The sequence below is a fragment of the Hypanus sabinus genome, unplaced genomic scaffold (genome assembly GCF_030144855.1).
Source record: "Hypanus sabinus isolate sHypSab1 unplaced genomic scaffold, sHypSab1.hap1 scaffold_62, whole genome shotgun sequence".
NCBI lineage: Eukaryota > Metazoa > Chordata > Chondrichthyes > Myliobatiformes > Dasyatidae > Hypanus > Hypanus sabinus.
The window spans coordinates 4,746-148,924 of NW_026781476.1; the positions used below are offsets into that span (position 1 = coordinate 4,746).

Consider the following 144,179-nt stretch of genomic DNA (forward strand, 5'->3'; position numbering starts at 1 on the left):
CCTTTGGTAATGATTGATGGTGTTCCCTGGCATTGTGCTGTTACATCGAGCTACAAAAACTCTCCCTCATGGGCGGCATTTACGATGTTTCACCGCATTTCAACCCCTTGTATCGCATTCTTTCTGATTTTGTTGTTCAATATTCAGACTGTCAGGCGGATTCTAGCGGCCAGTCGAGCCCGCAGGAGGCTCCGGGGGCAAAAGAGTGAAGAGAATGACAAGGACCGGGAGATGGAGAATCGACACAGATCGATAGTTTTGCTCTTCAGCATAACCGGTAGCTTCATATTGTTGTGGATAACACAGGTGGTATTTTATATCTATCGACGGATTTCAATGAATTTCGTTTATTCTGTCACAGATCCCCGGTACATCACAGAAAATACAGCAGGAATGCTACAGGTCCTCAGTTCCTGCACCAACACGTGCATTTACGCCCTGACGCAGAGCAAATTCCGAGTGGAACTCAAAAATGTGGTGATATACCCTATGAATCGGATTTTGAAACTATTGAAACGGGAAAAATAACTGTTTTAAAGGGTTACAATTCGGCTACCACTGTGCTCCCCATCCTGTACGCCCACTTATGCGTTAATGTACGAAATGTGATGAACAGAGTTACGAAATAAACAGGAGAAAACCTGCAGAAGTTCGAGCTACAATATAACGCACAAATACATCAGATTCCTATTGAAGTTTCTGGAGCCGAAACATTGTTCCTGGGATGATGCCTATCCTGCTGAATTCCTCCAGTACTTCTTGTGCATTGCCTGAAATAAGTACACTGCAGCTGTTTTCTTCTGATCTCGATGGGATCATTCGCCTCAGAATCACAGGGAAATCCCCGTTGCACCTGATATGCCACCGCGATTAATTTAAAGGTCGAGGCGAAACAGCTTGATAGACCTTCCTGATCTTGGAGAATGTTTTTGTCTGCATCAATCACACCTGCTCCAGCATTAGCCATATTTTCTTTGATGCTCTTTTTCTTCCTTTTCTCTACCTGTAGACTATAGTTCTCCTTCTGACTGTCACCTTGACTTGCAATAGCAAAAAAAAAACAATTCTTTTACAAATGTCGACAATGGGGGGGGGGGGAGAGAGAGAGAGAGAGAGAGAGAGAGAGAGAGACAGACAGACAGACAGAGAGAGAGAGAGAGAGAGAGAGAGAGAGAGAGAGAGAGAGAGAGAGAGAGAGAGAGAGAGAGACAGACAGAGACAAGAACGATGGAATTAACTGTCGGCTACTGGGCTCCTTACGGCACAATGTTAATCAGATCACTGAATGGTCCATTGGTATTCTTTGTATACTATCTTTCTGTGGTTTCAAAAGTTGCTGATTAGTATTTCTTATGTCATTTAGACACAGTAGGTATAGTAATAATCTTCAACACGTTCACAGTGTCTCACTTATTTGCGAATTCCTGATGCTGTTGAATCAAAACGGAGCAAGGGGAAATAAAAATATCTCCCTTACAACCCTTACCCGTACCCGTACCCGTATCCCTTCAAGGTGGCCACGCCGCAGTCATACTGGTGTTATTACTGGATTGCAGCTGATACTGTTCCGCTGGGTGTAAAGACTCGGTTTCAATCCAAGCTGCCCTTCCTGGATTCTGATTCATGATAGAATGGGCTTTAATCCAACGGCATCAGCGTCTTTCTACGAAATGATTTTGTATTCATTGGCAAACAAAGGTGAAAGCTGTAAAGTTGTACAATTTATCCTCCAAAGAGGCTCGCCCCAAGAAAACAAAGAACCGCGAGAGAGAGAGAGAGAGAGAGAGAGAGAGAGAGAGAGAGAGAGAGAGAGAGAGAGAGAGAGAGAGAGAGAGAGAGAGAGAGAGAGAGAGAGAGGGGGAGAGAGAGAGAGAGAGAGAGAGAGAGAGAGAGAGGGGGGGAGAGAGAGAGAGAGAGAGAGAGAGAGAGAGAGAGAGAGAGAGAGAGAGAGAGTGAGAGAAGTTGGTGAACCCACGGACAAACCCAAGGCAACAAAATGGGATCATATGTGATGTAATCCTGGTCCATAGCAAGGGGATAATCGATCCTGGACAAAGAAGAAGCGAATGATCGATTAAAAGAACATCAATAATACCAAATAAGGCAGTCAAAAGGGTTTGGTTTAAGTTTTACTTTAAAATGTATAGTAAAAGTTTGAAATACTTCCCTTCAGTATTTTTCAAGACTCGGACATATCCACAACGTATGAATTAATGAAGCCTCACCATTGCTACAACTGTCACAATAGGGAGATATATCAGTATAAAAACGAGACAGCTTATCTTTAGTCATGTGGACCCAAAGGGCCACTTTAAATTGCAGGTGGAAGTGATGGACACATAGCGATGAGGTGTTAACCAATTTAAAGATTTCGTTCCAAGTCTTCTCAGAAATTTAAGTCTGTAAATATCGAAAAAAGTGAGTTTTTGGTAAGCTAGATTTAGCTGACGTCCTCGAACGAAAAGAGAATTTTTCCATCAAATAAATCCAGAAAGCATTTAATACCCAGTCTATCCCAAACTTTAAAAAAATTACATCAATCATAGAAGGTTTAGAAAATATTCAGAAAAAAACGGGGCTTGCAAGAGAAAATCTCAATAAACCAAAATATGTTCTAAATTGTACCCTAATCTTCAAAGTACGTTTAACTACAAAACTACCAGTTAGTTTACTCAAAAACGAGGGAATTTTAGTTCAATTTCATTTTATTGTGATTTGGAAACCACAAATACAATGCAGTGAAAAAAACTGAGATAACGTTTCTCCAGAATGATATCACAAGAGCACATGACAAAACAGACTGCACCAGAAAATCCACATAACTTTTGGCAATTCCTAGTCCAGAGTCCGGAGAGGCTGCTGCATGTTAAGATCGCGCTAACATCTTAGCGTGATCCCCGGAAAGGAGCTCCAAACCCATCAGACAAAACAAGTCTACCTAGACACACCAAGTCAGGAGACCAACAAATTAAAAACTAAAGCTACAAGACCTGCACAAAACCATGTAGTTACAACACATAGTTACAACAGTGCAGACAATAGCATAACTGACAAAAAACAGACCATGGGCACAGTAAGAATAGTCCAAAAATGTTAAAAGACTATAAGTTCGAAAGAAATCACCACACAGTTTCCAGAAGTGCTCAGACAGACTTGTCATCCCACGCAGCCGGTAGAAGGGCGTACCCCCACTATGGACTTCCAAGGCGCCGCCCGACTCAGCCTCGCAGACGCAGCAAGCAATGGAATCTCCGTCGGACGCAGCATCGCAGACACAACACACAGTGAACGCGCACCGACCGCAGCGGACTCCGAGACTCCGACCATCCCCTCCGGCACAGCTTCTCAGAGCACCATCCTCTGCCGAGCGCATTAAGACGTCCCCGCCAACGGCCGCCGGCAACGCGACCCCGAGGACTGGGGGCCTGTTCTTCTCAGCAGAGACCCGGACCTCACAGCAGCAGCAGCAACGAAGAGGCTTTCCTGGAGATTTCCAGATGTTCCTCCGTGCTCCCACGTCGGTTTTTCATCAGATTAGAGTTGTGCACGGCACCCCGCTTGACAAGTCATCGATATCAGCTCCGGAGAGGCGGCTGCAAGCAGCGTCACGCCGCCACCTTGGATCATAATTGAGGGTCCGAGAAGAGAAATGATAGAAAATATATTGACAGATTTAGCGTCTGAATAATCCAAAACCGGACAGTCCTCTCGGTTATTGTAATATAACCAAAACATAAGATTCGTTCTATTATCTTGGTTTGCATATTTTGGCCTTTATATTCCATAGCCAGAAGGGCTTTATTGCTTCGGTAGAAGGATACTGCTCCGCCTACTCATGCTCAATGGTTAAGCGATGTTATGTCATGGTTAAATTTAGAGAAGTTTCGTTGTTCAATCTCTGAATCAATACGACTTTCCAACATTGTGGGGACCTTTTTTGAATTACTTTCTGAATCTTTGATTTGTTATCAAGTACAGATGTTTGCTCATAATATGTTTTTCTACATGATGCTTTTTTCCTTTTTCTTTCTTTAACAAACAGCTTTCTTGGTAGTGGGTTTAGATTTTTTTGGTGTAGTAAATTAATACTTTTCAATATTATCATTCAATTTAATCTATATGGATATGGGGTAATAAGATGATAAGTTCGATTCAAAAATATTATGATTAATATGTCATATATTTTGTCCTTCATATTTTTTGTTAAAAAACAATAAAAATATTGAAAGATAATCGATTAAAAGAACCGTCTGACTGTTTGTAAACTTATCAACCGGCACATGATAATTCATTGAACAATGGTTCAGATGATTTAGAATTTACGCATGCAGGTTGTCATTCAAATCAAATACGAACTGAATATTGATTGTATATTCAGAATTATCCGTTCTAGATAACGCTGACTTGAGGAATCTTTCACTAAGCACTTTAGTCCAGCGGCTGCTCTGGCTTTCTGAGGAGGTGACAACCCAAGTTGATGAGGGAAGTGCAATGCATGCTGTTTAAATGGAATTGAGTGAAACATTCGACAAGAGTCCCAATAATAGACTCAGGCAGCAAGTTAGGAGGCATGGGATTGGTCGGTACTTGACTTACTCAATCTAGAATTATCTTGCTTTTATTTTTACGAATAAATTCTACAGATGCAAGAAATACAAAAGAACACTCATAAAATCAGTGTCTTAATGAAGGGTGAAGACCCGAAAGGTCGATTGTTTACTCTTTTCCATTCATGTTAATTGGTCTGCTATGTTCCTCCAGCATTTTGTGTGTGTTGCCTTAGAGTTACAAAATAGAGTTACAGATGATCCCGAGGACATTACTCGCCCTTTACATCTGACCTACCGCTCATATCAAATTGAAGCTTGGGGCAAACCTGTGGCCCATGCTTCCCGGTTGAAATAATACTGACCGATCCTGCACTATGTTTTCGTCCGTATCAAACAATCCTGTTCCAGTCATAAACCTTCCTTTTATTCGCCCTCTTTTTCGCTCTTATTCTTCTTTCCTTAATCGTGGGTTGTCTTTCTCTCTGCCACCTTGAACAATAATCGTAACAGATTTTAACCTTTATAAAAGACAATACAGTATCATTACCTGTTGTTTTAGCCGAGATAGAGATAGAGAGATGGCGGTGCTATGGTTGACAGCGAATGATAGGGAGAGAGAGCGACAGAGAGAGGGAAGTAGATCGAGCCAGAGAGGGATTGCGGGAGAGAGAACAAATGAGACATCGCGAAGGAGGCAGAGAGCGTGTGCGAAAGCGAGATAGCGAGGGTGACAGACAAAGCGAGAGATAGAAAGGGAGAGAGAGCGCGACAGATAGAGAGCGGGGGAGCGATAGAGAGAATGGGAGAGCGAATGAGAGAGAGTAAGAGAGCAAGAGAGATATGGAGAGGGGAGAGACTGAGGGAGCGAGAGGAGCGAGAGTGAGGCGGAGAGGGACAGAGAGAGAGAGAGAGAGAGAGAGAGAGAGAGAGAGAGAGAGAGACGGGAACTGCTATGTTCGAATCTCGTTCAGTGTCAACGTGATATTTGGCTGTACCAACTCGGATTCGACTCTGGACAGAGAACAATCCAATAATGGACTAAAAGGACAATCTGATATTTTGTAAACCCAGAAACAGACATATGATAATTGATACAGCAAGGTTTAGTTCCTCTTGAATTCCCTCAAACTGGAACTTGAAAGATCACTGCTCCAATTTAACGCCGACTTTATCGTGATTCAATTGTTCATTGAGATGCTCCATAAAAAGCTGCCTACACCATCCGCTCAGGCTGTATGCACCAGATTGATTCCTTCAGAGGAAGTATGAGACGCCTTACACTCCTCTTCTTAAAACTCTGCCGCCTTTGGTTAAACAGAGCTCTGTTTGGAGTCGCAGAGTTGCATAACATCGAAATGTACGCTTCATTCCAATTGGCTCAGGCCTAGACGAGTTCGCCACATTTGCTAGTATTTAACCCATACCGCTCTGAGCCAGTCCTATTCATAATCCTGTCAGTATGTCATTTCAACTCCGGAACCGAACTCACCCCTGCCACATTCGCTTTCTGCTCCTTCCACATACCCATGACCTTCTATGTAGCAAATGTTGTGCATATATGTCTCCTTTCAGTCATTCTCCACTCTCTTGAACTTTATGCCATCTTGTCTTGCACAGCTTTGTGTGTAAAACCTTGTGGATATTCACACATCGATGCACATCGTGATGCTTTGTCCTCTTTAAGTTCACCCCTCAATCTAATACGCTGCAGGGGAAAATGTTCCAGAGAATGCAGTCTCTTATTTTAAATCAGGTCCTCCCATAAGCTCCGGGTGCATCTCCTCTTCAGGACAATTGCACCCTTTCTGCAGCGTGGCAACAGAAGTGTACAGAGTGTTAAATTGCCAAGATTAACGTCTTAACAAAGTCATTCCACGCCTTCTGTTGAGTGCCTGACTAAAATAAAACGTGTTTCGTTGCAAGCATTCCTTCAATCGACCTTTTTTTGCACCTTCAGAGATCCCTGTACCTGTACGTCAATGATGGAGCTTCTGGGAACTTCAGAAGGCAGAGGACAGATACTTCACGAAGATGAATTATATTAAAGGAAGAATGGGGCAACATAAAAAAAATAGGCGTACAATATTGCAAAACAATATAGTAGGAAGCTACAGGATTGGGAAGCTTTTATCAACAAACAGAATGGAATCTTAATTCCCTTTATTCCCACTCTCTGTTTCCTGCCAATCAACGAATGCTCTTCCAGGTATGTAACTTTCCTGTAATTCCATAGGCCCTTATCTTATTTAGTAGCCTCAAGTGCAGCACCTTGTCAAAGGCCTTCTGTAAGTCCAAATTCACAACATCCACTACATCTCCCTTGTACATTTCCTCATAAAATTGCACTAGGTTTGTCAGGCAGGATTTTCCTTTAAGGAAACCATGCTGAGTTCTGCCTATCCTGTCATATGCCTCCAGGTACTCCGTAACCTCATCCTTGACAATCGACACAACAACTTCCCAACCACCGACGTCAAGATTTGAAAGATCATTGCTAATGCCTCCGCAATCTCCACTGCTACCTCCTTCAGAACACGAGGGTGCATTCCTTCTGGTCCAGGAGATTTATCTACCCTTAGATATTCAGCTTCCTGAGTATTTTCTCTGTCGTAATTGTGACTGCGCACACTTCTCTCTCCTGACATACTTGAATGTCCGGTATATTTCTGTTGTCTTCCTCAGTGAAGACTGATGCATAATACTCGTTCAGTTCCTCCACCATCTCCTTATCTCCCATTACAATTTCTCCAGCATCATTTTTATAGATCCTATATCTACTCTCACCTATCTTTTACTCTTTATATACTTGAAAAATCCTTTAGTATCCTTTTTGATATTATTCGCTACCTTCCTTTCATAATTCATCTTTTCCCTCTTAATGACCTTCTTTGTTTCCTTTTGTCAGTCTTTACAAACTTCCCAATCCTCTGTCTTCCCACTACTTTTGCTTCCTTGTATCCCCTCTGCTTTGCTTTTACTTCGGCTTTGACTTCTTTTGTCAGCCACGGTTGCATCCTTATTCCATTCCAAAATTCCTTCTTCTTTGGAATATTTCTGTCTTGCACCTTCCTCACTTCTCGCATAAACTCCAGCCACTGCTGCTGTGCCGTCTTTCCCGCTGGTGTCACTTTCCAGTCAACCTTGGCCAGTTCCTCTCTCATGCCACTGTAATTTCCTTTACTCCACTGAAATACTGACACATCGGATTTCGGATTCTCTTTCTCAAATTTCACAGTGAACTCAGTCATGTTGTGATCACTGCCTGCTAAAGGTCACTTCCATCTCTTTAATTACTAAGGGTTCCTTCACTTCCATTTATCTAATCACCTCTGGTTCATTACACAATACCCAATCCAGTACAGCCGATCCCCTAGTGGGCTCAACGACAAGCCATCTCGGAGACATTCTATAAATTTTCTCTCTTGAGATCCAGTGCAGATCTGATTTTCCCAATCCACCCGCATGTTAAAATCCCCGACAATTATCATAGCACTGCCGGGCTAGCAAGCCTTTTCTGTTTCCTGTTGTAGTTTGTAGTCCACATCTCTGCAGCTGTTGGGAGGCCTGTAGATATCTGCCATCAGGATCCTTTTACCGATGCGATTTCTTAGCTCAACCCATAAAGATTCTGCACCTTCCGATCCTATGTCAACTCTTTGTAATAATTAAATATCATTTCTTACCACGCTATCACCTTTACGTACCTGCCTGTTCTTCCGATACACCGTGTATCCTTGGTCGTTCAGCTCCCAGAGACACGCATCCTTTAACCACGTCTCAGAGATGGCCACAGTATCATACCTGCCAATCTGTAACTGTACATCAAGATCATCCGCCTTATTCCTTATGCTGCGTGCATTTAAGTAGAACACCTTAAGTCCAGTATTTGGTATTTTTACATTGATTGCACTGCAACTCTATTTTAATGCAACTCATCCCAATAGCTGCAAATCTGCGGCATTATCTGCCTGTCCTTCCTGACATCCTTACTGCTCACTACATTAGACCTATTTCTCTTTTTCTCCCCTCCGCTCCATCATTCCGGTTCCCATCCCGTTGCCATATTAGTTTAAACCCTCCCTAACAGATCTATTAAACCTTCCCGCCTTGATATTGGTATCTCTAGGATTCAAGTGTAACCCGTCCTTTATGTAGAGGTCTCATCTGCCCCAAAAGAGGTCACACTGACCCAAAAACTGGAATCCCTGCCCCCTGCTCCAATCACTCAGTCACACATTTATCCTCCACCTCATTTCATTCTCACTATCAATATCGCGTGGCACAGGCAGTAATCCCGAGATTACTAACTTTGCGGTCCTTCTTCTCAACTGCCTTCCTAACTCCCTATATTCTCCTTTCAGGATCTCTTCACTTTTCCTACATATGTCATTGGTACCGGTATATACCACGATCTCTGTCTCCGCACCCTCCCACTTCAGGATATATTGGACGCGATCAGAAACATCCCGGTCCCTGGCTCCAGGGAGGCAAACCACCATGTGGGTCTCCTGACTGCGTCCACAGAATCGCCTTTCAGACACCATAACTATCGAGTCCCCTATTGCTACTGCCTTCCGCTTCCTTTCCTTGCACTTCTGAGCTACAGGGCCGGACTCTGTGCCCCGTTGCTTCCCCGAGGCAGGCTGTCCCCTCCAACAGTACTCAAACACGAGTATTTATTGTCAAGGGGCACAGCCACTGGGGTACTCTCTAGTAGCTGACACTTCCCCTCCCCCTCCTAAACGTGACCCTCCTGACTGCCTTCCGCTACCGCTGTGTGACCACCTGCCTGTAACTCCTCTCTATCAACTGCTCACTCCTGCTGACCAGATGACGGTCATCGAGCTGCAGCTCCAGTTCCCTAATACGGTCCCTTAGGAGCTGCAGCTCGGCGCACCTGGCGCAGATGTGGACATCAGGGAGGCTAGATGACTCCAAGACCTCCCACATCCGACACAGAGAAGAACAAGCTGCCGTCACACTCATAGTTCCCCTTTCCTCAAATAACAGGAAAAACTGAAACCTAAACCTGCCTTGCTTCGCCCGCTTCCGCCTAGGCCCGTTGAGCCAAAGCCCTTAAACCTTCACTCTGCTCCCGGCAGACTCCACTGCCCGTAAACGATGCTGCCCGCTGTTTAAGAATATTTCCTTTTCTAATCTTCCCAGCTTCTCCGGCCGACGTCACACGCCTGCGCAGCCCCGCCCATCTTAACTCCGATGAGAATAAGAGAAAGTCAAAATGGCTCCCGCCGCACTCCCGTTCTGATCTCCGACTTCCTTCTCCAAATATTGGAGAATATTGACAAAGAATGACGGGGTTCTTGTTTGCTGATGTAGAGATGGGCAAGGAAAATGGATTTCAAACATGAATAAGGGGCGGGAACGGGTAGAGAAATGTGCATTTCAACACATTCCGAATACCTGCCCTCACGAACCGGAAAGGTCATGATGCAGTGACGTATAATTATGGTTTAATTAGAGAACCTTAAAGTTTGGATGTGATTGCACTGAAACCGCTGCAGAAGTGCCTCACCAGGAAGTTGCCAAACAGGAAACATTTCAGATATCAGCAGAGAATCTAACATTCAGTTCTCGAAACGGAGGAGGAAGAGGTGCTTCATGAGGAAGTTTAAAACATGTTACAGACATACTGGGGTTCAGTGGGTGTAACTACGTCTACTTATCAGCTGCATCTAATATGAAGGTACAGTTTTATTGAAACTGTAAGTTTTAGCATTCTTTAGCGGAAGGTGTTGAGTTTCTTCAGATGTAGGCATTTGACGCAGCGATTTAGTTCCCACTCTGCAACCCATGCTACTGTATTTTCAATATTCATAATAATGTCACTTCTACATTAGATAAAAAATCACCCGGCTTGGGTGTTCGGTCTCCGGAGTCCCTGTGTATGGACCACTGGTTCGTCCTGCGTTCTGTGCTAAAGCTCATTCCACTGTCCTTCGAATTATATTCCACCACTGGCATAACAGTCTGTGTGTTCTTTTTCTATCTATCTATCTATCTATCTATCTATCTATCTATCTATCTATCTATCTATCTATCTATCTATCTATCTATCTATCTATCTATCTATCTATCTATCTATCTATCTATCTATCTATCTATCTATCTATCTATCTATCTATCTATCTATCTATTCGTCTGTCTTCTGCCTTCTGCTGTCTGCTTTTTGTCTGTTTGTCCCTCTAACTATATGCTGTTGTGTCAGATATTGCGAATTTGATCGAGTGGAATTCACAAGGAGGTTATCAATGAGAAGCACTTGTGGAGTTTAGGACATTATTATTTTTTCAGTCTTACTGAACCGATTTAACAAGGCAGACTGAATGTCATGATCCATTAGCCGACGGATCGGTGAATAGCAATCTCTCACTTGGTGCCCCAGATTTAACGGCATTGATGATATATTATTGGAGAGACCTAGAGTGCAAAAGGTAAGTGAAGGGTCACATGATCTGGCTGAGAAAGTGAAGCACTGCGAGCGAATAATCAACTATAATGAAAATTCAAATTTTCAGCCCTAATGTGGCGTCTGGAGAGACAGAGAAACAACGTACAAAGAACGATTCAAGAGAGGATGAAGATTAACATCAAACACCCTTCCGTTCCCAACTAGGGAAGAGCTCCAGCATCAGTTTTTCCAACATAACAAAGACTGCTATCTAAGTCTCTACACTGAATTTCGCCGGAGAATGGTTAGATGCCGCTGTTCCTTTCAAAATCAGACTGCAATTGTCGTCTGCATGTAAAGTTTGTACTTGAAGTTCGCCTACTGAGTACTGAGTGATCACTTGTTCTCCCCATCCACAGATCTCATCCGCATGATCATAGAGCTCCCCTTCTCTCCATCTCTCCATCCAATAGAATAGCAATACGTCCCTGCCCATACCAGATGTAATGCAGCCTGTCAGAATACTCTCCAGAAGTTTTTTGAGTTTATTCGTTAATCTCATAATGAAGTACTGGATATCCGCTGTCAAGCCTTCTTTAAAACTGCATCGATATGTCGAGAGCAGGTTAAGTCTTCAGAGATCTTAACACCCATGAACTTGAAATTGCTCACCCTCTCCACTTCTGATCCCTCTATGAGGATCGGCATCTCTCTCCTTCCTGAAGTCCACAATAACTTTCTGAATGCCTCCATGGGGATGGTCTGTTTGGAAGTGGAAAGCGGGAATCCAGTGTGTGCGGTCTCGGTCGCTGCACTCCGGCTGGAGGACAATGACGGATGTGAGTGTCAGTGGATTGGCGACCTTCCCACAGTTTAGAGCGAGGCATCCGGTGAACGGAAGATCGTAAACCAACCATTTCCATTATTAGGGGCGAAACAGTTGAAGGGATTGTTTGTTGCGGTGACAAAGTGGATTCAAAAGACACAAAACACAATTTCTCATTTACTGACTTATGTAAGACCAGACTTACGTGTCTAAAATAGACGGGACCGTCATTTAAATAAGCTGCCACGTTGTTATAAGATCGAAGAGTCTACACTGACAGAGACTCGGATCTAGAAAAGCAGAGACCAACATCACTTCGGAAAGCCTAGCGAGGTGAAATTATGAAACGATGTCAATATCAGCACATAAGTACTTGACAAAAGAATAATCACTTCGATCAAAGTAAGAAAATGAAAATAAAAGCATTGGATGCCTGAATCCTCCATTCCGGGAACACGTTTCAGCCGATGGTAGCATCTGTGCTCAGTAGCAGTGCGGATGCAATAGCAGAGTAACAATGGCACCATACATAAAGTGACCAGCTCCGGCATCTTACCGGGTACACCAACCGCTACCAGTGTGGGATAGTAAATTGCCGCGATGTAGTAAATCGCTGGATATCCCATATTCCGTTCGAAGCAGCGTTCAGTTATAGGGAACGTTTCAGCTGCTCAAATGGACTGGCAATCGGTTTAGCAGACTTTTATTGAGAAGAGAACAATTCCACTGAGGCAATTAGCGTGGCTATCACATCAGGGACATTAGTGACAAGCAAGTGTACAAACACAATTAAACTATTTTTACTCCCCGTGTCATGAATATGACTCTTCAAGGGATATTGCTATCTATTTACTTTAAAGCTAAATATGATGTGAATGTTGCCAGTTTAATTTCCATGACACCTGACCTCAGCTCTTTAAACAGGACATTTCTTTTACATCAGTGTTGTGTCTAACAGAGGACTTCCTATTCAAGTTGATGTATGTTGTAACATTCAACGGAGCTCATTCGCTTCTGAAATTGAGAGAAGGAGTTTAGTCTTGCAGGTGGAAGGGAGAACACTTCTTTATTGAAAGGAATATTCCTTAATTATTTTCTTTCGTTCATGCCAGTCAATCCAGGCGGTTTGGGTGATGGAAATCACAGTGACAGCTGACATGTGTTACAATAAAATACACTGCACTTATATTCTTTAAAACTCACTCTTTAAAAGATCCACAGCGGTATTCCAGAGATCCGTGATCAAAAACGGAATGTGTCCTCCGGAGATTAGCAAGGACTGTGAACAATTTGAAGAACAAAGTTTTCCAGCCGTTTGACCGGAAACTGACCCCTTCCGGTGAATAACTTGACCACCGAAAAGACGTGACGTGCGTTTTAAACATTTTAAACATTTGAACATTTAAATACTTTAAACATTTTCTCAAACTTGCCACAATTCCAACACTATTTCTCCACCCGTTCTCTGTCTGAACGAAAATAGCAAGTAAAACTTGTGAAAAATCCACAGGTTCCCAGGCTGTTCTAATATTTGCTACGAAGTTGTGTTTTTTTCCTTCTGATTTACTGTCAGGTATATTGTCTTTCGAACGTCACTATAAGTATGTGCCGAACAGATCACCTGTCAGTCACAATTCTCCCTGTTCTGGCAGTGCACCGCTCCGTGCCGATTGTGGTTCTCGTACCGATGAGCGGCCCTCGGTTTATTGAAGAAAGTCTCATCACTCTGTTTCCATTGTGGAACTCGTACTAAAGTACGACCCTCAGTTGACTCGAGAAATTATCACCTCAGCGTTCAAATTCATCCGTCCAAAGCGAATCACTTCGTACGTTTCCGAGTTGAACTCTGTTTGTAAATTCTCAGCGCTGCTTTGCGTCCTGTCACCGTCCTGTTGGAATCTGTGACAACCTTCTATACTTTCTATACTTTGAGGGATAAAATTGGTCCCTTAGATAATCAGGGTGGTCATCTATGTGTGGAGCCGAGGAAGATGGGAGAGATTTTGAATGATTTCTTCTCTACGGTATTCACTAAGAAGAAGGGTATTAAATTGTTTAAGTTGTGGGAAACAAGTAGTGAAGTTATGGAACAATTAGAGAGGTGGAAGTACTGGAGCTTTTAAGAAATTTAAAAGTGGATAAATCTTCGGGTCCTGACAGGATATTCCCTAGGACCTTGAGGGAAGTTTGTGTAGAGGTAGCAGGAGCTTTGACGCAGATCTTTCAGATGACATTAGAAACGTGGATTGTGCCGGAGGATTGGCGTATTGCTCATGTGGTTCCGTTGTTTAAAAAGGGATCTAGAAGTAAGCCTTGCAATTATAGACCTGTCAGTTTGACATCAGTGGTGGGTAAATTAATGGAAAGTATTCTTAGAGTTAGTATTTATGATTATCTGGGTAGACCCGATCTGATTAGGAGTAGCCAGCATGGATTTGTGCGTGGAAGGTCATGTTTGACAAAACTTATTGAATTTTTTGAAGAAGTTACGAGGAATGTTGACGAGGGTAAGGCAGTGGATGTAGTCCATATGGACTTCAGCAAGGCCTTTGACAAAGTTCCACATGGAAGGTTAGTTATGAAGGTTCAGTCGTTAGTTATTATTGCTGGAGTAATTCAATGGATTCAACAGTGGCTCGATGGGAGATGCCAGAGAGTACTGGTTGATAATTGTTTATTGGGATGGAGGCCAGTGACTAGCGGGGTGCCTCAGGGATCCGCTTTGGGCCCAATGTTGTTTGTAATATACATAAATGATCTGGATGATAGGGTGGTAAGTATGCCGATGATACTAAGGTAGGAGGTGTTGTGGATAATGAGGTGGGTTATCAAAGCTTGCAAGGAGATTTATGCCGGTTAGAAGAATGGGCTGAACGTTGGCAGATGGTCTTTAATGCTGAGAAGTGTGAGGTTCTACATTTTGGCAGGAATAATCCAAATAGAACATACAAGGTAAATGGTAGGGCATTGAGGAAAGCAGTGGAACAGAGAGATCTAGGAATAACAGTGCATAGTTCACTGAAGGTGGAGTCTCATGTAGATAGGGTGGTGAAGAAGACTTTTGGAACGCTGTTTTTTATAAATCTGAGCATTGAGTACAGAAGTTGGGATGTAAAGTTAAAATTGTACAAGGCATTGGTAAGGCCAAATTTGGAATATTGTGTACAGTTCTGGTCACCGAATGATAGGAAATATATCAATAAATTAGAGAGAGTGCAGAGACGATTTACTAGGATGTTACCTGTGTTTCAGTAATTAAGTTACAGAGAAAGGTTGAACAAGTTAGGCCTCTATTCATTGGAGCGTAGAAGGTTGAGGGGGGATTTGATCGAGGTATATAAAATTTTGAGACGGAGATAGAGTTGACGTGAATAGGCTGCTTCCATTGAGTAGGGGAGATTCAAACGAGAGGACATGATTTGAGAGTTAGGGGTCAGAAGTTTAAGGGAAACACGAGGGGGTATTTCTTTACTCAGAGAGTGATAGCTGTGTGGAATGAGCTTCCTGTAGAAGTAATAGAGGGCAGTTCAGTTGTGTCATTTAAGGTAAAATTGGATAGGTTTATGGACAGCAAAGGAGTGGAGGGTTATGGGTTGAGTGCGGGTAGGTGGGACTAGGTGAGATTAAGAGTTCGGCACGGACTAGGAGTGCCGAGACTGCCTGTTACCGTGCTGTGATTCTTATATGGTTATCCATAAAGCACCAATCTCCACATCATTGCAAATATAGTAAACCACCCTTCCATCTCCTCATCCAAATCGTTCATAAAAGCACAGAAATCCGGGGGTCTCATAACAGATTTCTGCAGGACACCTGTCACCAACACCCAGGGAGAAAACGCTCCATCCACAATTATCCTCTACCTTTTGTGGGCCTCAGTTCTGTATCCATCAGCGAATTTTCCCTGGATACCAAACCCTCTGACATTATGAATAGTCCTACAATGGCTAAACAAAGCCTTATTAAAATGCATTTATACCAGATTCATTAACCCCCACTTTATTTGCAGAAGACCACGTCAGAAACGTGTTTATCTCTTCCATTTTCCCCGCTTTGACTCGGCCGAGTGCAAAAATGTGACCTATCCTTCTCCTCAGGGTACAAACCGGAGGTGGTTGCCCAACTCATTGAGTGGACAACTGCTCTTCATCCGCACTACCGCCGATTGCCTGAAACGTGAATCTGAGAGAATGACCTCATCTCGGTCCAGAGCATCCCTTTCACAAGATGCTTTCTGGAACTGAGCTGCTAGATGACATTGATTATCTCCAAGAGGTTTGAGTGCGTTAATATGATACGAGTCCAACTTGTTTGGAACAGTCTGAATTCGATATACTGGTGGACTGGCTCTGTCAGCGATATCATATGTCCCGACAAATCGCGATGATGTTAAGGGGCTTAGCTGATGGAAAGACATTATAACTTTCTGTCCGATTTCCAACTCCAGCGGGTTTGTTCGCACATCGAAATAAGCTTTGTTCTGCTGTTTATTCCATCACATTTTATGGGCGGCGACTTAATGGGTCGACTTAATAGAATCAATTAATTGCTACTTGCATTGGTCCTTTCCAATGCCACCAAACTCTGACTGTGATAAATCTAGCCCAAACGGATATTCTAACACTTTTATTTTCGCTAGCAATGTCTTTAAAGTCCCGCTCATTCATTCAGCAATTCCACTGTATTGTAGTCAATAAGGTATACCAACTTGTTCCATCACATTTTGTATCACCTGTGCAGTGTAGCGGGGACCATGATCTGGTTCTATAATCCTTGGCAATGCCCAACGGTAAAAAAAAAAAACTCTCTCCAAACAAAATCCTGGCTGTAACGTTAACGGTTTTCATTATCTAGTTGGGAAAGACTCTATCGATTTGATGAACGCATCCCCTATCTCGAGCATATAGATCAGTCCTTCAGGGCATGGAGGTGAAAATCCAAGAAAATAATCCTACAAGTTAACACATGGTCCTTCTACGGAGCGGGTCTTAAAACTGCTTCTATTGCCGATTTATCTGGGTTATCAATTAACACAAATCAAACAATTTTTACGATAATGTACATCTCCTCGCAGTTTTGGCCACCTACACAGATTCTTCTGCTGTCCTATAGCTCCATCTGCTCCTTGATGCTCACAATACATCATCTGGTTTCTTTCACAATTCCGCATCTCAAACCTACCACTATCAACTAACTTCCAAATCAGTGACTGTATCAATAGATATTTCCCATAATCTTCAGAATTCTCTCCTGTTTGTACTTTTGTTAAGTCCTGATCCTGTTGCGCCGTCATGACTCAGTCTATATGTGTAGAGTTTGCTGTCTGTGATTGCTACCTCTATATCTGGATTCCATTTCGCCACCCAACTTGTTTCTAGATTGGTTAACTCACCAGCCCTCCAGCTTCCCTCCGGGGATGTTTTTGACTGAGCCTACACCTTTTTAATCCATCAGTGTTTGCTCTTGTCTTCTCGAATACTTACTTCAACAAGAGAGCTGATGGTAAAGGTGTGCCTTCTTTTGCGATATAACCTCTAGATTCCCATAACGGTAAATATTCAGTCAAAGCACATGCGTATACGGCGAATGAAGGGAGATGGGTCACGTAAAGACATCAGAATTCAGTGTCATTCGGTATCTTGTTCAGCGCAGGAGTAGTGAGTCACAGGGCTTCTTCCTGTTCTCCACTGTTCCATGATCCCAACATGTCCAGGTGATGTGTTCACATTTTAATGTGAATCTATTCATCATCTGCTGTCCATTCACCTACATTCATCTAGTTCTTCTGCATTGACGGGTGTAACATAGGAGCGTATTGCAACACCGGAACAAGCTCTCCCGCCAGATTTGTCCCTGACGAGCGTAACACTCCCGGCTCTGCAGTGACGTAGCAGTGACAGCAATTTCCCAGAGTTCATCAGTCAACCGCCTGCTGGAATGCGGACCATTCGATGATTCCAAATGTCAAACTGGAGTTTCCCTCGCATTCCTACTCATAAACTCTCTTAGTGCTGCACAGAACAACGTAGTTACAATTTTCCCAATCAAAATGCATGACAAATTGCAGAAGAGTCCGAAACTGTCAGAAGAAAATCGAGATGATTTCTATATTATTTATAAGTGGGACATAACTCGAACAGATTCACGCTCTGGTTCACATTGAGGAATATGTGACAGTTTCAGCAAACGTAAGAGAGTCCAGTGTTATGATCCCAACCCCCTCCTTTGTGAGAATCGCAAGAGCACCCGGTGAGGTGAGGGGGGGGGGGGTGTCAGTAGATCCAGGAAGTGAGAGAGAGAGAAAGGTGGAAAATTGCACGTCCCAACAGGGATACAGAATAAGATGCCAGCAACTATTGTCTCATGGAGACCACGTGAAAAGCCCTCGGGCAAGGTGGGCTGGTTGAGAGAGAGATTGCATTATCCCAACCTGATTGACACCTGCGACCCCGTGAGGAAGTATAAAGGAGAGTCTCAAGGGGACAGCCCCTCAGACGCACCCAGAAGACACGAGAGAGTGTTCCCGCTGCAGCGGGATGCCATTCTGAAGGAAGCCACGTGCGTTAGATTCCGGGATTGCAATTTGTGGCTGGAATCACAGAAAACCGCTTTTAACTGACATCGGGGAAAGGAAACCAACGCTCCCCCGATTTCACAGAAGATTCATCAAGACTCGGCAAGTTCGGTCTCTGCTCCCCCAATCCCTCTCTCTCGGTCGCCCTACGCAAAAACCCAGCGATTTTCAAAGGGCTGAGGCCTGCAGACTTTCAGAGTGACATTTATATTTCCAACGGACAATCTATTAACCCCTCGACACCAGCAGAGCTCACTTCTTAATGATGATTATCACTATACCCGCGCTTTAGATTGAATGTTGACAATGTGCACTATCTGAATGTATGTACTAACCCTACTTTTGTGTCCCTTTACGAATAAAACGTTTGAAAATAGTGACATCAGCCTTCAACGGATCTCTTTATCTTTGCTGGTGAGTTATCCAGTTACGGGATACGTAACAACTTGAGGTTTCTCGTCTCGGGATTTGGCACCAAATTGGGAAGCCAGTGAATCGGGCTTGTAGTCCAAAACTTGATTCTGGTTACGCGGGTAGCCAAACGGGAAACCAGCAAAGATGGACGTGGGTGAATTTATGGAAAACCCGACGGTGGGGGCGCTAGAGGCGGCCACCAAATCAGACTTGTGAAATTTAGCGAAGGGTTTGAACCTCACAGAAGTGAGGTCGTCATTGAAAAAGCGGGAGGTACGAAGGGATATAACCCAGTATTACATTGGGAAGAAGGTGTTTGAAGCTGAGGTATTGGGAGATATCCCTGAAGAGATACCATCAAGTGGGACGGTTCAGTTAGAGGTGGAGAAGTTGAAGTTGGAACGTGAAATTAAGTTAAAAGAGCTGGAAGCGGCTGAGAGGGAAAGGCAAAGGCAGCATGAAATTAACTTAAGGAAGCTAGAAGCAGAAGACAAAGAGAGGGAACGGGCCTAGAAAGAGAAACAGAGGCAACATGACCGGGAAATTGAGAAGATGAAGAACGAACGAAGAGATCAAGGGTTAGACCAAGCAGAGCGGTTTAATGTTAGTAGGGAGTTGAGATTGGTGCCCCCGTTCGAGGAGACAGATGTCAATAGCTATTTCTTGCTTTTTGAATAGGTGGCAGTAAATCAGAAGTGGCCAAAAGAGCAGTGGGTGGCAGTGGGTGGCAGTGGGTGGCAGTGGGTGGCGTCCACATGTTGCTACTCTGTCATCCATTGTCACGCCCCACTGTTGAGTCCTTTTTCCTCATCATACGTTCTTAGCCCATCCATCGTCCAGAGTCCCAAACTCTGCCCTGTGCAGACCCACCTCTGGTTTCTGACCCTGCTCCTTTGAACACCCAACTTATGGGTTCCCATTCCAATTTAAGTCTTTAGAGGACAGTGGTGTTTCCAACAACCCTTTAGAAGCAGGGAAAATGAGTCATAATGTGGAAATAAGTTGTGATTAAGGAGGTTAACGAACAATGTCATTCTTCATCAGCCCAGAGATTAGAACTGCAGCCATCTCGACTTCCTCAGTCTGCAGAGAATTCAAGGGAAACAACACGGGGGGGGGGGGGGGTTGGTGGATTTAGATGGACGGATGTGGAACAGATTCACTGGCCGGGTTCAGCAGGCCTGAGTACACCAGTTGTGTTATAAATTCACTAAGTACCAAACACAGAGTTTTTTTTATTAGTTTTTTTATACATTTTCTACATAGCTACAGATAAAAAAAAGCCCGGATCAAAATGAAGAACATTGATACAGTGCAAAAATAAACATACAATAATAATATGATACGAAGAAAGATAATTGAGAAAGCAGCCAAATTGAAGACATGTAAAATTAGTGTCCTTCCCAAGCCCCGCAACAAAAAAAAAAACTCCAGACCAACCACAACACAATATAGAGAATATAAATCAGGACAATCAAACCCCCGAACTGTGAATACACTGAGCAACAGAAGGTATTAATGCCTACTACCAAAAAAAAGGAGCTGAAAGCAAGGGACCGAAAAAAAAACCCTAGTCAAGAGGAAGGTTATGAAAGTACTCAATAAAAGGTCCCCAGACCTTATGGAACTTCAAATCCGAATTAAGGACTGAATAATGAATTTTTTCAAGGTCTAAGCAGGCCATGATATCGTTAAGCCATTGAGCATGTGTGGGCGGGGCAACATCTCTCCATCTAAGGAAGATTAAACGCCTAGCCAGGAGAGAGGCAAAAGATAATATTCGACACTTCGTCAAACTCAGACGTAAATCTGTCTCACCCCCGAAACCAAACAAAGCAATTAAAGGGTTAGGTTCTAGGTGGTGATTCAGAATATACGATAACGTTATGAAGACATCTTTCCAAAATTTCTCCAAGCTAGGACAAAGCCAGTACATATGAATGAGAGAGGCCTCGCCCCTTTTGCATTTATCACAAAGCGGACTGATGTTAGAGTAAAACCGAGATCATTTGGATTTAGACATATGGGCTCTATGAACAATGTTAAACTATAAAAGGCAATGGCGAGCACACAGGGAGGTTGAGTTAACCGATTTGAGAATCGAGTCCCAAGTCTCATCGGATAAAGAGGTATTTAAATCATCCTCCCATGCCATTTTAAGTTTATCCACAGGGGCACGTCGTAGGGCTGCTAATTTATCACGAATAAATGATATTACAACTTTACCTAGAGGATTAATGGAAAGAAATAAGTCCATAACATTTTTCTCAGGCATTTCAGGGAAGTTAGGGATTAAAGGAGTAATAAAGTGTCTAATTTGGAGATATCTAAAAAAATGAGCATTAGGCAGATTAAACTTAGCAGAGAGCTGTTGAAAAGAGGCAAAGCGATTATCAATAAAAAGATCTTCAGAATGTCTAATGCCCTTCCTATACCAATCATGGAAGGCTGAGTCATACGTAGTAGGTAAAAAAAAAGGTGATTATGTAAGATAGGGGTAGAAAAGGAAATACCATGGAACCCATAAAGTTTCCTAAACTGAGCCCATATACGCAAAGTGTGTCTGACAAGAGGATTAACTATTAATCTGGACAAACTACTAGGGAGTACGGTGCCGAGAAGTGCAGAGATAGATAATTCTTTCGTGGAGCTCAACTCCATTGCCACCCGATTAGGGCACTCGGGTTGGCCATGGAAAAAAGACCAAAAGGTAGCACAGCATATATTGGCTGCCCAATAACATAAACGAAAGTTAGGTAAAGCCATGCCACCTTCTTTTTTTAGACTTTTGGAGATAAACTTTGTTAATTCTAGAGCGCTTATTCTTCCACAGATATGACAAAATAACAAAGTCTAAGGAATCAAATAAGGATTTAGGAATAAAAATTGGGATTGATTGAAATAAATATAAAAGTTTAGGGAGAAGATACATTTTAACAACATTAATACGACCTACCAAAGACATAGACAGAGGTGACCAATGTAACAGACTCTGTTTAATAGTATTTGAAAGATTGGCAAAATTTTCACGAAAGAGATCTTTAAACTTCCTTGTGAATATAATCCCAAGATAAGTAAATTGATTGTGGACTACTTTAAAGGGGAGATCACGAAATGTTAATTCTTGTGCTTCTTTATTAATTGGGGAAAGTTCGCTCTTATGTAAATTAAGTTTATATCCAGAGAACTGGCTAAACTGGTCAAGAAGTGAAAACATTGGAGGTAAGGATGTAGACGGATTTGAAAGAAAAAGTAATAAGTCATCAGCATAGAGAGAAACTTTATGCTCAACACCCCCTCTCCAAATCCCGGTCAGTTCAGGACAATTTCGAAAAGCTATCGCCAAAGGTTCTATAGCCAATTCAAAGAGAAAAGGACTTAAAGGGCATCCATCCCTGACGGGTGCCACGTTTGAGGTTAAATAACTGGGATTTCTGAGAATTAGTTAAAACAGAGGCAGTCGGACACAAATACAGCAATTTGATCCAAGAGATAAAACTTTGACCAAAGTCAAATTTTTTCTAAAACTGCAAAAAGGTAGTTCCACTCTATACGATCAAATGCTTTCTCCGCATCAAGGGAAATAACACATTCAGGAATCCCAGTTGGAGGTGAATATAAAATGTTAAATAAACGCCGAATGTTAAAAAAAAGGAAGACAGTTTTTAATAAAAACCAGTTTGATCATCAGAAACAATAGAGGGAATAACAGTTTCTAATCTATGCCAAAACTTTGGCCAAGATTTTAACATCAACATTAAGCAATGAAATCGGCCTAGACGAGGAACACTCTGTTGTGTCTTTACCCTTTTTAAATAAAAGAATAATAGAAGCCTCATTGAAAGAGGGTGGCAATTTGCTGTAGTTAAACGAGTCAGATAATACTGAAAGTAACTGAGGGGAGAGAAGTGAAGAGAATGATTTATAAAATTCTACAGGGAACCCATCAGGTCCACGAGATTTCCCTGAAGACAGTGCAGAAATTGCAGTAGATATTTCTTCTAATGACATAGGCGCATTGAGTTTGGCTTTAAAATCAGATGAAAGTGAAGGAATATTCAGATTATTTAAAAAATGATCAATAGAGGATTTGTCATTTAATGATTCAGAGGAATAAAGTCGAGAATAGAAATTTTTAAATGCGTCATTGATTTCTAAGTGATCCGATGTAAGGTCTCCATTCTCCTTCCGGATCTTTGTAATACGTTGCTTGGCTTTGGAATGCCTCAGCTGATTGGCTAGAAATTTACCAGATTTGTCACCATGAATATAAAAACGACTCTTACTTTCAAGAAGTTGGCGTTCGACAGATTGAGTGGACAGAAGATTAAATTTAGTTTGAAGTTCTACACGTTTCTTGTATAGTTCAAGATTCTTAGTTTGCGCATAGAGTTGATTCAGCTCTTTAATCTGATTAATGAGGTCTAATCGATCTGCACAGGACTTTCTATTAAGATTTGCTGTATAGGAGATTATTTGACCCCTCAGATATTCTTTCATGGCATCCCAGACAATCTGGGATGACACTTCAGGTGATGTGTTGGTGTTAAAATAAAAGGTTATCTGATCCTTGATAAATTTTAGAAAATCATCATCCAATAGTAAAGTTGAATCAAACCACCAGTGATAATTCCTCTGAGGAAGGCCAGGAAAATTTAAGGACAGAGTAATTGGGGCATGGTCAGAAATCAGTATACTCTGAGAATCACAAGAATAGACAAATGGAATGAGTTGATTGTCGAGTAAGAAGTAGTCAATTCTAGTAAAGGTATGGTGAACATGTGAAAAAAAAGAATAATCTCTCTCAGTAGGATGAAGGAAACACCATATATCAGAGATACCATAATTAGAGAGAAACGATTGAATAGCTGAGGCAGATTTAGTAGGTGGAAGACAGAGTTTAAAATAGAACTTGTTTATTTGTCTCAGATCCAGAATATTAAACTGAAGTTCCATTGAAGGTGAATGTGCAGCAGAAAAAAACACCTCCCATGCCCAGTGACCAGGGTGCAGAACTGGGTGTGGTGAGCAGCAGCAATAATTCAGCACCGACAGTCAGTCTCAAAATAGCATTCAGCAACGGTGATGGACAAATATCCAGCATGCAGCTCATTGAAACTTTCTCCCCAGTGTGAACCTGGTAGTGTGTCACAAGTGTAACATGCTCTAAGGTTTCACTGCTGATGTAATGGCCTCTCAGTAATGTTTCACTGCTGAGGTAGTGGTTTCTCTGCAGCAGCAATGTTTAGGGTAAGATTAGAGATAACAGGGTTTTGGAGTGTGGGACTGTCCAATGACAGAAATGGTCTTCCTTGTGAGTCTGGAAGAGAGATTTTCATGGCCTTTTGCTGGGGAGAGATGAGAAGACGTGAATGGAGAGAGTGGGCCCATTTTCTTTTTTTTTGTTTTCTTTACTAACCCTATAGTCAAAGTAAGAATTATAAATCTTAATAGTTTAATCACATATTATGTACCATTTGTTACTTCAGGTGTCACACAGATGCAAACCTATAAAACTACCAGCAACAATTGAACACACTTGGAGTCTGGTTTTGCAGTGAACAAACACTATTTTATTGCTAACTACTAATAATAGTGAACTTAAACCAGATAATCCAAGGGTTAGCAATGTTATGCATATATAGGTGTGAATACAGGTTTCCCCCGGTATCTAAAGCTAGAGCGTTCATATGAAACCATTTGTAAGCCGAAATGTCATGAAGCGAAGAAGCAATCACCATTAATTTAAATGGGAAAAGATTGTGGACGTTCCCAGGCCCAAAGAATAACCCACCAAATCATACCAAATAGCACATAAAACCTAAAATAACACTAACCTATAGTAAAAGTAGGAATGATATGATAAGTATACACACTATATAAAGTAGAAATATTGTATGTACGGTGTAGTTTCACTGAAAATCCAGAAGATAGTGAACTGAAATCGATTTGGAGAGGAAAAAAAATCGGCACGTGCACGCATGCATACACAACTGCCGCACAAGGCTTCACGGTCACGGTAGTCTTTCTCGGGGTAAACTCACATATAAAGCAGGCATCATCTTTATCGTAAAAGCGAAAATCCGCTTTGGTTAGAAAAAGCAGGTACCAATGTAGGTCTTTCGTAACAGTGAGCTGTTGTAAAGCGAAAAACGGGAGCCACCTGTATATAAAATCCAAAACCTAGGTGGTAAACGACATAGTCAATAGACAATAGGAAATAGGTGCAGAAGTAGACCATTCGGCCCCTCGAGTCTGCACCGCCAGTCTTACGATGATGTGGTAGATTCAATTTAGTTCACAAGATTGGAGGGGGAGGGAGGGAGGGAAGGAGGGAGAGGGAGAGGGAGATGTAATCCAAGTAAACAGGTGTTGTCGACCTTTTCCAATGCCCATCAAAACTTCCAAGTTAGCCAGACGTGACCAACTCAAGAGCACCTTCTTCAAGAGAAAGTCTCCCAACCCAGGCAAGGGTTAGACTCTCCGGTAGATCCCACAGGTTCGCTCTTACACGCACTAACAGCCACAGATCGATTCTTCTTTATCGATCCTCAAATCCCACCCTTGTGGGTACAAGAAAGTCCAACTAGCAGAAACTTTCATCACTAGCCTTTGAGCGTCTGCGTGCCCTGCGAGTAAAGCAGTTACGTGTGTTTAAATACCGTTGAGCTGAACACCAGCTGTCCATCACGTAGCTCCGCTCCCTCTCTCTGTAAGAAGTCGCTTGCTTGTTCTGTGTCGGTAAAGCATCATTCTGACCTTGCTTAACCACATAGAACATAAACATTAGCTGGTCACCATAGCAACCCAGCACTTCTGCAGAAATCCAACAGCGTGTCCAACGTCAGTCTCGGTTCTCTTTGCATTTTAAAGAGACAGTCCACAGAAAGCATGAACTCCAGGGACACATTACACAGGGGACACATCGCACAGTATCCACCCAAACGAGATTCTTCAGTTTGGCCAAACTGGACTGGGGGGTGGCTATAACCCCCTCTGTTAAGCTGCCAGAAGAACTGAGAGCTACATAAGATTAGATGATGGAGTGAATCGCTTCCTACATTCACAGCCGGTGAATGGCCTCTCCCCAGTGTGAACTCAATGATGCACACTGGTTGATTTGGCTGAGAGAATCTTTTCCCAAAGTCCGAGCAGATCAGTCTCTACCCAGTGTGAAGTCGCTGGTGTGCGTTTAGGATGGATGACTGAGTGAATCCTTTCCCACAGTCTGAGCAGGTGAATGGCCTCTCACCAGTGTGAACTCGCTGATGTACCTTCAGGTGGGATGACGAAGAGAAACCCTTCCCACAGTCTGAGCAGGTGAACGGCCTCTCTCCAGTGTGAACTCGCTGATGTATCTTCAGATGGGATGACGAAGCGAATCCCTTCCCGCAGTCCGAGCAGGTGATTGGCCACTCTCCGGTGTGAACGCTCTGGTGTGCCTTCAGTTGAGATAACTGAGTGAATCCTTTCCCACAGTCTGAGCAGGTGAACGGCTTCTCTCCAGTGTGAACTCGCTGATGTACCTTCAGTTGAGATGACTGAGAGAATCCCTTCCCACAGTTTGAGCAGGTGAATGGCCTCTCTCTGGTGTGAACTCGCTGATGTACCTTAAGTTGAGGTAATTCGGTGAATCCCTTCCCGCAGTCTGAGCAGGTGAACGGCTTCTCTCCAGTGTGAACTCGCTGATGTACCTTCAGTTGAGATGACTGAGAGAATCCCTTCCCACAGTTTGGGCAGGTGAATGGCCTCTCTCCAGTGTGAACTCAGGTGGGATGACGAAGAGAATCCCTTCCCACAGTCTGAGCAGGTGAACGGCCTCTCTCCAGTGTGAACTCGCTGATGTATCTTCAGATGGGATGACGAAGAGAAACCCTTCCCACAGTCTGAGCAGGTGAACGGCCTCTCTCCAGTGTGAACTCGCTGATGTATCTTCAGATGGGATGACGAAGCGAATCCCTTCCCGCAGTCCGAGCAGGTGATTGGCCACTCTCCGGTGTGAACGCTCTGGTGTGCCTTCAGTTGAGATAACTGAGTGAATCCTTTCCCACAGTCTGAGCAGGTGAACGGCTTCTCTCCAGTGTGAACTCGCTGATGTACCTTCAGTTGAGATGACTGAGAGAATCCCTTCCCACAGTTTGAGCAGGTGAATGGCCTCTCTCTGGTGTGAACTCGCTGATGTACCTTAAGTTGAGGTAATTCGGTGAATCCCTTCCCGCAGTCTGAGCAGGTGAACGGCCACTCTCTGGTGTGAACTGACCGGTGTTTCAGTAACTTATATGACGAAGTGAATCCTTTCCCACAGATTGAGCAGGTGAATGGCTTCTCCCCAGTGTGAACTCGCTGCTGGTGTCTCAGTAAGTGAGCTGATGAAGTGAATGCCTTGCCACAGTCCAAGCAGGTGAATGGCTTCTCCCTAGTGTGAACTCGCTGATGTACCTTCAGTAGAGATGATGAAGTGAATCCCTTCCCACAGTCCGAGCAGGTGAACGGCCTTTCCTCAGTGTGAACTCGCTGATGTACCTTCAGTTGAGATGACTGAGCGAATCCCTTCCCACAATCTGAGCAGGTGAACGGCCTTTCTCCAGTGTGAACTCGCTGATGTATCTTCAGTCGAGATAATTCAGTGAATCGCTTCCCACAGTCTGAGCAGGTGAACGGCCACTCTCCGGTGTGAACTGACTGGTGTCTCAGTAGCTGATATGATGAAGTGAATCCCTTCCCACAGTCTGAGCAGGTGAATGGCCTCTCCCCAGTGTGAACTGACTGGTGTCTCAGTAGCTTATATGCAGAAGTGAATCCCTTCCCGCAGAGTGAGCAGTTGAATGGCCTGTCCCCAGTGTGAACTGACTGGTGTCTCAGTAACTGAGATGACTGAGTGAATCCTTTCCCACAGTCTGAGCAGGTGAACGGCCGCTCCCGAGTGTGAACTCGCTGGTGAGCCATTAGGTCAGATGACAGAGTGAATGCTTCCCAACAAATTCTTCAGATGACCAGTCTTTGCCCAATGTGAACTGACTGGTGTGTCCACAGGTGGGAAGACCCACTGAATCCCTGCTCACACACAGAACAAACAGGTGAATGGCCTTGTCCCAGTGTGAACTTGCTGATGTACCTTCAGTTGAGATGACTGAGTGAATCCATTCCCACCGTCTGAGCAGATGAATGGGCTCCCCCCATGTAAACTAATGGGCGTGCCAATTGGTCAGATGATCAAGTGAATCCCTCCCCACAGTCTGAGCAGGAAGGATGATCGGCTGAATCCCTTGCTCCTGTTCTTAAATATCTGGACAGAGACAGCAAAACTAGCGTGTTGTGTTCGAGGTTCCCGTAGGCAAATTCCTTGTCATTTTTAACCTGTAAAAAGATTTACAAACTCCATCAATGGGTGTAGGACATTTCTAATGAGATCGCTTGAGTTGTCAAGGTGTGACCTGGCATCACACTGTTACAGTGAAGTTCAACCCAAGTTGGAGACAGAAATCATCTCCTGACGCTTTTCCTGTCTCTATAAGAATGGGGCATCTCTGCCGTCTCCAATCTGTGACCTGGCTCAGTTTGACTCTCTCTGATGGTATTGTTCCCTGTTCCCACTGAGCTGCATGGGTTCCTGGCCCCACAGTAACTGAAACAATCTCACACAAGTAGCCTGCAATCCGTTCCATGCTCCCACAACTTCCAGTGTAAATAAAGTTACCCCTGACATCCCCTCCGTATCAACTTTCAAGCACCTTAAAACTATACCCCTTCACGTTAGCCATTTCAGCCCTGGGGTAAAAACCTCTAGCTATCCACACGATCAGTGTCCCTCATCAACTTATACATCTGAAAAAGGCTCTAAACATCAACAAAGATATTATACATTTCTTTGAAGATTTGTTGGGAATAGACAACGTTATGACAGTATAGATAGGGTACAGGTAAGCAGCTTTTTCCACTGAGGATGGGTGTGATGACAACCATAGGTCATGGGTAAGTGGGGAAGTGAAAATTTAATGGGAACATTTGGAAAAGCTCTTTACTGAAATGGTCGTGAGAGCGTGCAGTGAGATGCCAGCACAAGTGGTGAATATGAGTTCGGTTTCATCATTTAAAAGAAGTTTGGATGGGAGCCTGGATGGTAGGGGTATGGCGGGCGATGGTCCCGGTGCAGTTAGTTGCATTAGACAGTTTAATTGGATTGGGCAAATAGCCTGTTTCCGTACTGAACTTCTCCATGTTTCTATGACAGAGAAGCTGGCCAAACTTGTTTGGAAGGGAAAGATAGGAGTGACAACAGAGCAGCAATGGCTGGAGTTTCTGGGAAAATTCAGGAGCTGAGTGATCGATACATCCCAAAGAAGTGGAAGCATTGTAAAGGCAGGAAGACACAACTGTGGCTGAAATGAGAAGCCAAAGCCAACATAAAAGCCAAAGAGATGGCATCCTAAAGAGCAAAAACAATTGGAAGCTTTTAGAAACCACAGAAGATGACTAAAAATAAGTCAGATGAGCTCGGGGGTGGAATTATGATACTGTTGTCATTAATGAGTATTGGTAGCACTTAACAGTCTGAGGCATTTAGAGGAACAAAATATCGTGGGCCTCAATATCTCTTGAAATCCAAGGTTCCCTGCACCAGTTACCTTTCAGCATACAAACTCTACACTCTCAAAAATGTCTCTTCTGAAGGCCTCCCGCTTACCAAGTACTCCTTTGCCAGAAAACGGCCTATCCCAAACCACACTTGTCAGGTCCTTTTGACACCATCAAAACTGACCTTTCATCCCCTCTGTTCTGTTCCCCTAACTAACGAATCCCCTACCACCCGTTTGACTTTCCTCTGCCAGGTAATCCCTCCCTCCCCAACAGTTTGTAAAGCAGCCCACCTGGCTGTTGTGTGGGATGGCAACAAGATTACTCTGCGATGGCTATTTAACTTCATTCCCCTTCATGTCTCTCAACCAGTTTCCTGTGTCCTGCACCTTAGGTGTAACTCACCTCTCTTCATGTCATATCTATCACCACCTCCAACTGCTGGATGATCCACAATTCATCCATTTTCAGCTCCAACTCCTCAAAGTGCAGCTGGGTGCACATCTTGTAGGTGAGGGTGTCAGGGACACTGGAGTTCTCCACACCAATGTCCCCTCTAATTTGTAATCACCAGTGTGCACAGAAATCTTGTACTGTGCATTCTTTTACCCAGTGACAACATGTGCACTGCAAATTTTATATAGAGAGGTATTCATTTTAACAGCCAGCAAATCACTGTCTGTAAGAACTGTGATCTCCTCTGGGCTCGATCCAGTTCATCTGCCCTCTCACACCATGTCACAGGCCTGTAAAGGGTAATGAAGGATTTTCTCTCCAGTGCTTTTGCACTTTGTCCATAAGTGGTTTGCTTGCTAAATTACGCTTTAAAAAGTCAGATTTCCAAATATCACTCCAATTCTTCCCTCTTGTAAACTCTCCAACAACTTTTTCATCACCACAATACACACAGGTATCACCAGTTTCTGTATTGTACATAAATATTTCCCCTGAAGTCTCCCCCAATGACTGACGGTGGTGAACTCAGTGATGGCAATCCCAATGAATATGAAGGGAAGGGCAGTAGTCTGTCTCACTGGAGTCTGGCACATTTGTGAGGTGAAAGCTACTTGTTGCCCAGGGCAAAGGTTTTTGATATCATTATCTTCCAGAGAGAATGGTACAAAACATGTCGTCACGGGTAGAAAAGTCCAGAACAAAAGGAAGTGGAACAAGCAACACACACAAAATGCTGGAGGAACTCAGCAGGCCGGGCAGCATCTATGGAAAAGAGTACTAATGCTGAGTTCCTCCGGCATTTTGTGTGTGTTGGTTGGATTTCCAGCATCTGCAGATTTTCTCCTGTCAGTGATCGGAGGTAGAACAAAGGCGAATTTCTCAATTGCTGATGTAAAAGATTTTGTTCCCTTTCTCCGAGTTCCTAATCCTTGCATTTAGATAGCTGGAGCTCAGCTCTGTCTGAGAGATCCATCGGTTCCCATTCACTCAGCGGCCGGAAGCTCCTCGGGGCCCGTGTACGGATCGTGAGGCTGAGAGAGAGGGAAGAGAGAAGGACTGTCTCGGGATTGCGGACTGTGATGTCCGGATTTCACAGGAATCGTTCTGAAGTCGGTGTTTCAGAGAAAAACACGGAGAATCACTCTTACCTCCATCCGACATTCTCAAGGCCTTCAGTGTACTGCGCGCATGCGTGATACTCGGGGACGTCCTCAGCCTGACGCCTGCGCATTTCATCGGTGCCTCAACGACGGCGAAATTTTTAACTCATGGCCCTATGGGTAATCACGGTGCCATTAAAGATTTGAGCAGGTACCGGTTCAAGGTCCATACCTTTATTTTTTCGTGTGTATCGAAAAATCTGCAGCTGTTTTACCGCAGAAAGCGGCTCCCATAAGCAATATACTCAATATCAACGCCTATCGAATGCCAAAGTAAAATGCAGTTATAAAACATAGGAGATTCTGCAGTTGCTTGGAATACAGAGACGCACACACACACAAAATGCTGGAGGAACTCTGTAGTTCAAGCAGCAACTAAGCAGCGGATTACACAGGCTAGGCATGCTGAAAGGGCTCGGTGTAAACGTTGTCTTTTTATTCCTCTTCACAATTGCTGCCTGACTGTTGATTTCCACCAGTATTTTGCAGAAATTAACCACCTTTTCTTTTCGATCAACCAGTTTCCAAATGCTTCTAATCTTTCTTTTGTAGCCACATCCTGCTGGTCTGATTCCTCCTCCTCGTAAACTCTAGACCCCATCTCTCTTTGCAGCCCCAAAGCCTGACTCAATCTGGCAACTCTTTGGTTTCTGACTCTGCACCATCGAAGATTCACTCGCTAGACAGCTGTCAGTCTTTAGAGGTGTATTGTGTTACGAGACGCCGGTTCGTTTACTGTGAGTGCGTTTTTAGTGCCTGATTGAGGTCTTTGACGTAAAACACAAAGGGTGAGGGGGCGGGAGAGGGAGAGAGGGAGGGGAGGGGGGAGGGAGAGGGAGAGAGGGAGGGGAGGGGGAACGGGGGAGGGGGAGAGGGAGGGGAGGGGGAACGGGGAGGGGGAGAGGGAGAGGAGAGGGGGAGTGGGGAGGTGGTGAGATGGGAGACGGGCGAGAACGTCACAACGACAGTGAGCTCATCGTCTTGTTCAGCCCGGAGACAATCATGCAGGAATTTCATGCAGGTGTATAAGATGACGAGAGGCATTGGTCGTGTGGATAGCCAGAGGCTTGTTCCCAGGGCTGAAACGGCTAACACGAGGGGGAATAGGTTTAAGCTGCTTGGAAGTAGGTGCAGAGGAGATATCAGAGCAATGTTTTTTAAGCAAAGAGTGGTGTGTGTGTGTGGAATGCACTGCCAGCGACGGTGGTAGAGGCGGATACAATAGGGTCTTTTAAGGGACTCTTGGATAGGTACATGGAGCTTAGGAAAATAGATTTCTGTGATTCTATGAAATTCAAGGGAAATCTTCTATTCCACGGAGTGGTGACTAGTTGCAACCTGTCACGTCAGGGAGAGTGAGAGGGGAACGGCAGGGGTAGATTTTGATATACGGATATGGAACAGAAACATGGGCAGGAACCAGATGGGCCGAGTGGCCTTTCTAGTTGACATTGTGAGTGTGGTAGAGACAGTAAGTACCTGAAACACGGGATTTTAAACAAAACTGTTTTAACTTTCACAGATCCACGATATTAAACGCCAGTCTAGTTTAAGACTAACATCAGCAGAACAGACTCCTCCAATGCTCAGTGACCAGGGTTGAGTCCTGGGTGCGATGTGCAGCCGCAAGAACTGCAGAATCTGACAGTAACAGTCCCTCATGAACCTGCAGCTGCCTTCAGTCACCGTGATGGTTAGACTTTTAACACAGAGGTGATTTGAACTTCCTCCCTGATGTAGGAGGGTTCAGACCGAAGATGTAGGGGAGAAGGAAAACAAAAAGATAATAAAGTTGCGTGCACCGTTAGGGATAAGCAGAGAGGAAGAGGTGGAGAGTTTCTTAAATGCATCTATTTTAATGCTACGAGCATTGTCAGATAGGTGGATGAGGTTAGAGCATGGATTGAGACATGGAAATATGATGTTGTAGCTATTAGTGAAACATGGTTGCAAGACAGGTGTGATTGGCAACTAAATATCCCTAGATTTCGTTGCTTAAGGTGTGAAAGAATCGGAGGGGCAAGAGGGTGAGGCATTGCATTGCTTGTCCGAGAAAATATTACAGTGGTGTTTTGACAGGACAGATTAGAGGGCTCGTCTCGGGAGACTACTTGGATGGAATTGAGGAATGGGAAAGGTGTAGTAACACTTATAGGGGTGTATTATAGACCACATAATGGGGAGCGAGAATTGGAGGAGCAAATTTGTAAGGAGATAGCAGATATTTGTAGTAAGCACAAGGTTGTGATTGTGGCTGAACTTAATTTTCCACACATCGACAGGGAAGCCCATACTGTAAAAGGGATGGATGGTTTCGAGTTTGTAAAATGTGTGCAGGATAGGTTTTTGCAGCAATGCATGGAGGTACCAACTAGAGAAGTGGCAGTGTTGGATCTCCTGCTGGGAATGAGATAGGTCAGGTGATGGAGGTATGTGTTGGGGAGCACTTCGGGTCCAGTGATCACAATATCATTAGTTTCAATATAATTATGGAGAAGGATAGGACTGGACCTAGTGTTGAGATTTTTGATTGCAGAAAGGCTAACTTTTATGAGATGCGAAAAGATTTAGGAGTGGATTGGGACAATTAGTTTATGGGAAGGATATAAAAAAGAATTGGAGTTCATTTAAAGGTGAAATTTTGAGGGTACAGAATCTTTATGCTCCTATTAGGTTGAAAGGTTAGAAGTTCGAGTGAGCCATGGTTTTCAAGAGATATTGTAAACATGGTTCGGAAAAAGAGAGAGATCTATAATATAGGCAGCATGGAGCAAATGAGGTGCTCGAGGAATATAAAGAATGTAAAAACAATCTTAAGAAAGAAATTAGAAAAGCTAAAAGAGGATATGAGGCTGCTTTGGCAAGTAAGGTGAAAATGAATCCAGAGGGTTTCTACAGTTGTATTAATAGCAAAACGATAGTGAGGGATAGAATTGGTCCCTTAGAGAATCAGCGTTGACAGCTATGGGGGAGATTTTGAAAAATGATTTTCATTGGTATTCACTAAGGAGAAGGTTATTGAATTGTGAAAGGTAAGAGAAACAAGTACGGTAGTTATGGAAACTCTGATAATTAAAGAAGAGGAGGTACAGGAGCTTTTAAGGAATATAAAAGTGGACAAGTCTCTGGTTCCTGATAGGATATTCCCTAGAACCTTGAGGGAAGTTAGTGTAGAAATAGCAGGAGCTCCAACGGAAATATTTCAAATGTCATTAGAACCGGAGATGGTGCCGGAAGATTGGCGAATTGCTCATGTTGTTCCATTGTTTAAAAAGGGTTCTAAGAGTAAACCTAGCAATGATGGGCCTGTAAGTTTGATGTCAGTGGTGGGTAAATTAATGGAAAATACTCTTAGATATGATATATAATTATCTGATTAGACAGGGTCTGATTAAGAACAGTCAACATGGATTTGTGCATGAAAGATCATGTTTGACAAGCCGCATTGAACTTTTTGAAGTGGTTACTAGGAAAGTTGACGAGGGTAAAGCAGTGGATGTTGTCTATAGGGACTTCAGTAAGTCCTTTGACAAGATTCCACACGGAAGGAAGTTAGGAAGGTTCAATCATTAGGTATTAATATTGAAGTAGTAAAATGGATTCAACAGTGGCTGGATGGGAGATGCCAGAGAGTACTGGTGGATAACTGTTTGTCAGGTTAGAGGCCGGTGACTAGTGTTGTGCCTCAGTGATCAGTACTGGGTCCAGTGTTGTTTGTCATATACATTAATGATCTGGATGATGGGGTGGTAAATTGGATTAGTAAGTAAGCAGATGATACAAAGATGGGTGGCGTTGTGGATAATGAAGTAGGTTTTCAAAGCTTGTAGAGAGATTTAAGCCAGTTAGAAGAGTGGACAAAAAGATGGCAGATGGAGGTTAATGTTGTTAAGAGTGAGGCGCTACATTTTGGTAGGTCTAATCAAAATAGGATATATATGGTAAATGGTAGGGCACTGAGGAATGCAACAGAACAGAGTGATCAAGGAATAATGGTGCATTGTTCCCTGAAGGTGGAATCTCATGTGGATAGGGTGGTGAAGAAAGCTTTTGGTATGCTGGCCTTTACAAATCAGAGCAGTGAGTATAGGAGTTGGGATGTAATGTTAAAATTATACAAGGCATTGTTCAGGCCAAATATGAATTGTGTGCAGTTCTGTTCATCGCATTATAGGAAAGATTTCAATATAATTGAGAGAGTACGGAAAACAGTTACTAGAATGTTACCTGGGTTTCAACACCTAAGTTACAGAAAAAGGTTGAACAAGTTAGGTCTTTATTCTTTGGAGTATAGAAGGTTGAGGGGGGACTCAATAGAGGTATTTAAAATTTAGATGGGGATAGATGGATTTGATGTGGATAGGCTTTTTCCATTGAGAGTAGGGGAGATTGAAACACGAGGACTTGAGTTGAGAGTTAGGGGGAAAAAGTTTAGGGGTAACACGAGTGGGAACTTCTTTACTCAGAGAGTGGTAGTTGTGTGGAGGAGCTTCTAGTAGAAGTGGTAGAAGCAGGTTCGATATTTAAAAAAAAATGTATAGGTATATCGACAGGAAAGGAATGGAGGGTTATGGTCTGAGTGCAGGTTGGTGGGACTAGATGAGAGTAAGCTTTCAGCATGGACTAGAAGGACTGAGAAGGCCTGTTTCCGTGCTGTAATTGTTATATGGTTATATAATAACCATCTAGAAATTATATTACGGGATAAACAAGCAGGACTAATTCCCTCAATAGATATAACCATTCCCAACACCCACATTTCCCTCGACCAATGGAGCACCTCACAACAGGTATTGCTTGTGTCATCAGTCAGACAACCGAATTATTTTCTGTCAATCAGCTTCGACATGTCCCTACTCTGTTATTCGTTTCCACTCCCTGCTGCTGATTCCCTTCTCATGATCCGTTCTTACCCCAACCATTTCCCGGAGCCCCACACTCTGCCCTGTGCAGACCTGCCTCTGGTTTCTGACCCTGCTCCGTTGAACATCCAACAGATGGTTTCCCATTCTGCTTTCAGTCTTTAGAGGACAGTGGTGTTCTCTAACAACACTTTAAAAGCAGGGAAAATGACCCATAATGTGGAAATGAGCCCTAAATAAGGAGGTTAACTCCCAATGTCATTCTTCCTGAGCCCAGAGATTAGAAGGACAAAGGACACCTGAGACAGAACTGCAGTCAGCTCGACTTCTTCAGTCTGCAGAGAATTCAAGGGAAACCTCTTCACCCACAGAGTGATGACTGCTTGGAACCCATCCCACAGGGAGAGCAAGAGGGGAAGAACAGGGGAGGATTTAAAAGGACTGTCGTGTAGTTGAAACTCTGGCAAGGTCCAGGCGGCCTGAGTTGACTCTCTACTGTACACGAGGTGTGTTATAAATTCACTAAGTACCAAAGACAGAGTTTAAAATAGAACTGATTTATTTGCACATATCCAGAATATTAAACTCCAGTCCCATTAAAGGTGAATATGCAGCAGAAGAAACTCCTCCCATGCCCAGTGACCAGGGTGCAGAACTGGGTGTGGTGAGCAGCAGCAATAATTGCAGAGTTCAGCACCGACAGTCACTCTCGAAGTTGCATTCAGCAACAGTGAGGGACACACATCCAGTGAATGGTCTCTCCTGTGTGAACTCAATGATGCACATTTGGTTGATTTGGTTGAGAGAATCTCTTCCCAAAGTCCGAGCAGGTGTCTGGAGTCTCCCTGGTGTGAACTGAGTAGTGTGCTCGCAGGTGGGATGACTGAGTGAATCCTTTTCCACAGTCTGAGCAGATGAATGGCCTCTCCCCAGTGTGAACTCGCTGATGTACCTTAAGTTTATATGACGAAGTGAATCCTTTCCCACAGTCTGAGCAGGTGAATGCCTTCTCCCCAGTGTGAACTGACCGGTGTGCTTGTAGGGTAGCAAACCGTGTGAACGCCTTCCCACAGTCTAAGCAGGTGAACGACCTCTCCCCAGTGTGAACTTGCTGATGTGCTTGTAGGTGGGATGACTGAGTGAATCCTTTCCCACAGTCTGAGCAGGTGAACGGCCTCTCACCAGTGTGAACTCGCTGATGTACCTTAAGTTGAGATGACGAAGTGAATCTTTTCCCACATTCTGAGCAGGTGAACGGCCTCTCACCAGTGTGTACTAACTGATGTCTCAGTAGGTGAGATGACAACGCGAATCCCTTCCCACAGTCTGAGCAGGTGAACGGCCTCTCCCCAGTGTGAACTCGCTGATGTAGCTTTAGATTAGATGACGAAGTGAATCCTTTCCCACAGTCTGAGCAGGTGAATGGCCTCTCCCCAGTGTGAACTCGCTGATGTATCTTAAGTTGGAATGATGAAGTGCATTCTTTCCCACAGTCTGAGCAGGTGAACGGTTGCTCCCCAGTGTGAACTCGCTGATGCACTTTAAGGTTAGATGATGAACTGAATCCTTTCCCACAGTCTGAGCAGATGAACGGCTTCTCCCCAGTGTGAGCTCGTTGATGTACCTTAAGTTCAGATGACGAAGTGAATGTTTTCCTGCAGTCAGAGCAGGAGAACGGCCTCTCACCAGTGTGAACTGACTGATGTCTCAGTAGGTGAGCTGACAACGTGAATCCCTTCCCACAGTCCGAGCAGGTGAACGGCCTCTCCCCAGTGTGAACTCGCTGGTGAGCCATTAGATCAGATGACTGACTGAATCCTTCCCCGCAAATTCAATGTGCAGTGATTGGTGTATCCAACAGGCAGGAAGACCGTCTCAATCCATTTTCACCCACAGAACAGGTGAATGGCCTTGCCCATGGTGATCCAGCTGATGTACCTTCAGTTGAAATGACCGACTGAATCCATTCCCACAATCTGAGCAGATAAATGGATTCCCTCCGTGTAAATTGACAGCATGCCAGTCAGTCAGATGATCGATGAATCACTCCCCACAGTCCGAATAGGAATAATGATTGAGTGAATCACTCCCCACAGTCTGAGTAGGAATGATGATCGAGTGAATCACTCCCTACAGTCTGAGTAGGAATGATGATCGAGTGAATCACTCCCCACAGTCTGAGTAGGAATGATGATCAAGTGAATCACTCCCCATAGTCTGAGTAGGAATGATGATCGAGTGAATCACTCCCCACAGTCTGAGTAGGAATGATGATGGAGTGAATCACTCTCCACAGTCTGAGTAGGAATGATGATCGAGTGAATCACTCCCCACAGTCTGAGTAGGAATGATGATCGAGTGAATCACTCCCCACAGTATGAGTAGGAATGATGATCGAGTGAATCACTCCCCACAGTCTGAGTAGGAATGATGATCGAGTGAATCACTCCCCACAGTCTGAGTAGGAATGAAGATCGAGTGAATCACTCCCCACAGTCTGAGTAGGAATGATGATCGAGTGAATCCCTTGTTCCACTTCTTAAATATCTGGACATAGACAAAAAACCAGCGTGCTGTGTTCGACCTCCCCGTAGATAATATCCTTGTCGTTTTTAACCTGAAAAAGATTTATAGTACATCAATGGGTGAAGGACAATATTTCAGACGAGATTACTTGAGTTGTCAAGGTGTGATCTGGCATCACACTGTTACAGTGAGGTTCAACCCAAGTTGGAGAGAGAAATCATCTTCTAACTGGGCACAGTGCAGCTATCTGGAATGACCATCAAACTCTCTGATGATCTTCCTGTCTCTATAAGAATGGGGCATTTCTGCCGTCACCAATCTGTGACCTGGCTCAGTTTGACTCTCTCCATTGGTATTATTCTGTTCCCGCTGAGCTGCAAGAGTGCCTGTCCGCAAAGTAACTGAACACTCTCACACAAATACCCTTTGTTGACGTGCAGCTGGGATTTTCTTTTATCTACTGTCAATGTAAAGTGCCACAGTTTTGAAGCCATGTAAACGTTTCCTGCCCAGATGAATGGTTGGTCCGCACAGCTGTTAAAAGGAATTAAAAGAATAATCATATTATTTCAGGTTCTTGTCACTGTCATAGAAAAGCACAACACAGAATTAGGCCCTTTGGCCCATCTGGTTTGTGTTGAACTATTTAAACTGTCTGCTCCTGTACCCCTGCCATCCAGGTACCTATACAACCCTCTTAGAAGTTGAAACTGACCTCGCATGGACCAGCAGGGTTTTCAGCTCATTCCACACCCGGAAGACCGTCAGTGGAAGAAGTTTCTCCTCATGTTCCCCTTAACATTTCACCTTTCACCCTTAACCCATGGCCTCTGGTTGTAGTCCCACCCAATCTCAGTGGAAAAAGCCAGCTTGCATTTACCCCATCTATAACCCTCATGATTTTGGTATGCCTCCATCAAATCTCCCCTCAATCTTCTACATTCCAAGGAATTCCAATTTTGGGGGATATTAACATGCGAGAGGATTGGGAAAGTCAGGTCAGCACTGGATCTCAAGAGAGAGAATTTGTAGAATGTCTCCGAGACTGATTTTTAGAACAGCTTATTGTTGAGCCCACTCGGGGATCAGCTGTATTGGATTGGGTATTGCGTGATGAAACAGAGGTAATTAGAGAGATGGAAGTGAAGGAACCCTTGAGAGGCTGTGATCACAACATGACTGAGTTCCTGTGAAATTTGAGAAAGAGAAGCTGAAATCCGATGTGTCGGTATTTCAGTGGAGTAAAGGAAATTACAGTGGCATGAGAGAGGAACTGGCCAAGGTTGACTGGAAAGGGACACTAGCAGGAAGGACGGCAGAGCAGCAGTGGCTGGAGTTATGTGAGAAGTGAGGAAGGTGCAGGACAGATATATTCCAAAGAAGAAGAAATTTTCGAATGGAAAAAGGATGCAACCGTGGCTGACAAGAGAAGTCAAAGCCAAAGTTAAAGTAAAGCAGAGGGCATAGAAGGAAGCAAAAATTAGTGGGAAGACAGGGGATTGTGAAGTTTTTAAAAGCTTACAGAAGGAAACTAAGCAGGTCATTAAGAGGGAAACGATGAACAATGAAAGGAAGCTAGCAAATAATATCAAAGATGATACTAAAAGCCTTCTCAAGTATATAAAGAGTAAAAGGCAGGTGTGAATAGATATAGGACTGATAAAAAATGATGTTGGCAAATTGTAATGGGAGATAAGGAGATGGCAGAGGAACTGAACGAGTATTATGCATCAGTCTTCACTGAGGAATACATCAGAAATATACCGGACATTCAAGGATGTCAGGGAAGAGAAATATGCACAGTCACAATTACGACAGAGGAAGTACTCAGGAAGCTGAATAGTCTAAGGGTAGATAAATCTGCTGGACCAGATGGAATGCACCCTTGTGTTTTGATGGAGGTAGCGGTGGAGATTGCGGAGGCATTGGCAATGATCTTTCAAAAGTCAATAGACTCTGGCATGGTTCCGGAGGACTGGAAGACTGCAAATGTCACACTGCTACTTAAGAAAGGGGCAAGGAAGCAAAAAGGAAATTATAGACCTGTTATCTTGACATCGGTGGTTGGGAAGTTGCTGGAGTCGATTGCCAAGGATGAGGTTACGGAGTACCTGGAGGCATATGACAAGATAGGCAGAACTCAGCATGGTTTCCTTAAAGGAAAATCCTGCCTTACAAACCTAGTGTAATTTTTTGAGGGAATCACAAGTAGGCTAGACAAGGGAGATGCAGTGGATGTTGTGTATTTGGATTTTCAGAAGGCCTTTGACAAGGTGCCACACATGAGGCTGCTAAACAAGATAAGAGTCCATGGAATTACGGGAAAATTACATACGTGGATAGAGCGTTGGTTGATTGGCGGGAAACAGAGAGTGGGAATAAAGGCATCCCCATTGAGTCCTGACGAAGGGTCTCAGCTCGAAACGTCGTCAGTGCTTCTCCTTATAGATGCTGCTTGGCTCCACCAGCATTTTGTGTGTGTTGTTTTATAAAGGCATCCCATGCTGGTTGGCTGCCGGTTACCAGTGGTATTCCACAGGGGTCCGTGTTGGGGCCGTTTCTTTTTATGTTGTATATCCATGATTTGGATTATGGAATAGATGGCTTTGTGGCTAAGTTTGCTGATGATACAAAGATAGGTGGAGGGGCCCATCATGCTGAGGAAACAGAGAGTCTGCAGAGAGACTTGAATAGATTGGGGGAATGGGCAAAGAAGTGGCAATTGAATTACAATCTCGGAAAGTGTATGGTCATGCACTTTGGTAGAAGAAATAAACGGGCAGACTATTATTTAAATGGAGAGAGAATTCAAAGTTCTGAAATGCAATGGGACTTGGGAGTCCTCGTGCAGGATACTCTTAAGGTTAACCTCCAGGTTGAGTCGGTGGTGAAGAAGGCAAATGCAACATTGGCATTCATTTCTAGAGGAATAGAGTATAAGAGCAGGGATGTGATGTTGAGGCTCTATAAGGCACTGGTAAGACATCACTTGGAATACTGTGTGCAGTTTTGGGCTCCTTATTTTTGAAACGATGTGCTGACATTGGAGAGTGTTCAGAGAAGATTCACTGGAATGATTCTGGGAATGAGCGGGTTAACATATGAGGAACGTTTAACCACTCTTGGACTGTACTCCTTGGTGTTTAGAAGAATGAGGGGGGACCTCATAGAAACATTTTGAATGTTGAAAGGCACGGACAGTGTGGATGTGGCAAAGTTGTTTCCCATGGTGGGCGAGTCTAGTACGAGAGGACGTGACTTGAAGATTGCAGGGCGCCCATTCAGAACGGAGATGCAAAAAAAAAATTTTTAGCCAGAGGGTGGTGAATCTATGGAATTTGTTGCCACGGGCAGCAGTGCTGGTCAAGTCATTGGGTGTATTTAAGGCAGAGATTGATAGGAATCTGAGTAGTCAGGGCATCAAAGGTTATGGTGAGACAGCGGGGGAATGGGACTCAAGGGGAGATTGATCAGCTCATGTTGAAATGGCGGAGCAGACTCAATGTACTGAATCGTCGACTGCTGCTCCTTTGTCTTATGGTGAATCCTGTGTATGCACCCTGGAAGCCTCAAGAAATGATCATGATCATAAATCAGGCCCCAGATAGAAAAGAAAAACCAGCACAGTTTGTTCAGTATGTCCAGAGTACTACACAAATGTTCAACACGACCCTGCAAGATTTATTCGGTCTCTCCTGCATGATTCTCTCAGCTGATGAAGGGCAGAAATGGAAGGCAGAATTGAGATACCAAACCTATCAGGAGTTACAGGCGGGAAACCATAATGAGAATGAACAGACCAACCAGATCATTCAAGCCTTGGAAAGGGCTCTCCAGCAACCTGTAAACATCACTAATGTACCTGAATGCAAACCTAAGCCTGGGGAATTTGGACCAGACTATTGAGAGTGATTTGTGGCCTGCTACGGCAGCTTCGCAGGAGACCAAGACTTTAATGATGGGAATCTGTCCCCCCTGTTCAATGACCCATTGCTCCAATGCTTACCAACTAAGTTAGCCAACATGATTAAAACAAATAATATGGACTGGCCTGACAATGACCAAAATCGAATGCGACGAGCTTTGACATATCATTAGGACCCAACTTCCGAATCCCGATCAACCCCGAAGGGACCTAATATTAAAGGTGAATATGCTCAGCGGGAAGAAAGATGCGAGCGGGCTATATCTGAGGAACAGAAATGGGAGCAAAAACTGGCCAAGGGGCAGGTGGGGACAACAACCCGTTTAGAAACTGACAAGAAGATCCTTTCAACCATGAGTGCCAACCCTCAGGAAGAGCCCAATGTAATATTGCAAGTTGCTGGAAATCCAGTTCCGTTTATGATTGATATGAGGGCAACCACAACCACTCTCGATCAGGAAATAGTATCGGAAAAGGGATTCCAGCTATCAGACGCTACAATCACTCTGTCTGGGTTCGAAGGCACGGAACGTACGTATTCACGTACCCAGCCACTGCAGGTGGAATTCCAGGATAACCAGTGTGAGGTTTCATTTACAGTCACCACCAGTCGGGGGTGTAATCTCGTAGGGAGAGACGTGCTCTGTCCGTTGGAAGTCAAGATTCTATGCACAGACAAAGCTGCCTGGTTTAGAGAGTATGGAGTATGATCAGAGATTAAGGGAGCTAGGGCTTTACTCTCTGGAGAGGAGGAAGATAGAAGGAGACATCATAGAGGTATACAAGATATTAAGAGGAATAGATAGACTGGACAGTAAGAGGCTTCCGAGGGGCACCACAGCTCAATAAAAGAGGTTGTGGCTTTTAGGTAAGGGGTGGGAGTTTCAAGGGGGATATTAGAGGAAGGTTTTTCACTCAGAGAGTGGTTGGTGCGTGGAATGCACTGCCTGAGTCAGTGGTGGATGCAGATACACTAGTGAAATTTAAGAGAATACTAGACAGGTATATGGAGGAATTTAAGGTGGAGGGTGATATGGGAGGCAGGGTTTGAGGGTCAGCACAACATTGTTCTATGTACTTCTGGTTGGGTGGCGATGATCACAGGTTTATGTAAATCGAAGGTCGGTTGCAGTTGGAAAGGGCCAGGACTGAGCCAGACGGTTGCATAGTCTGGGCCCGGAGTATAGGTTCAGATAGTTCTGGTCCCCCAACCTGTGAGAGTGCATGTCAGTGATGTGGATCTGTTTACGTGTGTGGGTGTGGAGTAAATGGTGGGAAAGGTTGTGGGTCTACTGGTGGGGTGGAAGGAGGTTGGAGATGTGGGTTATCAGACACAGTCTGACCCAGGAGGATGGGTCCCAGGGCAGATTATGTTGTAAGCAAGGGAGGATCTCGTCCGGGAACAGCTCGATGGTGGGAAGCAGATGGTGATGACGAGAGGCTGTTTATTGGAGTCAAGGCCCGTGCCTCCTGGAGCTCCCCAGGGTGACACCCATTGCTACTTGTCATCGATGTCAATAATCTGGTTGAGAATGTACAGGGTATGGGTAGAGAGTTTGCAGCAAGTAATTGTAAACAATTACTTCTTTTTGCAAGATAGTAAATATGAACACCCCTCTTTCCCTCTCCACACTCAGAACTGACCAAAAGCTACTTCAGAAGATGAACGTTCTTCAAATGAGCAAACACTGAGGGAATGTGAGTGACTTTAAAGAGCTGGGACACTGACAGTACATTACCAGACCTGGAGTGATTGCAACTGGGTCTGATAGATATAACTGACAGTTCTGGGCACATTCAGTCTCACCTCAACTATTCCCTACCTTCCTTTGTACAGGTATGTGATGTCTAAAGGACCAGTGTTTGAGTAAATGAGACTCACCAAACTTTCTCCTGACTGAATCACTGGAATCTCCGAGTCAGATGGGTCCTCTCCAGTTTATGCTCTCAGTCCTCGGGCTGGTTCACTTGTTGCTGTTCCCTCGTCTTCAGTCGTGGTTTTTCTTCCAATAAATCTCTCACTGCAGGTCTAACTTTAACATGGAAGATAATGAATCACGTTATCCATACAAAGGAGAACAAAACACTTCTTTTCACTGAAACCTAAACATTGAAGACAAATATAATGATCTCAGTGAACAGATCGGTAACTGTCCCTGACACATCACAGAACCTGATACGGGATAGGAAGGAGTCATCGTTCAGTCATGGTCAGATATAAGATGCAGGAACAGAATTAGGGGATTCGATCCATCGAGTCTGCTCCAGCACTCAACCATGACTGAGATTTATTCCAACACCATATTCCTGCCTTCCTCCTGTAACCCTGAAGCTTCTTAGCAATCATGAATATATTAATCTCTGCCATAAATATACCCAAATGACAGCCTCAAACCAACCTCTGTGGCAACAAATTCCACAGATCAGCCATCTTTTGGCTGAAGAAATTTTTCTCATCTCAGTTTTAAAGGGAAGCATCTTTATTCTAAGACAGTGCTGTCAGATCACAGACTCTCCGTCTAATGGAAACATCCACTCCATGTCAAGTCAAGTCAAGTCAACTTTTTATGTCATTTTGACCATAACTGCTGGTACAGTACATAGTAAAAATGAGACAAAGTTTTTCAGGACCATGGCGTTAATTACAAAAACTAGACTGAACTACGTAATAAAAAAAACACAGAGAATGCTACACTAGACTACAGACCTACACTGGACAGCATAAAGTGCACAAAAACAGTACTGGCATTACAATAAATAATAAACAGGACAGTAGGGCAAGGTGTCAGTCCAGGCTTCGGGTACTGAGGAGTCTGATAGCTTGGGGGAAGAAACTGTTACATAGTCTGGTCGAAAGAGCCCGAGTGCTTCGGAGCCTTTTCCCAGATGGCAGGAGGGAGAAGAGATTGTATGACGGGTGCATGGGGTCCTTCATAATGCTGCTTCCTTTGCGGATGCAGCGTGTAGTGTAAATGTCCGTGATGGCGGGAAGAGAGACCCTGATGATCTTCTCAGCTGACCTCACTATCCGCTGCAGGGTCTTGCGATCCCAGATGGTGCAATTTCCGAACCAGACAGTGACGCAGCTGCTCAGGATGCTCTCAATACAACCCCTGTAGAATGTGATGAGGATGTGGGGGGGGGGGGGGGGTGGGAGAGAGATGGACTCTACTCAGCCTTCGCAAAAAGCAGAAACACTGCTGGGCTTTCTTTGCTATAGACCTGGTGTTGAGGGACCAGGTGAGATTCTCCGTCAGGTGAACACCAAGAAATTTGGTGCTCTTTACGATCTCTACCGAGGAGCCGTCGATATTCAGTGGGGAGTGGTCACTCCATGCCCTCCTGAAGTCAACAACCATCTCTTTTGTTTTGTTCACATTCAGAGACAGGTTGTTGGCTCTGCACCAGTCCGTTAGCCGCTGCACCTCCTCTCCGTATGCTGACTCGTCGTTCTTGATGATGAGACCCACCACAGTGCTGTCATCGGCAAACGATGATATGGTTCGAGCTGTGTGTTGCAGCAGAGTGAACAGCAGTGGACTGAGCACACAGCCCTGGGGATTGCCCTCCCGATCCGGACTGACTCTGGTCTCCCAGTCAGCAAGTCTAGGATCCAGTTGCAGAGGGAGGTGTTCGGGCCCAATAGGCTCAGCTTTCCAATCAGTTTCTGAGGGATGATTGTGTTGAATGCTGAACTAAAGTCTATAAACAGCATCCGAACGTATGTGTCTTTTTTTGTCCAGGTGGGTTAGGGCCAGTTGGAGGGTGGTGGTAATGGCGTCATCTGTTGAGCGGTTGGGACGGTACGCAAACTGCAGGGGGTCCAGTGAGGGGGGCAGCAGGGTCTTGATATGCCTCATGACGAGCCTCTCGAAGCACTTCATGATGATGGATGTAAGTGCAACAGGACGGTAGTCATTTAGGCAGGACACTGAAGACTTCTTCGGCACAGGGACGATGGTGGCGGCCTTGAAGCACGTTGGAATGGTGGCGCTGCTCGGGGAGATGTTGAAGATGTCAGTGAGAACATCTGCCAGCTGGTCTGCACATCCTCTGAGCACTCTACCAGGAATGTTGACTGGTCCAGCAGCCTTCCGTGGGTTGACCCTGCACAAGGTTCTTCTCAGATCGGCCACAGAGAGACACAGCACCCGGTCATTCACAGGAGGGGTGAACTTAATACAAAGGAGAACAAAACACTTCTTTTCACTGAAACCTAAACATTGAAGACAAATATAATGATCTCAGTGAACAAATCGGTAAATGTCCCTGACACGTCACAGAACCTGATACGGGATAGGAAGGAGTCATTGTTCAGTCATGGTCAGATATAAGATGCAGGAACAGAATTAGGGGATTCGATCCATCGAGTCTGCTCCACCACTCAACCATGACTGAGATTTATTCCAACACCATATTCCTGCCTTCCTCCTGTATCCCTGAAGCTTCTCAGCAATCATGAATATGTTAATCTCTGCCATAAATATACCCAAATGACAGCCTCAACCAACCTCTGTGGCAACAAATTCCACAGATCAGCCATCTTTTGGCTGAAGAAATTTTTCTCATCTCAGTTTTAAAGGGAAGCATCTTTATTCTAAGTGCTGTCAGATCACAGACTCTCCGTCTAATGGAAACATCCACTCCATGTCAAGTCAAGACAACTTTTTATGTCATTTTGACCATAACTGCTGGTACAGTACATAGTAAAAATGAGACAAAGTTTTTCAGGACCATGATGTTAATTACAAAAACTACGAACTACGAAATAAAAAAACACAGAGAATGCTACACTAATCTACAGACCGACACTGGACAGCATAAAATGCACAAAAACAGTATTGGCCTTACAATAAATAATAAACAGGTCAGTAGAGCAAGGTGTCAGTCCAGGCTTCGGGTACTGAGGAGTCTGATAGCTTGGGGGGAGAAACTGTTATATAGTCTCGTCGAAAGAGCCCGAGTGCTTCGGAGCCTTTTCCCAGATGGCAGGAGGGAGAAGAGATTGTATGACGGGTGCATGGTGTCCTTCATAATGCTGCTTCCTTTGCGGATGCAGCGTGTAGTGTAAATGTCCGTGATGGCGGGAAGAGAGACCCTGATGATCTTCTCAGCTGACCTCACCATCCGCTGCAGGGTTTTGCGATCCGAGACGGTGCAATTTCCAAACCAAGCAGTGATGCAGCTGCTCAGGATGCTCTCAATACAACCCCTGTAGAATGTGATGAGGATGTGGGTGGGGTGGGGGGGGGGGGAGATGGACTCTACTCAGCCTTCGCAAAAAGCAGAAACAGTGCTGGGCTTTCTTTGCTATAGAGCTGGTGTTGAGGGACCAGGTGAGATTCTCCGTCAGGTGAACACCAAGAAACTTGGTGCTCTTTACGATCTCTACCGAGGAGCAGAGTGAACAGCAGTGGACTGAGCACACAGCCCTGGGGATTGCCCTCCCGATCCGGACTGACTGAGGTCTCCCAGTCAGGAAGTCCAGGATCCAGTTGCAGAGGGAGGTGTTCGGGCCCAATAGGCTCAGCTTTCCAATCAGTTTCTGAGGGATGATTGTGTTGAATGCTGAACTAAAGTCTAAGAACAGCATCCGAACGTATGTGTCTTTTTTTGTCCAGGTGGGTTAGGGCCAGGTGGAGGGTGGTGGCAATGGCGTCATCTGTTGAGCGGTTGGGACGGTACACAAACTGCAGGGGGTCCAGTGAGGGGGGCAGCAGGGTCTTGATATGCCTCATGACGAGCCTCTCGAAGCACTTCATGATGATGGATGTAAGTGTAACGGGATGGTAGTCATTTAGGCAGGACACTGGAGACTTCTTCAGCACGGGGACGATGGTGGTGGCCTTGAAGCACGTTGGACTGGTGGCGCTGCTCAGGGAGATGTTGAAGATGTCAGTGAGAACATCTGCCAGCTGGTCTGCACATCCTCTGAACACTCTACCAGGAATGTTGACTGGTCCAGCAGCCTTCTGTGGGTTGACCCTGCACAGGGTTCTTCTCACATCGGCCACGGAGAGTCACAGCACCGGGTCATTCGCAGGAGGGGTGGACTTCCTCGCCACCACGTCATTTTCCGCCTCAAACCAAGCGTATAAGTTATTCAGCGCGTTTGGGAGGAAGGCATCACCTGCACAGTCAGGTGATGTTGTCCTGTAATTGGTGATGTCCTGGATGCCCTTCCACATGCGCCGCGCATCACCGCTGTCCTGGAAGCAATTGTGGATCAGCTGGGCATGTGCACGCTTTGCCCCTCTGATGGCTCGGGACAGATTGGCCCTCGCTGTTGTTAGAGCCGCCATGTCACCTGCTCTGAAGGCGGAGTCGCGGGACCTCAGCAGCGCACGCACCTCTGCGGTCATTCCATGGCTTCTGATTGTCCATGTCCACTGCACCCAGGTTTTTCAGCCTTTGGTAGGTTTACTTAACCACCCCCACCCCTTTCACTCCATCGAGCACAGCCCCATAACCATCAAGTGCTCCTCATACATAAAGCCGATCAGTCCTGAGATTATTCATGTGAACCTTGTTAGCAACAACTGCACCGAACACATTCCCAAGTTTAAATCAGGAAATTTAAACCATTCCAGAGTGAATGTAATAAAAACAAACTGGAATCACCAGAATCGCTCAACAGGTAAGGAACTGCTGTGGGAAGAGCAACAAATTTAACGATTCAGGTTCCCAAACTTTTATCAGAATGGATTCAGAATTTCTCATTTTTAGTGCAGATCTTCAGCAACTTGAGTTTCTGTTTGATTTCCACTGTCTAACAGACAGGTGACAGCGAGGAGGAACTTCAAAACACAGTTTGAACACTGAACCCCCTGAGTCTATTTCTACTGGTTCAAACACAGAACAGCCCATTTACTCATAGCCTCTCCTTGTGAGGGATGGAATGGGAACTCATTCCCTCCTCAGACTGGCAGTCATTGCTTCCAAAGGAACTCCTGAAACAAACATCTGATCCCAGACCAGAAATACTCGATCATCACCTCATAAACCCGGGCACCTTGATCCCTGGGTCCAGTTTACTTGGATCTAACAGGGGTGCAGTGCACCTCCGGAGCTCACTGGAGCACCACTCCAGCACCTCTGTAAAAAACACTAGATCCCAGACCAGAAATACTCACTCAACACCTCATAAACCGGGACAGCTTGATCCCCGGGTCCAGTTTACTTGGATCTAACAGGGGTGCAGTGCTGTCGGAGCTCACCGGAGCACCACTCCAGCACCTCTGTAAAACACAGTCAAAATAAACAAGCGGGGAATTTAACAGCGGCTGCATATTAAATAGAGGGAATCTTACGGAAGTGGAGAGGGGAGAGGGGTTGGCAGCTGGTGGGGAAACTACCACTAATAACATTAGGATAGGTTATTTGATTGTTTTTGGTGAAATCCTGGAGCTGTGACTGTGGTGATCCGTGGATTACTTGCTAATACAAAACTAAATTTATCTCACAAACAACCCTAAGCAAACAACGTTAACTTGCTTGATAATTATATTTTGTGATAAGTAGTGAATGCAACCGTGCGATACTTTGTCATTCATATTATTAAATTAAATATTATATGTTTTATTGTACTAGTTATATACCGAAATGCAGTGATTGGCTATAATCTTAACTTATGTCTTAACTATCACTATATGTCTGTGGAGCTCTGGAATTCATATATATTTCTTTCATCTTGGTATAGTGCTTGACATTATAAAAAGCCATATTCTCATCTGTGTGTGTGTGTGTGTGTGTGTCTGTGTGTGTGTGTGAGAGAGAGAGAGAGAGAGAGAGAGAGAGAGAGAGACACCCAATTTGTCTAACTGCTCATTACATATGTGTTACGTGAATGGGGCAAGGAAGTTGTTCAGTACATGAAATGAGCAGGTACAAAAATTTGGTGTGACATACAAGGGGTGATCGATAAGTTCGTGGCTGAAGGTGGAAGAAGTCAATTTTACAAAACCTTTCCAGCGTCTGCAGATTTCCTCGTGTTTACAAATCCTAGCTATTTTCAATTATCTGAAACAGAAATACCACAAAAGTTATTAATTTCAAACTTTCTGCATTATCACACAAAGAGTTGAACTACACGTGCAGGTACCGAGAGCTGTATAACTTCAGGCCTTCTAACTTAGGCCACGAGCTTATCAATCACCCCTCGTACAGCTCCGGCAGCAAAAACTTGGCAATGCACCCCTGCTCCAGCCGCAGAGCGCAATGCAACCGGCCCAGATTCACACAATCTCGGGCTCAAATCCGACTCACCCCCGCTCGAATCGGAGAACCGCTAACAACAGATGCAGTGAGAAACCGCATGCGTTTAGCCGGAGGTTCTCCGCAGCGCCACCGGTGGCCGGAGGTCTTCACATCGTCGCCAGTGGCCGGAGGTCTTCACATCGTCGCCAGTGGCCGGAGGTCTTCACATCGTCGCCAGTGGCCGGAGGTCTTCACATCGTCGCCAGTGGCCGGAGGTACGTACAGCGCCACCTGTGCCCGGAGGTCTGCACATAGTCGCCGGTGGTCGGAGGTACGCACAGCGCCACCGGTGGCTGTAGGTCTGCACATAGTCGCCGGTGGGCGGAGGTACACACAGCGCCACCCGTGGCCGGAGGCCCATGCAGCGCGAACAGTCTCTGGAGGTCCATGCAGGAGCCACCACTGGCCGGAGGCGGGAGGGGCAACGGAGAGGTAAATCACAAACACGACGAAGTCCCCAGATGCTAGAAATTCAGAGCAACACAAACAAAATGCTGGCGGAACTCAGCAGGCCGGGCAGCATCTACCGGAAAGAATCAACAGTCGAAGTTTCCAGTTGAACCCTGCTTCAGGATTGAGATGGAATGGGGGAAAAATCTGAATAAAGTCGGGGAGGGCGCGAAATGTCCAGCAGGAAGGTGATAGGTGATGCCAGGTAGGTGGGATAGCTCAAGGACAGAAGAAAATAGAGCCTAATAGGAGAGGAGAGTGGAGAACAGGAGAAAGGGATGGAGCAGTGGACCCAGAGAGAAGAGATAAGCATGTGAGAGGACGGGAAAAGTCTGGGAGGGAGGGGTGTGAGGGAAATTTGTTCACAGGAAGGAGAAATCGATACTTATGCTATCAAGTTGGGGAAGGGGATACCCAGACGGAATATGAGATGTGATCCTGGTTCCTGAGGGTGGCCTCATCTTGGCACAAGAGGACACGATGGGTTGACAAGTTGGAACTGGAATGGGCATCGGAATGAAAATGCTTGGACACCGGGAAGTCCTGCTTGGAGTGGAGAGTTCAACGGTTAATTTATTATCAAATCAGGTATCCATAAACAACTGCAAGTATTTTTTTCTTCTCCAGAGAGCCATGAAAGAACGAAAAAGCATGAAAGTCGTTCAGAGAAAAAATCAAACTCTCACCCCACCCCCGCATCAAGAAGAACAGCATCCCAATCATCAACCCCAAAAATCACCCCTACCCCGCACAACTGTGGAGGAGCCGGTGTCACCAGTGTGGAGGCGGCCGCATCGGGAGCAGCGGACACAACAGGCGACCCCGGAAGATTCACAGGTGAAGTGTCGCCTCACCTGGAAGGATGTTTGGACAGCGGAGAGAGTTCGGCCGTCCGGCCCTTTCACTGTGACACCCCGAACTCCACATCAAATCCGTCCAAACGAATCTGGGTGAACTTTAATGACCAATAAATATAATTCCCCTCAGCGATCAGCTGTCTGAATGATCCCCTGACTCTGAGAGGAGGGGGTATCTATGGTCCACACTGTCAGGATGTTGAGTTTACCAGGAGACAAAGACTACAGGGACGAGAGGTTTTCTGTTGACTCGTACACTGTGTGAGGACCCCGCTGGCAATGCTGGTGTTGTGACCCGAATCGAGACAAACACCACGCTGCCCACTCCACCAACAACACGGCACAGCCGGACACATAACAGGGGACTTTACATCCCACAACACTGGATTCAGTGATGAAACCCGGGATTAATGTTGTTGTCCCACTGAAAAGTCCATTAAGGTGCTTTTAAATGCCAGCGCTCGCCCACAGGTGACGTCACACAGCTCCTCCCCGCACGCGCCTGACCTCACACATGGGCTCCCCACACCTGGATCTGCCCTCACGTGCGCGGTCTTACGTCATCCACGCGCTGCTGTGCTCGCGCTTTATCGGTTTAACGGCTGGGCTAATAATCACGTGACCGGTTCCTCCCCCACCGCAGTCAACAGGGGATTCAGGCGCTGCGCTATTCCCATTGGTGCGATGCGATGTCAATCGCTGGTTACAACCAGTCGCGGAGGCGGACAAGCCGAGTGGGCGTTACCCCGCTGAGTTCGTCTCCCGCTCAAGCGCCAACCGCCTCCTCAGAGCGGAGAAAACCCCAAAGTAAATGTCCGCTTTCTGATTTATTTCCATTTCCCTCCGAGGGAAGTTGGGGCGTTTGTGAAGCGTCTCCTGCGGCCGGAGTCTGATGTATCGCTGAGAGGTAGGAGGAGACCGCTCGGCCCGTCGGGTTGATGCCGGTTCCCCGGGGAGGATTTTATTGAAAGGATGAAGATGGTGAGAGAGGGGGCGGACAGGATGTTTGTCCCGGTGGGGACAGGAGGGGCTCATCTGGGGAAATGTCTGAGCCCACGGTGGTGCCGAGTAGAAGGATTCACCACGTTGGGGACACCAGCCCTGCAAGCGGGGCCGATGGTCCGGGCAAAGTGACAATTATTTGTGCTTTGTTGAGATTGTACCTGGAATATGGTGTAAAATCCCGCTCCCCATACTGACACGGGTTATACAGACCAAAGAACAAACTGCTGGAGGAACTCAGTGTGTCGGGCAGCATCTGTGGAGGGAAATGAACCGTCAACATTTCGGGCCGAGACCCTCCCTCTGGACTGAGAGTGCACGGGAAATAGTCAGAGAAAAGAGGTAAGGGGTGGGGATGGGGCAAGAGATGGGGAGTGAGAGGTGGATCCAGGTGAGGGGGGAGGTGGGAAGGTGGAAATAGTGACAGGGGTGGGAGGTGAGTGATCGGGGCAACACGGGGCTGCAGAAGATGGAAATTAATTCCACAGAGGATTAACAAAGATGATAGAGAATGTTTGTTATAGAGAGTGCAATGAAGAGTCACCAGACCGATCCCTGGGGTGGTGGGGTCATCATATGGAGAAATATCAAATGCGATAACCCTTTCATTTGGAGAATCGAGGACTGAGAGGTGAACATTGAAATGCACAACATCATTACCAGCTGAACCAGGGATCCCAGTCTGTGAAACGGGTGGAGGGTCCGGGACTGAGATGAGGGGAAATGTCTCCACTGCGGGGGTGGTGAATGTCTGTAAATACCCTCCACAGAGGGCAGTGAAGAGTCAGTTATCGTCCCCATGTAAAACAGAGGCCGGCAGATGAGTGGAGACCGAAGGGGTGGAGGAAACGAGGATTGGGCAGACACATGTGGCTGAGATGGTAGAGCAGCCACTACCTTGCTGATGGTTAGAGGGGCTGAATGGCCTCTTCCTGCTGCTTCTCACTTGATGTTTCAGTGTTCCTGTCCAGCAAGGCTCCGGAGGAATGTGAATAGAAATTAGTGTTTATAAACACAGAATTGATTTCAATGAAACGTGAACATTTCCTGTTTGGGTCTGAAATATGTTTTGGACCTGGATGGGAATTGAGCCGGTGACTCTGTGACCTGGAGGTGGAGGGAAAGGGATCGGGGAAGATATGGAGTGGAAAAATAAACATGTATCTGGGATAAATATGGGGAATGTGGGGAATGCGGTGGATGGGTCGGGCAGCATGTGAGGGGAGAGGAGCAGAGTCAGCGGTTCAGGAGGGAGACCCTCCACCCGTCACCTGATCCCATTCCCCGTTCATGTTTTTCTGCAGATCTGCAGCATCTGTGGGTCACTGCTCTACGTGTCCGTGTAGCTTCACCTTTCACCCGTTCAGACAAGTCAGTGAGATCCGGATCTGTCACGTCCTCTCGTTGTGGGTGGACAGTGCTTTTATCTCTGCAATAGTTTCTGCATGTTTCATTCCACTGTTTTGTGGTGCTGAAGTGCAGCCGATGTTTCTGGGTGTCTGACCCGTTTATGTGAGAATTTAGCCTTTTCTATTTCTCTGAGCTTCTCATAAATGTGTAAAGTTTAGTTCATCTTCACTTCAGAATTTCCAAAGCAAAACCCAGTCAGTCAAATAGTTCCACACAATTAAAATAGCTTATTACATTTTTTTCCATTTTTGTACTATATATATATGTATATTCATATTTTAAATCACAATTGTTAAAATCTATTGTTCTGAATCAGGTTCTACTGCTGCCGCAGGGACAACGAATTTCATGACACATGCCGGTGCTATTAAACCTGATTCTGATATTGATATGGGAGACCCACCACCGGTCACCTGATCCCAGTTACCACTGATCGCAATGTGAGATTGAAGCATTTTCCATATATTTGCTTTCCACAGAAATGACAACAGTTCAGTTTCCTTCTGAGCTTCCAGAGCAGAAGCTCAGTCTGTCTAATATTTCCACACAATTAAAATGGGAAATTTGTTTATTATCATCATGTGCTGAGCTACAGTGAAAATCTTGCCTGATGTACCATCCACGCAGATGGATACATTACAACAGTACATTGAGCTGATATACAACAAAATAATCACTGTAAGAAAGCATTGTGGCTGCAGAGAAAGTGCAGTGCAGGTAGACATATGGTGCAGGGTCACGTCGAGTTACATTGTGAGGTCGAGTCCATTTTATCACTCATTTGGCTTATAGCTGTAGACAGGAAGGCATACTTCAGCTTGATGTTACGCACTTTAAGGGTTTTGTATCTCTTCCCCGATGGGGGAGTGGGTTTGCAGCAAGAATGTCCAGGTTATGAGGTTATTTGAGTACATGGCCTGCTTTTCCAAGGGAGGGGAAGTGTAGGAAGAGTCCATGGAGTGGAGACTTGTTTTTCTGATGTTCTCTGCTCTCCAAAGTTCTCTGAAGTTCCTTGCAGTCATGGGCAGAGCAGTAGTCAGACAAAGGCGCGAAGAATCGACATGGAGCTCAGAGACCTTGGCCGTCACCCTGCCTTGTGTAGCTGGATCCTGGACTTCCTGTCAGATCACCAGCAGGAAGTAAGAGTGGGCTCCGTCTCCTCTGTCTCTCTGACCCTCAGCACACATACCCCACAGGGTTGTCACTTTGGCCCTGTCTTTTCCTCTCTGTGCACCCATGACTTGTGTTGCCACCCACAGCTCCAATCTGCTAATTAAATTTGCTGACAGCACTACATTGATTGGCCTAATCTCAAATACTGATAACAATCGATCAAATGCATCCTGACAGGGCTCGGTCCAAACAAACTTTTCACGCTTCTTCAGGAGATTGGTCAGAGGAAGAGTGATAGCAGCAGAGTTCTTACGATAATATCCATCCATTCCCAGAAACCTTCTAAGAGCCTTCTTAGCAGTCAGAATAGGAACTTGAGAAATTGCTGGGAGTTTTGCCAGAACAGGAGCCAACTTGCTTTGACCTACAACATAGCCAAGACAGGTCATACTGGCATGGCCATATTCACTCTTAGCCAAGTAAACTGTAAGGCTGGCCTGGGAAAGCCTGTCAAATAGCTTTTCTACTGCAGAGATATGCTCTTCCCAAGTGCCACTCCCTGTAGCTAAGTCATCAATATAGGTATCTGTGTGTTCTCACCCTCGAATTACAAAATCAATCATTCTCTGGGATGCTCCTGGAGCATTTTTCCTTCCAAAAGGCAAAACATTGTATTCATACAACCCAGATGGTGTCACCAATGCAGAAATTTCTCTACCTCTGTCCATCAATGGAACACACCCCAATACCCTTTCAACAGATCAATCGTTGTAAGAAATTAGCTTTTCCAGCCTTATCGATGCAATCATCCACTCTAGGGATAGGATAGGCATCTGTTTTTGTTACTGCATTTACCTTTCTATAATCAGTGCAAAATCTAACACTACCATCAGGTTTGGGCACAATAATGCAGGGTGACTCCAATCTCATTTTGAAGGCCTAATAATACCATTCTCCAGCATATACTCAAATCCCTGGTCAGCCAATTTACACTTTTCTACGTTCATGCAATTTGGGTGTTGTTTAATCAGTTTAGCTTGACCAACATCTACATCATGTACTACGACCGTGGTTTGCTTGGGAACAAAGGGAAATAAATCTTTAAACTTCAAAAATAATTCCTTCAGCTGTTGTTGTTGCTTTGGCTGCAGATGAGACAACCTGTTAGCAATGTTTTCTGGAACAACCGAGTTCATTAACCTAACTGGGACCATGTTTGGCTTGTGAAAAGTCTCAGACAAGTCAATTGTTTCATTCTCAGGGTTACCAGATTCATTTGTTTTGACAACAACACACACAGATGGTACCTACTTGTTCAAAAAAGGTTTTATCATATTTATGTGTACCACCTGTGTTAGTTTACGTCAGTCAGGTGTTTTAATTACATAATTCACATCATTAATTTGAGAGACTATCTCATACGGTCTATTGAATTTCGCCTGAAGTGGATTCGTCAACATAAGGCAAGCACCTTATCTCCCACCTGGTATTTTCTTTCTCGAGCCCTGTTATCAAACCAACACTTCATTTAGTTTTGAGAAATTTTTAAGTTTTGTCTCACTGGACTACAGGTTTTGTGTAGTTTATTTTTGAAGATCAAAACATAGTCTAACGAGTTAACATGTACATCCCCATCAATCCACCGTTTCTTTTAACAAGGTCAAAGGTCATTCTGCGACCAAATACAATTTCAAATGGAGTAAACCCCAGTGATTCCTGTACTGACTCTCTTTCTGTGGACAAAAGCAAATGTATTCCTTCATTCCAGTCGTTTCCATTTTCAATACAGTATGTCTTAATCATTGTTTTGAGGGTAGAATGAAATCTTTCTAAAGCCCCTTGTGATTCTGTATGGTACGCAGATGATGCAATTTGTTTTGCTCCCAGTTCAGAAACTACCTGTTGGAATAATCCAGATGTAAAATTGCATCCTTGATCAGACTGGATTTCTTTAGACAAATCGAATAATGTGAAAATCTTGGTAAGAGCCCTCGCCACAGTTTTAGCTTTAATATTTCTGAGAGGCATTGCCTCTGGGAATCTGGATGCAGTACACAGAATAGTTAGCAGATACTGATGGCCAGCTTTGGTCTTTGGCAATGGGCCAACACAATCCACTATAACTTTCGAAAAAGGGTTCACCGAATGCAGGTATAGGCCACTGTGGTGAGCTCATTAGGTTTACCCAAATCTTGACAAGTACCTTTTGGAAACTCTTATTCAGGGTAAACATAACTTTATGAGTTAAAGCAAACTGATCTGCTAATCCAGCAGATTCCTGCATAGTGGCAGCATCATTTCCATCTAAATACATCTTTCTGTCATCAGGGACACACCTTCTGAATTCTTCAATTAAAACCAACTCTTTCAAGCTGTTAAAATCATCATTTACATGTTCAGATGTGCACCAGTGGTCAAAAGACACAAATTTCTCATAAGCAAATTCTGTATGTCTGGTTCACAGATTTCTAAACTTTTGCCTGTCTGCTTCTGGGACCAACTCATAAGCTTTGAGCACAGCCTGTTTCACTAGGTCATAATGTGTGGTGTGTGACCATGTGGTTAAGGTGTTGAACTCGCGATCTGAAGGTCATGAGTTCGAGCCTCAGCCGAGGCAACGTGTGTGTCCTTGAGCAAAGCACTGAACCACACACTGCTCCTGCACATTTATAGCCCAGTGGCGATGACTGGGTCAGCATAAATAAGTAAATAATCAGCTGCTTCAGCTACTGTCAAAGCAGAATAAGCTTGCTAAGCCTTCCCCTTAATTACACTTTGTAAGAGAATTTTCTTACTGCTTTTCTGTCTCTCCAGCCTGAAATTGCCTCTGCCTCCATCTTTAATTTTTCTAACTTGCACTGGAGCTCAAGCTCACTAGGTTTACTTTCAGGAAACACCTCCAACTCCTCCACTTTAAACACATCCTCAGATACATAATGTTCAGCTATTATCCTCTGCATCTGTGCCCTCCTCATTGTCAATTTCACCTTAGCAAGTATTAACACTTTAGCAATACTCAATAACTCAATCCTTCTGGTGTCCTCTAATGCCTGAGAGGTTCACACTTCCAGATATCTATCAACATCCATTGCTGCTGATTTTCCACACACAAATAAATCAAAAGGGATTTATCCAATGAAATCAATATTAAATCAATCCTTAAATTTGTTCATATCCCAGACGCAGGCCCCATTTTGTTACAAACCATAACGCTTTAGAAACAAACCAGCAGCAACAGACTACTCCCAGTGGCCACACATTTTATTTCCACATCCCATTCCCATTCTGATATGTCTATCCATGGCCTCCTCTACTGTCAAAATTAATCCAAACTCAGGTTGGAGGAACAACACCTTATATACCGGCTGGGTAGCCTCCAACCTGATGGGATGAACATTGACTTCTCTAACTTCTGTTAATGCCCCTCTTCCACTTCTTACCCCATCACTGACATATTTAATTGTTTGCCTGTTTTCCATGTCTCTCTGGTGCTTCCCCCGCACCTTACTTTCTCCTGAGGCCTCCTGTCCAATTATCCTTTCCCATCTCCAGCTCTGTATCACTTTTGCCAATCACCTTTCCAGCTCTTAGCTTCATCCCACCACCTCCAGACTTCTCCTATCACCCTCCCCCCACTACTTTCAAATCTCTTAGTATCTTTCCTTTCAGTTAGTCCTGATGAAGGGTCTCAGCTTGAAACGTTGACATTTCTTCTCCTTATAGATACTGCCTGGCCTGCTGGGTTCCACCAGCATTTTGTGTGTGTTGTTTGAATTTCCAGCATCTGCAGATTTCCTCATGAGTGTTATGTGTATAAATCTGTAGAAATAAATCTCCCAAACTATTCTCAGGGGAAACAAGGCTTGGAGTTTTGAGATGGTAAAGTATGAAAGTTCAGTTCAACTACAGAATAGGTGATGAGAGAGAGATATTTGTAATCCAGGGTAAATGTTGAGAGAAGGCAATTATGTTGTATTCCACAGGTTTCATGGTGGTAAAACGAGACCAACAGTCACCGTAGATTTTATCTGTCATCCTTCCAAATCCACATACTAATTATCATCCGAAGTGACTTGTCATAAGGGGTATCATCTTCAAGTGAACTACCACACCACAGCCAGGCAAGGGGTAACACATAAGTGGTCTCCACAGGATATCCCAAATCAGATCCACTCCTATGGATCAAATGAGGTGACAACCACACATTCGATGTAAGGTGAATCCACCCTTGTGGGCAAAGGAAAGTTCCAAACAGTGACCCTTGGCCACTAGTTCCCTGGTTTCGACCCTTCCATTTTTCCTCCTTTGTCTCTGTCTGTCTCTGAGTGTCTGTGTCCTTGGTTAAAACTAAACAAGCTGCACACGATGTAAACAAGCTGCAAATTGGACTGATTTGTCTTTTTAATCTCTCCCTCTCTCTCTCTTAAAATGAAAGTCCACAGCAAACAAAACCTAGGGATGCATAACAATGGCCACTCCCCATTGTGAGCTGAGAGGTGTGCCAGTAGGTGGGATGACTGTGTGAATCCTTTCCCACATTCTCAGCAGGTGAACGGCCTCTCTCTAGTGTGAACTCGCTGATGTCTCTGTAAGGTGAATGACTGAGTGAATCTCTCCCCACAGACTGAGCAGGTGAATGGCTTCTCCCCAGTGTGAACTCGCTGATGTCTCTGTAGGCTGGATAAATGAGTGAATCTCTTCCCACAGACTGAGCAGGTGAACGGCCTCTCCCCAGTGTGAACTCGCTGATGTACCAGTAGGTTAGATGACAGAGTGAATCCTTTCCCACATTCTGAGCAGGTGAACAGCCTCTCTCCACTGTGAACTCGCTGATGACTCTGCAGGGTGGAAGAGTCAGCAAATCTCCTCCCACATTCTGAGCAGGTGAATGGCCTCTCCCCAGTGTGAACTCGCTGGTGTCTCTGTAGGTTGTAAGAGTGAGTGAACCCCTTCCCACAGACTGAGCAGGTGAACGGCCTCTCCCCAGTGTGAACTCGCTGATGTACCAGTAGGGTAGATGACAGAGTGAATCCTTTCCCACAGACTGAGCAGGTGAACGGCCTCTCCCCAGTGTGAACTCGCTGGTGTCTCTGTAGGCTGGATAAATGAGTGAATTCCTTCCCACAGACTGAGCAAGTGAATGGCCTCTCCCCAGTGTGAACTCGCAGGTGATTCTGTAGGTGGGATGACTGAGTGAATCCCTTCCCACAGACTGAGCAGGTGAACGGCTTCTCCCCGGTGTGAACTCGCTGGTGACTCTGTAGGTGGGATGACTGAGTGAATCCCTTCCCACATTCTGAGCAGGTGAACGGCCTCTCTCCACTGAGAACTCGCTGATGTCTCTGTAGGCTGGATAAATTAGTGAATCTCTTCCCACAGACTGAGCAGGTGAACGGCCTCTCCCCACTGTGAACTCGCTGATGTCTCTGCAGGTTGGACAAATGAGTGAATTCCTTCCCACAGACTGAGCAAGTGAATGGCCTCTCCCCAGTGTGAACTCGCAGGTGATTCTGTAGGTTAGCTAACTGAGTGAATCCCTTCCCACAGACTGAGCAGGTGAACGGCTTCTCCCCGGTGTGAACTTGCTGGTGACTCCGTAGGTGGGATGACTGAGTGAATCCCTTCCCACACTCTGAGCAGGTGAATGGCTTCTCCCCAGTGTGAACTCGCAGGTGTTTCTGTAGGTTAGCTAACTGAGTGAATCCCTTCCCACAGACTGAGCAGGTGAACGGCTTCTCCCCGGTGTGAACTTGCTGGTGACTCCGTAGGTGGGATGACTGAGTGAATCCCTTCCCACACTCTGAGCAGGTGAATGGCTTCTCCCCAGTGTGAAGTGGCTGGTGAGCCATTAGGTCAGATGACTGAGTGAATCCTTTCCCAGAAATTCAGCAGATGACCAGCCTCTGCCCAGTGTGGTGTGAACTGATTGGTGTGTCCACAGGTGGGATGACCAACTAAACCTTTTCTCACACACAGAACAGGTGAATGGCCTTGCCCAGTGTGAACTTGCTGATGTACCTTCAATTGTGATAACCGAGTGAATCCATTCCCACTGTCTGAGCAGGTGAAAGGCCTTTCTCCTGTGTAAAGTGACGGGCTTGCGAGTTGGTCAGATGACCGAGAGAATCCCTCCCCACAGTCTGAGCAGGAAGGATGGTCAATTGGATCCTTGCTCCACTTCTTAAATATCTAGACAGAGACAACAAAACTGTTGTGCCGTGCTTGAGCTTCCTGGAGACGAATTCCTTCTCATTTTTAACCTGTAAAAAGATTTACAAAATCCATCAATGGGTGTAGGACAACATTTCAGATGACATTACTTGAGTTGCCAAAGTTTGATCTGGTATCACACTGTTACAGTGAGGTTCTACCCAAGTTGGACAGAGAAATCATCTCCTGACTGGGCAGAGTGCTGGTATCTGGAATGACCATCAATTCCCTGATGCTCTTCCTGTCTCTATAAGAATGGGGCATTTCTGCCATCTCCAATCTGTGCCTTGGCTCAGTTTGACTCTCCCCATTGGTATAATTCCCTGTTCCCACTGAGCTGCATGGGTTCCTGGCCCCACAGTAACTGAAACACTCTCACACAAATAGTTTTTTTTGACGTGCAGCTGGGATCTTCTTTTATGTATTATTAACTTAAAGTGCCAGAGTTTTAACGCCATATAAAAAATTCCTGCTGAAATGACTAGTTGGTTCACACAGCTGTCAAAATGGGTTAGAGTGAATTTTTGTATTATTTCAGGTTCTTGTCACAATCATAAAAAATTTGAACACAGAAACAGACACTTTGGGCCATCTAGTTTGTGCTGAACTATTTAAACAGCCCACTCCCACACCTCTACCATCCAGGTACCAACACAAACCTCTTAAGTTTTGAAATCGAGCTCGCATGCACCACTTGTGCTGGCTGCTCATTCCACAGCCGAATGACCGTCTGTGTGAAGAAGATTCCCCTCATGTTCCCCTTAACATTTCACCTTTCACCCTGAACCCATGGTCTCTGGTTGTTGTCCCATCCAATCTTCATGGAAAAAGCCAGCTTGCATTAACACTATCTGTGCCTCTCTATCACAATCAAATCTCACCTCAATCTTCTGCATTCCAAGGAATAAAGTGCTGATTTGTTCAATCTTTCCTTATAACTCAAATCCTCCAGACATGGCAACATCCTTGTGAAATTTCTCTGAAATCTCTGAACTTCTTTTACATCTTTCCTGTAGGTGGGTGACCAAAACTGCACACAATACTTCAAATTAGGCCTCACCAATGTTTTCTAGAAGTCAACATAACATCCATCTATTGTTATCAGTACTTTGATTCATGAAGGGCAATGGGCTGAAATCATTCTTTCCATCCCTATCTACCTGTGATACCACTTTCAGTGAATTAAGGACTTGTATTCCCAGGTCCCTTTCTTCTACAACACTCCTCCGTGTCCGACCAGTCACTGTGAAAGACCTCCCTTGGTAGGTCAGACCAAAGTGCCACAACTCACACTGGTCTGCATTAAATTCCATTTTCCATTTCTCAAACCATTTTCCCACCTGGTCCAGATGACACTGCAAGCCTTGATAGTCTTCTCGCAGTCCGCTAAACCCCCAGTCTTGTTGTCATCCACAAATTTGCTGATCCAGTTAACCACACTATCATCCAGATTACTGATATAGATGATAAACAACAACAGATCCAGCACTGATCACTGTGGTAACCACTGGTCAGAGGTCTCCAGTCAGAGAGGCAACCATCTGCTACCACACTCTGGCTTCTCCCAAATTACTGGCTTCTCCCAAATTCTCATCCAATTTACTGTCTCATCTTGAATGCTGAGTGACTGAACCTTCTTGACCAACCTCCCATATGAGACTTTGTCAAGTGCCTTGCTAAAGTCCATGTAGACAACATCCACTGCCTTGCCTTCATCCACTTTCCTGATAACTTCCTTGAGATACTCTATAAGATTGGCTAGAGCCATGCTGTCTATCCTTTATCAGTCCACACCTATCCAAATACTTACAGTATATACTTGGTTCCTGCACACACATTCCAATAACTTTCCCAGTTCTGATGTCAAGCCCACCGACGTATTATTTCCTAGTTTATTTTTACAGCCTTTCTTGAACAGCAGAACAACATTGTCTGTCCTCCAATCCTCCAGTACCTCACCTGTCACTAAGGATGATTTAAATACCTGTGCTAAGGCCCCGATAATTTCTGCACTTGTCTTCTGCAGGGTCCTAGTGATCAACTTGTCAGGCCCTGGGGATTGATCCACACTAATTTGCCTCAAACCCCTCCACCTCTGTAATCTGTACAGGGTCCATGAAGTTGATGCGGCTTTGCCTCACTTCTATAGACTCTGTGTTCATCTCTTGAGTAAATACGGATGCAAAAAAAATCTCCCCAAGTCTATGTTATCCCTTTATATGGATTACCATTCTGATCTTCCAGAGAATTAATTTTTTCCCTTTCAATCTTTTTGCTCTTAACATATCTGCAGAATCCCTGAGGATTCTCCTTCACCTTGTCTGCTGGGGCAACCTCATGCCTTTATTTCTTTCATAAGTGTTCACTTGAATTTCCTGTATTTCATAAGTACCCCATTTGTTCCTCTCTGCCTGTACCTGGTATGCACCTCCTTTTTATTGATCTGGGAGAGGAAAGCCAAAGGGGTTATAGATCTGCATAGTGGGAGGTGGGGGTAAGGAGGGTTAAACTAAAGTTGCAGGGGGAATGGGAGCCTGAATAACAGAACAGATAGTGGAGAGTTTTTGGAGACAGATGTTGTTCAGGCCTCAGACAAAGTCAGGAATGAAAAAGTTGAGCATGGTGCAGTGAATATGCTGAGCCCTGTATATTTCAATACAAGGAGCAGCATAGGAAAGGCTGATGTGTTCAGGGCATGGATCAACACCTGGAATCAACACAAGGATCTGGCAACTGTGGACTGGGACAGGCTGCTTTATGGCAAAGGTGTGCTTGGTAAATGGGAGGCTTCAAAGCGAAATTTTGAAAGTAGTAAGCGGGTATGTCAGAATAAAAGGTAAAGATAGAAACTGTAGGGAAACTTGGATTGCACGAGATATTGAGACCCTGGTAAAGCACAAAATGGAATTGCATAACAGGGATAGGCAGTCAGTTTCTTATGGAGTATAAGAAATGCAAGAGAACACATAAGAAATCAATCAGGATGGCTAAAAGATGGCATGAGGTTGCTGTCACAGAAAAGGTGAAGGATAATCCTCAGGGATTCTCGTGATAGATTAAGAGCAAAAGGATTGCAAGGCACAAAGTTGGTCCTATGGAAGACCGGAATGGCAATCCACGTGTGGAAACAAAGCAGATGGGGGAGATCTTAAATATTTTTCCATCTCTATTTACTCAGGAGATGGACAAAGGATCTATGGGAGTGTGGAAAAGCGGCATTAACCATTTCAACCCTGGGGAAAAAACACTCCTCTGGCCACTCACACGCTCAATACCCCTCATCATTTTATACACCAAAAAATCTCTCTAAATATAAACAAGGAAATTATACATTGCACAATCTACTTTCCATGATTCAGTACATTTACACAGACAGGTGTGTAAAAAGGGCCCAACGAATACCAGGGACAAACAGGCCCAATTCACCAGAACCACAAACTGTTCCTGCTGCTACCATCCAGGAAATGGTACCACAGCCAAAGGAGCAGCAGGCCCCGGGACATCATCTTCCACCAGGCCATCAGTCTGATTAATTCATGCTGATACAATTGCATTTCGATGTTATATTGACTGTCCTATGTACAAACTATCTATTATAAATTACTATAAATTACACATTGCCCATTTAGATGATGTAAGGTATATATTTCTACTCCTCATGTTTATGATATATGTATCTAATAAAGTCAAATCAATTCACCCTCTCCACTATCTGTTCTGTCATTCTGGCTCCCATTCCCCCTACAACTTATTTTAACCACATCACCCCCTCCCCTGCTCACTATCACTAGCAAGTCTTACCACTAGGATATTCATCCCCTCTTGTTCAGTTCCTCTAACTAACGAATCCCCTATCAGTCTTTTGACTTTCCTCTGCCAGGTCATTCCCCCCACAGCTTCTGAAGTGGTCCACCTGTTGTTGTGTGAAATGGCCACAAGAGTACTCTGCGATGCCTATTTAACCTCATTCCCCTTCCTGACTCTCACCCAGTTTCCTGTGTCCTGCACCTTGGGAGTAACTCACCTCTCTTCATGTCATATCTATCACCCCTTCCAACTGCTGGATGATATGGAATTCACCCATTTCAAGCAGCTCATTGAAGTGCAGGGTTACAAGTTGCAGCTGGATGCACATCTTGTAGGGGAGGGCATCAGGGACACTACAGGTCTCCCCTCCTTCCCTCGAATAACCCTCTAATTTGTAATAACCAGTGTGCAGATAAATCTTGTACTGTGTATTTTTTACCCAGTGACAAGATGTGCACAGTGAATTTTATATAGAGAGGTATTCATTTTCACAGCTAGCAAATAACTGTCAATAGGAACTTTGATCTCCTCTGGGTTTGATTGAGATCATCTGCACTCTCACACGACCGATATAGCAGGCCTGTAACAGGAAATGCAGGAGTTTCTCACCAAAGCTTTTGCACATTGTCCATATGTGGTTTGCTTGCTAAATTACGCTTTAAGAAGTCAGATTTCCAAATATCACTCCACTTCTTCCCACTTGCAAATTCTCCAGCAACTTTTGCATCACCAAAATGCAAACAGGCATCACTAGTTTCTGTATTCTACATAAATATTCCCCCTGAACCCTCCCCCAATGACTGACGGTGGTGAACTCAGTGAATGAAATCCCAATGAATATGAAGGGATGGGCAGTAGTCTGTCTCACTGGAGTCTGGCACATTTGTGAAGTGAAAGCTACTTGTTGCCCAGGGCAAAGGTGTTTGATATCATAATGTACCCAGAGAGAATGGGACAAAACATGTTCTCACCGGTAGAAAAGTCCAGAGCAAGAGGAGGTAGAGGAAGCAACACACACAAAATACTGGAGGAGCTCAGCAGGCCAGGCAGCATCTACGGAAAAGAGTACTAATGCTGAGTTCCTCCGGCATTTTGTGTGTGTTGCTTGGAATTCCAGCATCTGCAGATTTTCTCTTGTTTGTGTTGGAGGGAGAACAAAGGTGATTTTCTCAACTGCTGATGTAAAAGATTTTGTTCCCTTTCTCCGAGTTCCTAATCCTTGGATTTAGATAGCTGGAGCTCTGCTCTGTCTGAGAGATCCATCGGTTCCCATTCCCTCATCAGCCGGAAGCTCCCCGGGGCCCGTGTACGGATCGTGGAGCTGAGAGAGAGGGAAGAGGGCAGGACTGTCCCGGGATTGCTGCCCACGGTGTCCGAAATTCAGAGGAATTATCCTGAAGTCGGTATTTAAGATAAAAACACAATTAATCGCTCTTACCTGCAACCGACATTTTCAAAGCCTTCTGTGCACTGCGCGCATGCGTGAAACTCAGGGACGTCCTCAGCCTGACGCCTGCGCATTTCATCGGCGCTTCAGCGCCGGCGAAATTCTTAACGAATTGCCCTATGGGTAATCACGGTGCCATTAAACATTTCTGCAAGCACCGGTTCAATGTCCATACCTCATTTTTTTTATCTTGGGTATAGAAAAAATCTGCAGCTGTTTTAATGCAGAAAGCGGCTCCCATAAGCAATATACTCAATATCAACGTGTATCTAATGCCAAAGTAAAATGCAGATATAAAACATAGGAGATTCTGCAGTTGCTGGAAATACTGAGAAAACATTTTCTAAGTATTCCTCTCCAAAATTTCTGCCTTATCTGTTGATTTCCACCTGTGTTTTGCAGAAATTAACCACCTTTTTTTTTCGATCAACCAGTTTCCAAATGCTTCTAATCTTTCACTTTTAACCACATCGTGCTGGTCTTATTCGTCCTCCTCCTCTGGACACCATCTCTCTCTGGAGCCCCTGACTCAGGCTGGCAAATCTTCGGTTTCTGACTCTGCACCATCGGAGATTCACTCGTTAGTCTGCTGTCAGACTTTAGAGGTGCATTGTGTTACGAGACCGCAGGTTCGTTTACTGTGAGTGTCGCTTTAAGTGGCTGAGTGAGGCGGGGCTGTGACGTCAGACACAGGCTGCGGCAGCCTGAGGGAGCGGGAGAGGGAGAGGGAGAGGGAGACAAGCTGTTGGAACTTCAGCGTGTGACTGCTATAGGCTGCAACTCTTCCATGCCCAAAAGGTTGTGTTGATCTGATCATCGACACGCAGTGCAGAACGGATGTGTGACTGTCACTTCGTATCATCCATATGTGTGGATTTGCTGGAGTATCCTGTGGTATCACTTTTGTTGGCCCTTACCTGGAATCGGGGTGTTCTGTGGTAATCACTTGAAGACGATATTCCTGTGACTGTCACCTGGTGATATTTCTAAGTGGATTTCGGAGCTAATCGACGGATAAGATCTTCGGCGACTGTTATTTCGTTTACCCAGCGTGGAATGTGTGTGGAATTCTTCGTAATTGCCTTCTCTCTACATTCCCTTTATTAGTAACTACGCTATACAACAATATAAATGCAGATATATCAAACAGGTTAGCAATGATTGTGTGTGTGTGTGTGTGTGTGTGTGTGTGTGTGTGTGTGTGTGTAAATAGGAAAGCCAAGCTTCTTCACGCCTCGGGGTGAATGGATACCGTCTTCCGGTGATGAGTGAAGTTCGGTTCAGTTCGTGGGATTGAGTCGGGGAGTGATGGAGAGAGAGAGAGGGAGAGTTTTGAGTCTTCAGGTAAGCTGACGCCGTCGATAGTCCCTTCGTCCTCCGAAATCCTTTGGAAGTCACCGACTGTGACCACTATAAATGGGACCGTTCTTCAGTGGTGGAGTTATTAACCCAGGCGAGGGATGGACACACGAATAACTCCCCACCGGTCACAGCCTTTTCACACTGCGAGAGCCACTGATCGATGCTCCGGATCGATCTTCCAAAGCCCAACTTTTTCTGTGGACACAACAAAGCTCATTCAGTGTCCAAAACCATGTGTCTGGAGGTCTGTCAGCGGACCTCCTACTTATCTCACCGCGCTGAGCCCCAGCTGTCCATCAAACAGTTCCTCCCTTCTCTCTCTGTAAGAACACAGAAGCTGACAGTGTCCTTGTAAAAGTGTCAACAAGCTTGCAGAGAAACCATAACATCGTCTCCGAGCAGTCTTCCTCTCTAACTCTCTCTCTCTCTCTCTCACTCTCTGTCCACCTTCCCTCCCTCCCTCTCTCTGTGTCCGGTGTTGAACATCTCCCTCTCTCTTTTCAAAAACACAGTTCATAGGGGTAATTCAGGACCCCGTCACTATACTAATGAAGAGAGTGGTTTTAACATCGAAACCAGACTCCGTTAGTGATCTATTGCTGCTGGCACGTAACAATTGCAACAACCCAGCTGTCTGAGGCACAATCCTTTATAATTGGTGAAAATGATCCAAAACGTTGAAAAGAGCGGGGAAGAAGGAGTTTAACCAATTTCGTCCGGAGCCCTGAAGAACGTCACAACCACAGTGAGATCATCGTCTTGTTCAGCCCGGAGAAAATCATGCAGGAAATTCATGCAGGTGTATAAGATGATGAGAGGCATTGGTCGTGTGGATAGTCAGAGGCTTTTTCCCAGGGCTGAAACGGCTAACACGAGGGCGAATAGGTTTAAGCTGCTTGGAAGTAGGTACAGAGGACATGTCAGAGCTAAGTTTTTTAAACAAAGAGTGGCGTGTGTGTGGAATGCACCGCCAGCGACGGTAGTAGAGGCGGATACAAAAGGGTCTGTTAAGATAGGTACATGGAGCTTAGGAAGATAGATGGCTATGCGGTAGGGTAATTCTAAGCAATTTCTAGACTAAGTTACATGGTCGGTACAACATTGTGGGACAAAGTATCGATAATATGTTGTAGATTTCTGTGATTCTATGACATTCAAGGGAAATCTCCTATCCCACGGAGTGGTGACTAGATGCAACCTGTCATCTCAGGGAGAGTGAGAGGGAAACGGCGGGGGTAGATTTTCATACACTGATATGGAACAGAAACATGGGCAGGGACCAGCTGGGCTGAGTGGCCTCTCAAGCGAGACACGGGATTTGATACAAACTGATTTATCTTTCACAGATCCACAATATTAAACACCAGTCTAGTTTAAGGCTAACATCAGCAGAACGGACTCCTCCAATGCTCAGTGACCAGGGTTCAGTCCTGGGTGCGATGAGCAGCCGCAAGAACTGCAGAATCTGACAGTAACAGTCGCTCATGAACCTGCAGCTGCCTTCAGTCACCGTGATGGTTAAACATTTAACACGGAGCTGATTTGAACTTCCTCCCTGATGTGAAGTTTCTGGTGTTGCCGCAGCTGGGATGATTGAGGAAAACTCTTTGCTCACTCCGGACAGAAATGTGGCCTCTATTTATTGTGAACTCACCGGAGCATCACAAGGTGGGTTAACTGAATGAGTCTCTTCACACACACGGAGCAGGTGAACGGCCGCTTCCCAGAGCGAAGCTGTTGGTGTATCTGCGATGGCCGACGGAATCCTTTCCAAAATGAGAGCCAGTGAATGACGTCACAGTGCTATCAACGTCATGGCGATGTATCCAATCAGATCACGGACATGGACACGTGTTCGGGCTCTCCTTGCAGCGAGTGTGGCGCTGTCTTCTCCAGCATCTCCGCCTCCACATTCAAGGATCGGCGGCATTCAAGCGCTGGTGAACTGACAGATACAGCGGAACTATCGTGCTGTTGTGTTTGTGATTCCCATACACAAATTCTTTGTCTTTTCTACACTGTTAAAAGCTTACAAAGCACGTCGGTAGGTGAAGGACAATATTTCCACTCAGATTATTTAGTTTCCATGGTGCCTTCTGAGAAAAACACTGTCACAACTCAAAACAACTTGGGGGGACAAGACTTCATCTTCTAACTGGCCACAGTTCCGGCATCAGGAACAATATCAAACTCTCTGCCTCCCTCTTTGTATCAAAATGGATCATTCCTCCCCTTCATCAGTCTGTGACTTGGCTCAGTTTGTCTGTCTCATTCGCATTCTGAGCATGCGCCACACACTGACTGAGATCACATTTTATTTACACGGCTGTGACTAGAGACTTTCTGATTATTATGTCCCTCCCGGCATTTGACGGTGGTAAACTCAGAGTCAGCAATGGTATTGACCCTCAGGAGTAGGTGATTAGGCTTTTTCGTTGGAGATGATAAACTGCCGGTAGTCTGTGTCTGGATGAGTGGGTCATTTTCAGACTGGAAGGAGGTAGCGTTTGGAGTACCCCAGAGATCAGTCCCTGACCACAGTTGTTCACAGTTTAATGTCCTGGCGGAGGCAGCGAGATGTGAGATGTCCCAGTCTGCTGGTGAGGCAGAAAGAGTGGAGTTGGGGGAGGGGAGGCTATTCACATGCAATTTCGTAGCTTTGCAATCAGTACATAGTGCACTGTGGGGCTGCAGTGGCTGGTTCCAATCTGCTAATTAGATTTGCTGACCACACTACATTGATCGGCCGAATACCAATTAATAACGAGGCAGCGTACAGAGAAGTCATCACCCCGACACAGTGGTGTCAAGAAAACAACCTCTCCCTCATTGTGACAAAAACAATGGAGCTGGTTGTGGATTACAGGAGGAATGGAGAGACAGGGATCAAATTCAACATTTCCAAGTCTGTTATGACACAAAATGCACATTTTAATAGTGATCATGACGCAATGTATTTTATATATTGTTGATGACATAAAACATATTTATAGATTGTTACTGACCGAGAATCGTATAATTTATGTTCCGTGTGTTATCTGAAAGTACTTGCCTGTGATGCTGCCACAAGTCAGTGTTTCTCTGTACCTGTACCTTCCCGTACTTGTGCACTTGGCAATAAATTCAACAGGACCTGAGAAATCTCAGTGTGATTTGATTAGTGATGATCATCTTGGCAGCTCGGTAGGTCGAATGTATGAGACAGTACACTGTTAAATGCAAAACCCTGAACAGTGGTGATGATCAGAGGGATCTTAGACTCCAAGTTCATCGCTCCCTGAAAGAGACTGCACAGATTGATCGGGTGGTTAAGAAGGCAAATGGCATGGTTGTCTTTATTAGTTGAAGCACTGAGTTCAAAAGTCGGGAAGTTGTGTTGCGGCTGTTACGAGCCTGCGGTCGTATTGTGACTGTTTCTTTAAGAGCGCCGGCGTGAGGAGGCGGGACTATGACGTCAGTCACAGGCTGACAGCGCTGACTGTGGACTGAACCATCAGAGAGAGAGAGCGATCTGCAGACAGGCAGTCGGCCAGTCTAAAGAGAGAGAGAGAGAGAGAGAGAGAGAGAGAGAGAGAGAGAGAGAGACTGGAAAAACTGATAGCTTCAGTTAGTCGCAGCTGAGGCTTGGAACTCTCCTATGCCCACAAGAATGGGTTGATCATCGGTACACGGAACCACAACGAATGTGTGTGGCTGTCACTTCGTATAATCCATAGGAGTGGGTTTTGGAATATCTTGTGTTAACCCTTGCCTGGGCATGTTGTGTGGTAACCCCTGGAAGACGGTATTCCTGTGACAGGTCATTTTCGCTGATAACTCGTATGTGGACGGATTCAACGGATAAGAACTTCGTCGACGGTTATTTTGAAGTAACCGCCTTTTCTCTACATTTCACTCTGGATCACAAATATCTCTCTCCCATCATTTATTCCGTGGATTTCTGAACTTTCCTACTTTACAATCTCAAGACTCTAAGCTTTGTTTCCTCAGGCTCGATAGTCTGGAGAATTATATTTACACATATATCCACTTGACACTGTTAACTTTCGTTAAGTTACTATGTTTAAGTAAATACTAATAAACAGTGTTTTAACCATCAAAACCAGACTCCAGTGTGAACTCTATTGCTGCTGGTTCGTTTCTAAAACGTTACAGCTCGTAACACAGTTTTATAGAACTAGTTAGACCACATCTGGAGTGTTTCATACAGTTCTGGTCGCCCCCATTCTCGGAAGGATGTCGGGGCTTTGGAGAGGGCGGGGAAGAGTTTTACCAGGACCCTGCCTGGATTAGAGGGCATGAGCTATAACGAGAGATTGGACGAACACAAAGTACACTGCTGATGCTGTGGTCAAATCAACACGTACACACACTCTGGAGGAACTCAGCACTGACGAAGGGTCTCGGCCCGAAACGTTGACTGCTCGTTTCGACGGATGCAGCCCGACCTGGTTGGACAAACTTGTGTTGTTTTCTCCGGAGCGGCGCAGGCTGGGGTGAGACTTGATGGACATTTATAAGATTACGAGAGGAATAGACAGAGTGGACAGACGATATATTTTTCCTGGGGGTTGAAATGTCTAATACATTTAAGGTGAGCGTCGATGTGAGCGGCAAGTTTGCTTCTTTCCACAGAGTAGCGGGTAACAGGATCTCTCTGGGGTGGGAGACCAAAACCGGTCACGTGATGCAGTTTACCCCCCCAATTAAACCGTAGGAGGGCAACATCGCGGGGCCGTTTCTGTGGCCCCGCCCTCCTGATGACGTACCACACTTCGCGCATACTCACTGTCTCCGGGTGTGCGGTGTATTCCTTAACGCTCGGTGCTGAAGTCTGCGGGATCGAGAAAGGCTTCTCGTCTCGTATATCCGGGAGCCGGGGATCTGGATTACTGTCTCCGGGCTGAAGATATCACTTTCCTATTGGTGAGTACTGAGACCGATCCCGAGCAGGGAGGTCCGATGTTGTCCGTGAGCCCCGAACTGAGGGCCAATTACTCATTTATTTTCCAGTTATATGGGCTCGGCAAAAATATGTCGACTTCACTTAATCTGCTTTGAACGATTTAAACCAGGAGCCCAGGCTGTCTGTTTCCGCAGAATTGAAATGGGAGACCAACCAACAGGTCACGTGAGGCTGCGTGCCGCAGATCCGCCCCGCCCTCCGCTTTGTGACGGAGGATCACGTGGCGTGTTGGTAACAAGGTTAACATGAATAATATCAGGAACGATCGGCTTCATTTATGAGGAGCATTTGATGTCTCCGGACCTGTGCTCGATGGAGTTCAGAGGGACGGTGGGGGGTTGTGAGGGCGATGTATGATTAAGTAAACATACCGAATGCCAAAAAGCCTGGATACAGTGTACATGGAGAGGATGTTTCCATTAGACGGAGAGTCTGTAATCTGACAGCACCGTCACAGAATAAAAATGCTTCCTGTTAAAATTCAGTTGAGAAAAATCTTTTGGCCAAAAGGTGTCTGAAGTGTGGAATTTGTTGCCGCAGAGTTTGGTAGAGGCTGCCGTTTGGGTATATTAATGAGGGAGATTAATACATTAAAGATTGCTAAGTAGCTACAGGGTACAGGAGGAAGGCAAGAATATGGTGTTGGAATAAAAATCTACCATAGTTGAATGATGGGGCAGATCAGATGGATCGAATCATCTAATTCTGTTCCTTCTGCCTGACCATGACTGAACGATGGCTCCTTCTGATTCCATATCGTTTTGTGACGTGTGTAGGACAATAAAAGATTGCTCACTGAGATCATTACTGTATATTTGCCTTCAATATTTAAATTTCAGTGAGTTTTGTTCTTAATAACATGAATCGGAAATGTTTGGTTCTCTTTTTTGTTGTTAATATGTTTCATTATCTTTCAATTTAAAGTTAGACCTGCAGTGAGAGATTTATTTGAAGAAAAACCCCAACTGGAGGAAAACCACGACTGATGACGAGGGAGCAGCAACTAGTGAACCAACCCGAAGACTGGGAGCATCAATCAGAGAGAACCCAACTGACTCGGAGATTCCAGTGATTCAGTCAGGAGAAATTTTGGTGAGTCTTACTTCCTGTTCTTTAGACATTTCATACCTGTACAGTGGAAGGTAGCAAATAGCTGGAGTGAGACTGAACATGTCCAGAAGTACCAGTTATGCCTCCGTCAGACCCAGTTGCAATCACTCCAGGTCTGGTAATGTGCATCCAGCAGCCCAACCCTTTGAAACCACTCCCATTATGTGGAAGTCGAATCTGGATAAAGTCACTGAGAGACTGTATAAGTACAAACTCTTTATTCCAAGCACCCTGGGCTTACTCAGTTAGTCGCTCAAACAGGAACAGTTGATGACTGTTCCCGCCCAATCCACTAACTGACTGACAATTCCCCTTACACCACTGATATATCCGTCCAGATACCCTCCACACAAGACATGCTGGAGCCAAAGTTATTTACTACATGACAAGCTGGAGCCCCTAAAGACAGAGTACAAAACAGTCATAATGGCTTACACACACACAGAACAGACTGAAGCTGTACTATCTCTAGATGTGAATGTGCAAGGAGATAAGCATCCTGAAACCCTAGCTAGCTACCCTCAAGAAGAAATATGGCTCAGCATGGCTTAGCACATCTGTTGATTATCAGAAGTTTCTTTCAGAAAAACAGGCTGCTATTTTTTAACAAAGTGTTAACCCTTTTACGCATTTTATCATTCCCTCCTTTTGATCATTAGATGATCAACAAAGCAGTAATTTTTTGCAGGGAAAGCAAATGAGTACAACATTGACTTATCAGTGGGAAAAAAAAAACAGTGTACAACAGTATTTATAACAATGATATGGACAACTATTAGGTCATAATGCAATATCCTGTTACATGTATTACTGAACATACCTTCAAAGACCACCACTTCGATCCTTCAGTGAACCGATGTAAATCATGCCCTGCTTTCTATCTAGTAGCTATCAATCACCTTGGCAGTGTGCTTGGAGAGGGATGTAATGTTAGTAGATTCATCAGGGATATAGGTGCAGCATTCTGTGTCAATAATAGCACAGGTGCCCCCTTTCTCAGCTGGGATAAAGTCTACAATTTTGTAGGACTGTTTGCCAGATTGCAATCATTTCGGTGGATATTTCTGTTACTTGGGCCTGTGTTTCTGTCAGGGTCCCTGCAGTGTTGTGGCCAGCTCCTCAAGTGCTGTAGGTAAATTGATGGTCTCTCGTGAATTCCTGGCTACTCCATAGGCGAGAAAAGCGATCATCCAAAAGCACTCAATCTGTTATTCCTCTCTGCTGCTGGGCACCTGCAACTAAGACCAGGATTCATGTTTCCCAGTGTAGGAAATTCCATTGGATGGGAACTTGAGATACCATCCCTCAAAACACTGACAGCCACTGTCATCTCTGACTGGACCGCAGTTCCTCACCTCACTTCCCCGGGTGTTATTTGAGAAATCCCAGGCTTAGAGTTCCTCACTCTGTTTGAGCGGAATTACTGACATTGGAAACATAGTTTTACCATGCTGTGGAATTGCAGCACAAACGCAGCAGGCCCCTAGTTCTGCCTGGATGGCATAGGTGTGACAGAGAGACAGAAAGGTGTTAACATGGGGGCCCACGGATATTGTTTGAGCAATAAGGCAAAACACAAAGACCACTATCAACGAATACATTTTCCTTAAGTCCGAGAGAGCCCTTCTCCTCAGTTCCTTCTGTAACACGTTTTCAGTATGTTCAATGTATCCATCCAGATTGCCCCTTCGGTTTCACAGCCGTGGGAGTGGTCAGTAACACCTGATATGGTCCTGTCCACTGAGGTCAGAGTTTTCCTCAATCACAGTTCTGATTAGGACAAAATTCCCAGGGTCTATGGTGGGATAGTCACTCCTCTCTGTGGGGTAGTTCTCTTCCTTGTAAGCCTGTCACACCTGTGAATGTAATGCTTGGAAAATTTTGGTTAGTTGACATACATATTTCCCAATCTCTTCCCTTCAGATATGCATATCCAATTTTGCTGGTAGACTTTCTGGGAGCAATGGTACACAAGGCCTTAGTTCCCAGGGTGTCTTCATGGGCCATCCGGAAATGATTTCAGCTGGTGACAACCCTGTTTTCCCCTGTGGGGTAACCCTCATGTGGAATCAGGCTAATGGTAGGACCTTCAACCAAGTGAGTCCAGTCTCCGCTGTTAGTCTGGCCAGTTTACTCTTCAGAGTGCCATTGGCTCTTTCCACTCTCCCAGCGGCCTGTGGGTGGTGTACACCGTGGAATTGTTGCTTGATAGCTAGTTCGTTTGGTACCCCTTCGTATACTTTCACCACAAAGTGTGGGCCATTGTGAGAGCTCAGCATCTCTGGCAGGCCATACTTGGGAATTATTTCCCATAATAATAACTTCACAACAGACATAGTAGTATTATTGGTAGTTGGAATAGCTTCAACCCATCTACTAAACACATCTATAATATCTAAACAGTATCTATAGCAATGTACTCTAGGCAATTCAATAAAATCAACTTGTAGACACAAAAAGGGTCCACCTGGCAAGGGACTCGTACCCGGTGTGCAGGGTACAGGTTACCAACCATTCCCTCCTTTCAGGTGTGTCAAATCATGTATATGATCGACCAATATTGGTAAAAACTGTGTAGGAACACAAACCTGTCCCGCTGGAGTAATACAAATAGCTAGATTGGGTTCTTTCTAGCACCCCATCTGGGACCACAATTTGCGCTGCTGCTCAGAGATGTCCCCATGAAAAGTATGTACCTCCCGCATGTCTGGCAAACCTGTTCTGCTTATGACACAGAGGGTTGCCTGATGGGAACCCGAGGAGACTACAACTACTAGGATTGTGCCACACTTTTCGCTGTCTCATCCGCTAAAGCATTGCATTTAGTGACTCAGTCAACATGTGGGTGTAGGCCGCTCATTAAATAACAGCCAAAGCTCGAGATAGCTGTAGAGCGGTGTGTAAGTTGTTTACAAAGGTGGCATTACTAATGGGGTGGCCAGAGGAAGACAGGAATCCCCATGTTCCCAGAGAGCCCCGTAGTCATGTACAGTTCCAAATGCATAACGGGAGTCTGTGTAAACGTTCCCACTTTAGTCTGTTGCTGGGATACAGGCACGAGTCAGAGCAAACAGCTCAGCCTTCTGGGCGGAGACAGCTGCTTCAAAAGAGGCCTTCTCAATTACTTCACTGTCCGTCACTATTGTATAGTCAGAATATCGTTTTCCTGCTGGATCCACAAAAGAGCTTCCATCCTCAAGGAACGTTACCTCGGGCTAGAGGGGGTTTTGAGGAAGGGATGGGAGAGTCTGTCCTTCTTTCACGGTGATTCAGACAGGGGGCAGTTGGTGCAGTCAACTTCATTGCCTGAAATTGAGCAGAGATTGTGTGCAATGTCTTGGGTTCAGTCAATTTTAAAAGAGAGTCTTACCAGATGTCCCGTCTTCACCTCAATGTCCTTCCAGTATCGGAGTTGGCCCACGGCCAAGTCTTGCCAGTCTCCCTTGGTGCTGGAGGCTTGTTTCCTCAGGGTGAAGGCAATGAACTCTAGGCTCTTTGACTTGAACCCAGGGCAAACACTAACGATGGTACGGGGAGCCACCAGTCCTGTCTGTCACCAAAGGAAATCCGGAACTTCAGCCAGTAATGTGCTGCCCTCTTTTCCTTAATCCTGTCCAATCACCATGACTGGGAACCTCTCTCGCTCGAGGGGTGCATAATATTGGCTTTCCTCAATGAGCACCCCATAGTGTCATAGCACAGAGTCACATGAGGGTCGGCCGCTGACGGAAGGGGTTCAAACTCGGTGGAGTCCAGATTAATTGCCCACTACTGGGGATTCGGAAACTGGAGAAGCTGTCGGTTGTTCACTAGTCCCAGAGTGACACCCTTGTCTGTGTCTCCACTACTCCTGTCCTCCACAATCAGCTCCTTTGTTTTTGTGATAATGAGGGAGAGTTTGTTTTCTTGATACCAGTCAGATATTGTTCAGACCTCAGACAGAGTCAGCAATCAAATGGTTGAGCATGGTGCAATGAATGTGCTGAGCCGTGTATAGCACAATGCAAGAAGCATTGTAGGAAAGCCTGATGAGCTCAGGACAGGGAATTATGATATTGTGGCCATTATAGGGACTTGGTTGCACCCAACAGGTGGAGGGATTTAGAGGAACAAATTTGCAGAGCAATCACGGACCATGCCAAGAAACAAAGGTTGAGATTGTAAGCAATTTTAACTTTCCATATATTGACTGGGACTCCCATACTGTAAAAGGACCAGATGGGGTAGAGTTTGTCAAATGTGCCCTTAATTGGTACGTAAAATTCCCGATGTAGAAGTGTGCAATAAGCTGTTCAGCAATGATCAGGGCTGGTGACAGAAGTTAGTGATCATAATGCCATGAAATTCAAAAAAAAGATGAAAAAAGAGAGGTCTGGACCATGGGTTGAGATTCTATATTGGATAAAGGTCAATTTTGATGGTATCAGAAAGGATCTGACAAGTGTGGATTGGGACAAGCTGTTTACTGACAAAGGAGTACATTGTAAGTGGGAGGCCTTCAGAAGTGCAATTTTGAGGATATGGTGTTTGTATGTGCCTAACAATGTAACAGTTGAAACGTAACTGGTGCAGGGTATCTTGGCTTTCTGGCTATATTGAAGCCCCAGATATTTTGTTCCTTTAAATGCCTCAGACTATTGGGTGCTACCAAGACTCATTAATCATCATCCATGCCCTGAGCTCATCTGAACATTTTCATCGTCTTCTGTTGGTTTCTAGCTTCCCAATAGCTTTTGCTCTTTTGTTTGCCCTCTCTTTGGCTTTTATGTTGGCTTTAGCTTCTCAATTCAACTATGGTTGTGTCCTCCTGGTTTCCAGTGCTTTCACTTCTTTGGGATATGTCGATCACTCAGCTGCCGAATTGCTCCCAGAAACTCCAGCCATTGCTGCTCCGTTGTCACACCAACCTTTTCCCTTCCAAACAAGTTTGTCCAGCTTCTCTGTCATAGAATAATGGAGACGTTCAAAATGGAAACAGGCCATTTGGCCCATCTAGTCAATGCCAAAAAAACATTTAAGCTGTCTATTGCAACTACCTGCACCGAACCCATCACCCTCCATACACCTACCATCCAGGCTTCCATCAAAACCTCTTTGAAATGGTGAAACCGAGCTCGTATTCACCACTTGTGCTGACATGTCATTCCATACTCTCACGACCATTTCAGTAAAGAGCTTTTCCAAATGTTCCCATTAAATTTTAACCTTCCCCACTTACCCATGACCTCTGGTTGCCATCCCACCCAACCTCAGTGGAAAAAGCTGCTTGCATTTACCCTATACCCTCATAATCTTGTATACTTCTGACAATTTCCCAAAGCTATGTACAATGTCCTTGTTTATGTTTAGAGCCTTTTTTACGTGTATAGGTTGATGAGGGGCATTGATCATGTGGATAGGTAGAGGTTTATTCCCAGGGCTGAAATGGCTAACACGAAGGGGCATAGTTTTATGGTGCTTGGAAATAGATACCGAGGGGATGTCAGGGGTAAGATTTTTACCCAGAGAGTGGTGGGTGCGTGGAATGCACTGCAGGCTATTTGTGTGAGAGTATTTCAGTTACAGTGGGGCCAGGAGCCCGTGCTGCTCAGTGGGAAGAGGACCAATATCAATGGCAAGAGTCAAACTGAGCCAGGTCACAGATTGGAGATGGGAGAGATGCCCCATTCTTAAAGAGACAGGAAGAGCATCAGAGAGTTTGATGGTCATTCCAGGTACCAGCACTGTGCCCAGTTAGAAGATGATTTCTCTTTCCAACTTGGGTTGAACTTCACTGTAAAAGTGTGTTGCCAGATCACACTTTGACAACTCAAGTGATCTCATATGAAAAGTTGCCCCACACACATTGATGGATTTTGTAAATCTTCTTACAGGCTAAGAACAAGGAATTTATCTACGGGAATCTCGAACACAACACACCAATTTTGCTGTCTCTGTCCAGATATTTAAGAAGTGGAGCAAGGGATTCACTCGATCATCCTTCCTGCTCAGGCTGTGGGGAGGGATTCACTTGGTCATCTGACCGACTGGCAAAGAGGTAATTTTACACGGGGAGAGGCCGTTCATTTGCTCAGACTGTGAGAATGGTTTCAGTGGGTCTTCTCAACTGAATGTACATCAGCGAGTTCACACTGAGGAGAGGCCGTTCACCTGCTCGGAATGTGGGAAGGGATTCACCTACTCATCCCAACTGAAGATACATCAGCGAATTCACACTGGAGAGAGGCCATTCACCTGCTCAGACTGTGGGAAGGGATTCACACAATTAGCTGGCCTACAAGCACACCAGTCTGTTCACACTGGGGAGAGGCCGTTCACCTGCTCAGACTGTGGGAAGGGATTCACTTCGTCATCTCAACTGAAGGTACATCAGCGAGTTCACACTGGGGAGAGGCCGTTCAACTGCTCAGACTGTGGAAAGGGATTCACACAGTTAGCTAACCTACAAGCACACCAGTCAGTTCACACTGGGGAGAGGCCGTTCTCTTGCTCAGACTGTGGGAAGGGATTCAATTCATCATCTAAACTGAAAGTACATCAGCGAGTTCACACTGGGGAGAGGCCATTCACCTGCTCAGACTGTGGGAAGGGATTCACACAGTTAGCTAACCTACAAGCACACCAGTCAGTTCACACTGGAGAGTGGTCGTTCAACTGCTTAGAATGTGGGAAGGGGTTCATTCGGTCATCTCAACTGAAGGTACATCAGTCAGTTCACTCTGGAGAGAGGCCATTCACCTGCTCAAACTGTGGGAAGGGATTCACTTTGTCATCTCAACTGAAGGTACATCAGCGAGTTCACACTGGGGAGAGGCCGTTCACCTGCTCAGACTGTGGGAAGGGATTCACACAGTTAACTGGCCTGCAAGCACACCAGTCAGTTCACACTGGCGAGAGGCCGTTCAACTGCTCAGACTGTGGTAAGGGATTCACACAGTTATCTAGCCTGCAAGCACACCATTTAGTTCACACTGGCGAGAGGCCATTCACCTGCTCAGTCTGTGGGAAGGGATTCACTCTATCATCTTGCCTACTGACACACCAGTCAGTTCACACTGGAGAGTGGCCATTCACCTGCTCAGACTGTGGGAAGGGATTCACTCGGTCATCTCAACTGAAGGTACATCAGCGAGTTCACACTGGGGAGAGGCCATTCACCTGCTTGGACTGTGGGAAGGGATTCACTTCGTCATCTCAACTGAAAGTCCATCAGCGAGTTCACACTGGGGAGAGGCCGTTCACTTGCTCAGGCTGTGGGAAGGGATTCACTCAGTTAGCTACTCTACAAGCACACCATTTAGTTCACACTGGGGAGAGGCCATTCAACTGCTCAGACTGTGGGAAGGGATTCACTCGGTCATCTCAATTGAAGGTACATCAGCGAGTACACACTGGGGAGAGGCCATTCACCTGCTCAGACTGTGGGAAGGGATTCACACAGTTAGCTGGCCTACAAGCACACCAGTCAGTTCACACTGGGGAGAGGCCGTTCACCTGCATATTCTGTGGGAAGGGATTCACTCAATCATCTCAATTGAAGGTACATGAGCGAATTCACACAGGTGAGAGGCCATTCACCTGCTCAGACTGTGGGAAGGGATTCACTCGGTCATCTCGCCTACTGACACACCAGTCAGTTCACACTGGAGAGAGGCCGTTAACCTCCTGTTAATGTGGGAATGTATTCACTCAGTCATCTAACCTTATGTAACTCTCACTCCGGCTAGCAGCTTAATATAGGGGGTGATAGCCCCCTAGCTCGGCCAAATGTGTGTGGATGCTGTGCCGCGTCCCCTGTTACAAATCAATACCCCAAAATAACGAACAGTACATAAGATGTGATTCATAATTCTTACTTTGACTAAAGGGTTAGTAAAGTAAAAAAAAGGGCCCACTCTCCCCATTTGTGGCTTCTCATCTCTCCACAACAAAAGCCCATGAAATTCTCTCATTCAGACTCACAAGAAAGAACATTTCTGTCATTGGATAGCCCAGCACTACAAAACCCTGTTATCTCTAGTTGTATCCTAAACATTGCTGCTGCAGAGAAACCACTACCTCAGCAGTGAAACATTACAGAGAGGTCATTACATTAGCAGTGAAACCTTACAGTGTGTTACACTTACAACACACTACCGGATTCACACAGGGGAGAAAGTTTCAATAAGCTTCATGCTGGATATTTGTCCATCACCATTTGCTGAATGCTATTTTGAGAGTGATTGTAAGTGTTGAACTCTGCAATTATTGCTGCTGCTCACCACACCCAGTTCTGCACCCTGGTCACTGGGCCTGGGAGGAGTTTCTTCTGCTGCATATTCACCTTTAATGGGACTAGATCTGTGACAAATGAATCAGTTCTATCTTAAGCACTGTCTCTGTTACTTAGTGAATTTATAACACACCTAGTGTACAGTAGAGAGTCAACTCAGGCTGGCTGAACCCTGCCAGTGATTCTGTTCCACAACAGATCTTTCAAATCCTCCCCTGTTGTTCACCTCTCACTCTCCCTGGGATGAGGTCCAAATAGTCATCACTCTGTGGGTGAATATGTTTCCCTTGAATTTCTTGCAGACTGAAGAAGTCGAGCTGACTGCAGTTCTGTCTGAGATGTTCTTTGCCCCTCTAATCTCTGGGCTGAGGAAGAATGACATTGGGAGTTAACCTCCTTAATCACGACTCATGTCCACATTATGGGTCACTTTCCCCACTTCTAAAATGTTGTTAGCGAACACCACTGTCCTCTAAAGACTGAAAGCAGAGTGGGAAGTCATCAATTGGATTTTCAATGAAGCTGGGTCAGAAACCAGAGGGAGGTCTGCACAGAGCAGAATTTGGGGCCCTGGACGATGTTCGGGGTGAGAACGTTTGATGAGGAGAGGGGATTCAGCAACAGGGCATGTCAACGAATGACATTTGGAAGCAGATTGACAGAGAAAGTAATTAGGTTATCTGACTGATGACACAAACACTACCTGTGGTGAGGTGTTCCACTGGCTGAGGAACATGTGTGTTAGGAATGGTTTTATCTATTGGGGGAGTTGTTCCTGCTTGTTTATCCTGTAATATTATAACCAGATGGATTGACCTATCTGAAATAATGTATTGATGATCATATAATTTGCAAGATTTTGGCTCTAAAACTGGATCAGGCTTGAATTTATGGTGTTTTCATGAGGTGATGGAGGGCATTCATGAGTTTGTATTTTAAAGCAAGATTTTGGTGAAAGATATTTGCCACTTGATTGTACCTGCGTAAGTAATCAGATTGAGTTAAACTGCTGCAGGATCCTAGAATGTGTTGGACTGTGTCTGGTTTCTCTTGGCCTTTTCTGCACTTACTGCTTCGTTTGTTTGTATTTCATGAAGTTTCGATTTGTTTTACTTTTGTTACCCACCTCGTCCTGTATTTCCGCAAGGAACTCCTCTGTTTCTGGGAAGAAGTCTCCAACTCTCAGTCAGGTGCTCGATGCTTCCTTGTCACCATCTCGTCTGCTCAGATCATTGGGATGTCTCCCATGGAGGGTCATACACATTTCACTGGTTAATGTTTTCATCCAGAGTGATGATTTATTTTTCTGAGCCAGCTTGTCATTTAAGTTTTATGGTCTGTATTTCTTATCATAATTGCATATACACACATGGAGTCAGTTCAGTTCCTCCGCCATATCCTTATCTCCATTTACAATTTCTCCAACATCATTTTCTTTCAGTCCTATATCTACCTCACCTGTTTTTTTACTCCTTATATACTTGAAAAAGATTTTAGTATCCTTTTTGATATTATTTGCTATCTTTCTTTCATAGTTCTTCTTTTCTCTATTAATGACCTTACTTTTCTTTCGTAAGTTTTTAAAAAAAACTTCCCAATCCTCTGTCTTCACACTAAGTTTTGCTTCCTTGTATGCCCTCTGCTTTGCTTTTACTTTGGCTTTGACTTCTCTTGTCAGCCACGGTTACATACTTTATCCATTCGAAAACTTAGTTTTCTTTGGAATATATCTGTCTTGCACTTTCCTCACTTCTCGCATAAACTCCAGCCACTGCTGCTCTGCCGTCCTCCCTGCTAGTGTCCCTTTCCAGTCAACCTTGGCCAGTTCCTCTCTCATGCTACTGTAATTTCCTTTACTCCACTGAAATACTGACACATCTGATTTTGGCTTCTCTTTCTCAAATTTCACAGTGTACTCAATCATGTTGTCATCACTAAGGGTTCCTTCACTTCCATCTCTCTAATTACCTCTGTTTCATCACACAATACCCAATCCAGTACAGCCGATCCCCTAGTGGGCTCAACAACAAGCTGTTCTAAAAAGCCATCTCATAGACATTCTAGAAATTCTCTCTCTTGAGATCCAGTGCAGAACTGATTTTCCCAATCCACTCTTCCAGTAGCGATCTGATTTTCCCAATGATTTTCCTTGCTTTTGACCCCCTGTCAAAAGTTCTGCTAATGTGAATAGATCAGCGAGTAAAAGACAACCTGATTTCCAAAAGGCATAAAGTTAGAGATGACACATTTCTTTAATATTTAAGCAAGATTACATTTTTATTTCAATCTATTACAGTTTCAAAATAACAAAAAAAGGAAAAGGGCCAGAAGCAAATGTTTGGGCGCCCTACATTTTCAGTAGCACCCCCTTTGGCAAGTATCACAGCTTGCAGACACTTTTTTTAGCCAGCCAAGAGTCTTTCAATTCTTGTTTGGGCAAATTTCTGGGTTCGGACATTAGTAGCAATGTACTAACTGTGGAAATTACAAACCACAATATTATTAGAATCACAGAGCCAAGCAGCAATGAAACAGGCCTATCAGCCCTTCTAGTCAATGCTGACCTGTTTTTGTTGTTACTGCCCATTTCCAGCTACCTGCATCAGAGCCTCCATACACCTCCCACCCACGTCCTCACCCAAATCCCTCTTTAGTGTCTAAATCAAACCCACATCCTCCACTTCCACTGGCAGCTCATTCCACACTCTCACCAACCTCTTCACCAAAGTAAAGAATTCCCCTTCAGATTCCCTGAAAATAATTCACTTTCACACGGAACTTATGTGAAATGTCAGGATGAGAGAGTGGACGGGGCAGAGAGGGAAGACAGTAAAGGGAGGGGTGGTTGAATGTGGAGAGGGAAACAGAGCGGAGTGTTTATACTTAATATTTTTTGAGAAAAATTAATCGTTTTAACTTGCTGCAAACCTACTCTCCATATCCTGTATATTCTTAACCAGATTACTGATCCAGATGACAAGTAGCAATGGTTGATGTTCAAAGTAAATTTTATTATCAGAGTACATAACTTTTATATAGTCAGATACCACATAAAACCATGAGATATCTTTTCCTACAAGAATACTTAGCAAATCTTTAGAATAGTAACATGATCGATGAAAGATCAAGTAGAGCACAGAATTCAACCAACTATGCAAATCCAAATATAATTAAATATCAATGAATAATGAGAGCAATGGGGTGTAACCCTGAGGAACCTCATTGGGCTCGGGCCTCGAGTCCAATAAACAGCCTCCCACCATCACTCTCTGCTTCCTACCATCAAGACAACTGTGCATCCAGTTAACCAGCTCTCCCTGGACCCCGTGTGATCTAACTTTCGACAGCAACTTACCATGCTGAACCGTATGAAAGAACTCACTGATGCCCATATCGGCCACGATCCTGGGACAGAGATGTCACCGATCAGAGGGCATGGATTTAAGCAGAGGATGAAGTGGTTCAGAGGGATCTGAGGAGGAGATTTCTCACTCAGAGGGTAGCTGAAATCTGGAACTCACTGCCCGAGGTGGTGGTGGAGGCAGGTCCCTTCACAACATTTACGAAGAGGATGAGCATTGAAACTGCGGAGATACAGTCGGCTGTGAACCAAGTGCTGATAAATGGGACCAGTGTAGACAGTGAGTGGATGGTCAGAACAGGTATGGCCGACCAAAGGCCTGTTTCTGTGCTGTTTGATCCACCACTCCGGACATGCTCAATTAACGATGGTGGCACCGCAAGGCATTGATTGCAAAACTCCACACCCCTCTCCAACCTAAAATAATCCATACTGAACCCCTTTGTCACCATTGGAAGTATCTGTTTCTGTCAAGGTAGCATTGAGATTGGTCACTTTTGCTGAATAACTGGCAATTGATGAAGTTCCTGTGTCTTCCATTAATGTTGCTGCCTTACAGCAAAACTAACCCTCTCACAGTGTCACAATCAGTGATTAAATCCCGCATCAAACACTGTGCTTTCAACCCTGCACTTGAACCATTTCACTGAGGTTCTGTAGACACAATCCCTGCTCTCTGCATATGTGATCACATCTCCCCTGCTTCTGACATTTCAAATACCCTCAGAATGGTTTTCTGATTCAGTCTGAAGGTTATGGTACATTCAGCTCATCGTCAGACCTGACAAACCATGTCTTCCCACAGCTGGTTCCACCTGTTGGTGTGTCCTCTTTCCTCCACCTCCAGGGAAGCTGCATCTCCACACAAGCTCCTCACTTGAGACGACTGTCTATACCCGTGACAAAGGAAATAACATCTCTGTCACTCTATTCCAGCTGCTACCACCATAAAAGCATAAAAGCCAGGACCAACAGGCTCTGGGACAGCTTCTTTCACCAGGCCATCAGACTGATGAACTGACGCTGACTTGAATGTACTCTATATTACATTGTCTGTTTTAATTATTATAAACTCTTATAAATTACTATGATTGCACGTTGCACATTTAGATGGAGACATACTCCTCATGAATGTATGAAATAAAGTCAATTCAATTCAATTCCTGATTCTGTGCCTGACCTGCTCGCCTCTGGGTATCCTCCGTCAACAAGCTTCTTCCTCAGTCACCTTCTGTGAGTTCACACAAACAAAAAATAAATAAATAAAACGATCTATTAAACAGCTCCTGTACCCCTTTACCCCTGAACATGTTCTTCTGTTAAAACTCTGTCCTGAGCCCCTTCCTGATTCCCTTTCCCTTTCAGACTCCCGATATGCCAGCATATCCGAATTCACTGTAAGGACATTTATACCTCACAGGAGGATGTAGAAACCCGTGTCCTCTGATGCACAGGTCACTGACACACCCTCCCCCTTCCCAATCTGCACTCGCAGCCCATGACGGAGACCGCTGTCCTGGACTCTGGGGCTCTGTAACACACAATCTTGTAACTCATAATCTTGTGAACAGCAAGCTTAGACAGTCATTAATATGAAGAGAGAATTGTTGTTTCCTGAAAGGACACGCGAGCTAAGCTGTCTGATCCAGTTCACCAGATCATCCCTTGTTTACAACTTAGTTTGTCTCGGTACCCTCCTCCCTGTATCACGGAATGTCCAATCATCCCATTTTCTCGCAACAGAACCCAACACGCTTACAACCCCACTCCCACGCTCCACTGATAACCTCTACCCACACACACGGACAGATCCCCTTCACCCCTTGGAGAACCACAAGGAATTGATCCCACAGCCCGGGCTCGGTCGCAAAGTTAAAACCGGGGCTGAGGAGTGCCTGGAGCCCACAGCCACCCGGCAGAGCTTGGGCCAGGCCCTTTCTCACTGCTACCGGCCCCCGATTTACACAAACCCGACATCGGCCCCGGCTCACCGCCGCTCGGAGTTGCGAGGCTTAGTGTCGGCAGCGCGCCTGCGCGTCTCCCTCTGCTCAAGACACTGGCCGGGGGTCCCCACAGCGCCACCACTGGCCGGAGCCGGAGGGACAGTGCAGAGAGCTCGGCCGTTCGGCTGTTTCACGGGGACACGCCGAACTCTCCATCAACTCCATCCAGCTGGAATGTAATGACCAACAAATATAATTCCTGTCAGTGATTAGCCGTCTGAGTGATTCGATGACTTTTAGAGGAAGGGGTATCCATGGTCCACATTGTCAGGCTGTTAGTTTACCAGGAGACAAAGACGCTGCCTGAGGAACTCAGTGGGTCGGGCAGCATCTGTGGAGGGAAATGGACCGTCAACATTTCGGGCCGACACCCTCCCTCTGGACTGAGAGTGGACGGGAAATAGTCAGAGAAAAGAGGAGAGGGGTGGGGATGGAGCAAGAGCTGGGGAGTGAGAGGTGGATCCAGGTGAGGGGGGAGGTGGAAGGTGGAAATAGTGACAAGGGTGGGAAGTAAGTGGTTGGACCAACACGGTGCTGCAGAAGATGGAAATTAATTCCACAGAGGATTAACAAAGAGGTTAGAGAGTATTTGTTATAAAGCGTGCAATGAAGATGCACCAGACTAATCCCTGGAGTGGTGGGGTCATCATATGAAGAAAGATCAAATGCGATAACTCTTTCATTTAGAGAAGCGAGGACTGAGAGGTGAACACACTGAAATGCACAACATCATTACCGGTTGAACCAGAGATCCCAGTCTCTGAAACATGGATGGACTTTCCGGGACTGAGATGAGGGGAAATGTCTCCACTCTGAGGATGGTGAATGTTTGTAAATCCCCTCCACAGAGGGTGGTGAAGACTCAGTGATCGTCCTCACATAAAACAGAGAAAAGCAGATGTGTGGAGACCGAGGGGAATCGAGGAAAAGAGGATCGGGCAGAAGTTTGTGGCTAAGAAGGGAGAGCAGCCGCCATTTTGTTGATGGTTAGAAGGGCTGAATGGCCTCCTGCTGCTGTTTCTCACTTAATGATTCAGTGTTCCTGATCAGTGAGGCCGGAGGAATGTGAATAGAAATTAGTGTTTACTGACATAGACTGATTTAAATGAAACCTGCACATTTCCGGTTTGGGTCTGAATTCAGTTTCTGACCAGGATGGGAATCGAAACTCTAACTCTGAGCGCTCTGTGACCTAGGGCTGGAGGGAACGGGACCGGGGAAGATATGGTGGGAAAAACTAAATACGTATCTGGTTTAAATTTGGAAATAATATAGGGAAATAATAAAATAATGTGGGAAATGCGGCGGTGGGAAGGGCAGGGTGTGAAGGGCGAGGAACAGTCAACGGGTGACGTGAGAGACCCTCCACTCGTCACGTGATCCCGTTTTACCGCAGATCGGAAGCATCTTCGGGTTTGTTTCCGAGGCTCCGCCCACCGCCTGATGACGCATTGCGCATGCTCACATTCCCGGGCTTGGCAGTGCTGTTTTTTCGTTCTTTGTGAAACCGGGTCGGTGGTGAGATCGGGATGGGGAGTGGGTTCTCGCCCCCTTGGACGGGGAGCCGGAGACGGATTATTCTCTGCGGGGCAGCACCAACAATTTTCCTTCGGTGAGTATTGAAGCCGGTTCCGATCGGGGAGTTCTGACGTTGGGTAGTGAGCTCTGAACTCAAACAAAGAAAATCTGCAGTTGCTGGAATTGCGAGCACGCGCACAAAATGCTGGAGGAACTCAGCAGGCCGGGCAGCATCTAAGAAAAGAGTACAGTCGACATAACCGGCCGAAACCCTTCGGCAGGACTGGAGAATAAAGGGTGGGGGTGGGGAAGGGAGAGAGAAACAGAAGGTGATCGATGAAACCTGAAGGGGGAGGGGATGAACTTTCCCGGACTGGCGGCCTCGCCTCGCTTCCTTCACAGAATCTGCCGGGGTCGGTTCGGTGTGAAGGTCTCACAAGGTCTCTGAGATGAGCCGCCGCTCAGCCCCTGTTGTTCTGGTCCTATTAGCAGGATGACGTAAACATATTTCTATGCTGTTACTGACAGAGAATCGTATAATTTGTGTTCCGTGTGTTATCTGAATATACTTGCCTGTGATGCTGCTACAAGTCAGTGTTTCTCTGTAGCTGTACCTTCTCGTACTTGTACACTTGGCAATAAATTCAACAGGACCTGAGAAATCTCAGTGAGATTTGATTAGTGATGATCATCTTCGCAGCTCGGTCGGTGGAATGTAAAGAGACAGTACACTGTTAAATGCAAAACCCTGAATAGTGTTGATGATCAGAGGGATCTTGGAGTCCCTGAAAGCGACCGCACAGATTGATCTGCACAGATTAAGAAGGCAAATGGTGTGGTTCTCTTTATCATTGTGTTCAAAAGTCTGGAAGCTTTATAAGATTAATTAGGCCACATCCGGAGTGTTTCATACATTTGTGCTCGCTCTCGTTCTCTGAAGCATGTCGGGGCTTTGGAGAGGGCGCAGAAGAGGTTTACCAGGACACTGCCTGGAATAGAGGGCATGAGCTATAACGAGAGGTTGGACAAACTTGAGTTGTTTTCTCTGGAGACGTGCCGGCTGGGATGAGACTGAATAGACGTTTATAAGATTACCAAAGGATTAGAAGCAGTGTCTCAGAAAGGCAGCGTCCATTATTAACGAACTCCAGCACCCAGGGCTGCCCTTTTCTCAATGTTACCATCAAAGAGAGAGAGAGGTACAGAAGCCTGAAGGCACACACTCAGTGATACAGGAACAGTTTCTTCCCCTCTGCCATCTGATAGCCAAATGGGCATTGAACTCTTGAACACGACCTCAATATAAATATATAATATTTCTGCTTTTTGCATGATTTTTAATTTATTCATAGAACAATAGAAACCCTACAGAACAGTACAGGCCCTTTGGCCCACAAAGTCGTGCTGACATGTCCCTACTTTAGAAATTACTATAGTTACCCATTGCCCTCTATTTTTCTAAGTTAGTTTTTCTCCAGTGCCGCCAGGTACCTATCCAAAAATCTCTGAAAAGACCCTATTATGCCCACATCCATAAACATTGCCGGCAGCCCATTACACCACTCCCCACCAATCTCTGGCAAAAAAAAAACTCACCCCTGATATCTCCTCTGTACGTACTCCCCAGCAACTTAAACCTGTGCCCTCTTGTGGTAACCAATTCAGCGCTGGGAAAAGGCCTCTGACTATCCACATGATCAATGCCTCTAATAAACTTATATACTTCTATCAGGTCACCTCTCATCCTCTGTCGCTCCAAGGAGAAAAGGCCGAGTTCACTCAACCTATTCTCATAAGGTATGCTCCCCAATCCAGGCAACATCCTTGTAACGTGCCTCTGCACCCTTTCTAAGGTTTCCACATTCTTCCTGTAGTGAGGTGACCAGAATTGAGCACAGTGGAGTGTGACCAGGGTCCTATATAGCTGCAACAAAACCTCTCGGCTCCTAAACTCAATTCCACGATTAATAAAGGTCAATGCACCGTTTGTCGTCTTAACCACAGAGTCAACCTGCATAGTAGGTTTGAGTGTCCTCTGGACTCAGACCCCAAGATCCCGCTGATCCTCCACACTGTGAAGAGGCTTACCATTAATGCTATATTCTGCCATCATGTTTGACCTAATAAATTGAACAACTTCAAACTTATCCAGATTGAAATCCATTTGCAACTTCTCAGCCCAGTTTTGCATCCTTTCGGTATCCTACTGTGACCTCTGACAGCCCTCCACACTATCCACAACACCCCCAACATTTGTGTCATCAGCAAATTTACTAACACATCGCTTCACTTCCTCATCCAAGTCATTTATAACAATCACGATGAGCAATGGTCCCAGATATACATATACTGTAATTCTTATTATTTTATTTTGTGTTTTCTTTTTCTTCTATATTATGTCTTGCATTGAAATGCTGCTGCAAAGTTAACAAAGTTTACACCACACGCCAGTGATAATAAACCTGATTATGAATCTGTGTGGACAGATAATATATTTTTCCTGGGGGTTGAAATGTCTAATACATTTAAGGTGAGAGGAAATCTGAGCGGCAAGTTTGTCTCTTTCCACAGAAGTGGTGGGTAGCTGGACTCTCTGCCTGGGGGGGGGGGGGGGAGACCCCACCAGTCACGTGATCCTGTTTGCCCCTCACATTTATCCACAGATGTAACTAACTCTTCGCGCATGCTCACTGTCTCCGGTTGGGTGGTGTTTTCCTTTCTGCTCAGTGCTGAAGCGAATCGTCTGCGGGATTGGGAAAAGGTCCTCCCCTCCTGGGTCAGGAAGCCAGGGATCAGATCACAGTCTGCGGGCCGAAGATATCATTTTCCCATCAGTGAGTATTGAGACCGATCCCGAGTGGGGAGATCCAATGTTAGCCGTAAGTGCTGAACTGAGGGCCAATTACTCATTTATTTTCCAATTATCTGGGCTCTTCAAAAATATGTAGATGTCACTTAATCTGCATTGAACGATCCAAACCAGGAGCCCAGGCACTTTATTTCCACAGAGTTGAAATGGGAGACCCACCAACAGGTCACATGAGGCTGTTTAACACAGATCTACCCCGCCCTCTGGTTTGTGACTCAAGATCATGTGATGTGCGGTCAGAGTCCCCGTATGTGAGATGATGCTTCCTCCATGTTGTGTTGGGGAATCTGATGTTGGCCACTGAGTCCCGTTAACTTCCCCCAACTTGTCTCACTTCCTGAGCCTCCTCGCATTTGTCTTTGAGCTTTTTGGCTGGTGTCTTCTCCCGGACTGGGGTGGGTGAGGAAGGAGAATGTACCAGGTTGTGAGGATCTTTGATTTCACTACCTGCTTTCCTGAGGGACTGGAAAGTCTAGTGTGAGAATGGTTTCTGTGATGTGCTGATCTGGGTCCAAAGGTGTCTGCTGTTCCTCACAGTCACGGGCAGAGCAGTTACCATGAAAAGCATGAAGTGTCTGAATGGGAAACTTTCTATGGTGTGTTGATAAAAATTTGGTGAGGGTTCAAAGTATATATGGCAAAGTTCTTGTTGTTTTGTTCTAACTTTGTCATTTTAAGATCCTTTATACAGTAGTGAGTACTATTAATTCAGTATCTGTGTATTGCTGGAGAACCATAATTGATCGTCCTTGATTTCTTCTTCACCTCATTCCATCTGCTCATTCCCTGCCCATCTTGTTCAACCTCTGTCCAGTCTCTCTCCCACCAACTTCAGTGACATGCATCAACTATCTGGGTCAACCTTGGTCCACCCTGTGTCACACCTCATTAGTGATATATATGGGCAATCATTCTTGGCTTCATTGTGAAGTATTCTTTTACACCTTCGGCCTTGCTGAGTTGTTTCCAGAATCAGTTTTTGTCAGCTGGAAAGCCAGAGGCTCATCAGGTGCCAGTTCTGTTGTGCATTGGTGTGGAGTCCTATTTTGTGAACTGTGACTGCCTGACACACTTCATCATATTACAGTCAGCAAAGAGTTCTGGGAGAGTTGGTGCTTGGGCTCTAGTCCTGTGATCAGCATTCCAGGGAAATGGAACTGCTGGTGTTTTGGCTTTGACTTTGCTTAGTGCTTCTACAGATGGGGCTGGATGGATGTCCTTCTTCGAGCAGCTGGACATTGGTTGTGGGGAAATCCTGGATTGCACTACCCAGTGTGAGATGTGGGGACAATGTGTGAGACTCTCAGGGTCGGTGAGTGGCAGATTAAGCTGTGTGACTCTGTGAGGTTGGGTCCTGGGATATCATAGTTTTTGATCCAGGGAAAGTGGACCCGGGGATTGAGCTGTTTGGGCTTGTGAGGTGTTGATCGAGTATTTCTCGTCTGGGATCAGATGTTTCTTTCTGGAGTTCCTTTGGAAGCAATGACTGCCAGTCTGAGGAGAGGATGAGTTCCCATTCCATCCTCACAGGGAGAGGCTGTGAGTAAATGGGCTGTTCCGTGTTTACAACAGTAGAGATAGACCCTGAGTTTGGTGTTCAAACTATGCTTCGAAATCCCCCTTTCACTGTCATCTGTCTGTCACTCGGTGGAAATCAGGCAGAATCTCAAGTTGCTGGAGATCTGCAATAAAAACTGAAAATGCTTGGTCATTCTGACAAAACATTATTACCCTGAATTGTAAAGTTTGTTCCTCTCCCAAAGCTGTTCCTTACCTACTGAGAATTTCTGATAATTCTAGTTTCTTTTTATTACATTTACCTTGGAATGGTTTATATTTCCAGAAATTAACCTGGAAATGGAAATGGCTCATTCTGTGCTAGTAGAACAATAGAGAAATCTCAACTTACTCTGTAAATTATCCTGGTATCAATTTATCTCTTATTCCTGGAAATGTGTTCAGTACAATTGCTGCTTGTAAACATGGTTTCCAAAAATAATCTCAGGAATAATCATTGTTATGTATGAGGAGCATTTGATGGTTCTGGACCTGTGCTCAATGGAGTTCAGAGGGACATTGGGGAGTTGTGGGAGGGATGTATGGATAAGTAAACGCACAGAATGCTGAAAAGCCTGGATACAGTGGACATGGAGAGGATGTTTGCATCAGAAGTAGAGTCTGTGATCTGACAGCACGGTCTCAGAAAAAAGATGCTTCCCTTTAAAACTGAGATGAGAAGAATTTTTTGGCTAAAAGATGTCTGATCTGTGGAATTTGTTGCTGCAGAGGTTGGTTGAGGCTGCCATTTTGTATATTTATGACACAAAGTAATATATTCATGATTGGTGAGTAGCTCAGGGTTACAGGAGGAAGGCAGGAATATGGTGTTGGAATAAAAATCAGCCATGGTAAATGGTGGGGCAGACCAGATGGATCAAATCACATAATTCTGTTCCTGACTGTATGATGGCTCCTCCTTGTCCCATATCGTTTTGTGATGTGTGAGGGACAATAAATTGTTCACTGCGATCATTATATCTGCCTTCAATGTTTAAATTTCAGTGAGTTTTGTTCTTAGTAACATTGAGCAGAAATGTTTGGTTCTCCTTTTTAATGTTAACATACTTCATTATCTCTCTGGTTAAAGTTAGACCTGCGGTGAGAAGTTTATTTGAAGAAAAACCCCAACTGGAAGCAAACCACAGCTGAAGACGAGAGAACAGCAACAAGTGAATTGGCCCGAGGACTGAGAACAGCAACTGGAGAGAACAACTCTGCATCAAGAGACTCGGATTTCCCAGTGATTCAGTCAGGAGAAAGTTTGGTGAGTCTCATTTACTCAAAAACATGTCCTTTGGACATTACATACCTGTACAAGGGAAGGTAGGAAATAGCTGGAGTGAGACTGAATGTCCCCAGAAGAACCAGTTATGCTTCTGTCAGACCCAGTTGCAATCAGTCCCGGTCTGGTGATGTGCTTCCAGCAGCCCAGCCCTTTAAAACCACTCCCATTCTGTGGAAGTTGAATCCAGATAAAGTCACTCAGAGACCGTATGGTACAAACTCTTTGTTCCAAGCACCCGGGGCGTACTCAGTTAGTCACTCAGACAGGAACAGACTGTGAATGCTACCACCCTATCCACCAATTCCCCTTACACAATAAATTTATCTGTCCAGATACTCCCCCACACAAGACTGGATGGAGCCAAAATTATTTACTATGACAGCCCCTAAAGACAAATTACAAAATAGTCATAATGGCTCACACACACAGAACAGACAGAAGCTGTCCTATCTCTACACATGAGTGCACAAGGAGATAAGCATCCTGAAACCGTAGCTAGCTACCCTCAAGAAGAAATATGGCTCAGCATGGCTTAGTACATCTGTTGATCATCAGCAGTTTCTTTCAGAAAAACAGGCTGTTATAGATTAACGAAGTGTTAACCCTTTTACATACTTTATCATTCCCTTCTTTAGATCATTACATGATCAACAAAGCAGTAACTTTTTTACAGAGAAAACAACTGAGTACAGCTTTGACTTCTCAGTGGGGAAAAACAACATACATCAGTAATTATAACAATGATATGTACAACTTTTAGGACATAGGATTAGGACTATGCCCCACATATTACCTTACAGGCCTTTGAAGATCACCATTTCAACCCTTCGGTGAACCCGTGTAAATCCTGCCCTACTTTCTTGATGCTGTCAGTCTCCTTGACAGTGTGCTTGGAGAGGGATGTAACGTTAGTAGACTCATCAGGGATATAGGTGCTGCATTCTGTGTCAATAATAGCACAGGTTCCCCCTTTCTCAGCTAGGATAAAATCTAAAGTCGTACGATTCTGTACGACTGTTTGCCAGATTGCAATCATTTCAATGGATGTTTCTGTTACTTGGGCCTGTGTTTCTGTCACAGGGCCCCTGCAGCATTGTGGCCAGCTCCTGAAGTTCTTATAGCCAAATTGATTATCTCTCATGAATTTCTGGCTACGCTATAGGAGAGAAAAACTATCATCAAAAATCGCTCAGTCTCAGTTATTCCTCTCGGCTGCTGGGCTCCTGCAGATATGGCCAGGATGCATGTTTCCCAGCGTAGGAAGTTCCGCTTGGTGGGGCCCTGAGACACCATCCCTCAAAACACTGACAGCCACGGTCATCACAGACTGGACAACAGTTCCTCACTCTCTTCCCCGGGTGTTATTTGAAAAAGCCCAGGCAGATAGTTCCTCACTCTAGTTGAGCAGGATTACTGACATTTGAATCATACTTTTACCATACCAAGGAATTTCAGCACAAACCCAGCAGGCCTCTGGTTCTACCTGCTTGGCATAGGTGTGACAGAGAGACAGAAAGGTGTTAACATGAGGGCCCCCGGGTGCTGGGGTGAGCCCTCTTAAAGACATAAACACGAGCAGCACCGTTACGTACCCAATTGGTTTAAATGAACCAGCAGCTATAGACCACACCTGGAGTCTGGTTTTGATGTTAAAACCACTCTCTTTATTCGTATCTACTTATAATATAACAAATTAAGCAAAATAATCAAAAGTTCAAAAGTGTTATGAGTACACATACGTGTAAATATAACTCCCAAACCTTTGAGCTCAGGGAATACCAAGCTTAAAGTCTTGAGATGGTGAACTATGAAAGTTCAGTTCAGCCATGGAATAAATGACAGGTTAACAGTCGCTGTAGGTTCTATCCGTCGTCGTTCTAAATCTACATACAAATTATCGCCAGAAGCAGCTTATCACAGGCGTACTGTCTTCAGAAGGAACTACCACACAAGCAAGGGTTGACACACAGGTAGATTCCACAAGGTACTCCCAATCCAGATCCAACACACAAAGTATTACCGACAGTGATTTCCACAGAATATCCCTTCTCACAAGTGGTTACCACATAACACACCCGAATCCGGCTAAGGGTTAACAAAAGTGGTAGCCGCGAGATACTCCAACAACATCCCCATATGGATTATACGAATTATCACCAACAGTGATTGGTCACAAGGGTACCTCTTCAAGTGAATTACCACACCCAGGCAAGGGTTAGCACAAGTGGTCCTCACAGGATACTCCCAAGCCAACAGATCCACTCCAGTGGATCAAAGTGACAATCACACATTCAGTACACGCTGGATCAATAGTCAACCCACATTGTGGGCATAGTAGAGTCCAAATAGTGGCCTTTGGCCACTAGGTCCTTTGTTTCGAACCTTCCATCTTCTTTCTTTCTCTCCGGCTGACTGTGTTTGTGACTGTCCTTGCTTAAATAAAACAAACTGTGAGCTATATAAACACAAGCTGCGAACAAGTGTAAACATGCTGCATAGTCAAATAGTTCTGCCCCCCTCTCTCTCTTAGTAAGAATCAAACAGGAGAATATTAGTTCCCTTCGGGGTTGATCGGGATTCGAAAGTCGGGTCCCAAAAATATGTCGAAGCTCGTCACATTCGATTTCGGTCATTGTCAGGCCAATCCATATTATTTGTCTTAATAATGTTGGCTAACTTAGTTGGTAAGCATTGGAGCAGTAAGTCATTAATAATGGGTATTTGTCCCTCCAGTTTAAAGGCTTGGTCTCCTGTGAAACTGCCGTAGCAGGCCACAAATCACATCCACCCATTCACGCTCCGCTTTTAGCGGCTCCCAACCTTTGGCATTCCTTCTGCAGTACATACCTCTATCCCATTCCATTATTTCTCCAACTTGCTGATAATATACTGTTCCACTTTAAACGTATGTCACATCCGGAACTTTTTCCAGTTAGCCGAGGATTTCCTTCCACGCCGCTGTGCGGTGTTGGGAAATCATGTACAAGGCAAGTTACAGCAGTAGTTTGCCATTGCCTTCTGCTGGGTGAATTGTTTTGTTTAAGAGATCACCAGCTCTAACCCAGCACGGATGAAAGTGTGCAAGGGAGTCGGCTGGATTCGAACTCAAGACCTCTCGCCTCAAAGTCCAATTCTGAAGCCAGTAAGCCATCAGTGGCATAGCTGGCAGACTTCCATTTTACATCTGCCTTTTCCTTCCATTCCCTTTTCAATGATTTCCACTTCTTTCCTCAGTTCTTTTTCCATATCAGATTTACTGCTTGTTCAAATGAGGTAATAACCCAGGCTTCCCCCACCCCCCTCAGTCCGTGGCCACATTTTGTTCCCCAATTTCTTACTCAGTGCTATACTAAACATTTGAAAATCTTTTTCCTCGTCCGGAAAACTCTCACACAAAATTGTGTCGGGCTGCTGCTGGCACACTCGTATCAATCGACTGCAATTGACCGATTATCTCTAACTAATTTATCAGGCACAAGGCCTCCTGCTCAATTAACAATCTGATAAATTTACCCAGCAGGCACCTCCTGCTCAATTGATGAATTTACCTGACATGTCTGCTTCCTGGCCACTTAGTAAACTTTATCCAATACTGCCTCCTGCCCACTTAGTAAAAATTTTGCCTACCTTATACTAGTCTCCTGACAGATTTTTTTCCCGATCCTGTCAAGGTATGTGACCAGCCTTGGGCAAGGCACCATACATCCAAAGGAACTAACAGTGAGCGGCAAATGTAAAATACCTATTGGGCTCCCGGTCAGTCCCCACAGTCCCCAGAGTGGTTCAGCTGCTTACTCAGCCCGTCTGCTCAGTGCTCTGTAGATAGAGATCCTGTTTGTGATGCCAAATGTTAAAGCTGAATCTGAATAAAACTCGAGATACAAGCTTCTTATTGACACCACAGTTTATTGCACATTCTTCTGCAGGAGTTTGAGCCCCAGTTGTGAAAGGGAAGGCACGTAAGCACTGCCACTATCTGACAAGTCGACTGACTTAGGTTACAGCCGTATATTTATACATAGTACACCCCATGCATCACTATTTCAAGATGTTATTTGAACTGGTATGCCCACCAAGTTTGTTGGTGCAAATCTTAATTACTTAGATAACAGAGTTTGTTATATTGAGGTTTTAATTATGGATGGATGTACTGTCCAGTCCTTATTCCCTTTGCAAAGCCCTGACTTAATTACAAACAGATGTTCATTCCTGTCCTTATCAGTGAGTCCTCTGCCCCTTACTCAAATGAGGGTAGAATGTATAATGGTATCTAACAACGGTACAGTATACAATGTTATCAGCTCTCAGTGTGCCTCTCTGCAAGCCACAGAGAACTGGCAATGAGCCTGGCTGAGCTAACCACTGAAGACAGTGTTTACTTCGGTTCAAATATTCCTATTCAGTCACAATTATTCTTTTAGCCAGAGGTTACATAGGTTACATAGGTTTTTTGTTTATATATCCTCAATTCCTCAGGAGGGTTCAGGGGAAATATTTATGTCCAATATAGAAACTGGTATTACCTGTGTGTATTGAAGAATGAATTAGGAGAAATTGTTATGGGAAACAGGGAAATGGCAACAGAATTTAATGCGTACTTTAGATCTATCTTCACCAGGGAGGACACAAGAAATCTCCCAGATGTATGGATGGGCCAGGGTCATAAGATATCAGAGGAATTGAGGCAGATTGACATTAGGAAAGAAACTGTGATGAGTAGACTGGTAGGACTGAAGGTTAATAAATCCCCGGGTCCAGATGGTCTGCATCCGAGGGTTCTGAAAGAGGTGGCTCAGGAAATTGTGGATGCATTGGTAATCATTTTCCAATGTTCCTTAGATTCAGGATCAGTTCCTGAAGATTGGAGAGTGGCTAATGTTATCCCACTTTTCAAGAAGGGAGGGAAGGAGAAAACGGAGAACTATCGCCCTGTTAGCCTAACGTCAGTCGTGGGGAAGATGCTTGAGTCCATTATTAAAGACGAAATAGTGGCACATCTTGATGGCAGTAATAGGATTAGGCTGAGCCAGCATGGGTTTTCCAAAGGCAAATCATGCTTGACTAATCTGTTGGAGTTTTTTGAGGGTGTAACAAGGATGTTAGACGAGGGTAAGCCAGTGGATGTTGTGTACCTAGATTTTCAGAAGGCATTCGATAAGATGCCACATAGGAGATTGGTGAGTAAAATCAGAGCTCATGGCATTGGGGGCAGGGTTTCAACATGGATAGAAAACTGGTTGGCAGATAGAAAGCAAAGGGTAGCAGTGAATGGGTGTTTCTCGGACTGGCTGGAGGTGACAAGTGGGGTACCACAGGGCTCTGTATTGGGACCACAGCTCTTTACGATTTATGTCAACAATTTAGATGAGGGCATTGAAAACTATATCAGCAAGTTTGCTGACGATACTAAACTGGGTGGCAGTGTGACATGCGAAGAGTACGTTAGGAGAATGCAGGGAGACTTGGATAGGCTGTGTGAGTGGGCAGATACTTGGCAGATGTCATTCAATGTGAATAAATGTGAAGTTATCCACTTTGGAAGCAGGAACAAGAGGGCAGAGTATTGTCTGAATGGTGTAGAGTTAGGTAAGGGAGAAATGCAAAGAGACCTAGGAGTCCTAGTTTGTCAGTCAATGAAGGTGAATGAGCAAGTGCAACAGGCAGTGAAGAGGGCAAATGGAATGTTGGCCTTTATTACAAGGGGAATTGAGTACAAGAGCAAGGATGTCCTTTTTCATTTGTACAGGGCCCTAGTGAGACCACACCTGGAATATTGTGTACAGTTTTGGTCTCCAGGTTTAAGGAAGGACATTCTGGCAATTGAGGAAGTGCAGCGTAGATTCACTAGGTTGATTCCTGGGATGGCAGGGCTGTTTTACGCAGAGAGATTGGAGAGATTGGGCTGGTACACGCTGGAATTGAGGAGATTGAGAGGGGATCTGATTGAAACATATAAGATTATTAAGGGATTGGACAAGATAGAGGCAGGAAATATGTTCCAGATGCTGGGACAGTCCAATACCAGAGGGCATGGTTTGAGAATTAGGGGTAGGTCATTTAGGACAGAGTTAAGGAAAAACTTCTTCTCCCAGAGAGTTGTGGGGGTCTGGAATGCACTGCCTCGAAAGACGGTGGAGGCCAATTCTCTGGATGCTTTCAAGAAGGAGCTAGATAGATATCTGATGGATAGGGGAATCAAGGGATATGGGGACAAGGCAGGGACTGGTTGATTGATAGTGAATGATCAGCCATGATCTCAGAATGGCGGTGCAGACTCGAGGGGCCGAATGGTCTACTTCTGCACCTATTGTCTATTGTCTATTGTGACAATGCAAGAGGTGCTGGAGAATTTGCAAGTGGAAAGACTTGGAGTAATCTTTGCAAACCTGACTTTTTAAAGAATAATTTAGCAAGCAAACCACATATGAACAATGTGCAAAAGCTCTGGTGAGATGATTCTTCATTACTCGTTACAGGCCTGCTACATAGTGTGTGTGAGAGTGCAGATGAATTCCATCAAACCCGGGGGATATCAAAGTATTTATCGACAGTGATTTGCTCGCTGTGAAAATGATTACCTCTCTGTATAAAATTCACTGTGCACATGTCACTGGGTAAAAAAATGCATGGTACATGATTTATGTGCACACTGGTCATTACAAATTAGAGGGGACATTGTGGGAAATTGGGGAGACCTCCAGTGTCCCTTATGCCCCCACCTACAAGGTGTGCATCCAGCTGCAGCTTGTAACCCTGCACTTTAAGGAGTTGGAACTGGAAATGGATGAATTGGAGTTGGAGCAGGAGATAGATATGACATGAAGAAAGGTGAGTTACACACAAGGTGCAGGACATAGAAAACTGGGCGAGAGTCAGGAAGCGGAATAAAGTTAAATAGCCATCACAGAGAACTCTTGTTGTTATCCCACACAACAACAGGTGGAACACTTTAGAAACTGTTGGGGTGGGGAGGATAGATTACCTGACAGAGAAAAGTCAAAGGGGTGATAGTGAATTCATTAGTTAGGGGAACAGAACAGGAGGGGACTGATATCCTAGTGGTAAGGCTTGCTAGTGCTAGTGTGGGTGGAGAGTGTGGTGGTTAAAATAAGTTGCTGGGGAAATGGGAGCCAGAATGACAGAACAGATAGTGGAGAGGGTGAATTGAATTGAATTGACTTCACAATGTACACTAGAAAGGCCACTCGGCCCATCTGGCTCCGGCAGTGTTTCTGTTCCATATCAGTATATCAAAATCTACCCCTGCCGTTCCTCTCTCACTCTCGCTGAGATGACAGGCTGCAACTAGTTACCACTCCGTGGGATAGGAGATTTCTCTTGAATTTCATAGAATCATAGAAATCTACGATACATTACAGACGCTTTGGCCCGCAATGTTCTGCCGACTATGTAACTTACTCTAGAAATTGCTTAGAATTACCCTCCCGCATAGCTCCATGTATCTATTAACAGACCCTATTGTATCCGCCTCTACCACCGTCGCTGGCGGTGCATTCCACACACACACCACTCTTTGCTTAAAAATCGTAGCTCTGACATCTCCTCTGTACCTACTTCCAAGCAGATTAAACCTATTCCCCCTGGTGTTAGCCGTTTCTGCCCTGGGAAAAAGCCTCTGGCTATCCACGGTACCAATGCCTCTCATCATCTTATACACCTGCATGAATTTCCTCCATGATTTTCTCCAGGCTGAACAAGAGGATGAGCTCACGGTGGTTGTGACGTTGTTCAGGGCTCCGGACGAAGTTGGTTAAACTCCTTCTTCCCCGCTCTTTTCAATGTTTTGGGTCATTTTCAAGAATTTTAAAGGATTGTGCCTCAGACAGCTGGGTTGTTGCAATTGTTACCTACCAGCAGCAACAGATCACTCATGGAGTCTGGTTTCGATGGTAAAAACACTCTCTTCATTAGTATCTACTCCAAATCTAAAAGATTGAACGAAAAATACAGCAATTAACTGTGTTATGCGTATATATAGCTCCTAAACTATCAACCTTGGGATACAATGCTAAAAGTCTTCAGATGGTAAATTAGAAAAGTTCAGTAATCCACGGAATAAGTGAGTGAGAGGAGAGATTTGTAAATCCTCACGAACACGTAGAGAGAAGGCAATTACGAAGAATTCCACACACATTCCACGCTGGGTAAACGAGAAAACAGTCGCCGAAGATCTTATCCGTCGATTAGTTCCGAAATCCACTTAGAAAGATCACCAGGTGACAGTGACAGTGACAGGAATATCGTCAAGTGGTTACCACAGAACACCCGGATTCCAGGCAAGGCCCAACAAAAGTGATACCACAGGATACTCCAACAAATCTACACATATGGATTATACGAAGTGACAGCCAGACATCCGTTGTGCACTGCGTGCCGATGATCAACCCAATCTTTTGGGCGTAGCAGTGACAAGCTGAAGTCACTCTCACTCTCACTCTCTTCCTCTCCCTCTCGCTCTCTCCCTCACTCTCTCTCTCCCCCTCCCTCTCCTCCCTCTCTCCCCTCCCCTCTGTCTCTCTGTCTCTGCTGCAGCGCGTTTGTGACGTCACAGCCGCGCCTCCCTCAGGCACTTAAAGCGACACTCACTCTGCTGTATCTGTCAGTTCACCAGCGCTTGAATGCCGCCGATCCTTGAATGTGGAGGCGGAGATGCTGGAGAAGACAGCGCCCCACTCGCTACAAGGAGAGCTCGAACACGTGTCCATGTCCGTGATCTGATTGGATACATCGCCATGACATTCAGAGCACTGTGACGTCTTCACTGGCTCTCATTTTGGAAGGGATTCAGTCGGCCTTCGCAGATACACCAACAGCTTCCCACTGGGAAGCGGCCGTTCACTTGCTCCGTGTGTGCGAAGAGACTCATTCAGTTAACCCACCTTGTGATGCTCCGGTGAGTTCACAGTAAATAGAGGCCACATTTCTGTCCGGAGTGAGCAAAGAGTTTTACTCACTCATCCCAGCTGCTGCAACACCAGCAACTTCACATCAGGGAGGAAGTTCAAATCAGCTCCGTGTTAAATGTTTCACCATCACGGTGACTGAAGGCAGCTGCAGGTCCATGAGGGGCTGTTACTGTCAGATTCTGCAGTTCTTGCGGCTGCTCATCGCACCCAGGACTGAACCCTGGTCACTTAGCATTGGAGGAGTCTGTTCTGCTGATGTTAGCCTTAAACTAGACTGGTGTTTAATATTGTGGATCTGTGACAGATAAATCACTTCTGTATCAAATTCCGTTTCTCACTAGAGAAGTCCCTGCCGATGTCTCTGTTCCATATCAGAATATCAAAATCTACCCCGGCCATTCCCTTCTCACTCACCCTGAAATGACAGGTTGCAACTAGTCACTACTCTGTGGGAGGAAGGATTTCCACTGAATTTCATAGAATCATAGAAATCTGTAGCACATTACAGATACGTTTAGCCCACATGGTTGTGCCGACCATGCATCATTCTCTAGAAACTGCCTAGTATTACCATACTGCATAGCCACCTATTTTCCTAAGGTCCATGTACCTATCTAAGAGCCTCTTAAAAGGCCCTATTGTATCCGCCTCTACCACCGTCGCTGGCAGTGCATTCCACGCACACACCACTCTTTGCTTAAACAAAACTTAGCTCTGACATCTCCTCTGTACCTACTTCTAAGTAGCTTAAACCTATTCCCCCGCGTGTTAGCCGTTTCAGCCCTGGGGAAAGCCTCTGTCTATCCACACGACCAATGCCTCTCATGACCTTATACACCTGCATGATTTTCTCCGGTTTGAATAAGACGATAAACCCACTGTGATTTTGACGTTCTCTCCCCCCTCTCCATTCCTCCCCTCCCCCTCTCCCCTTCACCTCCTCCCCCCTCCCCTCCTCCTCTATCTCTCCCCTTCTCCCCTCCTCCCCTCCTGTCCTCCACCTCTCCTCCCTTCCCCTCCCCTCCACTTCTCTCTCTCCCTCCGTTGGTGTTTCACGTCACAGACCCACCTCACTCAGGCAATTAAAGGGACACTCACAGTAAACGAACCTGCGGTCTCCTAACACAATGCACCTCTAAAGTCTGACAGCAGATTAGCGAGTGAATCTTCGATGGTGTAGAGTCAGAAACCAAAGAGCTGCCAGATTGAGTCAGACTTTAGGGCTGCAAAGAGGAGGAAGAGGAATCAGACCAGCAGGATTTGGCAGCAAAAGAAAGATTAGAAACATTTGGAAACTGGTTGATCGAAAAAAAAGGTGGTTAATTTCTGCAAAATACTGGTGGCAATCAACAGTCAGGCAGCAATTGTGAAGAGGCATAAAAAGGCAACGTTTAGACCGAGCCCCTTCAGCATGCCTAGCCTGTGTACTCCGCTGCTTAGTTGCTGCTTGAACTGCAGAGTTCCTCCAGCATTTTGTATGTGTGCGTCTCTGTATTCCCAGCAACTGCAGAATCTCCTGTGTTTTATAACTGCATTTTACTTTGGCATTAGATACACATTGATATTGAGTATATTGCTTATGGAAACCGCTTTCTGCGTTAAAACAGCTGCAGATTTTTCTATACACACGAAAAAAATGAGGTATGGACTTTGAACCGGTGCTTGCAGAAATGTTTAATGGCATTGTGATTACCCATAGGGCCATGCGTTAAGAATTCTGCCGGCGCTGAAACGCCGATGAAATGCGCAGGCGTCAGGCTGAGGACGTCCCCGAGTATCACGCATGCGCGCAGTACACAGAAGGCCTTGAAAATGGCGGCTACAGGTAAGAGCGATTCTCCGTGTTTTTATCTTAAACACCGACTTCAGAGCGATTCCTGTGAAATCCGGAGACCGTGGCCAACAATCCCGGGACAGTCCTGCCCTCTTCCCTCTCTCTCAGCCCCACGATCCGTACACGGGCCCCGGGGAGCTCCCGGCTGATGAGGGAATGGGAACCGATGGATTCTCAGACAGAGCTGAGCTCCAGCTATCTAAATGCAAGGATGAGGAACTCGGAGAAAGGGAACAAAATCTTTTACATCAGCAGTTGAGAAAATCACCTTTGTTCTACCTCCCATCACAAAGAAGAGGAAATCTGCAGATGCTGGAAATCCAAGCAACACACACAAAATGCCGGAGGAATTCAGCAATAGTACTCTTTTCCATAGATGCTGCCCGGCCTGCTGAGTTCCTCAGCATTTTGTGTGTGTGTTGTTTGTTCCACCTCCTTTTGTTCTGAACTTTTCTACAGGCGAGAACATGTTTTGACCCATTCGCTCTGGGTACATGATTATATCAGACACCTTTGCCCTGGGCAACAAGTAACTTTCACGTCAGAAATGTGCCAGACTCCAGTGAGACAGACTACTGCCCTTCCCTTCATATTCATTGGCATTGCCATCACAGAGTTCATCACCGTCTGTCATCTGGAGAGGGTTCAGGGGAAATATTTATGTACAACACAGAAACTGGTGTAAAAAAAATACACGGTACATGATTTATGTGCACACTTGTCATTACAAATTAGAGGGGACGTTGGTGGGAAGGAGGGGAGACTTCCAGTGTCCCTGATGCCCTCACCTACAAGATGTGCATCCAACTGCAGCTTGTAACCCGGCACTTTAAGGAGTTGGAACTGGAAATGGTTGAATTCTAGATTATCCAGGAGTTGGAGGGGGTGATAGATATGACAGGAAGAGAGGTGAGTTACACACAAGGTACAGGACACAGGGAACTGGGTGACAGTCAGGAAGGGAAATTAGGTTAAATAGCATCACAAAGTACTCTTGTGGCCATCCCACACAACAACAGGTGGAATACTTTAGAAAGTATTAGGGGGGATTACCTGGCAGAGGAAAGTCAAAGGAGTGATAGGGGATTCATTAGTTAGGGGAACAGAACAGGAAGGGGACTAATATCCTAGTGGTACGGCTGCGAGAGCAAGTGTGGTGGAGGGGGGTGCTGATGTGGTTAAAATGAATTGTAGGGGGAATGGGAGCTAGAATGACAGGACAGATAGTGGAGAGGGTGAATTGAATTGAATTGACTTTCTTACATACATCCTTCATGTAAATGAGGAGTAGAAGTCTTTATGTTACATCTCCATCTAAATGTGTGGTGTAATTTATAGTAATTTATAATAAATAGTTTGTGCATAGAACAGTCAGTATAACATAGATATGCAATTGTATCAGCATGAATTAATCAGTCTGATAGCCTGATAGAAGATGATGTCCCGGAGCCTGTTGGTCTTTTTGCTGTGGTACCGTTTCCTGGATGGTAGCAGCAGGAACAGTTAGTGGTTGTGGTGAATTGGGTCCCCAATATCTTTTGGGCCCTTTTTCCGCACCTGTCTCTGTAAATGTCCTGAATAGTGGGAAGTTCACATCTACAGATGAACTGGGCTGTCTGCACCACTCTCTGCAGGTTCCTGAGATTAGGGGAAGTACAGTTCCCATACCAGGCAGTGATGCAGCCAGTCAGGATGCTCTGTAGAAAGTCCTTAGGATTTCAGGCCCCATCCCCAACTTCTTCAACCATCTGAGGTGGAAGAGGTGCTGCTGTGCTCTTTTCACAACACAGCCGGTATGTACAGACAATCTGAGATGCCTGGTGACGTTTATGCTGAGGAACTTAAAGCTGTTCACCCTCTCAACCCCAGATCCATTGATGTCAAGAGGGGTTAGAGTGTCTCCATTCCTCCTGTCATCCACAACCGGCTCCTTTGTTTTTGTGACAATGAGGGGGAGTTTGTTTTCTTGACACCAGTCAGATGTTGTTCAGACCTCAGACAGAATCAGCAATCAAATGGTTGAGCATGGTGCGATGAATGTGCTGAGCTGTGTATATCACAATACAAGAAGCATCGGAGGAAAGCCAGATGAGCTCAGGACAGGGAATTATGATATTGTGGCCGTTATTGGGGCTTGTTTACACACAACAGTCTGAGGGATTTAGAGATATTTGTAGAGAGATTGCAGACCATGCCAAGAAACAAAGGTTGTTCCAGTAAGTGATTTTAACTTTCCATATATTGACTGGGACTCCCATACTGTAAAAGGACTAGATGGAGTAAAGTTTGTCAAATGTGCCCTTAATCAGTACGTAGAATTCCCGATGTAGAAGTGTGCAATAAGCTGTTAGGAAATGATCCAGGGCTGCTGGTGACAGAATTTATTAAACATCATACCATGAGATTCAAAGTAAAGATGGAAAAAGAGAGGTCTGGACCACGGGTTGAGATTCTAAATTGGAGAAAGGTCAATTTTGATGGTATCAGAAAGGATCTGACAAGTGTGGTTTGGGACAGGCTGTTTCCTGGCAATGGAGTACTTGGTAAATGGGGCTTGTTCAGAAGTGAAATTTTGGGGAAATAGAGCTTGTATGTGCCTGCCAAAGTAAAAGTTGAAAGGTAACTGGTCCAGGGAACCTTGATTTTCAAGAGAAATTGAAGCCCCGGATATTTTGTTCCTCTAAATGCCTCAGACTGTTGGGTGCTACTGAGATCCATTAATGACTACAAATCACAATTCCACACACTGAGCGCATCTGACTTTTTTGTTGTCATCTTCTGTTAGGTTCTAAAACCTTCCAAATAGTTTTTGCTCTTTTGTTTGCCCTCTGTTTGACTTTTATGTTGGCTCTGGCTTCTCATTCCAGCCACTGTTGTGTCCTCAATGTTTTCACTTCTTTGGGATATATTGATCACTCAGCTCTTGCTTGCATTTGCCCTTTCTATACTCTCATGGTACTATATGCTTTTAACAAGTCGTCAATTCAATGTATAATTTCTTTGTTTATTTTTGGAGCCTTTTTTAGGTGCATATGATGATGAGGGGTATTGATCGTGTGGATAACCAGAGGTTTTTTTCCCAGGGCTGAAATGGTTAACACAAGGGGGCATAGTTTTAAGGTGCTTGGAAATAGATACCGAGGCAATGTCAGGGGTAAGGTTTTTTTTACACAGATAGTGGTGGGTGCGTGGAATGTATGCCAGCAGCGTTTGTCAAGGCAGATACAATGGGGTCTTTTAACAGCCTCTTGGATAGGTACATGGAGCATAGAAAAATAGAGGGCTGTGTGCGAGGGAAATTCTAGGCAGTTTCTAGAGTAGGTTACATGGTCGGCACAGGACTGTGGGCCAAAGAGCCTGTAATGTGCTGTAGGTATCTCTGTTCTATGTGAAGGAGCAAAGCAACTTTGGTTATTCGCCAATCCTCTATTACCACCCCGTCACTAAAGATGACTTAATTATCTCTGCTGGGGCCCCTACAATTTCTGCTCTTGCCTCCCACAGGGTCCGAGGGAGCTCCTGGCCATACCCTGGGGATTTATCAGGATGGGTGAAAACATGCTTCCACCAATTCTGTCTGGCTACATAATGATATCAAACACCTTTGCCCTGGCCAACAAGTAGCTTTCACATCACAAATGTGCCAGACTCCAGGGAGACAGACTACCACCCTTAAAGGAAGTATTCCTTGGCATTACCATCACTGAGTTCACCACTTTCAGTCACCTGGGTGAGACTTCAGGGGAAATATTTATGTACAATACTGTGTGTATTGTGGTGATGCAAGAGTTGCTGGGGAATTTTCAAGTGGGAAGAAGAGGAGTGATATTTGGAAATCTGAAATTGAAAGCATCATTTAGCAAGAAAATCACAAATAGGTGGTTTGCAAAAGCTGTGGCGAGTAAATCCTTCATTAACCTGTTACATAGGTTGTGTGAGAGTGCTGATGAACTCAATCAAGACTCAACCAGAGGAGATTAAAGTTCTTACTGACAGTGACTTGCTCGCTGTTGAAATGAATACCTCTCTATATAAAATTCAGTTTGCACATGTTGTTGTCACTGGGTAAAAATTGTACAGTACAAGGTTTTTGCACACACTGGTCATTACAAATTAGAGGGGACATTGGTGGGAAGGCGGGGAGACCTCCAGTGTCCCTGACGCCCTCACGTAGAAGGTGTATATCCAGCTGCACTTTAAGGAGTTGGAGTAGGTAATGGATGAATTCCGCATCATCCAAGCATCAGAGGGTGTGATAGGTATGACGTGCAGAGAGGTGAGTTGTACCCAGGGTGCAGGACACAGGAAACTGGGTGAGAGTCAGGAAGGGGAATGAGGTTAAATAGCCATCGCCGAGTACTCTTGTTGCTGTCCCACACAACAACAGGTGGATGCTTTAGAAACTGTTGGGGGGAATTACCTGGCAGAGGAAAGTCAAAGGGGTGATAGGGGATTTGTTAGTTAGTGGAACAGAAGTAGAAAGGGACGAATATCCTAGTGGCAAGGCTCGCTAGTGCTACCCTGTGGGGTGGGTGGTTAAACTAAAGTTGCAGGGAGGATTGGAGTCAGAATGACACAGCAGATAGTGGAGAGGGTGAATTGAATCGAATTGACTTTATTACTTACATTCTTCATACATGAGTTGCAGAAATCTTTATGTTACGTCTCTGTCTAAATGTGCAATGTGAAATTTATAATAGTTTATAATAAATAGTATGTACAACAGGACAGTCAGGATAAATAAAAGTACAATTGTATCAGCATGAATTAATCAATCAGAGGGCCTGGTGGAAGAAGCTGTCCCTGGGCCTGTTGGTCCGGGCTTTCTGGCTGTGGTACCGTTTCCCAGATGGTAGCAGCTGGAACAGTTTGTGGTTGGGGTGACTCTGGTCCCCAATGATCCTTTTTACACAGTGGCCCTTTTTACACACCTGTTTTTGTCAATGTCCTGAATAGTGAGAAGTTCACATCTACATATGCGCTGGGCTGTCCGCACCACTCTCTGCAGAGTCCTGCAACTGAGTGAAGTACAGCACCCATACCAGGCAGTGATGCAGCCCGTCAGGATGCTCTCAATTGTGCCCCTGTAGAAAGTTGTTAGTATTTGGGGCCCCGTCCCACACTTCCTGAACCGCCTGCGGTGAAAGTGGTGCTGTTGTGCCTTTTTCACCACACAGCCAGTATGTACAGACCAGGTGAGATCCTCGGTGTTGTGTGTGCCAGGGAACTTAAAGCTGTTCACCCTCTCAACCCCAGATCCTGGGTCAGCCTGTCTCCATTTCTCCTGTAGTCTGCAGCCAGCTCCTTTGTTTCAGTGACATTGAGGGCAAGGTTCTTTTTTTGACACCAAACAGATGTCATTCAGACCTCAGGACATGAAATTATGATACTGTAGCCATTACTTGAACTTGCTTGCGCCCAACAGTCTGAGGGATTTCAAGGAACAAATCTGTAGAGAGATTGCGGACTATGCCAAGAAACAAAGGTTGATAAAGTGAGTGATTTTAACTTTCCATTTATTGACTGGAATCCTAGGCTGTAAAAAGACTAGATGGGGTCGAGCTTATCAAATCTACCTTAATCAGTATGTAAAATTCCCGATGTAGAAGTGTGCAATAAGCTATTGGGAAGTGATCTAGGGCGAGTGACAGAAATTAGTGTATGGGAACACTTTGTATCTACTGATCATGAGATTCCAAGTAAATACAGAAAAGCAGAGGCCTGGACCTCTCTTGAGATTCTAAATTGGAGAAAGGCCAATTTTTATGATATTTGCAAGGATTTGACAAGTGTGGATTGGGACAGGATGTTTTTTAGCAAAGGAGAACTTGGTAAGTGGGAGTTCTTCAGAAGTGAAATTTTAAGGGTGTAGAGTTTGTATGTGTCTGACAAAATAAAAGTTGAATGGTAACTAGTGCAGGGAATCTTGGTTTTCAAGAGATATTGAGGCCCTGGATATCTCGTTCCTCTAAATGCCGTGGACTGTTGGGTGCAACCAAAACTCATTAATGACAACCATTTCATAATTCCACTCCTGAACTCATCTGACTTTCCTTTAGTTGTCTTCTTTTGGATTCTAAAAGCTTCCTAATGGTCTTTTGCTCTTTTGTTTGCCCTCTCCTCTGCTTTTATGTTGGTTTTGGTTTCTCATTTAATCCACGGTTGTGCCCTGCTGTCATTCCAATGCTTCCACGTCTTTGGGATGTATCGATTACTCAGCTCTCGAATTGCTCCCAGAAACTCCAGCCATTGCTGCTCCATTGTCACTCCTACCTTTTCTCTTCCAAACAAGTTTGGCCAGCTTCTCTGTCACAGAAACATGGAGAAGTTCAGTACAGAAACAGGCTATTTGGCCCATCTAGTCAATGCCAAAAACATTTAATCTCTCTAATGCAACTACCTGCACCGGGATCATCACCCTCCGTACCCCTACCATCCAGGTACCTGTCAAACTTCTCTTAATGGTGAAATCGAGCTCATATTCTCCACTAGTGCTGACATCTCATTCTGCACTCTCACCACCATTTCAGCAAAGAACTTTTCCAAATGTTCCCATTAAATTTTCACCTTCCCCACTTACCCACTTAACCTCATAATTTTGTTTACTTCTAACAAATCCTCAGAGCAATGTATAATTTCCTTGTTTATGTTTGGAGCCTTTTTTAGGTGTATAAGATGATGAGGGGCATTGAGTGTGTGGATAGCCAGAGGATTTTTTCCCAGCATTAAGATGGCTAACAGGATGGGGCATAGTTTTAAGGTGCTTGGAAATATATGCGGAGGGGATGTCAGGGGTAGGTTTTTTACACAGAGAGTGTTGGATGTGTCAAATGCACTGCCAGCAGCGGTTGTCGAGGCGGATACAACAGGGACTTTTAACACTCTCTCAGATAGTTACATGGAGCTCAGAAAAATAGAGGACTATGCGCTAGGGAAACCCCAGTCAGTTTCTAGAGTAAGTTACATAGTCGGCACAGCACTGTGGGCCAAAGGGTCTGTAATGTGCTATAGATTTCTATGATTCTATGAAATTCAAGGGAAATCTCCAAACCCACGGAGTGGTGACTAGTAGTGAATAGTGGGAAAGTTACTGGAACGTATGTGCAAGAACCGGAAATATAAGTATTTGGATAGATGTGGACTGATTAAGGATAGACAGCATGGCTTTGTGCATGGTAGGTCATGTCTAACCAGTCTTACAGAGTCTCTTGAGGAAGTTATCAGGAAAGTGGTTGAAGACAAGGCAGTGGATGTTGTCTACATGGACGTTAGCAAGGCACTTGACACAGTCTCATATGGGAGGTTGGTCAAGAAGGTTCAGTCACTCAGCATTCTAGATGAGATATTAAATTGGATGAGACACTGTCTTTGGCAGAAGCCAGAGTGTGGTAGCAGATGGTTGCCTCTCTGACTGGAGGCCTGTGACTAGTGGTTGCCACAGGGATCAGTGCTAGATCTGTTGTGGTTTGTCATCTATATCAGTAATCTGGATGATAGTGTGGTTAACTGGATTAGCAGATTTATGACCACCAAGACGGGTGGTGTAGTGGACAGCGAGGAAGACTATCATGGCTTGCAGTGCAATCTGGACCCCCTGGGAAAATGGTTTGAGAAATGGAAAATGGAATTTAATTCAGACCTGTGTGAGCTGTTGCACTTTGGTTTGACCTACCAAGGGAGGTCTTTCACAGTGACTGGTCGGGCACGGAGGAGTGTTGTAGAAGAAAGGGACCTGGGAATACAAGTCCTTAATTCACTGAAAGTGGTATCACAGTTAGATAGTGACGGAAAGAAAGATTTTAGCCCATTGGCTTTCGTGAACCAAATCCTGACAATAGATGGATATTATGTTGACTTGTAAAAGAGGCCTAATTTGGAGTATTGTGTGATGTTTTGGTCACCTACTGACAGGAAAGATTTAAAAGAGATTCAAAGATTTCAGAGAAAATTCACAAGGCTGTTGTCAAGTTTGGAGGACTTGGGTTATAAGGAAAGATTGAACAGGTCAGGACTTTATTCTTTGGAATGTAGAAGATTGAGGTGAGATTTGATTGTGGTAGAGGGGCATAGATAGTGTAAATGCAAGCTGGCTTTCTCCACTGAGATTGGGTAGGACTTCAACCAGTGGCCAGTGGTTAAGGGTGAAAGGTGAAATGTTAAGGGGAACATGAGGGGAAACTTCTGCACACAGATGGTCATCTAGGTTTGGAATGAGCAGCCAGCACAAGTGGTGCACGCGAGCTCGATTTCAACATTTAGGAAGTTTGTGTAGGTACCTGGATTGTAGGAGTGTGGGAGGGGCAATTTAAATAGTTCAGCACAAGACCAGATGGCCCAAAGGACCTGTTTCTGTGTTGTACTTTTCTACAAGAACTTGAAATATTACAAAAATTCACTCTAACCCCTTTTACCAGCTGTGCGGACCAACCAGTCATCTCAGCAGGAATTTTTTTATATGGTGTTAAAGCTGTAGCACTTTAAGTTAATAATACATAAAAGAATTCCCAGATGCACATCCACAAAGACAATTTGCGTGAGACTGTTTCAGTTACTGTGGGGCCAGGCACCCATGCAGCTCAGCAGGAACAGGGAATAATACCAATGGAGAGAGTCAAACTGAGCCAGGTCACAGATTGGAGATGGGAGAAATGCCCCCTTCTTATAGAGACAGGAAGAGCATCGGAGAGTTTGATGGTCATTCCAGATACCAGCACTCTGCCCAGTCAGGAGGTGATTTCTCTCTCCAACTTGGGTAGAACCTCACTGTAACAGTGTGATACCAGATCAAACCTTGGCAACTCAAGTAATCTCATCGGAAATGTTGTCCTAAACCCATTGATGGATTTTGTAAATCTTTTCACAGGTTAAAAACGAGAAGGAATTTGTCGCCGGGGATCTCAAACAGAAAACGCCAGTTTTGCTGTCTCTGTCTGGATATTTAAGAAGTGGAGCGAGGGATTCAATCGACTATCCTTCCTGCTCAGACTGTGGAGAGGGATTCAATTGATCATTTGACCAAATAGCAAGCCAGTCATCTTACACAGGAGAAAGGCTGTTCACCTTCTCAGACAGTGGGAATAGATTCACTCAATTATCACAATTGAAGGTACATCAGCAAGTTCACACTGGGCAAGGCCATTCATCTGTTCTGTGTGTGAGAAAGGATTCAGTTGGACCTGTGGACACACCAGTCAGTTCACACCACACCTGGTAGAGGCTGGTGATCTGCTGAATTTCTGGGAAAAGATTCACTCAGTCATTTGACCTTATGGCTCACCAGCGAGTTCACACTGGGGAGAAGCCATTCACCTGTTCAGTCTGTGGAAAGGGATTCACTCAGTCATCCAACCTACGGAGTCCCCAGCGAGTTCACACTGGGAAGAGGCCGTTCACCTGTTCAGAATGTGAGAAGAGATTCACTCAGTCATCCAACCTACGGAGTCCCCAGCGAGTTCACACTGGAGAGAGGCGCTTCACCTGCTCAGTCTGTGGGAAGAGATTCACTCAGGCATCCAACCTACGGAGACATCAGCGAGTTCACACTGGGGAGAGGCCGTTCACCTGTTCAGTCTGTGGGAAGAGATTCACTCGGTCATCCAACCTACTGTTACATCAGCGAGTTCACACTGGGGAGAAGCCATTCACCTGCTCAGAATGTGGGAAAGGATTCAGTGAGTTATCCAACCTACTGGTACATCAGCGAGTTCACTCTGGGGAGAAGCCATTCACCTGCTCAGTCTGTGCGAAGGGATTCACTCGGTCATCCCAACTACAGAATCATCAGCGAGTTCACACTGGGGAGAAGCCATTCACATGCTCAGAATGTGGTAAAGGATTCAGTGAGTTATCCAACCTACTGGTACATCAGCGAGTTCACACTGGGGAGAAGCCATTCACCTGCTCAGAATGTGGGAAAGGATTCAGTGCTTTATCCAGCCAACTGAGACATCAGCGAGTTCACACTGGGCAGAAACCGTTCACCTGTTCAGAATGCGGGAAGAGATTCACTCAGTCATCCCACCTGCAGAGTCATCTGCCAGTTCACACTGGAGAGAAGCCATTCCCCTGCTCAGAATGTGGGAAGAGGTTCAGTCACTCACGCTCCCTGCAGAGACACCAGTCAGTTCACACTGGGGAGAAGCCGTTCATCTGCTTAGTCTGTGGGAAGAGATTCACTGAGTCATCCAGATTACTGGTACATCAGCGAGTTCACACTGGGGAGAAGCCGTTCATCTGCTTAGTCTGTGGGAAGAGATTCAATAACTCATCCAGATTGCTGGAACATCAGCGAGTTCACACTGGAGAGAGGCCATTCACCTGCTCAGAATGTGGGAAGAGATTCACTCACTCTTCCACACTACAGAGACATCAGCGAGTTCACACTGGAGAGGAGCCATTTACCTGCTGAGAATGTGGGATAGGATTCACTCAGTCACCCCAACTACTGGCATACCAGTCAGTTGTTATGAATCCCTAGGTTTTGTTTGCTGTGGACTGTCATTTTAAGAGAGAGAGATTAGGAAGTTTAATCAGTCTGACTTGCAGCTTGTTTACATCACTCACAGCTTGTTTAGTTTTAACTGAGGACACAGACACTCAGAGTCAGACGGAGATGAAGGAGGAAAAATGGAAAGATCGATACAAGGGAAGTAGGTGCCAAGGGTCACTGTTTGGAATTTTCCTATGCCCGCAAGTATGGGTTAATTATCGATTCATCATACATCGTCTGTGTGGTTGTCACCTCGTTTGATCCATAGGAGTGGATCTGATTTGGGGTATCATGTGAAGACCACCGATGTGTTAACCCTTGCCTGGGTGTGGTGTGGTAATTCACTTGAAGATGATACGCCTTGTGACAAGTCACTTTGGGTGATAATTATTATGTGGATTTGGAAGGATGACAGATAATATCTACAGTGACTGTTCTCTTGTTTTACCACCATGGAACCTGTGGAATTCGACATAATTGCCTTCTCTCGACATTTACCCTGGATTACATATATCTCTCTCATCACCTATTCTGTGGTTGAACTGAACTTTCATACTTTACCATCTCAAGACTCCAAGCCTTGTTCCCCCCAAGCTCAATAGTTTTGGATTTATATTTACACACATATATACACATAACACTGTTAACTTTTGTTTATCTTGCTTAAGTTACTATATTATAAGTCGATTCTAATAAAGATAGTTTTAAGATCAAAAACAGACTCCTGGTGTAGTCTCCACGAGGAAATCTGCAGATGCTTGGAAGTCAAACACACACAAAATGCTGGTGGAGCACAGCAGGCCAGGCAGCATCTATAAGGAGAAGCACTGTCAACGTTTCAGGCCGCGACCCTTTGTCAGGCAGTCTCAGGCAGTCCTGACGAAGGGTCTCGGCCTGAAACGTCGACTATGCTTCTCCTTATAGATGCTGCCTGGCCTGCTGTGTTCCACCAGTATTTTGTGTGTGTTGTTCCAGGTGTAGTCTATTGGTGCTGATTCGTTTCTAAAGCTTTACGATTCATAACAAAATTGGGGCCTGCATCTGGGATATGAACAGCTATGGGGGCGTAGTCATTAATTATCGATTTCATTGGGGAAGTCCCTTTTGATATGTTTGTGTGTAGAAAATCAGCAGCGGATGCTGATTATTGTTTGGAAGCGGGAACCTCTGAGGCATTAGAGGATGCCAGACGGATTGAGTTGTTGAGTCTTGCTGGAAGGTTAAAACTTGCTATGTTGAAATTGACAATGAGGAGGGAACAGATGCAGAGGGTAATAGCTGAACATTATGTATCTGAGGGTGTGTTTAAAGTGGAGGAGTTGGACGTGTTTCCTGGAAGTAAACCTAGTGAGCTTGAGCTCCAGGACAAGTTAGAAAAATTAAAGATGGAGGCTCCGGAAAGGCAGAGGCAATTTGAGGCTAGAGAGGCAGAAAATCAGAGAGGAGGCAGAAAAACAGAAGGAGGAAGCAGAAAGACAGAGGCTATTCGAGCTGGAAAAGATACAGTGGTTTCAGCAAAGGGGTCTAGCGTTAGACTCTGGTAATAAGTTTGAGGCTAGTCAGGAAATTAAATTGGTACCTCCATTTGATCAGAAAGAGGTTGATAAATACTTACAGCACTTTGAGAAGGTTGCTTAGAATTTAAAGTGGCCAAAAGAGGGTTGGTTCTCTTACAAAGGGGGAGGCTTAGCAAGCCTATTCTGCTTTGACAGTTGATGAAGCAGCTGATTGTGACATAGTGAAACAGGCTGTGCTCAAAGCTTACGAGTTGGTCCCAGAATCATACAGGCAAAAGTTTTGAAATTTGTGGAAATCTGTGAACCGGACATATGTAATTTGCTTATGAGAAGTCTGTGTGTTTTGATCGCTGGTGCACATATATGATGATGATGATAAGTATATGATGATTTTAATAGCTAGAAAGAGTTTTAATTGAAGAATTCAAAAGGTGTGCTCCTGACGACATAAAGACATATTTAGATGAAAAGGATACTGCCAATTTGCAGGAGTCTGATAGAATAGCAGATGAGTTTGCTTTTACTCATAAGGTTAAGATTATCCCAAATAAGAGCTTCCAAAAGAGTGCCAGAGATCACCAGGGTAAACCAAAAATTACAGCTGTGACTAGTGACAAGAGTAAGGATGAAGGGAAGCAGTTGAAAGAGAAATATTCTGGTCTTGCTTGTTACTATTGTAAGAAAGCTGGTCATGTGATGGCTAATTGTTCTATCCTGAATAAGAAAAATGAAAAGAAGCCAGTCCCAAATGCCGGTGTTCAGTTTGTTGACGCACCTATAAACCCACAGGGTTCTGAACATTCTGTTGAGGCTCAGTTATGGACTGAGAACTCTGACTGAATTAAGAAGGCTTTTGATCATTTTATGTCAAATGGGTTTGTATTAGTAAAGGAAGGGTCAACCCAACTACCAAAAATTCTTCGAGTTACTGGGGATTCTCAGTCACTTATATTAGACAGCATTCTAAAGTTTGGTGATGAGACGAACACTGATGAAGTAAATCTTATTAAAGGCTTTGGGGGTAGCATGGTTTCTGTGCCATTGTACAAGGTAAATTTACTGTCAGGGTTGCTTTTGGGACCTGTTAAAATTGGATTATACTCCATTTTACCATTGGAAGCTGTTAGTTTGCTGTTAGGGAATGACCTAAAATTGTTCCTGCAGCGCTGTTGACAACTAAGACAACCGCTGACGACCCACAGATGGATTTTAACATTTATCCTTCCTGCGCAGGAACTCAAAGTATGGCTAAAAGTATGCCAACGCAGACGAATCTGTGCAGCATGATTCTGATACCCATGATAGCCAAAATCGGGATTCAGGTTATGATGACTTGTCAGGGAATTTCTGCCTTCATTGTTTCAACAGGATTCAGTCGTAAGTCTGATGAGAAAGATTTATCCCTGTCTAGGAAGGAGTTTATAGCAGAACAGAACCGAGACCCTGAGATTGAAGCTTTAAAAGAAACAGCCCTCTCAGATGATGAGATTAAGAATGTGCCAGTAGGGTATTATCTCATGATGAAGTGTCAATGAGGAAGTGGAGGCCACCTGCTATACCAGCGAGTGAGGAATGGGAAATTGTTCACCAAGTTGTAGTTCCTAAAGTCATATGGCTGAAATTTTAACTTTGGCCCACAGTATGCCATTAGGTCGACATTTTGGAGTGAATAAAACTGTAAACAGTTATGTAATAATTCTACTGGCCTAATTTGAGGAAAGATGTTGTGACCTTTTGCAGAAGCTGTCGCACTTGTCAAGTTGTAGGTAAACCGAATCAGGTCACCCCAGTGGCCCCACTCTGCCCTATAACTGCATTCGGTGAACCCTTTTAAAAATTTATAGTGAGGGGAACTTTGTCCTTGTTAAAGGAACAGTGGATTGATAGGGATGTACATGTTAACTTGTTAGACTCTGTTTAGAAGTTCAAGAATAAACTACACCAAGTCTGTAGTCTAGTGAGACAAAACTTAAAGATCTCTCAAAACAAAATGAAGTGTTGGTTTGATAAGTGGGCTTGAGAAAGAAAATACCAGATGGGAGATAAGGTGCTTGAAATAGTCTCTCAAATTAATGATCTGAATAATGCTATTAAAACACCCGACCAACGTAAACTAACACAGGTGGTACACATAAATATAATAAAGCCATATTTTGACAAGCAGGCACCGTCTGTGAGTGTTGTTGTCAAAACATATTGAGAATGAAACAATCGTCTGAGAATTTTCACAAGCCAAACATGGTCCCAGTTAGGCTAATGAACTCGGTTGTTCCAGAAAACATTGCTAACGAGTTGGCTCATCTGCAGCCAAAGCAACAACAACAGCTGAAAGAAGTAATCCTGATGTTTAAAGATTTATTTCACGATGTTCCCAAGCAAACCACAGTCGCAGTACATGATGTAGATATTGGTCAAGCCAAACCGATTAAACAACACCCATATTGCATGAACGTCGAAAAGTGTAAATTGGCTGAGCAAGGAATTGAATATATGATGAAAATGGTATTATTAGTCCTTTGGCATCAGATTGGAGCTCACCCTGCGTTATTGTGCCTTAACCTGATGGTGGTGTTAGATTTTGCACTGATTATGGGAAGGTAAATGCAGTAACAAAAACAGAATCCTCTCCTATCCCTAGGGAGGATGATTGCATCAATAAGTCTGGAAAAGCTAAATTTCTTACAAAGATTGATCTGTTGAAAGAGTATTGGTGTGATCCATTGACGGACAGAGGTAGAGAAATTTCTGCATTTGTGGCACCTTCTGGGTTGTATGAACACAATGTTTTCTCTTTTGGAAGGAAAAATGGTCCAGGATCATTCCAGAGAATGATTGATTCTGTAATTCGATGGTTAGAACACACAGATGCCTATATTGATGACTTAGCCACAGGGAGTGACACTTGGGAAAAGCATATCTCTGCAGTAGAGAAGCCGTTTGACAGGCTTTCTCAGGTCGACCTTACAGTTAGCTAAGAGTGAATTTGGCCATGCCACTGTGACCTGTCTTGGCTATGTTGTTGGTCAAAGCAAGTTGGCTCCTGTTCGGGCAAAAGTCCAGGCAATTTCTCAAGTTCCTATTCTGACTGATAAGAAGGCTCTTGGAAGGTTTCTGGGAATGGATGGATATTTTTGTAAGAACTTTGCTGCTATCGCTCTTTCTCTGACCAATCTCCTGAAGAAGTGTGAAAAGTATGTTTGGACTGAACCTTGTCGGGAGCCATTTGATCGATTGAAAGTTATTATTTGAGGTTAGGCCAATCAATGTAGTGCTGTCAGCCAATTTCATTAGCAGGTTGAAGGTGTGGGTGGCAACACAAGTCATGGGTGCACAGAGAGTAAAGGAGAGGGCCAAAGAGAAAACACTGTGGGGTTTGTGTGCTGAGGGTCAGAGAGACAGAGGAGATGGAGCCCACTCTTACTACCTGCTGGCGATCTGACATGAAGTCCAGGATCCAGCTGCACAAGGCAGGGTGAAGGCCGAGGTCTCTGAGCTTCTCGTCGATACTTCACGCCTTTGTATGGCTGCTGCTCTGCCCATGACTGTAAGGAACTGCAGAGAACTTTGGAGAGCAGAGAACATCAGAGAAACAAGCCTCCATCCATGGACTCTCCCTACACTTCCTCTCCCTCAGAAAAGCAGGGCATGTGCACAAAGAACCTCATAACCTGGACATTCTTCCTGCAAACCCGCTCCCCCATCGGGGAAGAGATACAAAAGCCTTAAAGCGAACCACCCGGCTCAAGGACGGCTTCCTGTCTGCAGTTATAAGCCAAATGAATGATAAAATGGACTCGACCTCACAATGTAACTCGACGTGACCCTGCACCATATGTCTATCTGCACTGCACTTTCTCTGCAGCCATAATGTTTGTTACAGTTATTGTTTTATCGTATATCAGCTCGATGTACCGTTGTAATGTATCGATCTGTGTGGATGGTACATCAGGGAAGATTTTCACTGTCGTTCAGTACATGATGATAATAAACAAATTCCCCATTTTAATTGTGTGCAAATATTAGACAGATTGAGCTTTTGCTCTGGAACCACAGAAGGAAACTGAACTGTTGTCTTTCTGAGGAACGCAAATAAATAGAAAAGGCTTTAATCTCTCATTACGATCTGCGGTAACTGGAATCAGGTGACTGGTGGTGGGTCTCCCATATCAATATCAGAATCAAGTTTAATAGCACCGGCATATGCCATGAAATTCGTTCAGAAGTAGAACCTAATTTTTGACCATAGATTTTAACAATTGTGATTTAATATAAGAATATAACTATCACATTGTTAAATTATATAAATAGTACAAAATGAAAAAAAGATGTAATAAACTATTTTAATTGTGTGGAACTATTTGACTGACTGGGTTGTTGCTTTGGAAGTAGTGGAGTGAAGCTTAACTGAACTGCACACATTTATGAGAAGCTCAGATAATTATAAAAAGCTAAATTCTCACATAAGTGGGTCAGACACCCAGAAACATCGGCAGCACTTCAGCAGGTAAAAACAGTGGAATGAAACATGCTGAAAATATTGCCGGAAAAAAACATATTGTCCACCACAACGAGAGGACGTGACAGATCCAGATCTCACTGCCTTGTATGAACGGGGAAAGATGAAGCTACACGTATAGGTAGAGCAGTGACCCGCAGATGCTGCAGATCTGCAGAGAAACATGAACAGGAAACGGGATCACATGGCCGCTTTGGTCTCTCACCCCAGACAGATGTCCGTTTACCCACTACTCTGTGGAAAGACGCAAACGCCGCTCACATCTCCACTCACCTTAACTGGATTAGATATTTCAACCCCCAGGAAAAATATATCGTCTATCCACTCTATCTATTCCTCTCGTAATCCTATAAACGTCCATCCAGTCTCACCCCAGCCTGCGCCGCTCTGGAGAAAACAACACAAGTTTGTCCAGCCTCTCGTTACAGCTCATGTCCTCTAATCCAGGCAGTGTCCTGGTAAACCTCTTCTGTGCCCTCTCCAAAGCCCCGACATCCTTCCGAGAATCGGGGCGACCAGAACTGTATGAAACACTCCAGATGTGGTCTAACTAGTTCTATAAAACTGTGTTCCAAACTGTGGCGTTTTAGAAACGAACCAGCAGCAATAGAGTTCACACTGGAGTCTGGTTTTGATGTTAAAACCATTATCTTTAGTAGTATCGACTTATAATATAGTAACTTAACGAAATGAAGGGAAGTTAACAGTGTTATGTGTATATGTGTGTAAATATAACTCCCAGACTATCGAGCCTGAGGGAACAAAGCTTAGAGTCCTGAGATGGTAAAGTAGGAAAGTTCAGTAATCCACGGAATAAATGATGGGACAGAGATATTTGTAATCCAGGGTGAAACGTAGAGAAACGGCCGTTACTTCAACCAAGTTCTTATCCGCTGAATCCGTCCACAGACGAGTTACCGTCTTCCAGGGGTTACCACACAACATACCCAGGCAAGGGTTAACACAAGATATTCCAAAACCCACTCCTATGGATTACACGAAGTGACAGCCACACACATTCGTTGTGTTTCCGTGTACCGATGATCAACCCACTCTTGTGGGCACAGGAGAGTTCCAAGCCTCAGCTGCGACTAACTGAAGCGATCAGCTTTTCCAGTCTCTCTCTCTCTTTAGACTGGCCGACTGCCTGTCTGCAGATCGCTCTCTCTCTCAGATGGTTCAGTCCACAGTCAGCGCTGTCAGCCTGTGACTGACGTCATAGTCCCGCCTCCTCACGCCGGCGCTCTTAAAGAAACAGTCACAGTACGACCGCAGGCTCGTAACAGCCGCAACACAACTTCCCGACTTTTGAACTCAGTGCTTCAACTAATAAGGACAACCATGTCATTTGCCTTCTTAACCACCGGATCAATCTGTGCAGTCTCTTTCAGGGAGCGATGAACTTGGAGTCTAAGATCCCTCTGATCATCGACACTGTTCAGGGTTTTGCATTCAACAGTGTACTGTCTCATACATTCGACCTATCGAGCTGCCAAGATGATCATCACTAATCAAATCTCACTGAGATTTCTCAGGTCCTGTTGAATTTATTGCCAAGTGCTCAAGTACGAGAAGGTACAGGAACAGAGAAACACTGACTTGTTGCAGCATCACAGGCAAGTACATTCAGATAACACACGGAACACAAATTATACGATTCTCTGTCAGTAACAATCTGTAAATATGTTTTATGTCATTAACGATATTTAAAATACATTGTGTCATGATCAATACTAAAATGTGCATTTGTGTCAATAACAGACTTGGAAATGTTGAATTTGATCCCTGTCTCCATTCCTCCTGTAATCCACAACCAGCTCCTTTGTTTTCGTTACAATGAGGGAGAGGTTGTTTTCTTGACATGACTATGTCGGGGTGATGACTTCTTCTCTGTCGGCTGCCTCGTTATTATTTGGGATCCGGCGGATCAATGTACTGTGGTCAGCAAATCTAATTAGCAGATTGGAACCTGCCACTGCAGCCCCACAGTGCACTATGTACTGATTGCAAACTACGAAATTGCATGTGAATAGCCTCCCCTCCCTCAACTCCACTCTTTCTGCGTCACCAGCAGACTGGGGCATCTCACATCTCGCTGCCTCCGCCAGGACATTAAACTGTGAACAACTGTGGTCAGGGACTGATCTCTGGGGTACTCCAAACGCTACCTCCTTCCAGTCTGAAAATGACCCACTCATCCAGACACACACTACCGGCAGTTTATCGATCTCCAACGAAAAAGCCTAATCACCTACTCCTGAGGGTCAATACCATTGCTGACTCTGAGTTTACCACCGTCAAATGCCAGGAGGGACATAATAATCAGAAAGTCTCTGGTCACAGCCGTGTAAATAAAATATGATCTCAGTGGGTGTGTGGCGCATGCTCAGAATGCGAAGGAGACAGACAGACTGAGCCAAGTCACAGACTGATGAAGCGGAGGAATGATCCATTTTGATACAGAGAGGGAAGCGGAGAATTTGATATTGTGCCTGATGCCGGAACTGTAGCCTGTTAGAAGATGAAGTCTTGTTCCTCCAACTTGTTCTGAGTTGTGACAGTTTTTTTCAGAAGCCACCATGGAGAGTAAAATTAACTGAGTTGAAGTGTTGTCCTTCACCCTCCAACGTGCTTTGTAAGCTTTTAACAGTGTAGAAAAGGCAAAGGATTTGTCTATGGGAATCACAAACACAACAACACGTTAGTTCCGCTGTATCTGTCAGTTCACCAGCGCTTGAAAGCCGCCGATTCTTGAATGTGGAGGCGGAGATGCTGGAGAAGACAGCGCCCCACTCGCGACAAGGAGAGCCCGATCACGTGTCCATGTCCGTGAACTGATTGGATACATCGCCATGACGTTATAGCACTGTGACCTCATTCACTGGCTCTCATTTTGGAAGGGATTCAGTCGGCCATCGCAGATACACTAACAGCTTCGCACTGGGAAGCGGCCGTTCACCTGCTCCGTGTGTGTGAAGAGACTCATTCAGTTAATCCACCTTGTGATGCTCCGGTGAGTTCGCAATAAATAGAGGCCACATTTCTGTCCGGAGTGAGCAAAGAGTTTTACTCAATCATCCCAGCTGCTGCAACACCAGCAACTTCACATCAGGGAGGAAGTTCAAATCAGCTTCGTGTTAAATGTTTAACCATCACGGTGACTGAAGGCAGCTGCGGGTTCATGAGGGACTGTTACTGTCAGATTCTGCAGTTCTTGCGGCTGCTCATCGCACCCAGGACTGAACCCTGGTCACTGAGCATTGGAGGAGTCCGTTCTGCTGATGTTAGCCTTAAACTAGACTGGTGTTTAATATTGTGGAGCTGTGAAAGATAAATCAGTTTGTATCAAATCCCGTGTCTCACTTGAGAGACCACTCGGCCCAGCTGGTCCCTGTCCATTTTTCTGTTCCATATCAGTATATGAAAATCTATCCCTGCCGTTCCCCTCTCACCCTCCCTGAGATGACAGATTGCAACTAGTCACTACTCCGTGGGATAGGAGATTTCCCTTGAATTTCACAGAAACATAGAAATCTACAACATATTACTGATGCTTTGGCCCACAATATCGTACCGACCATGTAACTTAGTCTCTTAACTGTCTAGAATTACCCTACCGCATAGCCACCTATTTCCTAAGCTCCATGTACCTATCTAAGCGTCTCTTAAAAGATCCTATTTTATCCGCCTCTACCGACGCTGGCGGTACATTCCACACAGACATCACTCTCTGTTTAAAAAAAAACTTGGCTCTGACGCCTCCCCTGTACCTACCTCCAAGCAGCTTAAACCTATTCCCCCTCGTGTTAGCCGTTTATGCCCTGGGGAAAAAGCCTCTGACTATCTACACGACCAATGCCTCTCATCATCTTATACACCTGCATGAATTTCCTGCATGATTGTCTCCGGGCTGAACAAGACGATGAGCTCACTGTGGTTGTGACGTTGTTCAGGGCTCCGGACGAAGATGGTTAAACTCCTTCTTCCCCACTCTTTTCAATGTTTTAGGTCATTCTCACTAATTTCAAAGGTCTTCGCTTCGAACTGCTGGGTTGTTACAATGCACCTCTGAAGTCTGACAGCAGACTAGCGAGTGAATGGAGCAGAGTCTGAAACCAATTTGCCAGTCAGGGATTTGGGGCTCCAGAAAGAGATGGGGCCTGGAGTTTACAAGGAGGAGGAAGAAGACAAACCAAACCTGCAGGATGTGGCTACAAATGAAAGATCAGACACATTTGGAAACTGCTTGATTGAAAAAAAAGTGGTCAATTTCTGCAAAATACTGGAGGAAATCAACATATCAGGCAGAAAATGTGGAGAGGAATAAATAGACAACGTTTAGGCCGAGCCCTTCAGCATGCCTAGACTGTGGACTCCTCTGCTTAGTTGCTGCCTGAACTGCACAGTTCCTCCAGCATTGTGGGTTTGTGTGTGTGTGTGTCTGTATTTCTAGCAACTGCAGAATCGTTTGTGTTTTATATCTTCATTTGTAAGAGGGTTGTACTTCGGTATTAGATAAACAGAATGCCTGTTGATATTGTTTTTGGGAGCCGCTTTCTACGTTAAAAGAGCTGCTGAGTTTTCTACACAGAAAAAACCCTGAGGTGTGGACATAAAACCGGTGCTTGCAGGAACTTTTTATGGCACCGTGATTACCCATAAAACAGTGCGTTTAAAATTTCTCTGCCTCTGAACCACCAATCAAATGCGCAGGCGTCAAGGTTGTTGACGTATTCAGATCGCATGCGCGCTGTATACAAAAGGACTCAGCAGGAGCGTTCAAGGTAAGAATGAATCTACGGGCGGCTATCTTAAACACCGAGTGTGGAACAATTGCTCTGATGCCGGACACCGTGACCCGCAATCCCGGGACAGTCCTGCTGTCTTCCCCTTCTCTCAGCCCCACGATCCGTACACAGGCCCTGGGAAGCTTCCGGCTGCTGAGGGAATGGGAACCGATGGATCTCTCAAACAGAGCTGAGATCCAGCTATTTAAATGCAAGGATTAGGAACTCGGCGAAAGAGAACAAAATCTTTTACATCACCAGTTGAGAAAATCTTCTTTGTTCTACCTCCAATCACAAACAAGAGAAAACCCGTGGAGAGGGCACAGTTTTAAGGTGCTTGGAAGCAGGTACGAAGGAGATGTCAGGGGTGTTGTGTTCTTTATACGGACCGTGGGTTACTCATAACAAACTATATTAGGGAAGAATTGACCTTTTATTTAACAGCAACAAAACCACGTTTTACACTGCCATGCTTCTCGATCATTCTTCATTTCTGCGCATTCTCAGAACTCTGTCCAGTCACGTCCTGGCACGTGATATCACCACGAGGGCTGAGTTTCTTTACGCAGAGTGATGAGTGTCTGGAATGGGCTGCCGGCGACTGTGATGAAGGCGGATGCAATCGTGTCTTTTAAGAGGCTTCTGGTACATGGTGCGCAGAAAAATAGAGGACTATGGGAAACTCTAGGTAATTTCAAAAGTAAGTAATATGTGGCACAGCATTGTAGGCCGAAGGGCCTGTATTGTATTGTATAAATGGTGAAGTCACTTACCCATGACCTCTGCTTGTCAGCCCACCCAACATCAGTGGAAAATGCTGCTTGCAAATACCTCTATCTATACCCTTATAATTCTGTATACTTCCAACAAATCCTCAAAGCAGTGTACAAACTCCATTTCCAAAAAAGTTGAGATATTTTCTAAAATGCAATAAAAACAAAAATCTGTGATATGTTAATTCACGTGAACCTTTATTTAACTGACAAAAGAACAAAGAAAAGATTTTCTATAGTTTTACTGACCAACTTAATTGTATTTTGTAAAAATACACAAATTTAGAATTTGATGGCTGCAACAGACTCAACAAAAGTTGGGACAGAGTTAAAATAAGATTGAAAAGTGCACAGAATATTCAAGTAACACCGGTTTGGAAGACTCCACATGAAGCAGGCTAATTGGTAGCAGGTGAGTTATCATGACTGTGTATAAAAGTAGCGTCCATCAAAGGCTCAGTCTTTGCAAGCAAGGATGGGTCGTGGCTCACCCCTTTGTGCCAAAATTCATGAGAGAATTTAGGTCTTTCAATATCTACAGTACATAATATTGTGAAAAGATTCAGAGAATTCAGAGACATCTCAGTGCGTGAAGGGCAAGGTCGGAAACCACTGTTGAATGCACGTGATCTTCAAGCCCTCAGGCGGCACTGCCTAAAAAACAGTCATGCTATTGTGACAATTGTAGCCATCTGGCCTTGGGAGTACTTCGGAAAACCATTGTCACTTAATGCAGTCCGTCGCTCCATCCGGAAATTCAACTTGAAACTGTATTACTCAAGGAGGAAGCCATACATCAACTCTATGCAGAAACGCCAGCAAGTTCTCTGGGCCTGAGCTCATCTCAGATGGACTGAAAGACTGTGGAACTGTGGTCAGATGAGTCCATATTTCAGCTAGTTTTAAGAAAAAAAACGGGCATTGAGTTCTCCATGCCAAAGGTGAAAACGACCATTCTGATTGTTATCAGAGAAAGGTACAAAAGCCAGCATCTGTGATGGTATGGGGGTGCATCAGTGCCCACGGCATGGGTGAGTTTCATGTATGTGAAGGTAACACTGACTGAGGCATATATTAGGATTTTAGAGAGACATATGTTGCCATCAGGGCGACGTCACTTCCCGGGACGTCCATGCTTATTTCAGCAGGACGATGCCAGACCACATTCCGCACGGGCTACAACAGCGTGGCTTTGCAGACACAGAGTGCGTGTGCTTGACTGGCCTGCTGCCAGTCCAGATCTATATCCTATTGAAAACATATGGCGCATCTTGAAGAGGAGAATCAGACAACGGAGACCACGGACTGTTGAGCAGCTGAAGTCTTACATCAAGCAAGAATGGACAAAATTTCCAATTGCAAATCTACTGCAATTAGTATCCTCAGTTCCAAAACGATTCAAAAATGTTATTAAAAGGAAAGGGTAATGTAACACAATGGTAATCATGCCTCTGTCCCAACTTTTGTTGAGTGTGTTTGTGTTGCAGCCATCAAATTCTACATTTGTGTATTTACAAACTACAATTAAGTTGTTCAGTAAAACTATTGCAAATCTTTTCTTTGTACTTTTGTCAGTAAAATAAGGGTAAATGTGAATTAACATATCAGAGATTTCTGTTTTTATTGCATTTTGGAAAATATCCCAACTTTTCTGGAAATGTTGTTTGCATAATTTCCTTGTTTATGCTTAGAGCCTTTTTTAGGTGTATGTGAGCTCGATTTCAACATTTAAGAGGTTTTTAATAGGTTCCTGGATGGCAGGGGTATGGGACTGGGCAGTTTAAATGGTTCAACACAAACTCGATGGCACATAGGGCCTGTTTCTGTTTTGTATTTTTCTACGACTGTGACAGGATCCTGAAATAATTCTAATATGTACTCTATGAACTTGTAACAGCTGTGTGGACCAACCATTCATCTCAGCAGGAATTTTTTATATGGCGTTAAAACGGTGGCACTTTAAGTTAATAATACATAAAAGAATTCCCAGCAGCACGACAAGAAAGACTATTTGCGTTTCAGATACTGTGGGGCCAGGCACCCGTGCTGCTCAGCAGGAATAGGGAATACGAGCATTAGAGAGAGTCAAACTGAGCCAAGGCACAAATTCGAGATGGCAGAAATGCCCCATTCTTATAGAGACAGGAAGAGCATCAGAGAATTGATGGTCATTCCAGATACCAGCACTGTGCACAGTCAGGAGATGATTTCTTTGTCCAACTTGGGTTTAACATCACTGTAACAGTGTGATACGAGATCAAACCTCGGCAACTCAAGTAATTTCATCTCAGATGTTGTCCTAAACCAATTGATGGATTATGTAAATCTTTTTACAGGTTAAAAACGAGAAGGAATTTGTCTCCACGAATCTCAGATACGGCACGGCAATTTTGCTGTCTCTGTCCCGATATTTAAGAAGTGGAGCAAGGGATTCAATCGACCATCCTTCCTGCTCAGACTGTGGGAATGGTTTCACTCGGTTATCTCAGTTGAAGGTACATCAGCAAGTTCCCACTGGGCAAGGCCATTCATCTGTTCTGTGTGTGAGAAAGGGTTCTATTTGGCATCCCACCTGCGGACAGACCAGTCCGATCACACTGGGCCGAGGCTGGTCATCTGCTGAATTTCAGGGAAGGGATTCTCTCGGTCATCTGACCAAATGGCACACCAGCAAGTTCATACCGGGAAGCGGCCATTCACCTGCTCAGACTGTGGGAAGGGATTCACACTGTCGTCCCACCTACAGAGACACCATCGAGTTCACACTGGGGAGAAGCCGTTCACTTGCTCGGTCTGTGGGAAGAGATTCAGTGAGTCATCTGACCTACTGGTACATCAGCGAGTTCACACTGGGGAGAGGCCATTCACCTGCTCAGTCTGTGGGAAGGGATTCACTCAGTCATCCAACCTACTGGTACATCAGCGAGTTCACTCTGGGGAGAGGCTGTTCACCTGCTCAGTCTGTGGGAAAGGATTCACACTGTCATCCCACCGACAGAGACATCTGCGAAGTCACACTGGAGAGAAGCCATTCACCTGCTCAGAATGTGGGAAGGGATTTACACTGTCATCCCACCTACAGAGACACCAGCGAGTTCACACTGTGGAGAAGCCATTTACCTGCTCAGAATGTGGGAAAGGATTCACTCAGTCATCCATACTGCAGATTCATCAGCGAGTTCACACTGGGGAGAAGCCGTTCACCTGCTCAGACTGCGGGATGAGATTCACCTGCTCATCTAAACTGAAGGTACATCAGAGAGTTCACACTGGGGAGAAGCCGTACACCTGCTTAGACTGTGGGAAGGGATTCACTCAATCATCCAACCTACTGGTACATCAGCGAGTTCACACTGGGGAGAGGCCATTCACCTGCTCAGTCTGTGGGAAGAGATTCACTTGCTCAACAAAACTGAAGGTACATCAGAGAGTTCACACTGTGGAGAAGCCGTTCGCGTGCTCAGTCTGTGGGAAGAGATTCACTTGCTCAACAAAACTGAAGGTACATCAGAGAGTTCACACTGTGGAGAAGCCGTACACGTGCTCAGTCTGTGGGAAAGGATTCACTCAGTCATCCAAACTACAGAATCATCAGCGAGTTCACACTGGGTAGAAGCCGTTCACGTGCTCAGTCTGTGGGAAAGGATTCACTCAGTCATCCCAATTACTGGCACACCAGTCAGTTCACAATGGGGAGTGGCTGTTGTTATGAATCCCTGGGTTTTGTTTGCTGTGGACTGTCATTTTAAGAGAGAGACAGATTAAGAAGGTGAATCAGTCTGACTTGCAGCTTGTTTACATCGCTCACAACTTGTTTAGTTTTAACTGAGGACACAGACACTCAGAGTCAGACGGAGACGAAGGAGGAAAAATGGAAGGATCGAAACCAGGGAACTGGAGGCCAAGGGTCAATCTTTGGAACTTTCCTATGCCCACAATGGTGGGTTAATTATCGATTCATCGTACATCGAATGTGTGGTTGTCACCTCGTTTGATCCATAGGAGTGGATCTGATTTGGGGTATCATGTGAAGACCACTGATGTGTTATCCCTTGCCTGGGTGTGGTGACGATACCCCTTGTGACAATTTGCTTTTGGTGATAATTCGTATTTGGATTTGGAATGACGATGGATAAAATCTACAGCGATTATTCTCTCGCTTTACCACCATGGAACCTGTGGAATTCGACATAATTGCCTTCTCTTGACATTTACCCCGGATTACAAATATCTCCCTCATCACCTATTCCGTGGATGAACTGAGCTTTCACACTTTACTATCTCAAGACTCCTTGTTTCCCCCGTGCTCAGTAGTTTGGGAGTTATATTTACACACATTTATTCACATAACACTGTTAACTTCTGTTTGTCTTGTTTAAATTACAATATTATAAGTAGTTATTAATAAAGATAGTGGTTTTAACATCAAAACCAGACTCCAGGTGTAGTCTATTGCTGCTGGTTTGTTTCTAAAGCGTTACGGTTCATAACAAAATTGCATCCTGCGTCCGGGATATGAACAAACTTGGGGAAATATTGATCGATTAATTATCGAGTTGAATGGGGTGATCCCTTTTGATTTATTTGTGTGTGGAAATCAGCAGCAATGGATATTTATATAATTCTGGAAGCACCAACCCCTGAGGTATTAGGAAACGCTAAAAAGAATGAATTGCTGACGATTGAACCTCAATGAGGTAAGGGGGTGTGAAGGAGCAGGGTAAGCATAAAACTGGGAGAGCAGGTAAAGGTGAAAAAATAGGGGTTTTATTACCCAAAATGTTTATAAACTCAACAGAATTGTTCTAGATTCTAAACTTGAATCAGCTAAACAGAACAAAACTGGGTTACAACAACGCAGCGAAATACTCCTCAGACCTAGAGACACCACTCAGTTCCTGGTTGTGGGCTTATATTGGATGCTGGCCATTCAATAGTAAATTGCATGGGACAGAAAACATTCCTCTCCTTTAAAAAATATGCCATAAATGACGTAGCTCCAGAGAACACCCCTCTGGCTGTAGCAGAACCCAATTATCCAGCCCCATCTACATAGGCTGGTGTCATGCAGCCACTGAGTCGTTTCCCAGGTTATCAGGAGGACGGTCGGCTACAGGACACTTTAATAGGCCCGGCTGATGGTGCGGCTGCGAATTGCAGACGCCACAGGGAACTATGAGAAAGCCAGAAATTCAAAGGAAAATAGTTGAGCACTATATATCTATGAAGGTATTTGATAAGGAAGTGTTAAAGAGGTTTCCTGTGAGTAAAGAGGAGATCCAGTTACAACTAGAACAATTGAGGACTGATGTACTTAGATTAGAGGCTGAAGAAAAAGAGACAGAGGGGGTTTGATGCTAGAGAGGCAGACAAACAGAGGGAGGAAGCAGAAAAAAAGGTGTTTTGAAGCTGAGGAAGCAGACAAACAGAGGGAAGAAGGAAAAAGACAGAGGCATGTTCTGACAGATAAGTTAAGGCTCAAGAAAGAAGTTGCTGTCTCAAAGGAGTTGGTTGTACCATTTATTGCCAGCCAGGAAGTTAAATTGGTCCCTCCATTTGATGAAACCGACGTAGGTAAATACTTCCAGCCTTTTGAGAAAGTGGCTGAAAGTCAAAAGCGGTCGAAAGGAAGCTGGACTCTTTAGTTACAAAGTATAATTAAGGGCAAGGCTCAACACACACATTCTGCCCTATCAATTGAAAATGCAGCTGATTATGTCATTGTGAAACAGGCTGTGCTCAAAGCTTATGTGTTGGTTCCAGAAGCTTACAAAGGCTTAGAAATTGGAGGAAATCTATGAAACAGACTTACATGGAATTTGCTTCTGAGAAGTTTGTGTGTTTTGACCGCTGGTGCACATATAAAAATATAAATGATGATTTTTACAGATAGAAAGAGTTGGTTTTAATAGAAGAATTCAAAAGGTGCGTCTATGATGACATAAAGAGATATTTAGATGAAAATGATGCTGCCACTTTGCAGGAGTCTGCTAGATTAGCAGATGTTTGCTTTAACTCATAAGGTTAAGTTTACCCCGAATAAGAGCTTCCAAAAGAGTAGCAGGGATCACCAGGGTAAACCAGAAATTAAAGCTGGGACTAGTGACAAGAGTAAGGATGAAGGGAAACAGTTGAAGGTGAAATATTCTGGTCTTGCTTGTTACTATTGTAAGAAAGCTGGTCATGTGATGGCTAATTGTTCTGTCCTGAAGAAGAACATGGAAAAGGTGGCAGTCCCAAATGCCCGTGGTCAGTATGTTGAAGCACCTATAAACCCACAGGGTTCTGAATATTCTGTTGAGGCTCAGTTAAGGACTGAGAGGTCTGACCGAGTTAAGAAGGTGTTCGATCATTTTATGTCAGATGGGTTTGTATTAGTAAATGAAGAATCAACCCCAGTACCAGTGAAAATTCTTCGAGATACTGGGGCTTCTCAGTCACTTGCATTAGACAGTGTTCTAAAGTTTGGTGATGAGTCTAACACTGGTGGGTTAAATCTTATTCAAGGCTTTGGGGGCGGTGTTGTTTCCGTGCTGTTGCACAAGGTAACTTTATAATCAGGATAGGTTTCAGGACCTGTTGAGATAGGATTGTGCTCCAGTTTACCAGTGGAAGATGTTACTTTGCTGTTAGGGAATGACCTGGCAAATGATAAAGTTGTTCCTGCAGTGCTGTTGACAACTAAGCCAACCACTGTCGACCCACAGATGGGTTTTACCATTTATCCTTCCTGCCCAGGAACTCGAAGTATGGCTAAAAAGTCTGCCGATGCAGTGAGTTCTGTGCAGCATGATTCTGATACCCATGATAGCCAAAATCCGGATTCAGGTTATGATGACTCGTCAGGGACTTTTCTACCTTCATTGTTTCAACAGGATTCAGGTCGTAAGTCTGATGAGAAAGATTTATCCCTGTCTAGGAAGGAGATTATAGCAGAACAGAACCAAGACCCTGAGATTGAAGCTTCAAAAGAAACAGCTCTCTCAGATAATGAGATTAAGAAAGTGCCAGTAGGGTATTATCTCAAGGATGGAGTGTTAATGAGGAAGTGGAGGCCACCTACTATACCAGCGAGTGAGGAATGGGCAATTGTACACCAAGTTGTAGTTCCTAAAGTTTATCGGGCTGAAATTTTAACTTTGGCCTACAGTATGCCCTTACGTCGACATCTTGGAGTGAATGAAACTGTAAACAGGATTATGAAATAATTCTACTGGCCTAATTTGTGGAAAGTTGCTGTTACCTTTTGCAGAACCTGTCACACTTGTCAAGTTGTGGGTAAACCTAATCAGGTCAGACCAGTGGCCCCACTGTGGTCTATACCTGCATTCGGTGAACCGTTTTCAACATTTATAGTGGATTGTGATGGCCCTTTGCCAAAGACTAAAGCTAGCCATCAGTATCTGCTAACTATTATGTGTACTACATCCAGATTCCCAGAGGCAATAGCTCTCAGAAATATTAAAGCTAAAACTGTGGCAATGGCTGTTACCAAGTTTTTTACTTTATCTGGTTTGCCTAAAGAAATCCAGTCTGATCAAGGAAGTAATTTTACATCTGGATTATTCCAGCAGGTAGTTTATGAACTGGGAACTAAACAAATTACATCAACTGCATACCATCTGGAATCACAAGGGGCTTTGGAAAGATTTCATTCTGCCCTCAAAACAATGATTAAGACATACCATGATGAAAATGAAAAAGACTGGGATGAAGGAATGTATTTGGTTTTGTTCACAGTAAGAGTTGGTACAGGATTAACTGGGCTTTAGTCCATTTGAATTTGTATTTGGTCGCAGAGTGAGGGGACCTTTGACCTTGTTAAAGGAACAGTGGATTGATGGGGATGTACATGTTAACCTGTTAGACTATGTTTTAAAGTTCAAAAATACACTGCATGAAGCCTGTATTCTAGAAAGACAAAACTTAAAAGATTTCTCAAAACAAAATGAAGTGTTGGTTTGATAAGCGGGCTTGCGAAAGAAAATACCAGGTGGGGGATAATGTGCTTACCTTATCTCCAATGTTGATGAATCCACTACAGGTGAAATTCAATGAACCGTTTCAAATAGTCTCTCAACTTAATGATGTGAATTATGTTATTAAAACTCCTGAACAACGTAAACTAACACAGGTGGTACATATAAATATAATAAAGCCTTATTTTGAGAAGCAGGCACCATCTGTGAGTGTTGTTGTCAAAACATATGAATCTGGTAACCCTGAGAATGAAACAATTGACTCGTCTGAGACTTTTCACAAGCCAAACATGGTCCCAGTTAGATGAATGAACTCGGTAGTTCCAGAAAACATTGCTAACAAGTTGACTGATCTGCAGCCAAAGCAACAACAACAGCTGACGGAATTAATTCTGAAGTTGAAAGATTTTTTTCCCAATGTTCCCAAACAACCACAGTCGCAGTACACGGCATAGATAATGGTCAAGCTAAACCGATTAAACAACACCCATATTGCATGAACATGAAAAGTGTAAATAGGCTGAGCAAGGAATTGAATATATGCTGAAAAATGGTATTATTAGTCCTTCAGCATCAGGTTGGAGCTCACCCTGCCCAAACCTGATGGCAGTGCTAGATTTTGCACTGATTATAGGAAGGCAAATGCAGGAACAAAAACAGATGCCTATCATATCCCTAGGATAGATGATTGCATCGATAAGGTTGGAATAGCTAATATCTTACAAAGATTGATCTGTTGAAAGGGTATTGGTGTGTTCCATTGATGGACAGAGGTAGAGAAATTTCTGCATTTGTGGCACCATCTGGGTTGTATGAATACAATGTTTTACCTTTTGGAAAGAAAAATGCTCCAGGAACATTCCAGAGAATGATTGATTCTGTAATTCGAGATTAGAACACACAGATGCCTATATTGATGACTTAGTCACAGGGAGTGACACTTGGGAAGAGCATAACCCTGAGTAGAAAAGCTGTTTGACAGGCTTTCCCAGGACAAACTTACAGTTAACTTGGCTAAGAGTGAATATGGCCATGCCACTGTGACCTGTCTTGGCTATGTTGTAGGTCAAAGCAAGTTGGCTCCTGTTCGGGCAAAAGACCAGGCAATTTCTCAAGTTCCTATTCTGACTGCTAAGAAGGCTCTCAGAAGGTTTCTGGGAATGGTTGGATATTATCATAAGTTCTGGAAGAACTTGGCTGCTATCGCTCTTCCTCTGACCAATCTCCTGAAGAAGGTTGAAAAGTTTGTTTGGACCGAGCCTTGTCAGGAGGTATTTGATCGATTGAAAGTTATTTTTTGAGATTAGGCCAATCAATGTAGTGCTGTCAGCAAATTTAATTAGCAGATTGGAGCTGTGGGTGGCAACACAAGTCATGGGAGCACAGAGAGTAAAGGAAAAGGCCAAAGAGACAACCCTCTGGGTTATGTGTCCTGAGGGTCAGAGAGACAGAGGAGATGGAGCCCACTCTTACCACCTGCGGCGACCTGACAGCAAGTCCAGGATCCAGCGACACAAGGCAGGATGAAGGCCGAGGTCTCTGAGCTTCTTGTCGATACTTCACACCTTCGTATGGCTACTGCTCTGCCCCTGACTGCAAGGAACTGCAGAGAACTTTGGAGAGCAGAGAAGATCAGAGAAACAAGCCTCCACTCCATGGACTCTTCCTACACTTCCACTCCCTCGGAAAAGCAGGTCATGTACTCAAAGACCCTCACAACCTGGACATTTTTGCTGTAAACCCGCTCCCACATTGGTGGAGAGATTCAAAAGCCTTAAAGTGCGTAACACCAGGCTGAAAGGTGGCTTCCTGTCTGCAGTTATAAGCCAAATGAATGATAAAATGGACCCGGCCTCACAATGTAACTCGACGTGACCCTGCACCATATGTCTATCTGCACTGCACTGTCTCTGCAGCCATAATGCTTCGTTACAGTTATTTTTTTGTTGTATATCAGCTCAATGTACCGTCGTAATGTATCGATCTGTGTGGATGGTACATCAGGCAAGATTTTCACTATAGCTCAGTACGTGATGATGATAAACAAATTTCCCCATTTTAATTCTGTGGAAATATTAGACAGACTGAGCTTCTGCTCCAGAACCTCAGAAGGAAACTGAACTGTTGTCATTTCTGTGGAAAGCAAATATATGGAAAATGCTTCAATCTCACATTACGATCTGCAGTAACTGGGATCAGGTGACCGGTGGTGGGTCTCCCATATCAATATCAGAATCAAGTTTAATAGCACCGGCATATAGATAGATAGATAGATAGATAGATAGATAGATAGATAGATACTTTCTTCATCCCCAAGGGGAAATTCAACCCATGAAATATAACTCATGAAAGGGGAAATGTGCCATGAAATTTATTGTCTCTGTGGTAGCAGTAGAACCTAATTCTTAACAAAAGATTTTAACAATTGTGATTTAAAATAAGAATATATATATAGTTCAAAAATAGAAAAAATAAAAATCTAAGAAACTTTTAATTCTGTGGAACTATTTGACTGACTGGGTTGTTGCTTTGGAAATTCTGAAGTGAAGCTGAATTAAACTTTATACATTTCTGAGAAACTCAGATAAATACAAATGGCTAAATTCTCACATCAATGGGTCAGACACCCAGAAACGTTGGCAGCACTTCAGCACGTCGAAACTGTGTATGAAACATGCAGAAAATATTGCAGGGAAAAAAAACACTGTCCACCCACAACGAGAGGATGTGACAGATCCGGATCTCACTGACTTGTATGAACGGGTGAAAGATGAAGCTGCAAGTACACGTAGAGCAGTGACCCACAGATGCTGCAGATCTGCAGAAAAACGTGAACAGGAAACGGGATCAGGTGACGGGTGGAGGGACTCCCTCCTGAACCGGTGTCTCTGCTCCTCTCCCCTCACACACTGCCTGACCCATACGCCGCATTCCCCACATTATTCCATATTTATACCAGATACATGTCTACTTTTCCACACCATATCTACCCCGATCCCCTTTCCTCCACCTCCAGGTCACAGACTCACGGGCTCGATTCCCATCCCCTTTTTCAGAGACTGGGATCCCTGATTCAACCGGTAATGATGTTCTGCATTTCAATGTGTTAAGATCTCAGTCCTCGATTCTCTAAATGACACTTAGAGTTATCACATTTGATCTTTCTTCAAGTTATGACCCCACCACTCCAGGGATCAGTTAGGTGTATCTTCATTGCACTCTCTGTAACAAATACTCTCTAACCTTTTTGTTCATCCTCTATGGAATTAATTTAAACTTTCTGCAGCCCTGTGTTGCCCCAACTACTGACGTCCCACCCTTTTCACTATTTCCACCTTCCACCTCCCCCCCCACCTGGATCCACCTCTCACTCCCCGGCTCTTGCCCCATCCCCACCCCTCACCTCTTTTCTCTGACTATTTCCCGTCCACTCTCACTTCAGAGGGAGGGTCTCGGCCCGAAATGTTGACGGTCCATTTCCCTCCACAGATGCTGTCCGACCCATTGAGTTCCTCCGGCAGTTTGTTGTTTGGTCTGTATAACCCGTATTAGTATGGGGAGCGGGATTTTACACCATATTGCAGGGTTAGTTTGTTGAAGTTCTTTGTTACGTCAGCAATATTTCAATGTTATTTTCAGTTCGGTGCATTGCTTTACCATACGAGCTGCAGAAATCTTTTCAGCATTTTGTCCAACTTTGCCAAATCATTCCTGATTCCCACATCACTCTCTGGGACTGGGAGCCTTTCCCCATCACCAGGTCTGAGGAAACGCGAGGAATCCTCTGTCACGGTTTCCTTCTCTGTGAGTTCTGTGATTTCCTGTGAACATGGAAGGTGTTGAGTGATGGATTGAGTGAAAGGGAATGGAGAAGACATTATCTGCTCAATGATGAGACGTCTCCGTGACTTTGATCACAGGAACAGTCACTGGGCAGCCTCTACACCCATTCGGTAATTAGTAGCAAAGCACATGACTGTGGAAATTACAAATCAGAATATTATTAGAGATGCAGAGCCCAGCAGCACTGAAAGAGGCCTTTCGGCCCTTCTAGTCAATACCGACCCGTTTTTGTTATTAATGCCAACAACCTGCATACACTTCCCATCCATGTCCTTACCCAAATTTCTCTTTAGTGTCTAACTTCAACCCACATCCACCACTTCCACTGGCAGCACATTCCACACTCTCACCAACCTCTGAGTGAAGAATCCCCCTTCAGATTCCCCAAAAATATTTCACCTTTCACTCTGAAATATCGTGTGACAGTGGGAAAGTGTGTATTGAACCGTAGGAAATAGCAGAGATACTTAATGAATACTTTACTTCAGTATTCACTACGGAAAAGGATCTTAGTGATTGTAGTGATGACTTGCAGCAGACTGAAAAGCTTGAGCATGTAGATATTAAGAAAGAGAATGTGCTGCAGCTTTTGGAAAGCATCAAGTTGGATAAGTCGCTATGGATATGAACATTTGGAGAGGTATAATATGATTAGTAATAGTCAGCATGACTTTGTGAAGGACAGGTCGTGCCTTACGAGCCCGATTGAATTTTTTGATGATGTGACTAAACACATCGATGAAGAAAGAGCAGTAGATGTAGTGAATATGGATTTCTGCAAGGCATTTGATAAGGTAACCCATGTAAGGCTTATTGAGAAAGTAAGGAGGCATGGGATCCAAGGGGACATTGCTTTGTGGATCCAGAACGGGCATGCCCACTAAAAGCATAGAGTGGTTGTAGATGGGTCATACTCTGCATGGAGGCCGGTGACCAGTGGAGTGCCTCAGGGATCTGTTCTGGGACCCTTACTCTTTGTGTTTTTTTATAAATGACCTGGATGAGGAGGGATGGGTTGGTAAGTTTGCTGATGACACAAAGGTTGGATGTTTTGTGGATAGTGTGGAGGGCTGTCAGACTTTACAGCGGGACATTGATAGAATGCAGAACAGGGCTGAGAAGTGGCAGATGGAGTTCAGCCCTGGGAAGTGTGAAGTGGTTCATTTTAGTAGGTCAAATATGATGGCAGTGAAAATGTCGGGACTGAGATGAGGGGAAATGACTCCACTCCGAGGGTGGTGAATGTCGGTAAATCCACACCACAGAGGGTATTGAAGACTCGGTGATCGTCCTCACATAAAACAGAGGCTGGCAGATTTGTGGAGACCCAAGGGATCGAGAAAATGAGGATCGGTAGAAGCATGTGGATGAGATGGGAGAGTAGCCTCCATCTTGCTGATGGTTAAAGGGGCCGAATGGCCTCCTCCTGTTGTTTCTCACTTAATGTTTCAGTGTTCCTGTCCACTGAGGCTAGAGGAATGTGAATAGGAATGAGTGTTTATAAACAAAGACTGATTTAAATGACAAACACGAGGAAATTTGGAAATTTGCAGATGCTGGAAATTCAAAGAACACACACAAAATGCTGGTGGAACGCAGCAGGTCAGGCAGCATCTACAGGGAGAAGCGCTGTCCACGTTTCAGGACTGACGAAGGGCCTCGGCCCGAAGCGTCGACAGCGCTTCTCCCTGTAGATGCTGCCTGACCTGCTGCGTTCCACCAGCATTTTGTGTGTGTTGACTGATTTAAAAGAAACCGGCTCATTTTCTGTGTGGGTCTCAATTGTGTGTCGGGATGGGAAGTGAATCGAAACTATAACTCTGAGAACTCTGTGACCTGGGGCAGGAGGGAAAGGGATCGGGGAAGATATGGAGGGAAAATCTAAATACGTATGGAAATGATATAGGGAAACAATGAAATAATGTGGGTAATGCGGCGGTGGGTAGGGCGGTATGTGAAGGGCGAGGAACAGTCACCGGTCACATGGGAGACCCTCCAGCGAAAGGTGATCGTGTTTTCCCGCAGATCGGCAGCATTTGCGGGTTTCTTTCCCTGGCCCCGCCCACTGCCTGTGGCGCAAAAAAGAAGCACATTGCGCATGCTCACAGGGCGGAGCCATGCAGTGATTTTTTTCTTTGTGGAAGTGGGTCAGCGGCGGGTCCGGGTTCGGGATCGGGAGGGGGTCCTCGCCCCCTTGGACGGGGTGTCTGGAGACGGATTATTCTCTGCGGGGCAACACCAACAATTTCCCTTCGGTGAGTATTGAAGCCTGTTCCGAGCGGGGAGGTCTGACGTTGAGTAGTGAGTTAACTTTCCCGAACTCAAACAAGAGAAAATCTGCAGATGCTGGAAATGCGAACAACGCGCACAAAATGCTGGAGGAACTCAGCAGACCGGGCAGCATCTAGGGGAAGAATATAGTCGACATTACCGGCCGAAACCCTTCGGCAGGACTGTAGAATAAAAGGTGGGAGTGGGGAAGGGAGAGAGAAACACAAGGTGATCGGTGAAACCTGAAGGGGGAGGGGATGAACTTTCCCGAACTGGCGGCCTCGCCTCGCTTCCTTCACAGAATGTGCCGGGGTCGGTCCGGGTTGTGAGACCTTCACACCGAACCCTCTGAGATGAGCCGCCGCTCAGCCCCTGTTGTTCTGGTCCTATTAGCAAGATGAAGTAAAACATGTTTCTATCTTGTTACTGACAGAGAATTGTATAATTGCTGTTCTGTGTGTTATCTGAATGTACTTGCCTGTGATGCTGCCACAAGTCAGTGTTTCTCTGTACCTCTACCTTCCCGTACTTGTGCACTTGGCAATAAATTCAACAGGACCTGAGAAATCTCAGTGAGATTTGATTAGTGATGATCATCTTGGTAGGTCGGTCGGTCGAATGTATGAGACAGTACACTGATAAAAGCAAGACCCTGAACAGTGTTGATGATCAGAGGGATCTTAGACTCCAAGTTCATCGCTCCCTGAAAGAGACTGCACAGATTGATCGGGTGGTTAAGAAGGCAAATGGCATGGTTGTCTTTATCAGTTGAAGCATTGAGTTCAAAAGTCGGGAAGTTGTTTTGCAGCTTTATTAAACTAGTTAGACCAGATCTGGAGTTTTTCATACTGTTCTGGTCACTCCCATTCTCGGAAGGATGTCGGGGCTTTGGAGAGGGCGCAGAAGAGTTTTATCAGGACTTGGCCTGGGTTATGAGCTATAACGAGAGGCTGGACAATCTTGTGTTTTCTCTGGAGCCGTGCCGGCTGCTGTGAGACTGAATAGACGTTTATAAGATTACCAGAGGATTAGCAGTGTCTCAGAAAGGCAGCGTCCATTATTAAGGACCTCCAGCACCCAGGGCATGACCTTTTCTCAATGTTACCAACAGGAAGGAGGTACAGAAGCCTAAATGCACACACTCAATGATTCAGGAACAGTTTCTACCCCTCTGCAATCCGATTGCTAAATGGGCATTGAACCCTTGAACACGACCTCACTTTTTAAATATATAATATTTCTGTTTGTTGCATGATTTTTAGTCTATGCATAGTAACATAGAAAGCCTCCAGCACCATACAGGCCCTTCGGCCCACAGAGTTGTGCTGGCATGTCCATAACTTAGAAATTACTAAGGTTACCCATTGCCCTCTATTTTTCTAAGCCAGTTTTACTCTATTTTTCTCTGGTGTCGCCATGTACCTATCCAAAAGTCTCTTAAAAGACCCTGTCAAATCCGCCTCCACAACCATTGCCAGCAGCCCATTCCACGCACTCACCACTCTCTGAGAAAAGGACTTACCCCTGACATCTCCTCTGTACCTATTCCCCAGCACCTTAAAACTTTGTTATCTTGTAGTAACCATTTCAGCCCCTGGAAAAAGCCTCTGACTATCCACACGATCAATGCCTCTCATCATCTTATACACGTCTATCAGATCACCTCTCATCCTCATTTGCTGAAGGGAGAAAAGGCCGAGTTCACTCAACCTATTCTCATAAGGCATGCTCCCCAATCCAGGCAACATCCTTGTAATTCTCCTCTGCACCCTTTCTAAGGTTTCCACATTCTACCTGTAGTGAGGCATGTTAGGGGTAACCATACATTGTAAAGGGGTCCAGAATATACCCTATGAACTGTGCTGCTATTAATAGAGAGGGAGCGAGGCATCCAGAGCAATGAGAGAGACAGAAACTGCTCGAAAGATGGTGTTCTGGTTTCTCTACCAGTTTTTTTTTACCTTCCACAAGGTTACTTGCCTGCAGAAAGAGGGGGAGCAGAGCAGGTTGATGGACAGCTGATGTCCAACATGTGGAGATAAAAACCAGGATCCACGGTTACACAGACAGAAACACACCACGAGACATGCAGTTTTGGTCACTGAACG

General features: G+C 44.8%; 4 protein-coding genes, 1 long non-coding RNA gene and 1 pseudogene across 12 annotated transcripts; 3 read left to right on the forward strand and 3 right to left on the reverse strand.

Annotated features, from left to right (window-relative positions):
• Window positions 1-26,254: 26,254 nt before the first annotated feature.
• Window positions 26,255-30,985, reverse strand: LOC132389665 (gastrula zinc finger protein XlCGF26.1-like). Of its 2 annotated transcripts, none has more exons than XM_059962202.1 (2): window positions 30,953-30,985; window positions 26,255-28,130 (listed from the first exon to the last, which is right to left on the reverse strand). In XM_059962202.1, exon 2 carries the CDS (start codon window positions 27,717-27,719, stop codon window positions 26,385-26,387), a length of 1,335 nt encoding a protein of 444 aa, XP_059818185.1. In that variant the 5' UTR covers window positions 27,720-28,130; window positions 30,953-30,985; the 3' UTR covers window positions 26,255-26,384. The 2 variants fall into 2 exon arrangements, with proteins under 2 accessions (XP_059818185.1, XP_059818186.1); XM_059962203.1 differs by lacking the exon at window positions 30,953-30,985 and adding an exon at window positions 29,754-30,677.
• A 5,396-nt stretch (window positions 30,986-36,381) lies between these two features.
• LOC132389653 (zinc finger protein 850-like) lies at window positions 36,382-70,061 on the reverse strand (annotated as a pseudogene).
• LOC132389657 (uncharacterized) lies at window positions 38,793-50,733 on the reverse strand. Its single transcript, XR_009510642.1, has 3 exons — window positions 50,543-50,733; window positions 44,160-44,310; window positions 38,793-38,886 (listed from the first exon to the last, which is right to left on the reverse strand). It is a non-coding gene; the product is annotated as an uncharacterized LOC132389657 (long non-coding RNA).
• A 7,730-nt stretch (window positions 70,062-77,791) lies between the features above and the next one.
• On the forward strand, window positions 77,792-82,459 carry LOC132389670 (zinc finger protein 226-like). Its single transcript, XM_059962217.1, has 2 exons — window positions 77,792-77,849; window positions 80,303-82,459. Exons 1-2 carry the CDS (start codon window positions 77,792-77,794, stop codon window positions 81,937-81,939), a joined length of 1,695 nt encoding a protein of 564 aa, XP_059818200.1. The 3' UTR covers window positions 81,940-82,459.
• A 6,910-nt stretch (window positions 82,460-89,369) lies between these two features.
• On the forward strand, window positions 89,370-117,165 carry LOC132389668 (zinc finger protein 135-like). Of its 4 annotated transcripts, XM_059962209.1 has the most exons (5): window positions 89,370-89,515; window positions 92,085-92,255; window positions 94,938-95,114; window positions 105,762-105,887; window positions 114,760-117,165. In XM_059962209.1, the coding sequence occupies exon 5, from the start codon at window positions 115,165-115,167 to the stop codon at window positions 116,302-116,304; it is 1,140 nt and encodes a 379-aa protein (XP_059818192.1). In that variant the 5' UTR covers window positions 89,370-89,515; window positions 92,085-92,255; window positions 94,938-95,114; window positions 105,762-105,887; window positions 114,760-115,164; the 3' UTR covers window positions 116,305-117,165. The 4 variants fall into 4 exon arrangements, with proteins under 4 accessions (XP_059818192.1, XP_059818191.1, XP_059818193.1 ...); XM_059962208.1 differs by lacking the exon at window positions 92,085-92,255; XM_059962210.1 differs by lacking the exon at window positions 92,085-92,255 and having other exon boundaries at window positions 94,942-95,114.
• Window positions 117,166-126,901: 9,736 nt separating this feature from the next.
• Window positions 126,902-132,635, forward strand: LOC132389669 (oocyte zinc finger protein XlCOF6-like). Of its 4 annotated transcripts, none has more exons than XM_059962212.1 (2): window positions 126,902-127,905; window positions 130,315-132,635. In XM_059962212.1, exon 2 carries the CDS (start codon window positions 130,638-130,640, stop codon window positions 131,589-131,591), a length of 954 nt encoding a protein of 317 aa, XP_059818195.1. In that variant the 5' UTR covers window positions 126,902-127,905; window positions 130,315-130,637; the 3' UTR covers window positions 131,592-132,635. The 4 variants fall into 4 exon arrangements, with proteins under 4 accessions (XP_059818195.1, XP_059818196.1, XP_059818197.1 ...); XM_059962213.1 differs by having other exon boundaries at window positions 126,902-127,893; XM_059962214.1 differs by having other exon boundaries at window positions 126,902-127,202.
• Window positions 132,636-144,179: the final 11,544 nt, after the last annotated feature.

Bases quoted from the DNA above. Each gene is read 5' to 3' on its own strand.
- LOC132389665 (XM_059962202.1), bottom strand. From the start codon at position 27,719: ATGGCTCACCAGCGAGTTCACACTCGGGAGCGGCCGTTCACCTGCTCA.
- LOC132389670 (XM_059962217.1), top strand. From the start codon at position 77,792: ATGGTACGGGGAGCCACCAGTCCTGTCTGTCACCAAAGGAAATCCGGA. The intron at 77,850-80,302 runs GTAATGTGCTGC...CGACTGGCAAAG, and splicing joins GAAATCCGGAACTTCAGCCA to AGGTAATTTTACACGGGGAG.
- LOC132389668 (XM_059962209.1), top strand. From the start codon at position 115,165: ATGGCTCACCAGCGAGTTCACACTGGGGAGAAGCCATTCACCTGTTCA.
- LOC132389669 (XM_059962212.1), top strand. From the start codon at position 130,638: ATGGCACACCAGCAAGTTCATACCGGGAAGCGGCCATTCACCTGCTCA.